The sequence below is a fragment of the Chrysemys picta genome, chromosome 13 (genome assembly GCF_011386835.1).
Source record: "Chrysemys picta bellii isolate R12L10 chromosome 13, ASM1138683v2, whole genome shotgun sequence".
Taxonomy (NCBI): domain Eukaryota; kingdom Metazoa; phylum Chordata; order Testudines; family Emydidae; genus Chrysemys; species Chrysemys picta.
Window position 1 is genome coordinate 38,337,747 of NC_088803.1, and position 140,256 is coordinate 38,478,002.

The 140,256-nt window shown below is 46.6% G+C and overlaps 2 protein-coding genes, 2 long non-coding RNA genes and 3 other non-coding genes across 41 annotated transcripts; 5 read left to right on the plus strand and 2 right to left on the minus strand.

The window, feature by feature from the left end:
* The first annotated feature begins 2,746 nt into the window (after positions 1-2,746).
* On the plus strand, positions 2,747-47,529 carry STAU1 (staufen double-stranded RNA binding protein 1). Of its 35 annotated transcripts, none has more exons than XM_065566686.1 (18): positions 2,874-3,038; positions 6,998-7,131; positions 9,234-9,302; positions 15,280-15,397; positions 17,172-17,448; positions 19,236-19,360; positions 24,206-24,419; positions 31,311-31,449; positions 32,524-32,689; positions 35,629-35,727; positions 37,174-37,404; positions 38,006-38,149; positions 39,108-39,254; positions 40,868-40,940; positions 42,120-42,439; positions 43,200-43,322; positions 44,903-44,988; positions 45,705-47,529. In XM_065566686.1, the coding sequence occupies exons 5-18, from the start codon at positions 17,256-17,258 to the stop codon at positions 45,790-45,792; spliced, it is 2,148 nt and encodes a 715-aa protein (XP_065422758.1). In that variant the 5' UTR covers positions 2,874-3,038; positions 6,998-7,131; positions 9,234-9,302; positions 15,280-15,397; positions 17,172-17,255; the 3' UTR covers positions 45,793-47,529. The 35 variants fall into 35 exon arrangements, with proteins under 35 accessions (XP_042717075.1, XP_065422761.1, XP_065422764.1 ...); XM_065566695.1 differs by having other exon boundaries at positions 24,206-24,362; XM_065566701.1 differs by having other exon boundaries at positions 24,206-24,362; positions 37,192-37,404.
* Positions 47,530-50,613: 3,084 nt separating this feature from the next.
* On the minus strand, positions 50,614-64,275 carry LOC101943136 (retinol dehydrogenase 10-like). The gene is made up of 5 exons (XM_005304672.4): positions 63,680-64,275; positions 57,868-57,966; positions 54,968-55,113; positions 51,487-51,618; positions 50,614-50,832 (listed from the first exon to the last, which is right to left on the minus strand). The coding sequence occupies exons 1-5, from the start codon at positions 64,133-64,135 to the stop codon at positions 50,715-50,717; spliced, it is 951 nt and encodes a 316-aa protein (XP_005304729.3). The 5' UTR covers positions 64,136-64,275; the 3' UTR covers positions 50,614-50,714.
* Positions 64,276-64,988: 713 nt separating this feature from the next.
* Positions 64,989-70,975, plus strand: LOC101950152 (uncharacterized). The gene is made up of 5 exons (XR_256616.5): positions 64,989-65,061; positions 65,613-65,769; positions 66,723-66,869; positions 68,566-68,611; positions 70,531-70,975. It is a non-coding gene; the product is annotated as an uncharacterized LOC101950152 (long non-coding RNA).
* LOC112060128 (small nucleolar SNORD12/SNORD106) lies at positions 65,437-65,528 on the plus strand. Its single transcript, XR_002889423.2, has one exon. It is a non-coding gene; the product is annotated as a small nucleolar SNORD12/SNORD106 (small nucleolar RNA).
* Positions 66,544-66,635, plus strand: LOC112060127 (small nucleolar SNORD12/SNORD106). The gene has a single exon (XR_002889422.2). It is a non-coding gene; the product is annotated as a small nucleolar SNORD12/SNORD106 (small nucleolar RNA).
* LOC112060129 (small nucleolar SNORD12/SNORD106) lies at positions 68,671-68,764 on the plus strand. Its single transcript, XR_002889424.1, has one exon. It is a non-coding gene; the product is annotated as a small nucleolar SNORD12/SNORD106 (small nucleolar RNA).
* A 45,909-nt stretch (positions 70,976-116,884) lies between the features above and the next one.
* LOC135975341 (uncharacterized) lies at positions 116,885-118,325 on the minus strand. Its single transcript, XR_010592272.1, has 3 exons — positions 118,114-118,325; positions 117,189-117,294; positions 116,885-116,980 (listed from the first exon to the last, which is right to left on the minus strand). It is a non-coding gene; the product is annotated as an uncharacterized LOC135975341 (long non-coding RNA).
* Positions 118,326-140,256: the final 21,931 nt, after the last annotated feature.

The window sequence follows — 140,256 nt, forward strand, 5'->3', positions numbered from 1 at the left end:
AGTTAAACTCTATATTTTTCCTTATTGCAGTTTTTCATTCTCTTAGAGTATACAATAACAATTTTCTAACTAGGGACTTTTAAACAAAGTTCCTTACTATTTTATTGGGGGGGGGGGCGCGGAGCAGGTATAAAGTTCAGCAGGACAGGAACATGAACACTTAATGTTGCGTTGTTTGGCCTTACACCTGTGCCCTAACACCCACATAATTACAATGCAATACTTCCTTCCATCTAAGGATTTTAAATGGTTTTAAACTAATTACACCTCTACCCCGATATAATGCTGTCCTTAGGAGCCAAAAAATCTTACCCCGTGATAGGTGAAACCGTATTATATGGAACTTGCTTTGATCCACTGGAGCACGCAGCCCCGCCCCCCGGGAGCGCTGCTTTACTGCATTATATCCGAATTTGTGTTCTATCGGGTCGCGTTATAGCGGGGTAGAGGTGTATTTGTATTACAATGGTATCAAGGGTCGCTACTGGTAGACGAGGATGCTGTTGTGGGCTATGTACAACAACAAAACAAACCCCAAATGCTACTTCTGTCTGTGCAGAGTTTACAGTCTCATCTGCCTGCTCAGGGCCCTTGTTGACGCTAAATGGTACAGTGAGTAATTCAAACTAAACAGCTTATAAACAGCTTAAAAATCACTCTGGAGTATGTGAAACTTGATCTAGAATATAAACTCTCTTCCTAGCTTTGGACTATGGCAGTGGTTCTTAACCAGGGCTACTCATGTCTTCTGGGGGGTACATCAACTCATCTAGTTACTTTCCTAGTTTTACAATAGACTACAGAAAAAGCACTAGCAAAGTCAGTACAAACTAAAATTTCATACAAACAATTACTTGTTTATACTTCTCTGTACACAGAAACATAAGCACAATATTTATATTCCAATTCATTTATTTTATAATTATATGGTAAAAATACAATTTAATTTTTCAGTAATAGTGTACTGTGCCACTTCTGTATTTTTGTCTGATTTTTGTAAGCAAGTAGTTTTAAGTCAGGTGAAATTTGGGGGTACATAAGACAAATCAGACTCCTGAAAGGGGTATAGTAGTCTGGAAAGGTTGAGAGCCACTGGACTACAGCTGTCAGGTATCAGGAGGTAGCCGTGTTAGTCTGTATCCACAAAAACAATGAGGAGGAGTCCGGTGGCACCTTAAAGACTAACAGATTTATTTGGGCATAAGATTTCGTGGGTTAAAAAAAAACACCCACTTCAGATGCATAGAGTGAAAATTACACATACGGATGCTGCATCTGTAATTTTCACTCCATGCATCTAAAGAAGTGTTTGTTTTTTTTAACCCATGAAAGCTTATGTCCAAATGTTAGTCTTGAAGGTGCCCCTGGACTCCATTGTTTTTGTGGACTACAGCTCTAATATAGTGAAAGTGAGCACCTACTGTTTCTGGGAACTGGTAGGGGCCTATAGCTCACTTGGATTAAATAGAGCACCTGTCACCTATGCTGCCTTTATGAGCTAGAGATTAGGGGTGGATCAACTACACCTCCCACTATGCAATGTTCCCTTTAGATCATAGAAAGAGACTACAACTTCCAGTACACTGCCACATTGGAACTACCGCTCCCTTATGCAGTAGTCAATATTAGCTCCACTGCTGTAGTTGATAGGATTCCTATGACTTTGTCTTCACGTTCAATTTAGCTGTACGGGTCCTGGCTCAGGCAGGAATAGGCAGTAGGTTTAAAACAAACCAAAGGAAGTATTTTTTTCCCACAATGCACAGTCAACCTGTGGAACTCCTTCCCCAAGGATGTTGTGAAGGCCAAGACTATAGAGGGTTCAAAAAAGAACTAGATACGTTCATGGAGGATAGGTCCATCAATAGCTGGTAGCTGACAGGTGCAGCGATGGTAGCCCTAGCCTCTGTTTGGCAGAAGCTGGGAATGGGTAAGGGGATGGATTACCCAATGATTACCTGTTCTATTCATTCCCTTTGGGGCACCAGGCATTGGCCACTGGCGGAAGACAGAATATTGGGCTAGATGGACCTTCAGTCTGACTGAGTATGGTTGTTCTTGTGTTCTCAAACAAACAAAATACAGCCCAGGGGCTCTCTCCCATGAGTGGGATGCTTTGCCTCGCCTAGCCAAGAGGGGCTGGCCCTCTGGTGTGCCCACAACTGGACCTCAAGTGGCCCTGCTCTTGCTCCACCCTACACCCAAACCCCATCTGCTTGCCTTCTCACCTAGCGCCAGTGTAGGCGGGGGATTCCCAGCCACCTGAAAGAAGGGCCTAAATGGGGAGGAAGGGCCTGAACGACGGCAAGCGCACCAGAAACACTGCAGCAGCGCCTCTCACTCCCGCGCCTCCCCCATAGGATCCTAGCCCCCGACCCCTGCGCCGGTAGGGTAAACATCCCCCAGCAGCAACCAGGGTCTGAGTCAACCTGGAGCGAGGCTTCAGGCCCTGTATGCTGAATGGTCTCCGGCCTAAGGTCAGCCCGGGGCCCCAGGGACCCCAGCCTGGGGCCCGTCTTGGACTGGTTCCTTGGGCAAGTTTGACCAAGTTCAAGTCCCCCTCAACTCCGAGTGCCCAAGCGAAGCCGAGCATGCCGGGAGCTGTAGTCCCCTTGGCGATCCGGCGGGCTGAGTGAGCGATGCATGCCGGGAGCTGTAGTCCCCTTGGAGACGAGGCGGGCTTAATGAGCGATGCATGCCGGGAGTTGAAGTCCGGGATAAGGGCTGTGCTTCGAGCCGGTCCGCTGGCGGATTGGCTGCGGGTGTTAAGATGGGCGGGTGCTATAAGGTGCGGTGGCCACTCTGATTGGCTATCTCTTTACTCAGGCGCGGTGCCGTCACTTCCTCCCCGGCCGGACCTGCCCCCGGCGTTCATTCTCTTTAGTGTTTGCCCTGTGTCCGCCACCTCCCTCCGCCACTGCGATTCGCCCCCCCTTCCCAGACCCCCTCCCCGCCTCGGGACCCGGCCAATGGACTGAGACGCCCGCCTGCCCGCCCGCAGCACCAGCCGGCCCGGGAGCCGCAGCCCAGGCAGCCAGGTGAGAGGGGGGCGGCTCCGGATTCCCCACGGGGGGGGTCGGCGGCGGCGGCGGGCCTAGTGGGGCAGCGGCGGCTCTGCTGTCTCCATCTGTGGGGTGTGCGAGGCCGGCAGCAGGGCCCCTGATTGGCGGGGATGGGAGTCGGTGCTCGGTAGGTAGTAGCGCCGCCAGCTCGCACAGGGGCAGGGTTCCCCTTCGCCTCCCGCTTCCTGGGGATGAGCCGGAGCCCCGTCCTCACGGGCAGCGGTAGGCGGGCCCTGGGGGGAGTCGGCCTGGTGTAGCGGGGGGGCGGCGGCTCAGGTTACAGAGCGGGCCCTGGCTGAGGCTTCTGAGGGGGAGCAGGCCGCGCTGGGTGGGAATCGCCGCCCTGTCCGCGAGGGAGGCAGTTGAGGGGGAGCATCCCGGGCCCTGCCCCGTCGGAGGCACCGACCCCCAGGTGCCTAGGCAGGTGGTAGCTGAAGCGCCAGGTCCCCTCCTTCCCACTCATCCCCTGCAACACCAGGGCGGGTGACAGCTACAGTATCCTCCACCCCCATTTTCCCGTCATGACATCAATTTTTTGGTAGATGTAACAGCAACAGGTTCCTTTGCAAGCTGTTTGCCCGCTGCCCGTTTTAGAGCCTGTGGGACAGGTGCATTTGTTTAGTTTATACCTGCTGCCCCATTGTGTTAGAGCCCCGATAGGCAATATCTTAACTTGATATACAGATGACAGCCTTCTGTTTGTTTTTGCCTTTTAAAGAGGCAGAAGAACAAGGTGCATGTCAGTGGGTAGGTTAAGATCACAGTGACACAAACAAATAAAAATGCCAGACCAACAATATAATTTTTTATCTGCTGCTTGGGTAGTAAGTTTATAAAATAGATACACAATGGTCTTCTGAGTTTTATTTAAAATTCTTATAATTCTCATTTTAACATGCAGCTACAGTACCTTGTAGCAATGTTCATATGGGGGCGGGGGGGAAGCTGTATTTTAAATGTGTTAATGGTGATGTTAACATCGGAGCATAGATGAGACAAGTTGTAGTTTTAACATGTGGCATCTGTCAAGTCAATCTGTGTAGAAATTAATCCAGCCATAGACTTACCTACATCTGTGTAATTGTGCTGAGGTAACTACAGGATCAGAGGTAAATTGAAAAAATGGGTTGTCTATATTTCTGGCACTGAATAATGTAAATTCTACTCTACAGGTGTCTGGATTTTTAAAGCCCCATCTAATAGTCTTTATTGGTAAATCTAGAAATTGCGAAAGTGGTTTGACTATTTTTACACATTTATCATTCCAAAAAGGGGAGTTCATTTTGCCTGTTGTAACAGTACTCTCAACAGTTGCATTGACAACTTCTCTTAGACATGAAGATGTTGATATTTACACTGCATGTACGTGTCTTGATTATTTTAGTGGACTGGACCAATAGAGAAGACCTGTGTGGTATTTTTTATAACTACAATCATTAGCCTTGAGTGTGTATTTTCAAACCATGTAATGTTATAGAAAAATAAATAAAAAAGTTTCATTTAACATATTTTTATGATAGTGGAAACTGTTAGCATTTAAAGGCTTCCATGTTATCTCAGTTCTTTGCCTTAATGACATCTCTCTCTGCTCTTGGTTTTGTGTCTTTAAATCACGGTGTTGCTCCTGCTTCTCTTCAGATCCCTGTTTAGGCTTTTCATCACCTGCTTCTCTTTTTATCATTAATCCACATCCTCTCTCCTGGGGTGTCTTATCTGTATTTGTGAAGCACCATGTAAATTATCAGCTATGTGAATTATTTTGAGCCTCATCTTATAGTGCCACAAATATTAGCTTTGAGATATTCCTTGGCTAGTCAAGGTCTTGTAAGAGGAACATGTTTGTGGTTTATAGAAAGTTTGTCCAGGAGCACGACCTTGCTCAGCTAGAGTGTTTTTGCATTCTGATCATTCATTTTTTCCTGTAATTGATAGAGTATGAGGGGCTAGTGCCTTTTTTGTGGCAGCTATTTAAACCTTTCAATAACAAATATTTGGCTATCCTATTTTAACACTAATTATAAAAGTTAAATAATCAGCCACATCAGAGCTGCTTCATACTGCAGGTTATCAAGCCATTGTCACTGAGGTTTGGTTTACATCTAAAACTTGGGTCAACCTAGCTACGTTGCACAGGGCTGTGAAATTTTTTTGACCCAGTTAGGTCAATCCCCTCACTGTAGATGCAGCTAGGCCGACAAAAGAATTCTTTCGTCGACCTAGCTACCACTCTACAGTGAGAGAAAAACCCTTTTGTTACTGTAGTAAGTGTCTATGCTACAGCAGCATAGCTGGAGCTGTGCTACTGAAGTGTAGACATACCCTGATATTGGGTTATCATGGTGTATTTTGTAAAATGACCTAACTCTACAAAGCTATTAGTTTGTGGAAATTTGGACTTGAAGTTCCAATAATGATTTGGTGTAGGGGAAGACTGGAAAGGAGCAGAGGCAGCTAAGCCATCAGTTCCTGCAGTATTTAACCTTCCGTGTTTAAAAAAGTGTGTAGCCTTTATAGTAGTAAGGAAAATTCACATTTTGTAGTGTGGTTCTGTCTTCCTGGGTCTGCAGACAGCAGACTTAATCGGTTTCTCTGTTGCCATGGGATTCTAACTAGCATTAGTGAAACTGACTATGTCTTTGTCACTGCTACTTGGAAAAGTTATGAACAGGCAGGATGCTGTAACTATTCACAGAGAAGGAGAAAACAGAAGTGGAAGTTGAGTGAAGGATAGAATGACAGTGCCCCTGGTCACTGCAGTGAGGAGTCTGGAGGAGATGTAAAGTAATGGATCCTTCTGTACACTCGGGGGGCTTGAGATGATGGAGGGGAAGGGGTTTGATATGTATTACCCTTACTAGCCAGAGACTGATATTGGAGACAATAATAGCATCTTTCTTGGTAGCCACCAGCCATCAAGTTAAAAATGGGACGGGGAATTGGGAGGTTGGATAAGCATGGGAGTCCTGGGGGGGTCTGTCAGGGAGCAGGGGTGTAGATAGAGATCAGGAGGTGGGAATGGGGGGGGGTGGTTTGGATAGGCGTGCAGTCCCAGGGGCCTGTCAAGGGACGAGGGTGTGGATAGGGGTAAGGGCAGTCAGGGAGCAGGGGGGGTTGGATGGGTCGGGAATTCTGAGGGGGGCAGTCAGGGAGTGGGAAGTGGGAGAAGTTGGATAGGGGGTGGGGGCTAGGCTGTTTGGGGAGTCACCGCCTTCCTTAGCCGGCCCTCCATACAGTTTTGCAACCCCGACGTGGCCCTCAGGCCAAAAAGTTTGCCCACCCCTGTTCTAGTAGATTTATGTTCTTTATAATTACAAGCTATTTGATTTACAACTATTAGACAAGTATGATAATGGAGAGGATATTATTAAACACAAATCGGAGGACATTTAATAATGTTATCAACATGATGCCATGTTGGTTTTGTGTTAGTCATTTAAAATTAAGAACTAAAAAATAGACAGAAATACATTTCTATAACCTCTTATTTGTTTAAAAATCATTCTGAAAAATATGTATCAATCAATTAGATGTTAAACTTCATAAACCTGCTCTTGTAATTATTCTTCTACCTTGTGATAGTTCACTCTGAAGATTGTCACTGCACAGGTGACAGATGTTCACAATATATTGGCTTTTGTTATATTTATGGTGATTGAAGAATTCCTTTAGTTTTTAAATATCTCTGGGGAATACGACTATAACAACTCAATTTAGTGTGATGGGGTCTGTAAGATATTGTATTATTTATATCTAACATTTTTCTGATTAGTTTTTTTACAAAGTATCCTAAGTCTAGAAAAAAATGGATTTGTTCATCTAAAAAAGATGGCTGGAAATGTTAGTACGTCTTGTACAATTTTCATTTGTGTAGATTGAGCATTCCTTGTCAGCTACTATTTATTGCACAGCCCTTTTCTCATCTTTTCTTTTTTCAGTCATCTGTTGTCTACTGCTTTGTGGTATAAGTACAGAAGAAATTGTTCCTGTCCCACCTTGTTTACCATTAGACACAGTACAATATACTAAAAACTACACATGGTGTGTGGACTGAAGGTCAAACCTTCACGTGGTCAGTTATTTTTTTTACATACAATTTTAAATTTAATACTTGATGCATATCCTTGAACTGCTTCACACAATGTTCTGGGATGGTAACATTTGGATTTTATGAGGAAGGTCACTTATAGAACAGTGAGAAGGGGATTAAAAGGACAACAAGTCCAAGCATTTAAGAAATATCCAGCTATTGAAAATGGTTACGATCATTCTGCAAAGTACATTCTCAGAGGCTGTATTGCTGCAACGGAGGAATACTTTTTTGTACTATCCAGGTGAAAATCCTATGGAGAGAGAGGAACTTAAACCTGTCTTTAAAGTTTTCGCTCTAGTAAGATAGTTATAAGACTTTTATGTTAGGGACTGAAATGCTACTTTGGGATTTATTTTCGGTCTTGGCTTATGTCAAAAAATCATTACAGTGCCAAGAGACCATCCACCTTCTCTGATAAAATAGTAGGAAATAACTGAGTAGGAAACAAATTTTAATTTTCAAGACCCCAGAGGCAAAACTGGGGGCATGCTATGTGTAATGTCTGTCAAAAAAACAAACCATAAATGTATTGAGTGGGATTGGTCTAAAATTGCAAGTGACTGACTTGATCTTAGTACCGAAAGCATTTCTTTCTTTTAAAAAAAAACAAAAAAAACAAACAAAAAAACCTCTGGCATTTAACTACATAATTTTTAGTTATGAGACATGACCAAGTTTGAACATTGAAATTATTGCTTTAATGTTACTTAAGTTTTAAACCTTTAACAAAATATATAAGACATTAACTCTTTAGGGAACTTTTACTAATCAGTATCTCTGCTTTCTCCTTTTCCTACTTATACCGCATAATATCAGTATATAACACAAGAAGTTAATCAGAAATATTAAGGAGTCTGACCTGGGCCCTGATAGTCAATAGTCATATAAAACTCACCTTTAGTAAGTAAGGGCTGCAGCGTTTGATTCATAGTTGTTAAACTTTTTCTATTGAACCAGACTTTATAAAAATTCTGCAACACAGTGCCAGAGCCAGCGCTTTAACTGATACCACTGTGTGCACAGCTGTTACTGTAACTTTTAAAGATGGTTGCAAAAGTCAATTTTTGAATAAGGCTATCAGATATCTGTTTCTCTGTGTAGTGCATTGCAATGCATTGGTTCTGTGGAGGAGGCATAAATTCTGTTCCCTTATCTGATCTTAGTCCTCCAGTGTTAGATCACATGGCAGTAAGATCAGGCCTTGCTGTGGAGGGGGTACATCATATTCTTAAGCAACTCTTATAGCCAGGCGAAGAGCAGGATTGATGGACTCCATGATTCCAGCCATTTCTCCAAATTTAAGGCTTGGTCTACACTTAAAAGTAGTTTGACATAGCTATATCAGTCAGGGATGGGGAGGGAACACACCCCTGACCAACATAGATATTCTGACATAAACCCCAGTTTAGATGCAGATAGGTCGATGAAAGAATGCTTCCATCAGCGTAGCTGCTGTAGCTCATGGATGTGGTGTTCCTCGTATACAGACAGGAAAACCTCTTCCATTAGTGTAGGCTGCATTTACACTATAGGGTTGTGCCAGTATAGCTATGGCAATATAGTCTCCGTACAGTAGGTATCCCTAAGGGGGGAGGTTAGTTGGGATTAGGGAAAGGGAGCAGGAAGGAGGAGGGTTGTCAAATCAAGCTGTAGTTCTGCATTGTTTACAAATGAGCTTCATTTTTTACCATCTGTCAGGGAGAATATAATGTTTATGTAAGTTCTTGTCTAAGGCTGAGATTTTCAATGGTCATGGGGAGTTAGGCATCCAACTCCCTTAGGCCCCTCTGAAATTCACAGCCTAAATACTTACAATGCATATATTGAAGGCATCTTATAAAACAAGCCTCAGAAACTTAAAATATATGTGGAGTTAACATTTTTCTGAAAACAAATTCCAAAATTTTCAAGCAGTCTTCACTCTCAGCTACACTTTGGACAATTTTGCCCTCATATTCAGAAGTTTCTTCATTGCTCCTGATGATAATTTTTAGCAATGATCAGTTAATTATAGAATACCTTAAAATACTTAAGTAGCTTCACATAGCAAATTATTAACACTGCATTTTTTTTCTTCCTAGGCTTTCTCCAACATAAATACCCGCCTTGGAACTAAAACCAAAACTTCACTGTCCCTGGATCACTTAAAGGTACAGGAAACATTAAACCTATGATTCAGTAACTTTTATCACTTATAGTGTCTATCTTTTTTTAACCTAATATTCAAGGAGGTTATTAACTGGCAATATTCTGTTACACGGTGGAAAACAGCTCTTTTTCCCCTTGCATACTTTAACTTATCTGAAACAACTCTAATAATTTTGGCATTAAAGAAATGACCTAAAAAAGAAGTTACCTGAAAAAATTACTTTCTTCATAACTTTTTCTTACAGAAATCTGACAATTTTTGGCTGAGTGAAATGAGGCCGTAAACTCAACTTGATAGTATTTCTCTGGATGTAACATAACTTTATTGTTATATTTATAACATAACTGGATGTAACATAACTACCATTCCCGATACTTCCAAAATTTCAGGGAATATTGTAGGTATCAGTAGACAGAATTCTATTGATTTTGGTAAAAATTGGAAAACCAGGAGGAGGAAAATGTGTGAGTGAGTGGGATACAGTCCCTGGCATCTGGTTAGCACACCCATCAACTTTAATAAGCTCTCTAACTGTTTATAGAACAAAGAACTGGTTAATGGAAACTACCAACACCTTCCAGTATAACAACATTCCCCATCTAAACTCTGCTCATCATTCCAATGGAGTTTAAAATTTTCTTCTTTCTGCCTTATCTCCTAGGCAGAAAGAAGAAAACTAATTTAATAAACTACAAATAGGTAAATAGCTAAGGTGGTACTATGTCCCTGAACTGAAGGGGAGGTGGGGATGTAAGATTGGCAAATTGGAACCGTGGGGTTGGGGGAATGGAGGATACAAGAAGCCCCTGGTGTGTGCAATGAGGTTGGCATATAGAAGCTACAAAGTATGACTCTCTGATCTAAAAGTATCTTAATGAGAAAAGGATTGGGAGCAAAACCACTGTGTTCACTTCTGTACTCTGCCTCTGTTCATTGTGACTTTAGGCTTCAGTTTTGCTACCTGTATCTCACAAGGGTCATCTAAAGTTTGTAAGGTATTTGCCGTCAAACAAAAGGTCCTATAGGAGTTCAAAATGTTTTTTTAATTAATTTTTGAATGCAGCTTGCAAGCAAATTATCTGGTTTTTTTCACCTAATACATGAGTGTTTTCTTAGTTTTCTATTTCAGTTGTAAAATGTCAATATCAACCTAAGTCTCAAGTTTTCTTTTGTAAGTGGCAACCTAAAACAGTCTAAATTTCTGTTACAGGACACATGTCGCCTTAATTTGTAAAGGTTATTGCCTAAATTTTTTTTATTGATGCTAAAACATGGCCTATAATTAAGCTTTTGCTTTGAGTGGAATGTCAGTCGCAATAGCTTAATGAGTAACTTGTACAAATCAGTTACAGTAGTTTGGCTACCTAAGAAGTTTAAATTTCACCAATAAACGGACACCTTGCTTTGTTCACTGTTTGGAGTCCTGTCAAAATATTTCTCAAATTTGGTTTTACAAAGTGTATGTTATATAGAAGTCCTCTCTGGGCCATTCTTATATTTCTTATTGTTTGCAGTACCAGAAATGAAATAAATGGAGACCTCTTAAAAAAAAAAAAAAAAAAAAAAAAAAAAAAACTATAGAATTAGTTAAATATCTGCTTCACAAGAAGAATTAATTCTTGAATACAAGATTCCTAGGCTTTCCCTGCTCTGAGAATAAGTGTTGATGCTGATATATTTCCAGATTGGTAATGTCTGTGCGTTTGGCAAGGTACAATGCAATTGGAGTATAAATATAAATGGGCTTTGCTTGAAGGAGCAAATTAGGTAATGACGATTGCATCAAACAACAAACAAGTTATATCTGTGTACGAACAAGCATTATGTACGTTGATAGTAACACAGATAAAAAGGATAGGTTAATTAGAAAATTTTCACCTGCAACACGATTCAGTTTTATCTTTTTTTTTTAAGTAGCAAATTCATCTTGTGGTATGGAAATAAACTGTGGGTTCATGTATTCAAACGGTTGGCATAGGGTAAATGTTAAGAGATGACTACTGCCACAAGCTAGCAATTATACTTCAAGTGAAGTTTTAGCTCATTGTGGATTCTTTCAAATCTCCAATTTGGGCAGACATTACTGCCACCTAGAAACAGTGATGGGAGAGAGCACTCGTGATTTTGTTTGGTGCATTTTTCTTGCCTGCTAAATTGCCAGCATTGTGTGCTGGGGGTCTCCATAATAACGTTCAGTACCTATATAGCATTTTTTTATCTGTAGATTCAAAGCACTTTACAAAGGAATAGTGAATGGTATTGTCGCCATTTTACAGATATGGAAATTGAGACACAGAAAAATGCTGTGTGGTTCTATTTAATTTAAATGCTGTTACTTGGTTTCTTCTGAGGCTGGAAATCTCATCTCAAATTCCCAGAGGATAAACAAAAGCTGAGCTCTTTCAAGTTATTTATTCGAAAGTTGGGGGAGTGGATGTTGGGGTGCATGGAGGGGAGGTAAACTACATATCATTGTTCCAAGCAAAGAGGTAAACTTTCAGCAGCTGTTTCCTAAACCCTGCCAGGCCTTTGTCTAAAACTTAAGCGGTTGGTTTGTAGGCGGAAAAGAAGCAAGTTATGACCCTATGAACATGTCTACGGCAATTTTGTTGTCTGGTTCTGGAATGTGAACAGCTGAAATTTGTTCACGTTTGGATTAGTTTCTAAAATCTTATTGCTTTAAGTCCTAGGTCATGTGCTGGAGTTTCTATAGAATTTTAGGATAATGGCTGAATTTTCTATCTTAAGCATTGTTCTCTCTAGGGAATTTTTTTCAGGCTTAATATTGTTGTCTGACTCTTGATGGAGACTGATCCATGTAGAACTTAGTTTGAGCTATGATTGTATGTGAAGCTCCATCCCTTTGTCTTCCACAGTAAATATAGAAAGTAACTAGTATTCTACTCCGAGACTTGCTTCCCTGCAAAAAATACTAGAGCAGTTTTGCAAGATCTAGGTAGTAAGCACCTTGTGGATGAAAGGAGCAGAAGAAAACAGGAATAAATGTATGGAGACTTAGAACCATAACATGCTAAACTAAACCACGAAACATGGGGAAAACTCAAACATAAGGCAAATGAAAACTTTGGCTAATCCTGTTAAGTACATACTTACATTTGAGGCAGTGTGGCTGCTAATGGATGTCCCTGACTATCAAAAGTGTATTGATCGGGGAAGTACTGATTCCAGTAGATCATGATGTGCACACAGAATTAAATTAGCATTCTGCTGTGTTTTTATCTTGGTTGCACCCTGATGGATTAGCACTTTTAGCATGGCAGTGATTAACAATATTCTGAACTAAGCAGTATTTAGGAAGTAACAGGCTTGTGTTGCTATTATCCCCAGAGGCGTATACCAAGTAACCTATGAAATTGTTCAAGAATGACCACCTAGAAAAAGAAATCGGGGTGGTGTTGAATGGCTCTGTGAATGCATGGCAGGAAGTTGGTACAAATTTCAGCAGCTTCTGCCTAAATAATATCTCCTATTTCTGCAAAAATTTAACTCTGAGCCATTGGGTTGCTTTGACAGTGTAAGTGTGATCAATGTACGTATTCACATGTGATTTAATTTCATTATTTTTTCTAGTCTTAAGTTTGTATAATTAAAAATAAAGTGTCACCAAATTTTAGATTTGGCATCCACAAACATCTAACAAGCCACATTTGTTACCAGAGAGTAACGTGTTAGTGACCTATATTTTAACATTTGTAAAAAGAAAAGTCAAACTTTCTCTCTTGCTAGAAGGACTGAGAATCTGTCCAGAAAAGTTGCAATCAGTGTTTTTGTGCTGGTATGTATGTTCTTTAGGCTGAAAGATGCTGTCATTTCTGTAAAATATTGTTTCATAATCTGCTTGAAAATAAACTCCATTTTAGTAGCTGCTATAATCTTTGGGGTTCCAGCATGTAGCGCATTCTTGCGGTAGTTAATCGTATGGTGTTTTTAAACCAGCAATTTTGGAGACATACAAAACATCTGAATAGGTTAGTTTTTATACTTGTTTAATTTAGCTAGCCAGTCTCTTTGAAATCTTAAAAATTATGCTCATTGGTAGACCTTAGTGCTGACTTGAAAACCTATGAAATATTTAATGAGCAGCGTGAAACATTAGAAATAGGCTCATAAAATTAAACTCTAGTCATCATCCAGTGAGCAAAATAGACTAAATAGCAAGCAATGAGGGGATTATGGAAGGCAGTATGCCCTTGATAAAAGCATGGAAAGTGCTTTGGTAACTTCCTAATTAAATTAACTATTGTACCTCATTGGTATTTATGTGTTAACAGTATTTGTTACTGTGACAATGCAAGCTGAAAGGTTTTTGGAACATCAGCATTTCAGTTTGCTTTTTTAAGCATCTAGTGTATTTGCAGTACAATAACCAAGCAGAAAAATCATTAAAGAAAAAAAAAATCAGAGCTTAGTTACATTTTAGATAGTGAAGTACCTGCTACAGGACTCTGCTTTACCATTGAAGACCTTTTGGAAACTGCCTCTAGAGATGAATTTGGTGGCTCACTTAGGCGATGTCTACACTAGCACTTTTGTCGGCATAACTTGTCACTCATGGATATGAAAAAATCTCTAGTGTAGACATAGCCTTAGCAGTTTCCCATAAGAATTAATTTTTTTTCTATTTTCTGCACTGCTGCTAGCTTGATTCAAAGTGCAATTTAATGTATGTTTTGCAGCTTAGCTACCTGAGATTCCCTCTTCCTATTTGGTACCACAGTAGTGGAGTTCAACTGAAAAACAGTGCACTGGTTTAAACATATGGGAGCTGTGGGCAGAGTTTTCAGTGAAGGAACTGCACTTTAGAACTTGGTTTCTACTTTAGGCTTTTCAGAAAAGCAGTGTAAATTATGTTGTTTTAAGGGGCATGATATTACTTCAAACTCACCAAAGGAAGAGAAGATTCAATAATTTCTTCTATTTGTAAGATGTTACTCTTTAGTTGTGTTGAGCGTGGTATCTCGTTTCACTTGGCCAATTATTTTTTCATTTAAAGTCAAGACTCTTTCAGTGCTTTCAGACATATACTCTTTGTAATTAGATTTAAGGGCTATAATGTCGTTACTCTGGAGCCACCTTCTAAATTTACTGCATCTTACCTTCTCTCAACCTCCAGGTCCTTCTTTATAAACACTGACAAGTTATTGACTACCGTTATGGTGTACCAAATGTGAAAAGTCTATACGTTTGATAGGCACATACAGCGCTTGCTCTCAGATGTTTAAGACCATTTGCTGCATATGAAAAACTAGTTTGTCTGAACTAATTTTCTCTCTTCTGCGAGCTAAAGCATTTAGTATGAATCACTCATGGCATTTTAGAGTTTATGCTGGCAACTTTTAAAGTGAGATTGAATTAGCAGGAAAATCCTTTTTTAGCCCTCAGAACATAATGAGGGAGAAGTGCACTTCAGAGATTCAGAATTTAAACTGCTTTGAATATTTGTAAAGTGCCATAAGGTCCCTGTTATGCTTCCTAGTATTTTTATTTTTAAAATAATGGAAATGGGAACCTTTTAATCTTTCACTATGTGTATATATCTGCAAATATTTAAAAAATGTAACTGTGTACTACTACAAAACAAGGTGAAAATATGCAAGCAAGTAATTTGCATCAGACACAAGCAATCTTGTACAAAATCCTCAGACACACATGGAGTACATAAATCATAACAGGAAAGGTAACTATTAATCCCAGAAGGAAACTCCACACAAGCTTTTAACTACAGTATGATAGTCTTTGAAGTTCCTTAACAAATATGAAAAATATATTCAGTCATTCAGGTGAGACTGAGTGTTCCCACTTCAGTAGAAAATAAACAAAAATCTTGATGCTCAGATCTGAAAAGAGGAAATTTCCTTCTTGCCAGAGTAACTTTTACTAACATAAGGAAAGATGCATACTTAAGTAAGATGTTACCCCTAGTTGTCTAAACCTAATTCATTCATGATCAATTGTAGATAAAGAAACAATGACTACCTTTGTTGAGGCATGGAATCAGAATCAAGAGTATTTAAAGGGGACTTAATGGAGATGCAACAAAAAAGTTTAGGAATATGAAGAGGAGCATCAAAATCAGTGAGTCTAGTAGACCAAAAACCACCAGTTGAGATCCATTTATCAGAAATGCCACCAAATACAAATATTGAAATATTACATGACTTTCAGTCTACTGGATTGGTAATGGAAGTTTGTTTGCAAAATTATCACTTTGCCTTCTAGAAGTTTTTCCTCAATCCTTTTTAAAACAAACAAACAAAAAAATCAGTGTTTGTATATTCATGAATACAAGTTCTCACTACTGCTCTTTTTAGCCATGTAATGCCTGTCCCACTTCCTCCTCAACGCAGGGAAAGGCTCTGGCAGTTCCCTGCTGCCAAAACCTTTCCCTGCTGCCTCCCCCCACCAGAGTCTTTCACTGACACGTTTAGCTACATGCATGCTGCAGCATGAATGCAGCTTGCTTTTCACTGTGGCATGTAGCTACTCAGTTACTACATGCACCTCTAGTGGGTTGCAGTGTAGACATACCCTTTGAGTCATCCCCCTTTCCTTCCTACATTTGGAAGTCTCTTCACAGGCTCAGAATTTGAAGCCTGCAGAACATGTGGATAGTTGTATTGCTAGTAATAGCACCTGAGTGGATTCTGGATGAGCAATTTCACTTGTATTCTTCATCTTAAAGTCATACAGACATAAACCTTTGCCAGCAAGTTAGGTTTTATAGAAATCTACAGCTGGGAAGTGTGTGTAAAATAAATTAGTAGTAAACTTGGAAGTACAAATTTATTTTGAAACAGTAAATTGCTGGATGGCTGGTAAATGGATATTGGCAGCTGGCTCCGGCAGATGTAATATCTTCAAACTGACAGTTTTAGTGTATATTTAAGCTGAACTGTCTGGGCATGAATGTAATGTTGCACCCATGCAAAGCAGAATGCTCCCACTAACTTGTTAGTGGGGAAAAGTGCTATCATATATAGTACTTCACAATTACTCGTATAAGTTTGTCACTTGGAGGTTACGTCTAATTTAAAATAGACAGTTGCTTAAGAGCACTTCTGACATTTGGCTAGAGGGCCACAAAACTGAACAGTGCAATCGTAATGTATGAACTGTGAATAAGGCACCTTCTAATTCAATTATATATGCATTTGGAATATTCTATATAATGTATGATATGTGTCAAACTCTTGACCCACAGTTTGAAAACCGCTGCTATAGAGTAATGGCATGTTAGCATTGACTGCTGTCACCTACTCAGAAAAGGTGAACAATACAGTGAAAGCCACAGTGTATCTTCCTTCCAAATCAAATATATGGCTGTGTACTTGCTTTGAGCAACTGTTCTTTTTTAAAAGACCACATTATTGCTTATCTTTTTGAGTTATAGACTAATTCCAAATAGCAACAAAGCTGAAATGTAATATAATTTTGAAAGTTGTTCTGTTTTGTATAATAGCAACAACTCATGTAACTGGATTTGCTTTGAAAGCGGATTCAACGATGATGTAGAAAAGAGATGGGCAGTTAAGTAATTTTAAATGAGCAAGAATAAATGCAACTACTGTCCTTTTTCTGTTTTGTAAACTAAACCAATGTGAAGTTTATGCACTTTGAAATATTTTGTTAAAATTGTTGGGATGCAGGCGAGTTTGTGTGTACAAAATGGAAACAGTAGGGTGCTTGAAGAATGTTTGGACTCTTTTTTTAATAATAGAGAAATAAATTTAATAGATATTTTCCAGTTATAAACTTCTTATACATACTGATGTTCCAATCATGTTTGTGAATTATTGGAACTTAAATATTTGGTATAATCTTTTTTTTTTTCTTCCTTACAACCTTTTAGGTAGACCATTAGGCTCCATCACACTGAATTAATCTGCATTCAAAGCTGTCTACCTGCAGTAATTCACTTTGGTTGCAAGTGAACATGTCTCAAGTTCAAATTCAGAATCCATCTGCTGCTCTCTCTGGGAGCCAAATATTGAATAAGAACCAATCTCTTTCGCAGCCTTTGAGTATTCCTTCTACCACTAGTTCTCTGCCCTCTGAAAATGCAGGTAGACCTCTTCAAAACTCTGCTTTACCTTCTGCATCTGTTACATCCACCAGTGCAGCTGCAGGTAAGCATGTTAATGAATGTATTTCTCAGCCTTGTTCTGTGGTCTGATACAGCAGGTTGCAGACATTTAGGAACTGATTTACAAACATTACTCTAAAAACTGTATTTGCCACCTGAGTTGGCTTCCATGTTTTATCATAGTTTTAAGAGAAATTGTTTTAAACAGATCTAAAAATAGCTTTCAAAAGTTTTGAGAGAATGAATTAAAAATATCTATTTAAAATTATAATAGCTAGATGATTTTGTTGAAGGAATTGTCAGCAACATTTTAATCAGTGTTCTTTACAACAGTTTTTTCACTTTATGCACATTTTAAACTGACAGCATGTCTTCAATTCACATATAACAGCAGGAGGATTGGTGTGTGAACAAAGGCCTGACCTTAGACCATCCCTGACAGGTGTTTGTTTACTGGAGGTCTTTAAGAATAGGTTAATGAGAATTCTACACCCCCCCCTTAGAAGACTATTCCAGTATTTAACTATCCTTATATTTAGAAAGGTTTCTCCCCCCAAATATCTAACTTAAATCTCCCTTGCTGCAGATTAAGCCCATTACTTCTTGTCTGCTTTCAGTAGACATGGAAAACTATTGATCACCATCCTCTTTATACATACCCTTAACATGTTTAAAGACTGTTCTCGGGTCCCCACCTTAGTCTTCCTTTCTCAAGATTAAGCATACCCAGTTTTTTAACCTTTCCTCATAGGTTGAGTTTTCGAAACCTTTGTCCACATTCTTCCTAAAATGTGTCACCCAGAATTGGACACAAACTTCTGGCTGAGGCCCCACCAGTGCTGAGTAGGGGGACAATTACTTCCTGTGTCTTACAAACAACACTTCTGTTAATACACCCCAAAATATTAGCCTTTTTTGCAACTGCATTGTACTACAAATCATTTAATTTGTGATCCCCAATAACTCCCTGATCCTTTTCAGCAGTGCTACTCCCTACCCAGTTACTCCCCATTTTGTTATTGTGCATTTGATTCCCCCCCCCCCTTCTTCCTAAATGGAGTACTTTGCACTTGGATAATGAATAGCATAATGATCAGACTTTTTCAAAAAGGGGAGATACTTAACAAGGGTTTTCCTGAGAAAGTGGGAACAGACCTGAAGTGGAAAGGATGATATGGCTAGGAAACTAAATTAAATGCTAGAGAACTTGTCCTGATTTGGTTTAAATGCATAGCATATGTAGGTTAAAATTAATGTAGAGTTTGCGTGGAGGAAAAATGAATGAATACAGACCAGAGTAACATAGGAAAATAGATTCCCAAGGGCAGAAACAGAAAAGCCCATAAATAAGAACTGACCCTTCAAACAAATGAACATGATGATGCACAGTTAGAGAACATCTAATGTATATTGCCTAGGTCAGAGTTGAGGCCTCAGCCTCCTAAACTTTAAACCACATCGACATGTACCTGGGTAGATGTCTGAAAGCAAATTGCCATTTGATCCTTCCTCTTAGTTTCTGTCACAATTATGGCATTTGCCCTTGGATCTTGAATTTAAATGCTTTCCATTCTACACACAATGGTTAGAGATCTCCACATTCACAGATTCACTGGTTTGAGACCTGCTTAGAGCTCTCTATCCCAGCAAATAACTCTGATGGTAAAGTAGCATGTTCCCCCTGAACCAGCATGGATTGCAAGCTGCTATCAGTACTTCCATAAAGATACAGAAAATTAATTGTTGAATCTTTGGTAACTTTTTAAATTCTGGAATATCAGTCATCTTAATTATGATCTAATAATCTGTGATTTTTGCCTTATCATTCAGCTCCTTCTAACATGGCAAACCCCAAAGAGAAAACCCCAATGTGTCTTGTGAATGAGTTAGCCCGTTTCAACAAGATTCAGCCTGAGTATAAGCTTTTGAGCGAGCAAGGTCCAGCTCACTCTAAGGTAAATATTGCTCATATCACGTATGCATTTATATTGACAAGTAACTTTGTGAGTGGAAAGACAAAATGTCTAGCTCTTGTGCAAAATAATCTACAATAGTAGAGTTATGGGTAGTTTAATGGGACACTGAAAACAATTTAAAGCCTTAAGTGATTTCCAATTACAGTCCAGCTTTTTTAGTACATCCCTATTGGGTATGATGAAGCATATTAAGGTTGAGCTGGGGATGTTATCCCAGGGGTTAAAACTTGTCCAATGCTAATTAATTGTTTTTAAAGCTGCTTATTGTAGTTGTTGCAGGAGAGGTTTGAGACTTACCCTTAACTGTACACTACTTACTTTTTTCCATTGTCTGCATTGTGGTCATGGCTTTAACATACAGTGTTTAATGGAGTACGTGTTAGCAATCAGTTTCTATTATAATACCCAACTTTGAATTGTTACAAATATGGTTTTTTTGTGCTGAAATTTCCCATGCTCTCCCTGCTTGACAGTGATTTTATTTTAAAGCTTGAGCTAAATTCCGTTCCCCAAAAAACTATACCTTCAGATGCAGTAAAGATGGCTGAAATGTGTTGTTCTCTTCCCCCCTACCCCCCTTTGGAAAAGTAGTCCTTAATGAGAACTCAAGTACATTTGTTTGGTATGGGAATAGTAAGTTCACAGGAAAATCACTTCTGGGAATACTCAGTTGGCTACTTAAAATTTTAGGAGTAAAAACAGTCCCTTTCCTCTTGTACATAACTGCACATTTTCATTGACCAGATTGTGCTACTCATGCTGGAACAATTTAATCTGGGAATTGTCTGAACTGAATCTTTGCAAAGCTTTCCAGAATATTAGAATTGGAGAGAATCATGGGGAGAGACTCATGGGGTCCCTAGAATTTTTGCTGCATTTTGCAAAGTGTCAATATTCATTTAAGGTAGTGCCTTTCCGATGCTTGCTTTCTACAAAAAGAAGAACAGGAGTACTTGTGGCACCTTAGAGACTAACAAATTTATTAGAGCATAAGCTTTCGTGGACTACAGCCCACTTCTTCGGATGCATCCGAAGAAGTGGGCTGTAGTCCACGAAAGCTTATGCTCTAATAAATTTGTTAGTCTCTAAGGTGCCACAAGTACTCCTGTTCTTCTTTTTGCGGATACAGACTAACACGGCTGTTACTCTGAAACTTGCTTTCTACAGATCACTTCACCTTTATTGCAGGCAATACAGTGCATTAGAAGTGCTGTGACAGCTTTTAATAGTCTATTCTCAAGCATTAAACTGTCTGAAATAATGCCTAAAGGTACTTGATGTTCAGATTTGCGTTTTTGGGTGGCTCTCCCACATTTCATTTATTTGCAGCTACAGTAACTCCTCGCTTAACGTTGTAGTTATGTTCCTGAAAAATGCTACTTTAAGTGAAACAATGTTAAGCGAATCCAATTTCCCCATAAGAATTAATGTAAATGGGGGGTTAGGTTCCAGGGGAATTTTTTTGCCAGACAAGACTATATATTTTTATGTGTGTATATATATATACACATACAGTGTATAAGTTTTAAACAAACAATGTAATACTGTACACAGCAATGATGTGAAGCTTGGTTGAGGTGGTGGAGTCAGAGGGTGGAAGAGAGTGGGATATTTCCCAGGGAATGCCTTACTGCTAAATGATCAACTAGCACTTGGCTGAGCCCTCAAGGGTTAACATGTTCTTAATGTAGCCTCACACTCTACAAGGCAGCACGAACGGAGGGAGGGGAGACAGCATGGCAGAGAGACACACTGTGTGTGTGTGAGAGAGAGACGCGCATTGCCCCTTTTAGTAGGCTGATCCCAGTCTAAGTACACTGCCTTTGTAAGTAGATCAGCAAGTTGAGACAGCAGCTGCTGCCAGCAAGCTCCCTCCATCCTGAGCCCTGTTGTGTCCCACCCCCACCCCCTGCTCTGTGGAGGTGGGGTACAGGAGCAGGAGGAGGGGACACCCTGACATTAGCACCCCTCTTCTTCTCTCCCTCCCCCCCTTTCTGCACAGCAAGCAGGAGACTCCCAGGAGCAGCTCCAAGGTAGAGGGCAGGAGCAGCACACGGCACTGAGGGGAGGGACAGCTGAATTGCCAGGCAATTGATAGCCTGCTGGGCAGCTGCCACACAGGGAACTTAGGGAGTGGGGAACGGAAAGGGGGGCTGCTGGCCCATCCTGGTTCCAAGCCTCCACCAGCTAGCTCCTACGGGCTGCTCTTTCTGCAAGCAGTGGACAAAGCAGGCAACTGACAAACAAAATTATAAGATAGCATTGCTCAACTTTAAACGAGCATGTTCTCTAATTGATCAGCAGCGTTTTTAACCGGGAGGACATTAAGTGAGGAGTTACTGTACCTTGTTGTAACTGACAGTGAAGTGCAATTTACTAGAACCCTGCTTTCTAGATGGTTGAGAGCAAGATTTTAGTAAATTTCACTTAACTGCAAATACACAATATAGTGGAATCTCATAGGGCATTAATCCACTTTGAAATAAATTACTTTAATATTAAAGTCTTTAGTGCCTTATGGAATTAGTGGTGCTCGTGGTTTAAAAATATTACATTGCATGGACCCATTTGTGTACTTTCTGTGCCATACTATTCTAGTGAAATTTTGGCAGGTTGTAGTAAATACTTCGTTTCTTGAGTATGTGCTGTTAGCATTCAAATGCCCACCTTAAAAGGTTGTAGAAAATATACAGGAGGCTTCTGATTTTGCAAAAGGAGTGTACGGAAAGAAGTTAGAAAATTAAACTTTTCCTTAGTAAATCTCTGCATTGCCTGGATCCTGAGGCTAAGACCTACAGGGAAAATCTGGTGGAATGTTTTTATCTGTTTAAGTTGCTTCAGGCAAGAGGCCTATGCTGTAGTAGTGATTATGAATGTCATATGCACACTAGAACAATTGTTTTCAACTTGTGGTCCACGGACCCCCAGGCCGTCTGCAAATCGTGTCTAAGATTTCCAGAGGGGTCTGCATCTCCATTTCGCAAAAGAAAATAGGTTGAAAACCACTGCCCTAGGAGAATATGCTTAGGTGTGATTATTTTTAAAACATATTAAAGTTGATTTTGCTCCAAGATAAAGACAATTCCATTAATTTTTATCTAGTGTCTTAAGCCAAAGATTCCATGTGCAATGCAGGAAAGCGTTACATTTTTTAAAAAATGAGTATTTGGGAAGAATAATCAAGGCATATACTCATTTGCATTGTTATTCTGATCAAAATTAAACTTATTTAACATACTGTGGATTTGATTCACTTGTGAAAATTAGGCTAATAGGTCTGTCCTTACCGCACTTTACTTACGGTGACGTATTACAAAGTTTCTGTAGTCGTTACACTTGTGTAAAATAACTGTTTTATCACCATATGGGTCTGAAAAACTGTGCACCTATGACTGTGATTCCCCAAATCTTTTCTGTTCTCCCCCACCCACCCCCCATTACCCATAATGGAACCTGTCCACCTGGGGCTGCAGCCGGGAGCTGAGCAGGGCTGCCCAGAGGGGCGGGCAAGTGTGGCAATTTGCCCCGGCCCCACGGGGCCCCCACGAGAATATAGTGTTCTATAGTATTGCAACTTTTTTTAGTGGAAGGGGCCCCTGAAATTGCTTTGCCCCAGGCCCCCTGAATCCTCTGGGCGGCCCTGGAGCTGAGGTCGGAGCCGGGACTGGGTGATGCTCCTCCCCCCTCCTCCAATCGGGGGCTGGCCTGGGCCCCACCATGTGATGCCCCCCGAACATTCCTCCATGTTCCCCCTCCGGGGACATGCCCCACACTTTGGGAACCACTGACCTATGACAACATAAAAAGTTATTCCTTAGTGCCTCACATATCTTTGATGTGACCTCTGAAAAATGTAACCCAAATTGAAAGTTTAAAGTAACAAGTGAATGACTTACGCCAGAGGCTCCCAAATTTTTGTTACTGCATATCCCCTTCCAGATCTACCAGCTGCCCGTGTACCCCTACCCGTCTCATCACTGATACTTTGTTCTTCCTAACACTACGTGTCTTTAGCCATCTGTCCATATTTCAGTTACATACAGATACAGTTACTGTGACACACATACAACCGAAAAAAAACCCCAACCCTGACTAAGTTCCGAGCTCAGTTAGACTAGGCAGTTGCTGGGCAACTGAACCCACGCTGTATGGTGATTGGGGGTGAGGGCTCTGTATGTCAGCAACTCTGTTCTTATTGGTACATCTTGAAGTCCATTAACTACTGTATTTTATATAACAAATTCCCACACACAGTTTTAAAGTTTCGTTTGAATGGCCTATTATGAAAATGCAATAAATAAAATCCACCATTACACAATTTTTCCTGCATTCCCCAGAGATGTCTCGTGTATCCCTGGGGGTACATGTACCACACTTCGGGAACCCCTGACTTGTGCAATATAAAAACGTAATTCTACATAAGCAGTCTGCATTTTGAGAAGATTTAGGAGAATCATGTTGGCATTATAAACATTAAAATCACACAATACATTTCTTGCAGTAACAGCCCTCTGTGTAGCCATTACCTATCTACATACTTCTGTGCACATCCTTCAATGCAGACTCCCCAAATGTCTTGCAGTGGGGAGTTGTTTGGTTAGTACTGTTATAACAGTTTTGTTAATCCCTGCATTCAGTAGCCCAGGAAACCAAAAGCATAACTTCAGCTACTGTGTTGACAAGGCTTTATTTAAGTTGTACTTAGTAATAAATAACCTTTCTGATTGTAGCAGAAGGCATATTATAAACACATAAGAGGTCCTAACAAATAATGTGAAATGGTGGTGTTGGCTATAATAAAGAACTTGCACTTCTTGTTTGTAGGTGTTTACAGTGCAGCTGACTCTTGGGGACCAGCACTGGGAAGCTGAAGGAACTAGTATTAAAAAAGCTCAACATGCGGCAGCTGCCAAAGCTTTGGAAGGGACAAAATTTCCTAAACCTACAGCTCGCCCGTCTCGTAGTGAAGGAAAGAATCCAGGTATTTGCCAGGACAGGCTCTTTAAAAATGTGTATAGGATACCCACATCTGAACTTGGTATGTATAAGTTGCTTAAGCTTGTGCTTACTTGGTGATCTTGAAGTGACATTCTGTACAGTCAGTGGCAACTGTCAAAATACGTGAGAGCTTCATCTTAATCTAAAGGTCACCTGTATGCAATGTGGAATTGTTCAAATGCCTCTGACCACCAGAGATTATTTTGAAGTGTAATTTGTTCCCTACATCTAGATGTGCATTGTAGTAAGTTTAAAGAAACATCAGTTTCAATTTTACTGTTTGTATTTTGCCATCTAACACTTCAGTTAGAGTATCCTTGTAAAGATTGACTTGCCCATGGATAGATTATTTTTTTACTGTAATAATTGAATTATGGTGAGGGTAGGTAATAAGACTTTTTGCTTGGGCAGGTAAATATTTGGTAATCCTGAAAGCCTGATTTTTTGTGGCTTCATAAAGTGTTTTTACTTAGTTTTGTTTCTACTGACATTTCTGTCAGGTACATTTTGAAGGATTTTATGAGGACTTCCAAATATAATGAAAATACATGCATAAAATTTGTAGTACTGGATGTAAAATTATTGTAGTTGGCATTTCAGTTAAAAGGTTTCAAATTGCTAAGTCAGCATTTAAGTGGGACCTGTGTGTTGAAAATAAAAATGTTCTGATTTCACTAAGCTTCTGTAGTAAGAACTTTTTGTAATTGGTAAAGTGAAGCTGAATAATCTTATCTTACTTTTACTGCATGCTCTTGACTTAGCTTTATATTCTGTATCCAAGACTTTCCAGTCTGATTAATACATTTGTATAACATCTTGATACTTAACCAACAACATCAACAAAATTAGTAGAGATTTTAAAACCACAATACAAAAGATAAAAAACATTCAACCCTTCTCCTAAATCACACTTTTAAAACACTCTATAAAAAGCCCTGCGCAGATACAAAATTTATATCTGTGGCTATAAAGCGGATATCAGCGGAGCTGCAGTGCTGTATCAGGAACCGCAGCGGCAACAGCAGCATGTCGGACCGTCCCTTGCAGGAGTTGGCACCCAGCCCAGCCTCGGCAGCTCTTCCGGCATGACTCCTCCGCCCCCAGCCCTGCCCGCTGGGGTGCGCACTAGGTTCACCAGCAGTTGTCCCTGGTCAAGCTGGTGTGCACAAGTGCCTTGCATGCTCCCGGACAGGAGACACACACCGCTGCATGGAAGGGACTCCTGCCTGGGAACATGCGAGGCACTTGCACACACCAGCATGACCAAGGACAGCTGCCAATGAGCCTGCTGGCTGCCTCAGTGGGCAGGGCTTGAGATGGTACAGCCACACCGGAGCTGCCTGGGCTGGGCGCTGACTCCTGCAAGCGATGGCCCGACATGCTGCTGCTGTTGCCGCTGTGGTTCCTGGTACAGCACTGCAGCTCCGCAGATATCCGCATCCGTGGATATAAATTTTGTATCTGTGCAGGGCTCTACAAACTATAATGAAATGATAAAACTTATGAATAAGTTGTCATTTAGCCCATAAAGAAGATGAATTTCACACAGCTCTTTCCTTGTATTTGTCACTGCCTAAGCAAATAGGGCAACTGCTCATATAACATGTTATCACTACATAATAAATATTCTTCTTCGAGTGTTTATGTATTTCACTGTGGGTACACTGGAGCCAGAGAATTTTGAAAGCAGTGTCCAGTAATCCGCATATGCTTCCTTGCCCATCCCGTGCCTTTGACTGAAGAGATAAAGGGTGCAGTGGCCTCTGCCTCTACAGTTCCTTCTAACCTCGTACAGTCCAGGTCAGAACCTCCGGTGTCCAAAGCTTTGGTTTATCCTTAATCTGTGAATATGTATCTGTAAATCATTTTAGAAGTTAGAGTTTAAAGTTTTATCTGAGAGTTTTAGCGTTTTATAGTTAGCCTCCCTGACATGGGGAGCCCTCCCAACCCCCATACCCTGTTTTGCTTACTGGACTATGTGCAAGACTCCGGCTTCAAAATTTGTGTTTCCTGACCACGCTCCTCCTTGGTCAGCGATGACCACCAACGCTGCTTGTACTGCCTTGGGGAAACCCTCGTCGCAGCAAGGTGTAGTATCTGCCATTCATTTCCCAGTTGTACCCGGGAAGGCCCTCAATTTTGCCTTAAGAAGCACCTCATGGAGAGGGCACCGAGACAGCAATTGGACCATGCCAGCAAACCCACCAGACATAGTCCCAGTTGAGCAAAGTACGTGCCTCCTGCCACAAGGTCTAGCTCAGGAGCGAGGGAGCCTACCCCTACAGATCCGTCATCAGGGTCTGATCGGGAGAGCAGGGAGCATTCTCATAAGCATGAGACCAAATCCTTCTAAGTGGATTTGGAGGCAAAAAAGGATTCTGCGTAAACCGAGAAAGTATCTAAGATCAGCCCAAGAGAAGTTAGGATGACCTAAGTCTCAGGGGCATGACCAGAAAGCCCACAAGTACAAGGCTCCATTGGCACCAGATTGTCATTTGGCAGCAATGGTGCCTCCAGTATTGCCCAGCACAAACCTGGGGTGTGCTGGCACTGATGAAGAGTGATCGCTGAGACCCTTGAGTAGCCATGGTACCGACTTTGTCTTCCATGGCTGTGGCACAAACTGTCCCTACTGCAGCTCTGTTGGTGCGGGTGGACAGGATACCTCACTCCAGGAAAAGCCAAGTCCTGCGCTCCTCCTGAGGACATGTTTGCTCTCCCAGATCTGATGTCTCCTGTTCCATCAAGTTCCTCTTTCTCAAGAAAAATCCTAATTCCATTCATGAGCCAATTTTTGGGAGGAGTCTGTCTCCCATTCTATGTTTGGGTTATGATTTCCCTCCAGCAGCACCATGGCTACTGCCATTGGATCTGGAATTGGCTTTCTCTTCCTCAGGAGATTCTGAACTGCATGATGAAATGCTATTTCATCCTCCAAGACGTCTTCCCAGACAGGAGGCCTAGACCAGCTTGGGATCAGCCTGCACCTCATGGCCTGCCTTTGAGCCATTGTTACCCTATGCCATGGGGACCTCTGCAACCCTCATTCAATCTATCCTGTTAGCCGTAGTGGCGGCTGCAGAGTTGGTCCGTTCTGCTAAGGAGTCGTCTCATCCCTCCCCTTGGAGAGGGCAACCGGAGTTGCCTCCAGATCCAATTGAAGAGGAGGAGTAGTTACATGCTGATCTAGCAGTTCTGTTGTAATCAATGAGGGTATGAACATTGTCCAATCTGGCTGTATGATAGTTTGTGTCTACCCCGTGCACCCCATTCCTTACCTCTTTTCAGAAGCCTCTATCATGAGAAGATTCTCAAACAAGAAGTAGAATCCATCTTAGAGTGAAGAGTGATAAAGCAGGTTCCTCTTCAGTACCACGTTTTTACTGGACGTACTTCCTAGTACCCAAAAAGAAGAGCGATTGGAGACCCATTCTCAATCTTCGCCATCGCAACAGTTTTATTTGCAGACTCAAGAATTGCATGGTCACGTTGGCATCTATAATCCCATCCCTGGAAAAGAGAATGTGGCTTTCAGCTCTGGATATGAAGGATGCCTGCTTTCACATAGACATCTACCCTGCTCAAACGTTTTCTCAGATTCATGGTGGGCTTCAACCACTTTAATATGAAGTACTCCTTTTTGGCATTGCTTCTGCCCCCAGAGTCTTTATCAAAGTATTCTCTGTAGTGGCAGCCTAATCAGACACAAAGCCTATATGCCTGGAAGCCTGTGCATTGACTTTGGCAATGCTGCAATTCCTCTCCTTATTGGGACTCAGTGTAAACTTTGAAAAGTCCATCACCCCAGTGCAAACTTTAGGCTTTCTCAGTGCATCCTTAAATTCGATCGTGGCAAGGGCTTACCTGCCAATGGACAGGTTTCAGATTACAAATGATCTGAGACCAGCTCATAAGCAACCCTTGAGCACTTGTCAAGATTTCTCATTCCTTGGTCACATGACTTAATGTGCTTAGATCATGCTGTTTGCCACACTCTACCTTGGTTGCCTGCAGGCTTCAAACAGTGTACTCATCAAACCACCAATCTCAGAGCCATAGTGACTGTTCCCACCAAAATATCATCCCTGCTGTGGTGGAAGAATCCCCTTCAGGTATGTGTGGGTATTTCCTTTCTTGCCTCCCAATTAGACAAGGGCGATCCTTACAAATGCCTCCCTGTTAAGGTGAGGAGTTCACATGGACAACCATACAGTACAGAGCACCTGGACATTGCGAGAGTCCAGGATGCACATCAATGTTCTGGAATTGTGAGCAGTTTGAAAGACTTGCGAAGCCTTTCTCCCATTCATTGAAGGTCACCATGCTCTCAGTGTAGGACAACATCATGACTGTCTTGCATCAACAAATGGGAGGAGCAAAATCCTGTCCACCAGCATGTAGAACTGGTTAGTTTGTGGAACTGGTGCATCAGCAGTCAGATCACCCTGTGGGCAGTCTACCCCCTGGGAAATCAGAACATGCTAGAGGAATCTTTCAGCAGACATTTTGCTGTTGGCCACAAATTGGTGCTACACAACAGTGTGGTGAACCATATTTTTGCTCTCTACAGGACCCCCACTAGGGACCTGTCCGCCTACCAAATGAACAGGAAATACGATATATACTGCTCCAGAAGCCTAGGTTGCCACTCACAGGGCGACACTCTGCTTCTTCCAAGGTCAGACCATCTGAACTATGCCTTCCCTCCACTACCACTCCTACCTCTGGTCTTACAGGAGATTTGGTAGGACAGGGCATGAGTCATCCTGGGGGGAGGGGAGGGGAGGAATAGCTCAGTGGTTTGAGCATTGGCCTGCTAAACCCAGGGTTGTGAGCTCAATTCTTGAGGGGGCCATTTAGGGACCAGCAGGGGACAAAAAAACCTGACCGGGATAGTACTTGGCCCTGCTAGTGAAGGCAGGGGACTGGACTCAATGACCTTTCAAGGTCCCTTCCAGTTCTATGAGATAGGCAAATCTCCATATATTATATTATTATTCTCATTGGCCCCAATTGGCCCCAACTGGCCCAGATGGTTTTGGTTTACGAGCCTCCTGTGCATGTCATCTGGTCTATTAGCTCCTTATGGGTCCACTTGGCAGCAGTCAGTGCATACTATCCACCTTCACAGTGTTACTCTATTATCATGCATCCACTGACTAGCAAACTCTGGAAAAGCATAGTTAGAACGTGTGTGTGTGTGTGTGTGTTTAAAAAAAAATAGCCTACTTAATCAGATTTAAAACTTGTTCTTTCGTTACTCAAACCATTAGTTTCTTGTTTCCATGACCTATCCATGAAGGTTGCATTCCTGGTAGCCATCACCTGACCCAAGAGGGTTGGTGAACTTGGAGCACTGATGGTGGAGCTCCTTATGCTATATTCCATAGGGACAAAGTTTCATTACCCTTATGTCCTAAATTAATCCCCAAAGTAGCTTCAGAGTTTCACCTGAACCAGTCAATTCACTTACTTTGTATTCTTTCCAAAACTTCATGCATCCTTAGAAGAAAGGAGTCTCCATTCCCTTTGGATTTGGTGAGCCTTGGCCTGCAAAGGACAAAAACAATCAGTCTCCCAGACTATTTGTCACCATAGTGGAAAGAGTTCAGGGTCAGGCTATAGCCTTTCAAAGAATCTCTCAATGGATCTCAGATTGTATTTTGCTCTGTCAGGTGTCTAATTTCTCTCTCCCTCCCTCCATGGGGTAAGGGTTCATTGCACAAGAATGCAAGTGACATCTGTGGCATCACTTCAGGAAGTGCTTCTACTTGATACCTGTAAAGCAGTTACGTGGAGTTCTAGCCACACATTTGTGAAACGTTGTGCTTTGGTTCAGGACTCCTCTGATGCATCCTTCAAAATAGTGCTCCTTTGTTTGGCTCTGCCATCTGCATCTTTAACCGTCCTCTTGAGTACTGCATGTCAATCGCCCACAGTGGAATACACGTAGGGACCAGCACTCGAAGAGAAATTACCTTGTAGTAATTTGAGGTTCTTTGCTGTGTAGTCCCTGTTTGCATTCTCCTACCTCCTCCCTCCTCTGCTTTGGATCATCTTTTCGTTCGCAATGGAGAATGAACTGGCGAGGAGATAATTGTCTTGACCCTTATCTCCTTGGTTGGAGGCATAAGGTGAACAAGAGCGCATGTGCGGACGAAGGGATGCTGCTTTCAAAATTCTCTGGCTCCAGACACATGGAGTGCATACATTTGCACAGTGGAATAGAAATAGAGACCACACATCTGGAAGAACCTCCTGTTAGTATAAGGTGACTATCTTTGTCTTCTAGTTTTGGCCCAAACGCTTTGTTTCATTGGGTCCAAAATTAGAGAGCCATTTATTTCTTAAATGACAATAAAAGTTGCAAGATAATGTAGCAAATCTTCGACTTGGCCGGACCCATCTGGAGGCAAAGAGTTGTGCCTCTTAATGCAATTATATACGTCCCTTCCAAATAAACCAACTGCATTGTTTGGAAATGGAGAACTGTAAAGGCTCTCCTTAGCTTATTCATAATTTCCAAATATTTCTTTCCAGTCAAATGCCAAAGGTAAAATTATACAGCTGTTTGTTAATATAAAAAGGTACCTCGTGGGAAAGAGACCTGCATTTTTTGAGTGGTTTCCCATACTGTTTGGGAAAATATAAAGGAAATATCCTAACAATTTATCAGAACCTAGAAAGCTCAATTGATTGCAACAAGACTTGCCAGTCCAATAGCGGTACTAGATTGCTCTGGGATCCATTTATGTATGTGGTAAACTTTTTGTACTTGCTTTCACTTATATTCATATTCACAAATTCACTACTGATTATTGTGATGTGTGCACCAAGAATCTAGTCCCAACCTGTCCTGGTTTGAGAGTTTACCTGATTTTACTCTGCCTTGACACTTAGACAGCTATATTCTATATTTCTATTTATCTAGATAGTGTAACCCCCACAGTGGAGCTAAATGCTCTTTGCATGAAGCTGGGAAAGAAACCTATGTACAAACCTATTGACCCTTACACAGGGATGAGATCTACCTACAACTATAACATGAGAGGTGGTGCTTATCCTCCACGGTATGTATTACAGTTTTTCAGTTTTGTAATCAGTCCCATGCTCTTTGAGTTCCTTCCTTTAATGTGCATGTATTGCTGCTGCGACTTTTTAAATAATATCTCTGAAAATAAAACGTGCCTTAAAGGGACACTCAACTTTAGCCAGTATATTATTCAAGAACTCTCCTGCCCCAAGTACCTCTGCAAGTTTGTTTTTTACAATCATGTTTTCTTTAAATTTTTCTCTTTACTGTGTGGAAAAAATCCAGGGTGGGGGGGGGGGAAAGAGCTAAACAGTGAAATTGTGCAGTTGAGAACATATTTATTGTTTCACTAAATAAACTGAAAAAATTTCCTCTAAGGCTAGGTCTATACTACCCGCCTGAATCGGCGGGTAGAAATCGACCTCTTGGGGATCGATTTATCGCGTCCCGACGGGACGCGACAATCGATCCCCGAATCGGCGCTCTTACTCCACCAGCGGAGGTGGTAGTAAGCGCCGCCGACAGAAAGCCGCAGAAGTCGATTTTGCCGCCGTCCTCACAACGGGGTAAGTCGGCTGCGATACGCCGAATTCAGCTACGCTATTCACATAGCTGAATTTGCGTATCTTAAATCGACTCCCCCCTGTAGTGTAGATGTACCCTTAGTTATAATGTTAGATATGAGGAAAAATAGGGAAAACATTTTTAGACATGTTTTATTCTGAAGCTGGCAGTATGTCTTTAAGTATTAACTTTGGTCTAAAATACTTGAGTATAAAAATCCATTGTTCCTTGCTTAGTAATTTGTCAAGTCTATAAAAACTTAATTTACTATGCTATCATTCTGTGCTTCAAAAGTATTAGAAATGTGTTTAACTTTTCCTTGTCTTACAGTGTAGATTTTGTAAGTTTTACAAATGTCATGTAAGTCCTACATTAAAGTTGTTCAGAGTTAACAGTTAATGTATTCCAATTGGCTCTCTACTATAGGAATTTATTGTAGAGCTTCGATTGCTGAGAGACTCATTAATATATAATGTTTAACCCTAAATGTTGACTTTGTAGCTTACCAGCAATTTTTAATCAGGCAAACTTGACTTTCTAATTTTAGGTACTTTTACCCATTTCCTGTTGGACCCTTACTTTATCAAGTTGAGCTCTCTATTGGAGGACAGCAGTTTCATGGGAAAGGAAGAACAAGACAGGCTGCTAAGCATGATGCAGCTGCTAAAGCACTGAAAATTCTGCAAAATGAGCCCCTGCCTGAGAAACCAGAGGTAGGAATTAACCTGAAAATGTCTGAAGTTAATTAAGGTACCTTAAAAGTTGAAATGCAGTTTTAAATATTCTTTGCTAGTTTAAAAAGAAACTGCACTTCTTGGAAGACTTAATTTTAATGGCTTAACACTTGTATCTAATGGAACCACTTTTAGGACAAATAGAACTACATCTACACAATCAGGGTTTCCCTGTATGAGGTCATATTCATTGCTTTGTGCTGTCATAATTCCTGTACCATTGTCACCAGAAGATTGATCTCTGATGGGTGATAGGCAGCAGGAACAGATAAACTGCTAATATTTAACTGACAGTGTGCTTGTTGCTGTACAAACTTATGGAGAGAGCTCTCTCACAAGCAACTTGCCGCTTAGTTCAGACACCTTTAGTACATAGTGTCAGTATGAGTTTGACATGATGTAGGAATTTTGCCAGGAGTGTGGATATACACTGTAGAAGTCTGAAAAGGTTTAGAAGAATGGTAGGCTGTTGGGAGATTAAGGAATTGGATGGAAGATGCATGAAGAGGTGCGGGTGTGTTGCTGGGGGGTGCATTTCTAGGTATGCCTTGGGGAAATTGTGTATCTGTCTTAAATGTTTATGCTTAAACTTATATATAAAGTACCCAGAGCAACAGTGTATGCTTAATATATATTTTAAAAAGAACAGATATGTGCAGGGCTTCAAAGGTGAGGAAGAAATGCTTTCCATCAATTTGGATGATGGAGAATCCAGAATGGTTTGAACTGAGTGACATGACTGGAGATAAGAGCGATTTAAGCTATGTTTTCTGTATGGACTGGAAGCAAGAAGCTAGGGGCCGGAATGAATTAGCTTGCAGTATACAAGGCCACAGATGACAACACATTGGTTTGGTTTTTAGTACTAGACTTAGAGAAGTATCAATTTACCTGCAAATGTCTGCCTTAATAGATAGCAAACACTAAGGCGGAATTGTTTCTGTACGTTTTTCATTAATTTTGTTTTTCACTATACTGTTCATGAAGTGTCAACTGTTCTTTACATTCTTCATATGTATTTAATCATTTGAACACATTTAGACTACAAACCATAACATAGTTACCAATGAAATAAGTTATGGGGTATTTCTTGGCTTCTCCTCCCTTGGCAGTTCAAAATAGGAGAAAAGTTAGTCCAATAAAGAAAAATCTGGTCCTCTTAACAAGGAAAAGTTTGTAAAGTTTCAAAATTATGAGAAAGGAATGCTTCAATGCATCTGAAACTAGAGGTTAAAACTATTCTGCTAATTGATATTTTGAAACTAAAAGGGGAAGTCACTGAAACAGCATCCGTAGAGGTGGCACTGGTGAGCTAATTATTACACTTAAGGGGTTTGAAGTTGACCGCATTGCACTATTGTAGGGTCACGGGTTAAGACCTGAAATGGTCATTCTGTGTCCTTTCCTTTCCGTTCTGTCACACCATGGTAGACTCAAAATGAGTGAATCTGAAATCAGAAAAGTGTTAAAACTTGATGTAAAATCCTTTTGACTACTGCTGTCGATCTGAAATGCCAAATGTCTTGACTACATCTTCTCCTGGGGTGCACTCCAAGAGATGAACCTTCTAGCATTAGTACTGATACTGCCTAAACAGTTGTCAGATGCTATGGCACACAGTACGTTTCTCAATTCTCTACCAGTTATGCCATTGTGTAGACCAGGCTTTGTGAACATAGAGTACATACCCGCATGTCTGTATGTAGTTTGGACTTTGAAGGCTGGAAGCCAGCATGATGTACGTAGTACTGAGAACCAAAAATATTGGATGTTTTATTATGAGAAGCATGTTGAGATTTACACATCCCTCTGGAGTGTTTGTAACTCAAACACTAAGTATTAGTGAATTGAGAGAGAGAAAGTAAAACTGACTGAAAACAAGTGAAAATGGTAAGTATTTTATTGTTTACTCATATTTCGCTTGGGTTGGGAGGTAGGACCATAAATGGTGAGTAGGAAACTAGATTTCTAAATGCTTAATGTCTTAATCTAAGATGGTTGTAACTCAAGTGAGGAAACTTTTTTTTAATTAGAACTATTTTTAACCTGACAAGGCCTCTTCAGAGTATATTTATTTTCCAGTTTTAAAAAACTAACCCATTTTCCATATAGTGTTATGGACGGAAGTGATTTGTAAATTGACACTATTCCTCTCCACCGTGGTCCCTTCCACATCAATGCATGACAGCGCAAGCCCTAGAGTTTTAGTCATTGTTATTCTGCCTGTCAAATTCACCTTTGTACCTTGTGCGGAACATGAGTGCAGTAAGGCCATAACAAACTTTTGAAACAGTAATTTGTGATGTGCTCAAGATAGCATTGCTCTCCTAGTGGAAGGTGCATGATCTTAGACTCAGTCATTTGATTTTTAGGCATTTTGTGAGTGATGCATTGTACTAATTTCTTATGTTTCTCCTGTTAGAAACATCTGGAGAGCAAATGATTAAACAGAAGCACGTGGAGAACATGTTACTACCCCAGAAACTAATTAACAGTCACTCATGAGAGTCCCACACATAATTCAAATTTCTCCTGCCTTTCTCTCATCTGATAGTCTTACAGATGTTAGATCAGTTTATGAGACTACAGTGTTTCACAAGTCTACTTCAATTTGGACGCCAGTTCATTCAACACTTAACACTTCCAAAAATAGTTTTGTCGCTTATTGGCCTTTGTGGTGTATTTTTTTTCCTTCCTACAGTGAGCACTTGTGAATCTTATCAGGCTTTTACATAAAGCATGTTTTTCATTAAACAAGGTTCTTAAGCTAAGTGTTGATACTATGTCTGGTGTATTGTACATTCTCATGAAAAGTGACCGTAAAGGTTAGACAACTTAAAGATTTATGGGTTCAATAAACTGGTTTGCTAACAATTCAATTAGTGGGATCTTTATTTAAATGATTATGCTTCTTTTAGGTTAATGGAAAAGAATCAGATGATGAAAATCTCAATAAATCTGAAATAAGTCAAGTGTTTGAGATTGCACTTAAAAGGAACTTGCCTGTGAATTTTGAGGTATGTTTATTTTACAAGCTCTAGAGTTATTCTTTAGAATATTAGAGTTAGAATATTAATTTAGGATACTAAGCTAAAATTACATAGTGGCTCTGTTTTAGACAAATACAACAGACCTTTAAAGCTTCATGTTAGTTCTGAATATGCTTTTATCTTAATGAGTTTCAAACTGATCATCCCAGATCTATATAATTTAAACAAATTCTGCCACCCCAGAATTGGCACCCTATGCTAATTACATCACATGTGAGCAGTTCTGTTGTGGGAGAGGCCCTATATCATGCTTTTTGAAAATGAATCCTGAAAGGGTCTTGCACTAAACTTTTTTTAAAATCACATCTATAGTTAGAACAATAAAAGCAGAGTTAAGAAGGGAAAGAGTTTAAAGTGTCCCTTTAAAGGCAAGTTACAGAAGCATTTGCTTATTTGTGCACTGATGTGAACGACAAACAAGGTGGGGGTTCCCATTCCATATTACCCTAATCCTCAAGAATCATCATGGGTTTACTGTTACTTAAAATTGCCTTCCTGGCTTCAAGAACTGCAGAATCTTTGGCCTCATATGCATAAACTGTCCTGCCGCTTCTCACTGTCTTGGTTACCTCCTTGTCCATCTCTCTCGCAACTATTTGTTATCTTAAATGAATACCTGCCAGAGGAACATCTTGTTGCACTAAAACTTTAATGTATCATATTGCTGTGATATGCAGAAGACCTAGTGATTCTTCATACAAACACCTGAGTTCTTATGAGATAAAATACAATTGCTTATCACTGAATTGCTTTTAATCTGTTTTGTGAAACACTAGATTAATGACAGATTTGTTAAATTTTCAATCCTCTGCTTGTCACACACTTGAGTTTAAATTTTTATTTATTTTTGAACTCTTTACTGTCAATTAATATATGGGCATTTGGTGTCTTTAAAGCGTCAGTGGAAATAGAGAATGTCTGTTCAAAGACTTAAGTCGTAGGCAACAGTATCTCACATTTCTGCAATATGCTCTGTTTCTTTGAACTAAAATCACAGTAGACTCTAGACCCTCAAGAATTACTTTACTGATCAGATTATTGTAATATGAATCATTTAATGGGGTGATGTTAGTTGGGTGGAAATATACACCAAAAAAAGGAACACCCGTGTTTCCTGTTGAAAGGTAAAAACAGTAAATTAAATATGATGTGAATGATGTCTGCAGCATGTAAAGTCTACTTACAGCTTGCTGTACATACACTTTTTCAGATATAAATATTTTAGCAAATTATGGATGGGTGGGTAATATCCATTATACTTAGTGATAATGCATTTAAACAGCCACTACCTGGATTGTTTCAGGAATGCTATTCCATGTGAGTGTTCTGCATTTGAGAGTTTTTGTGAGTGAAGTTTGCTATAACCAGTGTGCCCTACCATTTTTAATAAGTGTTTATCACGCTTTCACTCAGTTTTTCCCTCTGAAACAGGTGACAAAGGAAAGTGGTCCTCCCCATATGAAGAGCTTTGTAACCAAGGTGTTTGTTGGAGAATTTATGGGTGAAGGTGAAGGAAAGAGCAAGAAGATCTCAAAGAAAAATGCTGCAATAGCGGTCCTAGAGGAACTGAAAAAACTGCCACCCCTTCCTATGGTTGAGAAAATGAAGCCACGAATCAAAAAGAAAACAAAATCAATAGTGAAGGTAAAAAAATACTTTATGGTGGACCCAAATTTAACTATTGTAAAATGTCATAGGGTGAGGGACATTCCCAAGCTGATTATAAATCACCTTTTCAAATGCTGCACCTAAACCAGCAGTCCCAAGCTGCAACTGAAATGTTAGTTAACCTCCATCCACTGTTAATAGAGCTCTGGCCTCAGTGTTGCACTAACGAGGAATTGTTAGATTTGAGAGCAATGAGAAAACACACGGACGAATGTTTACCCTATAAACTACTAGTTTTATCTTACTTTCAAGCTTCTAAGGCCATTGCAGTTTGTCGATTAGTTTTAGTGGTGCCACCTCCCTCAGAGACTGCACTTTCAGCACTAGTTTCCTAACTTTCAAAATAAGCTGAACTTGTGACGCTTTCTGGTGGCAGGTTATCGAAGAACTAAGTTGGCTACTTCCGTTTGGCTATTGGTATTGCTCTTTGTAGTGTTTCATAAAGCAGGTTTTGGTGTTTTTTTAGAGAAGCTGAAGCCTAGAGTTGAATGAATGAATTGGCACACTACATTTGGGATTACTGTACTCAAATATTCACAAGTGTCAGCTTATTTCTTCAACGTTATTTCCACCTTAGCTGCAAACAAGCCCAGAATATGGCCAAGGAATGAATCCCATTAGCAGACTTGCTCAGATACAGCAGGCCAAAAAAGAGAAGGAGCCAGAGTACATGCTCATCACAGAACGTGGTCTTCCAAGGCGCAGGGAGTTTGTTATGCAGGTTTGTATATTGATTTCAGATCTCTGGTTGCCTGGCTTTGATTTTTTTTTTTTTTTTTTAAGCTTAGGGTTACCAGACTTTACAACAATGATATATGTAGTTAGCAGGATTGCACCCTTCATTCCACTGAACTCATTAGGAAATATTTCCTCTGACTCCACTGGAGCAGAATAAGGACTCAAGACAGCAAATCTCTCCTATCTTGAGTTCTGTTAAAAAGCTGGATAGGTTGCTGGAAGACTCTCTCATAACTACATCATGCTCCAGTTTTCTTTTTTAGAAAAAATAAAACTAACATGAATAGCAAAGTGCTGCCGAATATGATGATAGGTGCTTCATACATCCAAAATGTGGGCTTCATACAAATATAGCTCTGAGAATCCCTTGGCTTTTTTCACTAGTTTCCTTCTCCCATTAAAAGTGCTGTGGTCCAAAATCTCACTCTGCATTTCAAATTCCAGTAATTTGGTAGCATTTGTGATAGTAGGTATTCTACTGATTTGTGGTTGATTAACTACCATCCCTTGGTAGTTAAAGTGCTTAAATGCTTTCCAGCCCTCTGTCTTTTATGCTGAGCAAGGCAGAAAACTACAACTGTGTAGAAGGATGTGAATTCTTACTGCACTTGCATTGTGCCAAGAAAGCTGCATAATTCTGAACCAATTACTTTAACTTGGTGACTTGTTGAATATAAATTTCCTGGCTTGACAGAGCATTTAAGCCAGTGCCAAAGTGAGATCATGAAATACAGCTGATTATTCTATTTGTATGCAGCTTTATGCTGTGGGGCTCATGATCAATTATATCAAAAGGCAAACTTGGTTAGGACAATAAATCAATTCAACTGATTCTCTGATCACTCAGACCATATTTGAGACAAATGGGCCAATAATGAGCATACACTGGTTTTACTTTTATAAGGATTTATTTGCTTTTTCTTTGTCCCTGTTTCTTCCAGGTGAAAGTTGGCATGCACACAGCTGAAGGAATGGGTACGAACAAGAAAGTGGCTAAACGCAATGCGGCTGAAAACATGCTGGAGCTTTTAGGTTTCAAAGTCCCCCAACCTCAACCCCCAAAGCCAGCACTAAAGACAGAAGAGAAGGTAACACATTTTTAAATTACTACCACTTGGTATTTCAGCAAATGTTGAGTGAAATGATGACTGGCGGGGGCAAGAGTATATCAAGTTCATACTTCCCACTGCAGCACACTTGACAAGAGGCAGCAATGATCCAGCTACAATGCATTGAGTGAAAGGGAGTGCCAGTTAGTACTGCCTGTTGGTATCAAAGCCCTAGTGAGTTTCTGAACAAGGGTATAATCCATGGCCCTATGCATTAGCCACAGGTGCAGAGTAGTGTTGGGGTACATATAATACAGATCTTCCTGGATCTTGACAGTACTAGATCTGCTCCTGACTTATGCAAGCATAACGTTGGCGGAGGACCGTCTCTTCACAGAATGGGTCAGAACCTGTGATATTTAAAATAATTGGTCTGAGGACCTAGGCTTCAGCAGGCTTATATGAGACCTCATGATAACATTATTTTTATGTAGCTTAATAGTGGATACTGTGGGGTATTTTAAAACAATTGAACGGGTTTTCCCTTGGTTGATACCTTAGCATACTTCACAATGAGGCTTGAAATTAACAAGATATTGTTTTTCTCCCTTTGTACTCCAGTGTCATCTATGTCATCACTGTTCTAGGAACAGTGATAACTAAGGTTAAGATTTTGTCATGGTTATTTTTAGTAAAGTCACGGGCAATAAACAAAAATTCACAGAAGCTGTGACCTGTCTGTGACTTTTGCTGCTGCGACTCTATGGTTTCCCCTGCCTCTGTGGTGGCTGGGAGCTGCATGTTCTCTTTTTTCCCCCCCCCACTCCCCGCAAGGCTGTCCCGGGTCACTGGAACCCCGAGGAGGGCACCCTGAGGAGGCTGTCACTTGTTGCTGGAAACCTGCAGGGGGATCCTGAGGAGGTTGTCGCCTGTTACTGGAACCCTACTGGGGCCCCACTAGCTGCCAGCTCCAGTCCCGCAATGCCAGGGGCTGAAGCAGAAAATGTCACGGAGGCCTCTGGAAGTCACGGATTCCGTGACCTCTGTGACATAAATGTAGCCTTAGTGATAACTAGTATTCATTTAACTGGCTATACTTCAGTAAGCTGTTTGCATGTAGGCCCTACACAAACAATGTTGGCATTTGATTTCTTGGGTGGGAGTGGTGAACTCTTCCAAGGTTTGTAAAATAGACAGGGTCAAAACTTGGCTTAACTTGAAACCATGAATTAATGGATAGATTTTTAACACACCCTTTCAGTTTACAATTGATACGGTACCATAATATTTCCTTTTGAGAAGGCACAGTAATCTCTGGCAACTCCTATGGCTGTGCAGTCAGCTTTAAAGATTCAGACTAAGCTTTATCTTCAGCCTAGGTTCACTTTAGTCCACTCAGTTTAACAGTACCAACCAAGAGTGTCCAGTTCTGAGCTACAATGCTTTTCAGTGGTACTTACTCATAGACTAAATGTAGTCTTGCCTACCTAGTGTGTGTACGATTCACTTAATTTATTTTGTTCTTGCATGGTTATGTAAAGATTAAGTTCTGGTTATACAGCTGGAATCCTTTTCTAAAGTTTTGTGACAACTGAATCACTTCGATCTTGAAATCTTTAAGGAAAAGTTATTGGTGTTTGGGTTTTTTTTAGACGCCAGTAAAGAAACCAGGTGATGGGAGAAAAGTAACCTTCTTTGAACCAGGCACTGAAGAAACTTCAGCTAGTAAGTGAAATTACTGAAATTAATTTGGCCCTTTATTTTATTATGGGTGTATGTTCACAAGACAAGTTAGTTTCTTGATTTGATTGCTGCACTTAGCCTGCTATTTGTATGGAGTACCAGATGAGCTTTCTTTAAGGAGCTGCCTTATTGCAAATGGTTCTGGTTCTGCTAGTGAGGTCTCAGATGAATGAGCATGGATTTGTGTGAATTAGTCCTTAAAGTTTATTAATAGAGGGGGCTTGATTCTGCCCCAAGTTGCACCCATCTTCCAGCTATGAAACCTCATTTGCTTCCAAGATCATTTTCCTGGCTTGTGCTCTGACTTTGTCACCCCTTCCCTCCTCCATTTCTAGTGTTCATCCTGTAGTCCTGCCCTACCTAATTTATCTATTCTACCAGGATGCTGACCCCTGCCTTTAATTTGCCACTGTACCCACCCTTCAAATACACCCCCTCACATTCTTCCATGCACTCTGTATTGGCCTCTGTCAGGGGATAGAGGGACAGAACTCCTGCAAAAAATCACTACCTTATCCTCTTTGAAATCTCTTCTTAAATCTAACTTCTGCCATGGTGCCTACAAATAACTATTGGTTGACAATGGTTAGGCAGGTGGTGAGCTGTGACTTCTGCTTATTGTATGACATGCTTGCTTACAAACCTCATGTTCCTCCTCATGTGTTCTCCTCAACCTGCTGTGTCGTGTCATAACCTAGACTGTAAGCTGTCTTGGTCCAGGATTCTTTTTACTGCCTGTACAGTGCTTAGCACAAAGAAGTCTGGTCATTGTGTGGTTCCCTATGCTGCTACTGTGATTCAAGTAACGTAGTAAAATAAGAGACCCTGATGTCAAAGGCCACCTGGAGTCTAGCTGCAGCAATGCAGGATAGCTCCACTGGAGAGGCTGCGATCAGGGCACTTAGGGATAAAGGGGCACCTTTAGCGGAAACAGCCATTGCATTGAATAACTCATTCAACACAGCATTGCAAATACTACCTGAGGTGCAGTTGCACCCTTCTGAAACAGTGGAGATGAATCAAGCCCAGTAAGTGTGACTACTTTTGGAACACAACAAAAACTTGTAGATGTTTAGAGATTTATAAATTGTTATATGCATGCTGACAAGGCTCCTTTATAAATGGCTAGAATCTATTTAATGTGTACCTCTGTCTCTTCAGGTAATAAAGATGATGAGTTTAGGATGCCTTATCTCAGCCATCAGCAGCTTCCTGCTGGAATTCTTCCCATGGTCCCAGAGGTTGCCCAAGCTGTAGGAGCCAATCAAGGACACCACACCAAAGAGTTCAACAGGGCAGCCCCTAATCCTGCCAAGGCTACAGTAACAGCCATGATTGCTAGAGAGCTGTTATATGGTGGTACATCTCCTACTGCTGAGACCATATTGAAGAATAACAACTCATCAGGCTATGTACCCCACGGACCACTCACTAGGCCCTCTGAACAATTGGACTATCTTTCCAGTGTTCAGGGAATCCAGGTAAATGTTCAATCTGAGGTATATCTGGAAAAATATTATATAGGGTTTACCATACTAGATTAGATCATTATTTAATAAAATTCTGTCTGCCAATTGCTTCTGATTTTAAGAGTACTTAAGTTTCCCTCAGCTTCCTATTAATATTTCTCTTCAGCTGGAAAATCTTTTCAATTTTAGAGTTTTAGTATTTGAAATATGCATTTCTTTTGATGTGTGTTCTACCTTAATTCAGTGCTACTACAAAGTCTATTTTTAAGAAATGGAATTAAGTTCCATTTTGTAAAGTATTTCCTTAATGTGAGAATATACAGCCGACCAATATTGGCTGATCTAAATTTTAAGTTTCTGAAAAAGCCCTGGGTACTTTGACACTTGCTGTAGGCTACAAATTATTCATCTTCCATATTCTCTTTAATCGGAATTTACATTTCAATTACTGCATTGCATTAATACACAAAGAATTTAATGGATAAATTCTATTATGAAGAATTTAAAATGGCAAGTATCGATGGAATAAAGACAGCAACGATAACTTTTATACAGCACCTTTCGTCTAGGAGCTCTTAGATGTGTTCACGAACTATTACAGGTTCAAAGTTAGGTTTCAGAATAAATGGTTTTACTAGATTTTATAAGAATCATTGCTCAATTAGAGTGAACATGGTTTCTTGGTGAGGGCACATACTACATAGTGGCTGGAATACATTTACTCTTTTCACAGTTCATTGAGAATAATTGAAGCATTTTTCTCTTTCCTCAGGTGGAATACAAAGACTTTCCAAAAAATAACAAGAACGAGTTTGTATCTCTTATAAACTGTTCCTCTCAGCCACCACTGATCAGCCATGGAATTGGAAAGGATGTAGAATCTTGCCATGATATGGTATGATGACTATCATTGATATACTATCTTCTTTGGTCTGCATTGAGCAAGGGGTGCAATTGATCGTCATTTCACAGCCAAATATCTATGCTGTGTAATTGTCTGGTTAATTTTTGTCTGACATGTTGCAAGCCTCAGAAGCACTTAAATTGATTTACCCTATAGTGATGATGTACTTAAGATGTAGAATTGACATTTAAAATGCTAAATACACGCTCACCATTTTGGCCTATAAAAATGAACTTGCTTTCTTATCTTGCTGTGATTAGTTAGCTTACATGATCATTTAGTAAAGAAAATGTATAAAATGAACTTTCAGAACATAAATACCTATTGAACAATGGTTCTTTACAAAAGGATGAATCTCCTAGACTGTAAACTTTGAGGGAGGGACCTCGTCTTTGTACCAGTTTGAAAAGTGCTTATATTGTTGGTAACCTGCCTCTAGTCTATTACAACTTGGAAAAAGTTTGTCATTCCTGGGCTGTTCAATGGTGAATTGTGTTCTAACTGACAGCCTCAGACTGTTAGCATGGCAGCTTTTTAACTCATATATATTTTTGTGCGATTTAAATTATATTTTTTATCTTTATACTTGGATTCTTTATAGTGGTTTTATAATTTTTTTAAAAAATTTCTAGAGATTTCTTTTTAACCTGTCTTATGTCTTCACTTTGAAGTATTCATAGATATCTACCCATCTTGTTCAAAGAATGTATAAAGATTAGGCATACAAACAGATGTAACAGGAAAAGCTGTAAATTTGGGGAAGAAACTTTGAGACCAGCCTTACGAAATAATTTTGTCTCTTGCACATGTTCATATAGTTATCTTTAATTGATGCCTATTACATAACTAACCTTTAAGGTTAATATTAAACCAAAAATAATTGTTTAAAAAAAGAGAATAGTCCAAGCCTGATCCTAATCAAATTACTGTAACATCTTTTTCAGTTCAGCCCAGGAGATATGACCTGTTTGTCACATAGTGACAAAATACGCATAGTCTGTTAAATAGTAATCACACCATACCTATATTTGTATCGATATTTTAACCATCTGTGCCTAGTGTCAATATGGTTAGAAATAAAGAATTGGTAATGGCCTCTTTAATGACACGAGTATCAGGCCAGTGGTGGTGGTCATGTTTGGCACTGCTGGATCCATTGTCCCATCCCCTAAGAACAAATGCAGTAGGAAACCCAAAGCCACAGCATCCTGCTACTGTATAGTGCTACAAGATGCTCTTAGAAGTTGAAACCTTCATCCTTCCTCACTACTAACTACACTGGAGGGAAAAAAATTGACTTGGCTTTACTTTGATACCCAGTTTCAGGTTGGCCTTTAGTCCTGTTTTCCCCAAATGAACTAAAAGAAATGACACATTAAAAACCCTAAAAAGAACAGGAGTACTTGTGGCACCTTAGAGACTAACAAATTTATTAGAGCATGAGCTTTCGTGGACTACAGCCCACTTCTTCGGATGCATATAGGGTGGAATAAATATAGAGGAGATATATAGACACGCATACAGAGAGCATGAACATTAAAAACCCTAAATGCTGTCTCTTTTTTCTTTAGGCTGCACTGAACATTTTAAAGTTGCTGTCTGAGTTGGACCAACAAAGTACAGAGATGCCACGACAAGGAAATGGACCAATGTCTGTGTGAGTGAAAGAAATTAATTCTGGCCAATATTTTTCCCTTGCAGTAAAGTAAAAGCAGCTGTGACCTTTTTAGGACAGTCTTACCTCAGGCAAATAAAATGTTGTAAGGCTGGTTGGTTTGTTTGTCTTTGGGTTTTTTGGCCAGGATAGTTAAAATATCAAACTGTATCATCTCGGTAAAGGCGAGAGAGTAAGTTTTATGACTAAGCTTGGACATTTTTATGACAGGCCAAAGAAAAGTTATTGGGCTCAATACAGGGGTAATTGAGTGAAATGTCATGGCTCGTGATATATACAGGTAGTCTAACGAGATCATCTGATTGTCTCTCTTGGTCTTATGCTCCATGAATCTATTACTCTTTCCCACTTGCTTTAACAAATGTTTAGTAGTTCCTTTTTTCAGAAAGTCTTCTAAATATGGAACCATAAACAGAATATCCAGGTTAGGCAGCTTACTGTCATCTGAATTGTCACCCTTCTGGAACTGTAAATGAATTGCCTTTGCTGATCAAAGTAACGTTCTTTTGCAAGAAGTTTGAGCTAATTAAATTGTGGCACTGGCAGCACACTTTCTGTCAATTTAGAAAAAACATTATGGTTCACGTGAATTATTTTTTTCATGTGAATATAAAATCCTCTGTGTCAAGACAGTTAAAGTTAGTGAAAATAGCATTACAGGAGGATCCTCTGAGTAACATGGTGTTTCTCATTTCTAGATGTGTGAAACAAGAAATGGAAAGTGACCCTCTCCTCAAACCGGCTAACTCAAACACTTTGGGACAAACACTGGACAGCACTGCCTGAAAAGGCTTTTGACTGGACCCAAACCTGAAAGCACCAGAGAAAATCAAATGCTTCCTATTAATGTAACCTAACTGTTTTAGAGTGCTACAGTCTTTCCAACCTACTGTAGTATCTAAATCATAACCGTTGCTTTTTCTTCAAAGTGATAAATTTTTAGTTTCATGATACTGTTTTGATTGAAATGACACTATAAATTTTTCATTTAAAAGTTTCTTAATTGTATCTAGAACAATAGCACAGTTTAGAAACTTTGTCTTCTGAGACTGATGTTATCTGTGAACTAACTTGGGAAGATCATATCCATGTATGTGGTTATTTTGTTTTTATTGAAATAGCAAAGTTTCATTGGAAACAAATTGTGTGCCCTCCATTTAATAATAATAAAAAAAAAAAGTCAAGGACTTTGGCAAACTTAACTTAATTCTCAAAACGGTTGTATGAATTAAACATTTTAGGAATTTTAAACTTTGTTTGATTTTTGGTTAATTTCTAGTTTTCTTGAGGGGGATGGCGGACTTGAATGCAACAGGAGTTTAAATAATCTCTGATCTATGTTTTAAAGATTGTGTGTGTGTATATATATACATATATATATAGTGGCACACAACTCACTACATTACAGGATATGATCTCAATGTAGTGCATATAAAACTGCAGATTGATTTTCCTTGAGTGCTTTATACTGTTTAATTACATCTCCATGTAGGGCTGAAAAAAATTACCTATGTTTATATATAAACTGTGTTGCTTTTGATGTTGTGTTATTGCGCACAATTCTGTGTGCAATAAGTTTTTTGCATATGGTCCAGGTAAAGCACGATAGCCTTGCAAGTTAAGTACTGCTTCAGTTCATTGTTTACGCTGGAATTTTTTCTCCCCATGGAATGTAAGTAAAACGTAGTGTTTGTCTCAAATAAATGGTAATACTAAAAAATTTTTGGTTAATTTATTCTTGTATGCCATTACTGGGGCTCCTTTTTGATAGGATTTGTAATGCTTGTGATATAGTACGGGCTGTAATGTAAAACTATGAAGTAACTGTACAATGGTTAATCAATAACCTATAAATAACTACTTTTTAGTAATGTGGAGGTTGTGACAAACTGGCTAGGTCAAGGAAATTCAAAAGTAATATGGGTACACTCTGTCTTTGGTGCCACAATGTCTAGCTTAAAGACATTAATGGGAGTCTTACAAAATTATAACATGATTTTGAAAAGCAACATGGCATAGCAGATTGAAATGATATCAATACTTAGATCTCTACTTTTAAGTTTTCTTGCTTGCTTGTAATTTGTGTCATAATCTTAGCTTTGCACAGAGTAATTTTTTGGGGGTACTACTTAAACACCCAAAACCTTCCCTCTAGCAGCAAGAATTGGCACCATAGACTGACACACAACAGTGTAACATTTGGATGTGAACTACCTTAAATGTATATTTAACTGGTAACCTGTAGCAGCTCTTCCTAAATATCTACATGCAGTATGTGAAGTAAATGTTCTTCTGAAAAGCAGTTACTGCACATGCTGTTTATTCAAAGTTAAATGTCTCGGCCATATTAAACCTTATTTTGTTCACATTATTAAGCAATTGGGCCATACTAACTGCTTACCAAATTTTTATTAAATCAAAGTTGTTTTTGATCATTATAAGTGCAAAAAGCATTGTAAAGTTTTTTTACATTTGTAGAACTAATGCTGTAAATTTAAAAATTAAAAAAAAAAAGACTTGCTAGGCTGAGACTCTGTATTGCAAATTCTTACAACCAACTTAGAAATTCCCTGGAAAATCGTTTATAATGGAAAACCTGAATGATGGTGCAGGTGGTCACCATAAGTCTCTATTCTGCAGTTGGTTAACTCTCTTCTCACTAAGCTGAACCGGACAGCCAACGGTTCTGGCTGTCTTGGCTTGTGTAGCTGTTGAGGTATTACAGTGCTCCACGTGAACTTTTAACAAAACTGCATAAAAATATCAGATGTCTATACTATCAAATACCTAATCCATTCCTAGAGGCACTAGCACCATAGTTGTATGTAGTACATTAGACACAGGATAAGGTCCCTGGCCCAAGTAGCCTGGAGTCAAAGCCAGATAACAGGACATCAAATTATTGGGGAGGTGGGTGGTAGGTGGGGCCAAGAATGTGCAAAAGGAGAGCTGTTGTTTTTTTTTTTTTCCCACCTGGAGCTGTACTCACTTGAGCTGCTTTGTTACGTTATTGCTTGGGTTTTATGTTCTATTTAGTCTACTCTTGATGCAGAGTAGGATAGGACAAGTGTATAATAAATACCCAGCTTTTATATATAGCATTTTCCATTAGTAGATCTCAGTGCTTTACAAAGGAGGCCATATCATTATCCCCATTTTACAGATGGAGAAACTGAGGTGCTTGGCGGTGAAGTGACTTGCCCAACATCACCCAGCAGGCTAGTAGCAGACCTGAAAATAGAACCCAAGTTTTCTGAATCCCTGTTCAGTATCCTCTAGGCAACACTGCCTCTGACTTTTCTCTATGCTAAACTCCTATTGCTTTGATCCTCTTAGATCCCTAAAAACATGTGTGCACATGACTAAAATGTACAGTGTTCACCACTGGCCAAACTCCTCCCATTGAAGTAAAAATCCCATTGCAAGTCTATAATCCTGGTAAGTCTTATTTTTGCTAATGAGCCTCATATAAGCAGACTGCAAGATTTATAGTTCTAAAAACATGCCTTTGCATCAGACTCTTGGCTTAATTGGTTTTAGTAATTTTTTCATGCAATGAGAGATTTTGACACAGTGGAACCAGTCCAGGAGCCTTTTCTGCTCTCATTAATCAAACAGTCTAGCAAATGGATAATCTTCCTGGGTTTATCCTTTTGTCTTAAGTTTAGGGTTACTGATTATAACAATATCAGTGTCCCAGAACCTAACGAGTGTTCAACAAGGGGATAAGCTTTGCAGGCCAAAAAATAATGCAATTTAGTCATACAGTAGAACCTCAGAGTTACAAACATCTCGGGAATGGAGGTTTGTTCATAACTCTGAAATGTTCGTAACTCTGAACAAAACCTTATGATGGTTCTTTCAAAAGTTTACAGCTGAATATTGACTTAATACAGCTTTGAAACTTTACTATGCAGAAGAAAAATGCTGCTCTCTCTTTATTTTTTAGTAGTTTACGTTTAACACAGCACTGTACTGTATTTGCTTTTTTTAGTCTCTGCAGCTGCCTGATTGTGTACTTCAGTTCCAAATGAGGTGTGTGCTGACTGGTCAGATCTTAACGTTGGCGTTCATAACTGAGATTCTATTGTACTGGGTGTGCCTTTCAAATTGTGACGGAGTGTAAGGAAAATCTAACATTTAAAATATCTAGTCCTGTTCTATCCATCAGTCTCGTAACAATTACACTAACAGCAGTTGAGACAGTGATCTTTCTTTTCAGTCTTTGCTTTCTCTCACATAGTAGTAATGGCATTTATATAGCACTTTACATGTTCTTAGCACTGTACAGACACTAATCCTCACAACGTCCCTGTGAGGTAGGTGAGAAAGTTCAATTTACACCAACTTTCAGCATCGAAATCAAAACACACACTTAAGGCAAGCTTCACATTGAGTCTGCTAACATTTGTAAATGGCATCTGTGTTTCATACTCGAATCCACAGCACTGGTTTGCCTCCTGTGCAGTGGAACTGAGATGACCTATCTGCTCAGCTATGTCTCTTCCTCTTGTCACCAAGTGGTCTGCCTTGAGCTGAGGCAAGCACTCCCTCTTCAGCCATTGCCTTTAGGCACAAATCCTACAAACTACTGGGATGGGAGCAGCTTTAGATTAGGGTCCCTTCCTCCAAACATCAGAGCAGACCAGTGATGTCTGGAACCGTCAGCTCTCCCTGCCTCACAGCAGCAGGGTGTGGCGCATATAAACAAATGTTCCACCTGTGAAGTCTGTCCAGGAAGCAACTAAAACAGAATTGTCTAGTCTGTTCCCAGGGAAAGGGACTGTCTCGGAGATGGGAGGATCTTCCCCTGACACAGCATCTATCCACATCACAAAACAAGCATGTGCAAAGCATGTATTTACCAGACACCTAGCTTTAACTAACAAGGACCCTGGGTCCCAATTAGACTAAGATATTCCTATAAAGTCCTAAAATGGGCATTCAAGCAGCCATCCTGTAAGATTATCCTAGCTTTCTAATGGAATATCCGCACAACCAAGGGGATACAGCTGATGAAAAACAAGGTGGGGGGAAATCTTTTTTTTTTACTTTTCCTGTTTCTCATAACTTAAAATTCAAAAAAAGTCATCCAGCTCCACAAGGGGATTCTTTCCCAGGCCCCTTAATCATATTCCCAGCTGAGAACATACAGCATAAAACTTCCCATCCAAAAGGAGCTAAGGGAAGCATGTCTGAAAATACATGACCCCTCCCCCTCTTTATAGTGTGGTGGCCAAGAAGTCTAGAAAACAATTTAAAAAAAAAAAAAATTCCTGGAAAGACTTCTAGTCTCCTTATTTCCTTGCCATCTCCTGGGACTTCGGGACAAAATACTACTCCAGCTTGTGGAGCAAAGTCGAAGACCTGGTCTCTTCCTGCTCTAATGCATAAAGACTAAAGGATGGGATTTTCAGAAGTGCCTATGTGCAGTGAAGGAACCAAGCATCAAGTGCTGATGCATGTATTTATATCCTTCATCTAGCCCTCCCCCTTGTGTGTAGTAGCTATTACATAAATGCTTGGTGTTGTCAGAATTCTCCTGAAAGCCTGTAGACATAGACCAAAAGATAAAGTATGGATCAAAATAAGATGCTACCTTAAGTGTTTCTACATTGAAGTGAGTTTATTTACCAGGTTTTCCCAGATGAGTTTAGATTAAGAAAGTGTTCCAGAAGCTGTTAATAAATCCGTGCAAGTACCAATCTTCATCTTCCTGTTGCTACGAGATGGCGTTTCGCTTCCCTTTGTCTAATGAATGGATGCATGCACTTATCAATACCCAAAAACTTGTGAACAAGAACTTGAACATCCCATGGAAGGAGGCTGGAAATAAAGTTTCAGTAATTAGGAAAAGATGTTAATTTTCTCAGATCATTATTCAATTAATTCTTTTAGGGCCTTGATTCAGTCTGTGGACTAGATCTAAATAATGTATTGAAAAGTGAACAAAACTTACCTCAGAGGATATCTATGCTACCTTCTCCATCCAAAGAAAGAAAAAAATCTTGTATGTTACTAATACTATTCTAAAATTTTATAAGATTATGGTGGAAAAGCTATACCATATTAAACAATCCATCTTCTCCCTGTCAGATCTCAGAACATATTCCCCAAATTGCTAATAGATATGTTGAACATTAAATGTAATGTAGCTGACAATCTGAAGAAGCCTTTGACAGAGTATCTTACCTCCATGGTCTTTGCTATTTCAAACATAAGATGTAGGTGTAGTGTCTTGCATATTTAAAACCAATCTTTTTTTGCAGTGGAAAGAACATGGTTTCCGAAGTAGCAGACCCCGGCCCTATGTAAGGCCAAGAACCTTCTGATACACTTTTCTATTAAATCTGAATGTTCTAGCCATTTTGGGACAGTCCGATAACACTACAGCCAATTATTTCACTTTTAAGTGCATCTTGAAACAGTACCAACAAAATGAATTAACGCAGCTGCAATTCCCTGAGTGGAAATACTTACTGTTTTAAAACTACTGCAAAGTACATTACTCTGGGGATACATATTATGGGCTGATTATTCAGTATTCCTTTCATTGCTATCTTCACACAGTCATCTGGTTTTAATGGAGAGAGAAGAGCAGCCAGCTCTCGCCTAGAAAAACAATTGGTAAATGTTTCATTAAGAGAGAAATCAGTAATTTGGGGAAAATTAGATTCTGTATAACCCTTCTGAAACCCCCACTGCATAAAGGAAAAGTGTCAACCCTTTCCTTTTAAACCATATTAGGTAGAGCCAGGGGAGTTCATAAACCAAGGTGTCTAACCTGTTCTAATTACAGTAAAAGCTGTGTTATCCTGCACTTTATCAACCAGAAAGCTCTTTTAACCGGCATTTCTGATATCTCCCAATACAAATCTTCAGTCTAGTAACCGGGACTAGTATACTGCCCAGGAGGTTATGCAATTGCACATTCTGCACTCTATTTTTATGCAAAAGAGGCAGAAGACTCATAAGCAAGCTGATATCAGGGGTTTATTCAAAAAAGCCACTTTCAGGGTGTATCAGAATCCTTAGATTCAGCCCAATCTCCTACACTGCCTACATCTACAATGATGATTGATGTTGATAATGATGACTGATGCACTGCAAGATCCTGAAGTGCCTTCTGAATCACCAAAGATTAAATTATGTTCAGTAGAGTTTTAGTGTTAAGTGTATTTTTAGTGATCTGGGTGAACGCCATGCACTGCCCATAGTGATATGTAGTGTCCTAAGATAACCTACTGTATAGAAAACTTCACCTGTATACACCTAAGTGCTTCAAGAAACCAACCACTCTGCAGTGCAGTACTACTACTGGATTGGTGAGTACCTGTCTACTATTTTATACTTTATTCATTTGATTGTATTCTAATCCTTTGAAAATTGGTATTCCATGGGTCAGTATAACTCTTAGCTAACTAGAATTTTTGACTAACCGGCACCCCCCACCCATTCCCCCAACATGCCCGATAAAGCTTTGACTGTATTAGCTCAGATATCACCCTTGTTGGTGATGTACAACGTCAAGTGCTCCTGGCTTAAATGAATTTAAACAATTCTGGCTCCTGGTGAGGATTACTAGCAATAATTGCGGAGTTCTTTATATTATGCTAACATCAAAGGTAACTGTCATTTTTAAGGATCAGAGGGGTAGCCATGTTAGTCTGGATCTGTAAAAAGCAACAGAGAGTCCTGTGGCACCTTTAAGACTAACAGAGGTGTTGGAGCATAAGCTTTCGTGGCATTCACCCACAAAAGCTTATGCTCCAATATATCTGTTAGTCTTAAAGGTGCCACAGGACTCTGTCATTTTTAGTGAGCCTTTCAATGTGTGTAGTAATGCTAGTTCCATTCCAAGTGTTGTAGGTGCTGAGACTCAACTAGAACAGTGTCATGTGATCTCTTTTTATAAAGCATTGCTTCTGCCAACCAACTCTGCACTGTTCTGGGAGTCTGGCTTCATTCCGGCAAGAAAGAGAGTTGCCTGATTTACCTAAGGTGATGCACCCTGACAAACTGGGCCAAAGGTAGGAGTTGATTGCAACTCTCTCAATTGCAATGCCATTGATTTTTTTTTTTTAATGGAATTGTGCTGCATGCTGAATCTGGTCCTTTTGTAAGCTGTTTATCCAAAGTCAGTTTAGTTTTAATTTAATGACCAACATTAAGCACAGTGCACATTTGTGAGTAGTGCTCCATAGTCATGACTATAGGTTTACTATCTGAGGTCTGGTCTACACCTGAAACTTAGATTGACCTAGCTATGTCACTCGGGGGGGTGAGAAATTCACCCCCCGAGATAAAGACTATGAATCTAAGGTCAGAAGGGACCATTGTGATCATCTAGTCTGACCTCCTGCACATGGCAGGCCACAGAACCTCACCACTTCTGAAATAGACCCCTAACTTCTGGCTGAGTTACTGAAGTCCTCAAATCATGGTTTAAAGACTTCAAGTTACAGAAAAATCACCATTTACACTACTTTAAACCTGCAAGTGACCCATGATATGTAATTAAGCTGCCCTAAGCCCTGGGATAGACACCACTAGGTTGACAGAAGAATTCTTCCATCACCCTAGCTACTGCTTCTTGAGATAGTGGATACTACAGTGACTGAAATACCCCTTCCATCACGGTAACAAGTGTCTTACACGACAGTGGCTTATCTGCACCTGTACCACTATAGCGCTTGTAGTGCAGACAAGCCATACGTGAGGGTCTCGTACCCGAGCTGTAGTTTTTGTTTTGAACATCTCCACATTAGTTGAGTTCTGGTCTACTGGGAGCTCGTTCTCTTTGGACAGATGAATTGGGAGCTCAGCATTAAAATTCAGTTATACGTGAGTGTGGCTGGAGAGGGGAGGCCTACCTCCAGCCCCAAACCCTGCAAAACACACCTAAAAGGTATGTCACCTTTTGGCTTATGACATTACTTCGGAGGGGAGGGGGAGAAAATACTATATACTCTGTAGTGTTTCATCACCTGGAATTTTTTATTCTCATATCCTGCAATATTCAGGCCCAATCCCCCTGGTCAGAGAATCATGCACTCTTTGCAAATTCTATACAGGCTACTTCATTAATAGAAATCTTTGCACAAAATTAGTACCTGGCACCCAGGGGCCTCCAAGTGCTTTGCAATTAATGCTCCTGTGATTGTGAAAATAGGTAAACTTGAAGCTAAGTGACTTGTCCAAGATCTCAAAGTGGTAGAGTCTGTAATACAAGAAGCGCATCCTGTCTGCTGGTCCTGTGCTATAATGTGGATCTGATCTTATAAATGGAGAAATCTATTTCAGTATAGGGTTCCTCCCTCTCTTACAGGAAGGTACTCTTTATTTTCATGTGAGTGTATCATTATCCAGTAGGTTCACTCTAGTTTGAAGTGTTTTGTTAATGAGGGAACACGTGAGTATTGACAGCTCCTGCAATTTAGAATTGCCAAAGTTTGCTACAATTTTCCCCTGGTTTCTTGGTCATGTCCAATCATTCTAGATGATCCATTTCTAGCCTGATTCTTCTTACATAAGCTCTCATTTGCATCCACCCCTCAGAGAAAGGATGGTTCCTATTTTCATTTTTGTAGGCAAGGATTTTACAAGTTCTCTTTACTTTTATCAAGAGATGCCAGCTTTACCTTCTGATTTTGCTGTCTGCCCTTTCTTAAAAAAATGTCGGTGTTATACACTAGTGATCCAAACTGCTACAATTCAGTAATATTAAGGGACAAGTACGCTAGGCTAATTAAAGGAGAGTTTAATCGCTCCATTATCTGAGCGGCTGAACCAGGGCAGAGTTGCTGCAAGGCTAACCGTTGGGGGTGTCTGCTGATTCTAGTTGTCTATAAAGTCAGCTGGTGGTGTTCTTTCCGGTTCCCTAACAACTGAGGAACTGACCCCAGTTGCAGCTGGACAGGTGTGATATGTCTGCGAATGAGTCGAATGTAAATGGTTTTACCTGATTCTACATCCAGTGAACATGCCTGTGTCGACAAGATAGGGGCACACCAGGGTAGTCTTCACTCCATTGATTCGCTTGGCTTTCAGCTGATGGCTAAGCGCTTCATGGAATCCAACTACTGCAAACTTGCTCGCACAGTAATCCTGCAGACAATGAGAGGCTTTGGCTAGGGGTAGGTGGGGGTAGGCTTGTTCCTCCTGGAAACACTCCCAGGTATTAGATGGCAATTGCTAGCTTAGCTACGGGAGCGCCGGAGGCTGGCTTCTCTGCACAGAGCAGGTTTGCTCATTGAACCAAAGCATTCCAGTGAACCTATGCTGAAAACAGAGACTCTTGTGACCCGCTTAGTTTTCCACATGCCACCTTTCAATATTGTTATGGATTGAATTAAAATCTTATTGAAACTGTGATGGATGTGATGCACCCTTAATATAGCTTTAAGAAACAGCTAAGAGGCCCCACCTAAAACAAGGCATAATGGAGTCTGCCCCAAAACTACCACCATGTGGGAAATTAGTGGGTGCTTAGCACGCACCTGCAGCCGGCTCCCCCACAATTCACCCAGTGACTCCTATCCGCTGGCGGCCCTGCCGATCAACTGCTCCCCCTCCTTCCCTCCCAGCACCTCCCGCCCCACCGCAATCAGCTCTTCTGCGGCATGCAGGAGGTGCTGGGGGGAGGGGGAGGAGTGGGGATATGGCGTGCTCAGGGAGGGGTGGAACTGGGCAGGAAGAGGCAGGGCGGGAGCTTGGAGGAAGAGGTGGAGTGGGGGCGGGGCCTGGGACTGGGCAGGGGTTGAGCACCCCCTGGGAAAGGAGGAAGCCGGCGCCTGTGGGTGGGGGGGTTTGACAGGGTAATGTTTAAACATGGGTGGGTGGGACAAACTGAAGTGCAGACAGAAACTGAGAACACACGGGGAGACCGAAGCACAGAAATTGAAGCAAGATGTACTGGGAGAGAGCGAGAGCCACGACAAGCACGGTGTATGACCCTGGAAGAAACTAGAGAGGGGACTTTTGGGTCTGGTGCTGGATAAAGAAGCTTGAGGCTGTAAACAGAGAAGCTATCCCGTTTTTCGGCTCCTCTTGTGTTAGGAGAAACAGGACTTTATAACTGCTTGATTTTTTTTTTAATTTTTTTTAAAAGCATCAAAGAAAGCACCAGATTCCAGCTGTGAACAGAAATTGATGTTGGAACATCCTCTGGGCCTGAGCTTTGACTAGTTACTCAGGTCAAAAAGAGGCAACAATCTTATGAGCTAAATGATGGTCCCCAGTAAATGGGACACAAGGAGGCTGTCATATGTTTCAGTGAGTTTGGCTGTACTCAAAACATTTTTCCTTTTTACCTCTGATTTAAACTCCTTTCTGATTCACCATATTGTTCTATAATCTCCTCCATCTTTTTGATCCAGGATAATGTCTTTCTTTGCCCCTGGATAAATGCCTTTTACTAGCAATGCCTGCTGATAAACTGCAGGTGCCAATGAGCTAAGGATGTGATCCAAAACCCAAGGGGAGTCTTTCCATTGGCTTGGATCCAACTCAGCCAGGTTTTCATAGCCCTTAGATGTGCAGTTTTGCTTGCAAAAAGTGTGCACAATTGTGAACCTCACTTCCCCGTACAAATCAGGTCAGTGCAGACCTGAGAAGTGAGGTGCATTTACACCATTGTTCTTGCTTTTTAAAATCCAACCTCTGCATTAATACTGCTCCTGTAATACTTTGCAAATGCCTAATAAATATTGTCATTGCACTTTAAACAGATGCATAAAACCCCCATATTTATAATGAAGGAAAATGATCTGTTGGTTATTCTTAATTTCAGGGACCCATTTACCTTGTTTGGGCTGTCAGATTGCTTCTGACGGCCTTTCCATTACCATCTAACATCCTATTTTTATTGTACATTCCAGGTAATTTTCTCTCTCACTTGACTTAACCCCTCCTCACAGCTTGAGAACATGTGTAGAGGTTTTAGCACCAATAAGCTATTGTGATAAGCAGATCTCCCAATAACCCCCCACGTTTTTAATATGGATAATAGACTGAACTCCACAACACACACACATTTGAAACATGCTGGGGAAATAAGCGGGGTGCTTGCCAAAGCTGACAATTGCTGACATTGAATTTTCATATGTATGCCAGCTCTTTAACAAAGGTCATCCCAGTCTCAGGAAAACAAGGCAACAAACTATGGCTGAGGTTTTCAAAGGTTTTCAGATAGAGTGAGGTGTCCAAATGCTACTAAATTTCAATGGGATTTGGGTGCCTTAGGTTATAACATTTGCATTTCATTCTGACTGTTCCAAAGTGCTTTAACAGGTAGATATGCATTGTTATCTCCATCTTAAAGATGGGAAAAACAAGGTGCTGAGATTTGGGAATACAGGACCATGTATCTAGAAATCCACAAGAAACTTCATACTGACATAACACTTTCCACGTGCCTGTGATAGAGGTAATGATTACTCTTTGCCTTTTAGCTAGAAGGAAACTGAGGCTGGAAAGGATTAAGTAGCTTGCCCAAGGCCCCGCAGAATCCGTGTAAGAGGTGGTATTAGAACTCAGGAGTGCTGTGCTTGGGCCACTAACCTACACCCCTCCCTAGTGATGCCTTCTGTTTTATCAACCACATTTTGGGGGGGAGGAACACCCATGAAATTAATTACAACTGAAAAGTAAGGCTACTACGATTTAATCACGGGTATTTTTAGTAAAAGTCATGGACAGGTCATGGGCAAGAAACAAAAAATCACAGTACTTGACCTGTTCATGACTTATACCATAAATACCCCTGATTGAATCGGGGAGAGGGGGGGCCTGCAGCACCAGCTGCTGAGGAGAGGGGGAGTGAAAGGAAAGCACACACTTTGGTGATCCATAGCTACTGACCGCCATACAAGCTGTTGCAAAGAGGCCCAAGGATCCTGCTATCGTCACAATGTGACCATGGTCCATCTCCATCATTCTTGGAAGGAAAGCCTTGACAGTCTGTATGGACAGAAGGAAGAGAGCTTATTCATGTGCACCATTCGCCTATTACACTTGCATATCTAAGAGCGTGGGTACAAAGCTCCAAGGTCTGTTTTGCTGATGCGCTGCTAGGACACACGTTTATTTCTATTCTTAGCTGCAGATTAAAAGACTCATGGCTCAACTATTACTGCAGAGAAGCAGCTTCTTTTACTCATCCTTATTCCATTATGTGGACTAGATGATTTTTAGGCATTTGCAATTTCCTTATTCCGAATGGTCCATGTTTCTGATTTGGCAGCGGCATGGAGATTTTCCCAATGTGCAGTAAAGATGCTGACGGGTGTATTTTTATGAACATTCCACACAGCCCCTTAGCAACATTGCTGATTTCAGATGAGAGATTTTTTCATGGCTTTAAGTCAGCGATGCATGTGATTTAACATGAGGCAGCTAGGGGAGATGGGCTTGAGCTGTAAAATTACAACCTGGATTGGAACTTGACCAATGTTTGGGGGTGTTTGGCCCTGTGGTTTTGGTTTAGCTTCTTGTATTACATAGAGACCAAAGCTGCTGTTTTGATCTCCACTCCATCCAAGTTTGGGATAGTTCAGATCCAGGGTTCTGGTTCAAGCCCGTATCTAGCAGTTGACCATTTACATGCTAAACACTTAAGGATCCTGCAGAAACCAGTGTGGTCAGTTTTGGCAACTCAGACATTTTTCTTGTTTTAACAACTTTTATTTGGGCACTTGAGCAAAAGAATGACAGTCTGCCAGTACAGGGCGTTCACATTTAGAGATTGTTGAAAACACATCCCTTTAATGTTCAGCTGCCAATGAAGATTTCCCAGATTGTAGAGTAGTGGCTCTCAACCTTTCCAGACTACGGTACCCCTTTTAGGAGTCTGATTTGTCTGGTGTACCCCCAAGTTTCACTTCACTTAAAAACTACTTGCTTTACAAAATCAGACATAAAAATACAAAAGTATCACAGCCCACTATTACTGACAAATTGCTGACTTTCTTCTTGTTGCCATATAATTATAAAATAAATCTATTGGAATATAAATATTGTACTTACATGTCAGTGTATAGTATATTAGAGCAGTATAACATCATAGTATGAAATTTTAGTTTGTACAGACTTTGCTAGTGCTTTTTATGGAGCCTGTTGTAAAACAAGGCAAATATCTAGATGAGTTGATGTGCATCCCCTGGAAGACCTCTGCGTTGCAGAACCACTGTTCTAGAGCTCTGAGAGTATTCGCGTACTGTGGACAGCAATGAGAGCATCAGTGTAATTCAGGCCGCCAGCAGCCTTGTAACCATCCCGTTGGCTAGAGCCTCTCTGCGCAGGCTTAGACAATAGCGTGGTTCCAATGCCAGCAGCCACTCCTATCATTGCTCCCACTGGTGGGGAGACACTGGCAAGAGAACAACCACCTCTAATGTAGACAAAGCTAAAATGCTAAATGCAGATGCAGCCCAGAAGCATCTTTACCTTGTAGTGCTGTGCCAAAAGCATCCATGCCAAGAGAGTGAGCACTCTGACAACTCTCCGCTGTCACTTGGGAGACGTGTTCTGTTGGGTAATGCACTGATAAATGACTGGATCCAGCAAAGCTTTCATAAGCTGGCTGGAAGCCAGTGAATCTCTCAGAGAGGAGCTCTGTCTGCATCCACAAGTGAAAAACAATGGGAGCTGAGGTGGCTTCTGACCATTTATTATGCACTTACAAACTTTACTCTGCCTTCATAAGGGCCCTGCTACAATCAACCCAAAGTGAGTTAAGAAACCATATTTAAACACTGCTCCAGCCAAAGAGATTTCTATGAAAATATCTGAATGTTACCCAGGGAGATTAAGTAAATCCAGCCAAAATAGCTGTGTCTCATGTGTTTGATTATCCTAGGCCCTCCCACTTTCCCTATCCTGCCAATTTAGGAAACACTGATGCCCATTTAAAGTTCCTTTTCGGTTGCACATGTGAGATGGTTTTGCTGTGTAACTTGATTAGTTTTCACTGCAATCCTCTTAAAATGTCCTTCCTCTGATTGTCTTTTCATCTTTCAGTGCTGTGAAACCAGGATTAATGGGGATCCAGACCTCATTCCCCAAGTCCTGGCTGATAAGCTACTTTCCAGAATTAGCTGCCTACAAACATAAGTCATACTGAACAATAATTGTTACCAGAATTTAAATAGGCATTTTTATAATATAATGTTTTGCATAACGCCTATATGCACTCAGCACTTTATCTCCATATGATCCCTCTAGATAAGGAGGTGGGTGAAACAGCATAGGTTAGGTTGTCTCTGAGAGAGTGAGCACAGAATACCTCATGTGGGTTTCTCCTCTGGCTAGCTCTCTAGAGACAATTGGTATATTTTCATATCCTAGTTCATACATCTGCAGAATGTCTTCTTGCACTCTTGTCAGATTTTAAATAACATCCTTAAACCATCCACTAGGATTTCAGGACATACTTTTCTTCAGCTTGGTTTTGATGTGGCTGCTGTCACAAGAATCTCAATTATGAAACATAGACTGATTGGTTGGTTGAAAAACCAGTGTGGCAAGTCAAATTGTGCTAAAGCTTCCTGTAACTTGGTAGATCTGAGCAACCAAATGGCTATATTTGGTTACTCAGCAGAACCAATGTTCATTTTACACAGAGAGAAACTGAGGCACGGAGTGGTTACGTAAGTAAGAGCTATAGAGGGAGTCGTCAGCACAATGGGATGTGAAACCCAGGACTGCTCACTTCCTAATCCTTTGTTTGTTCCAGTAGATCACTCTGCTTCTCAAAGCTCATAGATGTGAAGCCAAGACATGAATGGGGAGGGTTCCTCAGCTTTCCCCCTTCCTGTGCTGTGTTGCACTATCCCTTCAACGCCACCTCTTTTGTTGTTGATCTTAGCCTGGCCACCAGAGGAGGTTTCATTCACCAGGGAAATTCTGGGAAGCAGCTCAGCGTTCAACCTTGGAAACCACCCTGTCATGTATATGTTATCACAGGGATGGGATGGGAACACTCTGCTTGGCTGACCTTTCTAAACATGAACAGCTGCGCTTGCACTGCCCAAGCAATGCAGATTGAGAAATACCTTCAGTGTGTTTTCACAGATGCCAGGTGGCCCTCTCTGTCAAAGTACTTCTGCAACAGATGGATGACCATTCAGTTCTCATGACTAAGGTGAATCTATGGATATAAAATCACTGATGCAGGCATGTCTGAGTGTGCCATTTATGAGACAGATTGTTCTCATTCGAGACAGATGCCTTTTTCTTTGGAAGAGTCATTACTTAGTGGAGAAATATTTAAAGGGATCTTATCAAGACTTCAAAGCCTGGGAAATTCAATCTGATTTAATCTTTGGCCATAAATTAACACTTTTATGTTGAGTAAAACTAATTCAAAATTTTGGTTTTATAGATTTGGAAAACTGGATTTTTTTTTATTTGCCTGGACTCTGCTTAGGGTGAGTTTGAGAGTTTGTAATGAATGAATCAGGGACTGTAGTTTTTTATTCTGTTTGTCCAGCAGCTAAGGGGCTCCTGGTCCAAGACTGGACTTCCTACATGTTACTATAATAAAAAAAAAATATGGAGATATACCTATCCCATAGAACTGGAAAGGGACCCTGAAAGGATAGAGTCCAGCCCCCTACCTTCACTAGTAGGACCAAGTATTGATTTTGCCCCAGATGGCCCCCTCAAGGATTGAACTTACAACCCTGGGTTTAGTAGGCTAATGCTCAAACCACTGAGCTATCCCTCCCCAATAATATAATACAGTAATACAAATAATAAATAACAATCCTTGGCGAGAACCCAAAATAGAAAAATCAATCCACTCCTGAACTGTGTCCCATGGGACCCTGAGGTTCTGCATAGTGTAAACTGGAAAATATTTGATCATAAACCATTACGGAGTCTATTCTCGCATGTAGGAAGGGTTGTGATAATTTACTGGGTTTGGATTCAATGCTCTGATTTTCTAATGTTTTGGTTCAGAAAATACGAGCATGAGAAGCTTGCCGCATTGTATCTGATCTGTCTCTCTCTCTCAATAACCAGTGCAGGATGCTTCAGAGGAAGGTATAAACCCACCACAGTGGGTACCAAACTAGTAATACTAATCACTGGGGGTTATCTCTGTTCTCTGTTGGTGACCTTATCAAGCCGTGGAGTACAATGACTGATTGCCATTGCTTTTAATTTTAGCTAGGGAATAGCTGCTCCAAATGTAATTTCATCTTGGACTAATAAAATGACAAAATTTATAACCACCAAGTCTAAAAATGAGAGAATAATATACAGACCTGAAGGAACACAGTTGCTAGTGTGATCTAGACTGGATCGGGTACAAGACTCGAATACCTGGATTCTATTCCCATTTTTTTCATTGCATTTGTATGCCGTTGGACAAGTCACTTAACTTCTCTGAACCTTACATTTTCCCTTCTGAGATAATGATGCTCACCCAACTTTGCAAAGTGCTTTGAAATCTATTGATAACCTTGACTCAAATCTTTGGAATTTCTTGTACTGCAAATATTGAACTCCAGCAGTGAGTAGAGGGGTCTTCCCAATGAAAAGGGAATCTCAACCTGTCTCCAAAAAGGTTAAGAAGGAACTAATATTTCAAATGTTAAACTGGCTGTGTGATGCCAGGACCCATTTAGAAGGCAGAGATTGTGGTAAATATCCCCCTTCTGATGCTTGTCTCAACAGGATGTGTCCACTTCAAGGTCTAACTGGATGCTATGAGTTATAGAACCCTGCAAATCCATGGATATCCATTTTTGCAGAAAGTGGATCGGATGTGGATACAACCGTACAGGGCTCTAATCACCAGCACTGCCTGGCCTGTGGCATCCGGCTTGGGCAGCCTGGGTAGTGCAGCGCGCTCGGGACTGGTGGTCAGTGGCTGGGGGGCACCCACTTGCTGCACCGCTTCCTGTCCAGCAGCTCGGGTCTCTTGGACAGTGACAGCGTCCCCACCGTGGGGATTGGAGTGGGTGGGGCTCCAGTGCCCCACCCCTCCACCCCATTGTGATGCAGTGCCCTCCTGCTGCCATCACTTGCGAGCCCCTAGGAGCAGCACGCGATGCACTGCCCCTTCCCCTCAGCCCACCACTCTGAGCCCCTCCTTCTCCTTGAGACACCCCACTCTCCAAAGTCAGACAGTGAATTAACAGCTCCCAAATACAGGGAACCCACCCTGTCCCAAATCCCTGAACAAATGGATGGGTTCTGCTCTAGCATGTCCTGAAGGGGAAGACTTTTGCCTTCAGGGATAAAGGGGTGGGTGAATTCCCAAGTAGAGGGGCCCTGCTGCATCTCCCTCCGCTCTGGACTCTATAGTTCACTTCTGTCGTTGGTCTAAAATAGGCCATATTGGTTGCCTTCAGGACGTGCTGGAGGGTGAGAAGAGTCAGTCCCAGTCACAAAGAGCAGACCCGAGGAAGAGCTTGTCTCTTTCACTAACAGAAGTTGGTCCAATAAAAAACATCCTCATCCACCTTGTCTCTAATAAAGAGCATAAATAGATAAGTGAAAGAGGCACACTGAGGTAAAGTGACTTCTCTAGGGTTAGACAGCAGGTCAGAGGCAGAGTAAGGAACCGAAACCGGCGCTTGCTTCCAAGCCTGTGCCCGATGTACAAGGGCACCCTGCCTCTCAATCATCTTATACTTGGTTTTCTGCACTAAATGACACTTACCCAGAAATGCGCATGGCAGTTAGTCTTCATGGTCCTTTCCAGAATTTCATCTGAGCACTGCAAGATTGGTTTCCCTGCTACAACCCCAGCATTATTTATCAGGACGGTGACATCTCCCACCTCCCGACGCACTCTCTCTGCAGTGTTATAGACGTCCTCTCGCTGGCTCACGTCACAGGTGTAAGCATAAGCCTTGGCCCCCAGCTCCCTCACCTGTACCACAGTCTTTTCATTACCATCTGTGTCTATATCCCACAGGACAAGCGTCGCACCTCTTTGGGCGAGTTCTAAAGCAAAATGCCGACCCAGTCCTCTTGCACTGGCCGTACCTGTTATTAAACATATTTCATTGGTGACTCTTTTCTCGGTGGGCCTCTTTATCCACCGCATAAGGGACTGGATTATATAGCCCACAACTTTAGCTGCGAGGAGCAGAAAATCTATAAGCACACCCATTGTTTCTTTTCTTTTAAAATAGGAGCAGTCTGTGGAACGCCAATGTAGTGAAGGCCTCAGTCAGCACAGTCCAGAAAGGATATATAGGGAAATGCTGGATTAAGAGATTATACAGGCCTGCCACCGCTACCAATAAGTGAGAGGGATCTGTACTACAATGGAGGCATTAGGAGCCTGATCCTGCAAGGTGCTAACTGCCCTCGATTCTCATTGACTTCACCAGGAATTGAGAGCACTCAGCAGCTTGCAGCAGGATCAGGCCTTAGATTTGCAGCTCAAGGATTTACTGAATGTGTAACAGTTGGGGAGCGTTTCATTTATGAAACGTTGCACAAGCTTGAACTCTTGAGTGCCACAGTTGCTGCCCCGAAACCACGGCACTGATGTGCTAAATGTCAAAGTCCTGCCTGCTTTTGACGCAAAAACTGCCATTAGTGCAAAGCACTGGCCTGGAATGAAACAGGCACGCTGCTTTCCAGGACCTGTTACACTTTCTCTTTGCTGTCTTTGCCCAGACTCCCGCCCGGTGGTCTCAGGCCCACCTGGGCACAGGACCTGCTTGATGGGGCTTTACCAACCCAGACTCATCCTGGTGTGTGGCTGCCTTAGAGAAGGGCCAAACCAGACCCTTTAACTCCAGGCCCATCTCCTCCTCCTACAAACCGTGGGCAGGCGGTCGTGGGTTGCACAACCGCTCAGCCTTTCTGTGTCTGACTGGCCAGCGGGGAGGGAGCCCGATTAGAGAGCGCCCAGAGCGGGGAGCCCTGGCGTGCTGAAACGAGCATGGCCCGACACAGACAGCCCCTCGGGGACTACGTTTCCCAGGTACACGTGCGTGGAGCATGCGCAGTCAGGCACAGTCCGCTATATAAGGGGGTGCTCGCGGATAAGCGCTCTCTTTTTCGTTCCCTTCGCTGAGGGTAGCGGTGAGTGGCTTGTGCGGGGTGGGGGGGCGCGTACAATCCAGTGCCATCCGCGGCCGTCCGCGCTTGTGCCTGTCCCCTGTCCAGCTCCAGCAGTGCCTCGCAGACCCTATTACTGCACTCAGCCTGTATTGAAGGGGTGTCCCCGCTGGAGGGGCCGCGGGGATCCGGCTGCACCTCGGCCGCGCCCAGCTGCCGGGGGAGTCCTTCGCTAGCGGCTGCCTCTGCTGCTCCAGGCTGCTCTCTCGCTGGCCGCCACCCCCCGTTCTCCCGCAGACTGTCGCTCCCCCTGGAAGAGGGCCCGGGGGTGTCTGGCCACAGACCGGGTTGGCCGCTCTCTGCTCCCCAGCCAGGGGTTCGCCCGCAGCCCGGGGTCTCGCTGGTGCACGTGATGACTAAAGCTTTTTTCCCCATCAGAGCGACAGTGTTGATTTCGCTGCTCTAAGCCAGATTGTGTCTGATGCACCAGCCCGGGGAGGCGGCCTTTGCTTTGCTCCCGCCGGATGGTCAGCGAGACTAAATCTCTTTCGCCTCTTCGGTCTTCTGCTTCTCAGGTCCACCAAGCAGGCGCGAGCAACATGTGCTGGAGACCTGGCGTGGTAGAGCAAGGCCAGGCGCGGCCCCAGGATAGAACCATCAGGAAGCGCCGGTGCTCTGGTTATGAACCCACTGTGTCCATTGCCCCCTGTGACCCTCATGGAGGAGGCAGCGGTAAGTCCGTCTATGAATAAATACCCGTCACTACTGTTTTACAAGTTTTTGTTTCTTGGTGCCTGCATGTAACTACTGTGTGAAGCTTTGCTTAGGGCAGCCCAGGTGGGGGTGGTTGTAGCTTTCACTCCAAGTTTGCTAGTTAGGTGGATTAAGCAGTCATTGTACAGACAGAACAAAAATGGGCTTGCCCCAAAGAGTTTACAGTCTAAGTAGCTTAATACTTTGTATGGCCCTCTCCATGGTAAATTGTCACACCCCAAACCACCATTGCCCCAGCCAACAGATGTAAGCCACTCTTATTTTGCATCCTTTTTGCCACTTTCTCTGCCCAATATCCTAGTCTCTCTTTGCTATCTTAGGCTCCCATTTTTAAAGTGCTGCTCATTTGCCAACTCTTGTCTCTATCTGCTCCTGTAACGCTGCTGTTTCATTTTTCCCCCTTGTTTCTCAGTATGTTTTTTCCCTTCCCCACATGTGACCAAACAACCGGCTTCTGCTTAGCACCTACCACTGTAACATCTAAGGTGCTGCAGTCTCTAATTTAGATGGGTGCTAGATGCTCACAGTTTTCTGGCTGAAACATGTAACTGGTATTCTTATGGCTGACTTATTTAAAAAGTGAAGTGCAGTTGCATGCCAACCTAATGTGCGGATAACCAGTTAGCTACATAGGTCACATGTGTCTGTCTTGCTGAAACTGCATGCAAACTAGGGTGTCCTTTGTATGCTGCCCTGGCACTTCCCTCCAGCTCACTCTGGAGCCGAGATCTCGCTGGTGTACGTGATGACTAAACTTTTTTCCCCATCAGAGCGACAGTGCTGATTTTTCATTGCTTTAGCCAGATTCAGTCTGATACACCATCAGGGAATGGCCCCTTCTTCTCCTCTTTCTCCCCTCCCCCAACACACACTCTGTAGTTAATCCCATCCCGTGCCTTTGTACATTTTAGGTCCATGGCAGCAAGGTGGGAGCAACGTGAGCCTGGGATACCTGGCTCACTGAGAGAAAGGTGCCATGGTGACCTGAAGCAGACTTGGAAAAAGTGGTCACTGTCCTGGTTAACAAGCCATTTGTGAGCCATTAATAGGGGAGAGTGGTAAGTTTCTGAATAAATATCTTTCAGTATCTGACAGCAATCTCAAATAATTTCTCCCTACAAGGGAGAGACTGGCTTTAAACACAGTCCATGTATCCCACTTACTTCTTATTATGGTAGTCATAAGGGCCAATTGAGAATGGGGCCCCATTATGCTAGTCACTGTACAAATAATAGTAGACAGATGCTGCCCTGAAGAGTTTACGCTCTAATAGACAAGACAGACATTTATTTAATCCTTCACCTCTCAGGCTAGAAGTTTGTGCATAGTGTCTCCCAAGTAGGAGTGACTGCAGCCTTTGCTTTTAAACATTCTGTTTGGGTATCATTTAAAAAAAAACCCTTTCACTTTGGATGCATCCTTTCTGCAGAAATATCTTGTCCCTCCATTGCCCCCACATGTCTGTTGCTGACCAAGTCTGCCAGCCTTAGACATAGGTGGCAAATACTGCATGTAAACAGCAGTGCATGTCCAGTGGTGAGGAACATGAAAAGCCAGGGCCCAGCCAATCCACCATTGCTCAGGTTGCTGGATGGCAATGGGCACATAATTGATTCGGGGTCATTAAGCTTTGCAAATGGTCTGTGAATGGGAACCTTTGTGGAAGTCTGGGAGCATTGAGAAATGTCTGTAAATGCATGACCCATGAAATGCAGGCCAGTCAAGGGTGGAAGGAAAGGGTTTGCTGCTGACATGTGTTGTGTTCTGTGGACACCTGAAGAGCTCTGTGAATCTCGAAAGCTTGTCTGTCTCACCAACAGAAATTGGTTCAATAAGAGATTACCTTGCCCACCTTGTCTCTCTTGCATCCTGTTAAACAATCACAATGGGATCTGCCTAATAGTTTGTCATGGAATGGGTAAATGCTAGAATGAGCAGGGGACCAGAAGTATATTGTAGGAACAGCTCCATAATATCAGAGAGGTAGCCCTGTTAATCTGCATCCACAAAAACGAGGAGTCCGGTGGCATCTTAGAGACATACTTATTTGGGCATAAGCTCTTGTGGGTAAAAAAAACCCACTTCAGATCCATGCATCTGAAGAAGTGGGGTTTTTACCCATGAAAGCTTATGCCCAAATAGCTCCATAGTGGCTCTGTCCAAGTCTGTAAATAAAAGTGAACAGCAAAGCCAATGTGAGTTCCCAGGTTTAGATAGAGTAACCCATGTGGCCTAATTACCAGCATTGCATAACGGTTTATGGAACCAAACTTATGATGATGGTGGTGCCAGGTACAGAATTTTCAGGGCCATTGTGGCTGTGCAGACAGCCAGGGCATGTGATAGCTAGTGCATCTGTATATAGCGTGAAGGCAAAATTTGCAGCACCTGAGGTGTGCTGTGTGCATAAAGAGATCACATGTGAACACTACAGAGTACATCAAGCCTTAATAGAAAGGTTTTGTTCAAATAATGACTTGATAATTCATTGAGTGGATTTATTGATGGCATAAAGTAGTAAGTCTTCTCTCCTGTATTGCTGTTAAAATTGTTTCATAATTTGATACTTGTTCTTAGCAATTCAGTTAGATTACTAGTGGCACTCAATGTGGAGTATAAAATAAACCTTTGTCATTCAAATGCCCCCACTTACTGCTCTGTAGCTCATAGACTTTCCAAGATGCAGATTGAATATTTTAAATGCCAGCAGCCCTTGAAAGTCATTAATTCTCCTGTACAATATCTCTCTTGCAGGGACTATTATGTTGTCCATAGACATAGACTTGAGGATCTTCTAAAGGTAAACTGGGGTTTTAATTTTTTGCAAAAAAGTGTTTGACAACCTGAAAGGCGTGTCATTCTGTGGAATGTGATGACTTCAAACTTTTTTCCCCATCAGATCGGCAATGCTGACCAAAACTTGCATTTTAGCCAGGCTGTCTGATTCCACAGATGCAGAGATGCTTTCCCTGTTCATGTTGCTGTGTAAACACCAATTACATATAGCGCTCCATGCCCAAGGCCTGTATGGTCAAAATGATCCTACATAAATGTAGACTGCTTTGAAGGCAGGCAGTAATTGAGGGTGCTCTTTGCACACATCTCATTAACACTTGAAGATAGTTTATATATAGTCACCAACATGTGTAACACACTAACTTGGGTCGGCAACCTTTCAGAAGTAGTGTGCCGAATCTTCATTTAATCTAATTTAAGGTTTTGCGTGCCAATAATACATTTTAACGTTTTTAGAAGGTCTTTCTATAAATCTATCATATATAACTAAACTATTGTTGTATGTAAAATAAATAAGGTTTTTAAAATGTTTAAGAAGCTTGATTTAAAATTTAATTAAAATGCAGAGCCCCCCCGGAGCCGGTAGCCAGGACCCGGGCAGTGTGAGTGCCACTGAAAATCAGCTTGCGTGCCGCCTTCGGCACACGTGCCATAGGTTGCCTACCCCTGCATTAACTGATCCATGTTTTTATGGGCCCTGCAGAGACTGCTGTACCAGTCTAAAACAAAATGTAGGTCATTGGCATAGCTGACTGTAAAAATAGCTTGTGTGCTCTTACTGCTGTGTTAAAAGTGACTGAATTTCTTTTTTGGGGAGAGGGGTATGGCTGGGGTTTCCGCTCTTTTCACTTGTTTATGATGTGTTTGTGGGTGGGTCATCAGCAGAATTTTGTTAGTACTTCAGGTCCCATCCAGCCTGAAAGACTGAAGGTGGGTCAGGTTTTAAAAAGGTATTAGATGCCTAAAGATGCAGACAGGCTCCTAGTGGAGTTTTCCAAAGCACCTACCATTTAATTCCCATTTGAAATCAATGGGCATTAGGCATCTTGGTGCTCTTGAAAATTATAAATTCTGCTTAGGCACTTAAATCCCCTTTAGTGATTAGTGCTCATGTCACAGGACTTGTGGGGTGGAAAGCTCAATTAAGAGGGGAAAAGGATGGTATTTATTCAAAATTACTTTGAAACTGGTCTTAACAGCAAATTTAACTTTAGTCAGTAAAAAGAGTTTTTGTTTAAGATTATTATTGTGCGCCTCAACTCTTCATTCAAGGTGTTTGCCTCCTTTATACACTTCCCTTCATCGAGCCCAGGAAATGGCCCTGGTTTTCTTGCTTGCTGTTTTTTTTTTTTTTTTTTTTTTTTTTTTTTTAAACCTTGGAAACAATATCTTAAAACAGAGGGGACTGAAAAGTTCAATCTGTTGTGAAGAAGCAAATAATTCTTCTCCACTTGCGAAGTAACTCCCTGCTCTCCATGTGTCAGTATGTCTGCATCTGTAACTTTCACTCTATGCATCCGAAGAAGTGAGGTTTTTACCCACGAAAGCTTATGCCCAAATAAATCTGTTAGTCATTAAGGTGCCACCAGACTCCTTGTTGTTTTTGAAGCAAACAGTTGTGTGTCTTAATTTTTCCAAAATCTTTAAACATAATGAACTGAATAAGCAGATTTATGTGGGTGTCTTGCTGTACTAAGTTTGCATTTACTGCTGTAGCTGCATTGGGTCTTAAGATGCTCTAAGTGATATGGAGGGAGAAGTAGCTGTTCCTTATTTTAGCTTGTGGAGAACACAAACACACAAGGTTGAATCCTGGCTCAAACTCCCAAGTGTCACTCTAGAAGTGCAAAGTGAAAGAACTGCTTTAACTGTCTGTAAAATAGGCAGAGTTCATATGACTAAATCTTGACTTTCCCTTGACAGGTGAAGGAGTTGTCAATGTCAGCACGAAGCAGAAGTTGCCCTGTGAAGTAGCAGAAAGCTCTCCTGTTAATATTGAGAACATTTGCTAAAGTGACCGCAAAATATCCCGAGTCTAGGCTGTTGTATCCACATTGCTCTGCAATGACTTCATGGTCAAGCTTCCCTCTTTCTGTGTGGAGTAAGAAATACTGCATGTCCTGCCTCCTTAAGAGATGCCTAGGGGCTTTAGTAATTTATTGTCTCAAAGCTCACGAGCCATTTCATTGGAAGGGATTGACCATCTATGGATCTTGACGTCTTTTTATGCAGTAACATACTATGTCAAGTGTTCTTGTGTCCATAATGGCTGTATTCACCCCCTGCAAGCTGGGTTCAACCCACTGCTGTAATATGGAAGATTATGATGTACTAAAAATCATTAAAAGTACTGAGGTAACTTCTTAAATGGATTGAAGTGTGTGCTTCTGTATATGAATGGGAAGGTTGTGTGGTTAAGCAGAGCCTGGGTCTCTAGACATCAAGATTCAAATCTGAGCTGTGCTAAGCAGATTTCCTGTTGGATCTTAGCCAAGTCATTTGATCTCCCGGCCTCAGCACCCCATGTGTAAAATGGGATTATGTTTCCCTATGTTGTGAAGAAAAATCCACTTGTGTTTGAGATGCTCAAATGCCACAGTCGTGGAGATGACCAAATACCTCGATAGCCTGTTCTAGACATGGGTGAATGCAGACCCCAGGCATAAGGTGATGCCAGTATCTTGAGAAGCTTTTAAATGGTTAAATTGGGGGAAATACCCAACTGTCAGCTTGTTTTCAGACAAATAAAACTACCCCTCAGTCATCCTCCTTTGAGACACCTTTCTTAAAACCTACTTTGCATGAGATTCTGACACAGCTGGGTGCTCTAAAAGCTGTTTAGGTTTTGTTGGGCTATTTACTTTACAGATCTGGATGGTCATCAAGTACATGCACCTGGGAAGGTAGGTGTTGCTTACTGACAACTTAGGAGAGCCAGAGCCTCAGTTGGAGTAAGAAACTAAAGGGAACAAGGTTCTGGGGCCTAGTCAGTACGTACTGCCTTAGAGCTGGTAATTCATCCTGCACCGGTATCAGGGACCGGTGTAGCAGTGTTAGTCTGTATCCACAAAAACAACAAGGAGTCCAAGGGCACCTTAAACGGCTGGTCTACACTGGGTGGGATCGATCTAAGATATGCAACTTCAGCTACGTGAATAGCGTAGCTGAAGTTGATGTATCTTAGATCGACTTACCTCACGGCGCGGGATCGATGGCTGCGGCTCCCCCGTTGACTCCGCTTCTGCCTCTTGCTCTGGTGGAGTTCCAGAGTCGACGGGGAGCATGTTCGGGGATCGATTGCTACCCGCTGATCGGGCGGGTAGTGAAGACATACCCAAAGATTAACAGACGCCTCTGGAGAAGTGAGGTTTTTTACCCACGAAAGCTTATGCCCAAATAAATCTTAGTCTTTAAGGTGCCACTGGACTCCTTGTTTTTATCCTGCACCAGGTGGTTTGCATGCTTTGGGGCTGCTGTGGTAGCCAGAATTGCAGTGAAGCCTTGTTCTTAGTGTCTTGGCTCCCTCATCTCCCTGCTTCTGACACATGGTATTGGTTAAGGGTATGGCTTGGTCTACACTACCCCCCCTAATTCGAACTAAGGTACGCAACTTCAGCTACGTGAATAACGTAGCTGAAGTTCGAAGTACCTTATTTCGAATTAGTTGAAACTTACCTTGGTCCACACTCGGCAGGCAGGCTCCCCCGTCGACTCCGCGGTACTCCTCTCGGCGAGCTGGAGTACCGCAGTCGACGGCGAGCACTTCCGGGTTCGACTTATCGCGTCCAGACTAGACGCGATAAGTCGAACCCAGAAGTTCGATTTCCAGCCGTCGAACTTGCCGGTAAGTGTAGCCAAGGCCTATGTCTACGCTATGGCAACAATGTTGGCATAATTATGCTGGCAAAGGGTTTTTCTGTTGCTGTAGCAACACCTCTCTGAATGTGGGTAGCTATGTTGACAGCACTCTTGCATAGCTATAACCTCTCTGATGTAGTTTTTTTTCACTCTCCTGACCAATGCAGCTATGCGGATAGAACTTCCATGTGTAGACTCTGCCTCAGAGCAGATAGGGCTTAGTAAGGATGGGCATACTGCAGAGCACCTGTTGCCAGCTTTTCCTCTCCACACTTGTCTGTCTCCCCATTCAACTCCTGGAGTGTCTCAGAAGAGAACAGTGCCCTTGGGGTGGCAGTCTACCTTTTCTAGCTGGATCTGTTTGTATCTCTACCCCTTGAGTTGGAGTGGAGAAGCTAGCCTGAAGGCATTCTAAGCAGTTGCTGCACTCTTCCTCGTTTCTTTTGACTTGCACAGAAATAAAACCTAGGCCCCTTCAAGGCGAATAGCTGCTGCTATAAATTACAAAACACAATAAGCCTACAGAACTCTGCCTAAATCTCATTTCCCCTTAAGTTCTGTTCTGTAGATGCAGCCAGGTGACTTCAGAACTGAGAAAATCCAAGGCCCTTCAGAGAAAGGTCTAGGGTCAGCCCCCCTCATAAATCCAGGGGAATCTAGCTCTGTTGCCTCTGCTGATCCTAACTGTCAGTCTGACAGGAGGAAGATGACCTATTTAGTGATTGCATTTGCTAGTTCTGGCCTGTGGAACCATTTCTTTAGTGAAATGGAGGCACTTAAATACTGCAGCTTTCTAACCCCATCTTGCTGACACTTGTCTCAGACCTCCCAGGCTACCTTTAATGCAGATGCTTATAGTGCATACTAACAGGAAATCACTAAAGCAGGAAAAAGCCAGTCAGGGTGGCAGTTAGAGCCATGGGATAGCTGGCAGCTCTCCTGTACATCTAATTTACATATTCTGATTCCATTGATTATATTAAGCAGTAGTAAAAATCTGTTTCCCCTCAACTGCTGTCAGTCTGTGCTAGTGTGCAGTGAATTTACCACAAGATACAAAAATCCTAACTACTTTGCCCTGTGTAATGAAGCTGAGTCTCAGGTGAGGCTACTGTGTTGTTGGTTTAGGAAGGTGACAGCCATTCTCCATCTGGCATGATTGCTATGTGGCACACAATATTCCTGGCTGAGTGATGTTTCGCTGCAAGCCGGAAGCAGCAGGGTCAGAGTAGCTGGGGTCAGCCCTGGCAGATGTTTGGCATTGGTTGAACTGATGACTCCACCAGGGTCTGGCTACGTGTGGATAAATAAGCTGGTAGCACTTCTGCATTCCTGCTGCAATGCACATGCACGCTTCAGAGAGGATACTAAGAGCTGGAATATGTTCGTTAACGAGCAGCATCTAGAGTGTTCGGACTCCATTCAAACTGCAGGCTTGATGAAAATAGCTGCTACTAATGTGCTCATGTAGGGGAGTAATGCAGCAGGTGTGTACATTAGAGGTGGGTGTTTCTAAAAACAATTCTTATGCCACATTCATTAGAACTCAAGGAACAGGCTGAGTTTTCCACAGCTGTAAGATAACATGTCTGCAATGTCCTGGTCAGTGCAAACCTGTAACTAGTTAATAGTTCATACATGCTTAATACAATGAAGTGAGCTGCATTTGCCTGGGGGCAAATAGTACTTCTGGGGGAATTCTGTGCTAAAAAAAAATAAAAATTCTGCTCATTGTATGTCAAAATAACACTAAATAATCACATCAGTGTGAATTATTTTGGTAATTTATTTCAAAATACCTGTCAGCAAGTATGTAGGTAACAATACAGATCCACAAAAAATCCCCCCTGGAGTAGAGAGTTAAAGAAACCCCCTCAGCAGCCCAGTTCCTGTTTCTCTACACCAGGCCTGCACAACTCGTAAAGCGGCGAGGGCCATATTACTCCAAAGAAAACAGCTGAGGGCCGTAACCACCTGCGCGCTGCCAACCCCCCCCCCCCCCAGTACCGTCCACCCCACGGAAACAAACCCTCCTTCCCCAGCGCCGCCCCACCGAAACAGCAGTATTGAACCTCGGTAATATGTTATAGCGGGCCCCTAAGGTAGTATAATTAAGGTAAAAGAAAAATGTCTTTTTGCTAGAAGTAGAATAAGATCTTCCCCCCACTTTGTAATTAATTGCCCTGTTGAATGAATGAGGTGTGAATGAGGAAGATGTGGAAGGCAGGCACCTCCAGACAGCTGCAACCCTTGGAGAGGGCAGGGCCAGCTCTAGGATTTTTGCCGCCCCAAGCAAAAAAATTTTTGGCCGCCTCCCCTTTCTTTTTCGTGCCCCTCTGCCCCCGCCCTCACCCCAACTCCACACCTTCCGAACCCCTTCCCCAAATCCCCAGCACCACCTCCTCCCCCGGCGTGCCGCATTTCTCCCCCCCCCCCATTGCTTCCGGCGGGCCCCACGCGACCTCCCGCCCTAGCTCATCTCCGCTCCGTCTGCTCCCCCAGGCACGCCACCGCTCCGCTTCTCCCCCCCTCCCTCTCAGGCGAGGGAGGGTGGAGAAGTGGAGCAGCAGCATGTTCAGGGCAGCAGATGGAGCAGAGGTGAGCTAGGGTGAGGGGTAGCAGGAAGTAACGGGGGGGGGGGGGGTAGAGGAACCACTCCCCAGTCCAGCTCACCTCCGCTCCACCACCTCCGCCTCCCCCGAGCGCCCACCGCTCGGCTTCTCCTCCCTCCCACCCTTGCTGTGCGAAATAGCGGTTTCGCACGTGGCAAGCCTGGGACGGAGGGGGGACAAGTGGAGCAGCGGCGCGTTCAGGGGAGCAGGCAGAGCGGAGGTGAGCTAGGGTGGGGGGGTGCAGGAAGTAACGGGGGGGTAGAGGAACCGCTCCCCACTCCAGCTCACCTCCGCCACCTCCCCCGAGCGCCCGGCCGGTTGGCTTCTCCTCCCTCCCAGCCTTGCTGCGCGAAACAGCTGTTTTGCGCGCGGCAAGCCTGGGAGGGAGGGGGGAGAAGCAGAGCGGTGGTGGCGCGCTCAGGGGAGCAGGCGGAGGTGGAGCAGAGGGGAGCTGGGGCAGCGAGGGCACTTTTTCACCATGCCCCGGAGTCGGCACCTATGATGGCTGGCGCCAGCATGCCGCACCTAGAAATGTGCCGCCCCAAGCACCTGCTTGTTTTGCTGGTGCCTGGAGCCGGCCCTGGGAGAGGGGATGGGAGCCAGACCAGATCAGTAGAACAGGTCAGCCACCGACTCACCACTGGCCTCCTCAGCCAGACAGCCACCATCCCCCGGCTCGCTTATTCACCCTCCGCTACTGCCTGCTCGCTCGCCTCCTCAGCCCCCCCACCTCTCCAGCTCGCCGGCTCACCTGCCCCCCCCCACTGCCTGCCCGCTCGCCTACTCAGCCCCCCTTCCCCCGCCACCGGCTCTCCTGCCCCCCCTGCCACTGCCCGCCCACTCGCCTCCTCAGTCCTCCACCCGCCCGGCTCGCCTACTTATTCCCCGCCACTGCCCGCCCGCTCGCCTACTCAGCCCCCCCCTCCCTCACCCACCGCTTGCCTACTCCCCCCCTCCCCCCGCACGGGCTGCACAGTGAGCCCATCTACTCAACCCCCGCGGGCCACACAGTGAGCCCACGTGGGCCGCATGTTGTGCAGGCCTGCTCTACACCCCCAGTCCAGCCAGGTGCTCAGACACTTTTCCCACCCCAGAGTTCAGCCATGGGGCCCTCCCCGGCCCACACACTCTCACTCCCTACTAGAGGTGAAAGTAAGCTGGTCTGGTATAGCGTACTGCTAAGAATGTGGCTGCTAGTACACAGCCGACCATACGAACAGGGCTGCTGATGGGGTGGGGGGGGGGAAGGGCCAGCTGCCCTGGGCCCTTTAAATTGCCAATGGATCCCTGGGCGGTATAGGCCAGGCAGCGCTGAAGGAATGGCTAGGGGAGTCTGGCCCTAGCCCTGCCCCTTCCAGGGCCCAGTGCTGCCCCCCACACTTTGCCAGGACCCCGGCTGCCCTGCATACTGGTAAGTCCTTTAAATTACTTTCACCCCTACCCACCTAGAGCCCAGGGATCCAGGGGGAGAAACAGCCTGATGCTGGGTTCCGGGCTTGTATGGATTTTCCTGTATGCCATCACCTTCTTCCTTCAGGGTGTGCTGGGAACAGCAGCTGCTGGGATCCCTCCAGTTCCTCCCCCCTGGCCTTGTTTTCTATTTGCGAGCTGGGTCCAGCGGCCCCTAGTGGCAGCCAACATCTCTGCAGCCTATTTCTGTGGGGATGAAAGGAAATTCTGTACACACTAATTAATGCAAAATCCTGCATTGCGCAGTATTCCCCCAGGAGTAAAATAGTTGCAACTCTTAATCACTGCTTCAAACTAGCAGCGGCGGCTCCAGGCACCAGCGCTCCAAGCGTGTGCCTGGGGCAGCAAGCCGTGGGGGGCGCCCTGCCAGTCCCTGCGAGGGCGGCAGTCAGGTAGCCTTTGGCGGCATGCCTGCGGGAGGTCCGCAGGTCCACGGATTTGGCGGTGGGTACGCCAAAGCCCGCGGGACTGGTGGACCTCCTGCAGGCATGCCGCTGAATCCGCGGGACCAGGGACTTCCCGCAGGCATGCCGCCGAAGGCAGCCTGCCTGCCGTGCTTGGGGCGGCAAAAAAGCTAGAGCCGCCCCTGCAAGCTAGTTAGTGGCAACAGCAGCAATTCCTCATGCTTCTTCAGCAAATAGCAGTCAACTAGGCAGAGGAAATATTTAATCAATAATTTCCTGCAGCATTTAAAGTACGGCTTTGTTAGTTCAATGCCCAATAGCAAGAGCCTAATTAATACTCTAACATTACCAGGTGGGGAGGGTATTGCATATTTGTAGGGCATTACTGCTACTTAGACCCATAAATGACAGTTCTGTGGTGAAGGGAGGAGAAAGGGTGGCTGAGCTAACAGCTGCCTTTTGCATGTGTAGCCACAAGACAGTGAGGATGGAAAATTGACTCATAATTTAAAGCAGTTTTCCATTAATCTGGGTGGCGATTTTGCTCATTTAGCTACTCCAATCAGAATAATCTCTTGAATTTACTAGACTAGAGCATATTGATGCGGGAGCTAAAATACTTCTAGTGTAGACAATGTTAATAATTTGTCTGTTTAGCAGACACATCCTTTATAATAGGGATTGAAGGCAGCTGAACCCTGCTGGTTCCAAGGGAGTCCAATAGGAAACTGGTTAGCCAGTCTAAGAGGGACCAGCTGGGATGGAATTTTCTTTTTGCCTTTTTTTCTCAGTTTCTTCTCTCCAAGAATAATGGGTCAGGATTTCTGCTCTGTCTCACGGGGTTGCTCTGCATGTGTATGGGAATACAGCTTAAAACCTACCTCTGACTACTGCTGATTTGCTCACAATGGATTGGACGTCCCTGTGAATGCCAACAATTCTGGATGTGAGTGTCTGGTGCAGGGATAGAATAGATGTGGGTGGGGAAATCACATACGGATTGTTGAGAACTAAATCCAGAGATTTGCAGGTAATTATGGATCTGCAGGGGGTGCTGTGTGCATACATTTGCCAAGGTTTTGTATGGGTCAGATGGAATTCTCTGTCTCATACTCCCATCTGTTTGAGTTACAGAGGGTAGTTTTATCTGCCAAGTCATCACTTCTTTGTGTTCCTGTATTTTGGTGCTTTCTCCTTGTCACTAGATTAGTGTTGTAATAAATAAATTGGGAGCTTCTAGCTCAAAGAAGTCCTTGACTTTTTTTTTTTCTGCAACAGAGATGTGAAACAGATTTGACACACAGCCCTCTCAGAAACAGCTCCTAAGAAAATCTGAACTTGTCAGGACCTCATGCTGGGAGAGATGGTTAGATGAGTTTTTTTGCACTGTTGCTGAGAGGCACAAAGCCCAGACAGAATGCAATTTTCCTATGCTGTAGCAAAAGCCTGGGTTAGTAAGTGTATCTTACAAAGTTTTGTGTTAGCCAATTTTGGTCAGTTTCCCGAGACTTGCTTCTGTTTGAGTTCCTGGCACTTATTCAAATACACAGAAGTGTAAGGACAAGATTTTCAAAAAGAGGTGTTCAAAAACAGGGCTTCTAAGTAAATGGGAGCTGCTGAATTCTCAGCACTGGAAAAATCTGTCTATGAAAGCCCTGATAGCTAAAAGTATTTAGGTGTTGCTGTGTTCCAGCAATGTCAATGGGATTTAGACTCCCAAGCACCCAGATCCCTTTAAAAATTAAGTAGAGGCTTCTAAATCAGTTAGGCATTGTGATGCTGAGCACAGCAATGCCTAAATACTTCTAAAAATCTGGGCCTAAATAACTATCTAAGGTAAGATGCCCCCCAGCAGAGTTGTATCTAAATACTTCACAATCCTTTAATGTATTTAGTCTTACAACACCCCTGTGAGGAGGGGAATTACGCTCATCCCTGTTTTACAGGTGGGGAACAGAGGCATAGACAGTTTATGGCCCATATCCTCAAAAGGATTGAGGCCCCCAACTCCCACTGTGATCTCAATGAGAGTTAGGCACCAAGATACCTTTTAGGACCTGGACCAAAGTGACCTGCCTGAGGTCACACAGGGAATCTGGCAGAACCGGGAGTTGAACCCACGCCCCAGGCTAGTGATTGAAACATTGGACCAGTTTTCCTCTCCAGGATAGGGAAGGATGATGGAGCACCCGTTTTTGAAAATCTTGGCCTTACCCTATTCCAGGCCTGCACAGCATGCAGTGGGTTAGCGCTGCATCCAGCCCTGTGGCCATGTGAAGTAGCAGGAGAAGAGAATGAATGCTGAGAACTGAGTGGATTTTCTCTCTGCTTTGCCTTATCAGTTACTGCAGGAACAGACAATTCCATATATATTTACATAACTTTAAAAAAAAATCTGGAGTCTCTCACTTGGTTCCTATTTTTAAACAAATGTTTACTTTTCTCAAACAGATCTGTTTCTTGGTGCCGTTAGGGGTAGGGTCGGGGGGGGGGGGGGCAGAAATAAGCACAGATTATTTCTCTGTCTGATGTTGCTTTTAATAGATTTACTTTTTTTCCCCATACATCATGAGTGGTTTAACATTTATTTTCCCAAGACCCTATAATCTTTCTGGCCATATGCTGATTATAATATTATTTTTAGAGCTCTACTGAGCAGCAGCATTAGCTGATGCATTAGCACGAACTATTTACTCATTGCTGTTTCTCTCCCCCGCCCCCCAGCTCCCTCTCTCATCTGAGAGTGATAAATTGAGTTAGCAGCTTCTGATACATCAGTTGTGTTGACAGGCCAGACTGCATTCGAGGCAATAATAGTTTGTGATTGCTCTAGGAGAGATCTAGGTCTTCTGACTGTAGAGCACAGTGCAATCAACAAATGGTTTTGACTGTCATAACATCTTGTTGGTTTTCGGCTGATCAACTGATTAATTACCTGATGATGATGACTTGCTTCTTCCTTTCCTTGCTGCTCAGTTGATTCTTTTAAACTGAAAAATGGTTCGATCACTGCTCTGGAGGCTGTGCATGGTAAGTTTAATTTTCCCTTTGCCATGGTAAATGTGTTCTAATGTTGGTTTTGTGTCAAACATTTAGCCATGCAATGAAGAACTGTAAATGCTTTCTTGTGGGCTACAGGAGTCAGGATCCTTTTGAAACACATCTTTGGGGCTGAATTTTCTGATGTCTTTGCTTTTAAACACAGCTTTGGGCCTATGTTTTTATTACGAGTTTGAGTAGCACTTAAGGGTTCCCAAATAGGGACTGAGGTTCCATCGTGCGAGGCACTGTGCAAACATTTGTGCCCCACGTCCACTTTCCATTTCCCCCCTCCTTCACACCAGCTGCCACCTGCATGCATGCGATTTTACACCTGCAAACACTTCTATGCACAACACCTGTATGTGCGCCCATGGCAGATTCAAACAGTGGCAAATACATGTGGTAGTGTTTCCCGTGCATCATCCCCTCATTGGGACAAATGGGCCTTGCATGTGAAATCATCTGTGCGTGCAGGTATGGAGGGAGCAAAGTTGAGGGACCATTGTAAACTGGGGCCTTTGTCAGGTGTTTATTTTAAAATAATAAGGCAGGGCCTGACAATGATGCCATTGTGCATATATGGATAAGTGTGTTCTAAAAAGCATGCACTGTCTTTTGTCACGGCTTGCCATGGGAAAAATCATGACAGCTTCCCCTGCTATTTGCTGTGAATTCTCTTGCTAGCACTTGAGGGCTGCTGCCCAGGTTTGCTGTATGCAGTGGAGTGGTTCCTGCTGACACCATTGCGGATGGGTGGGTGGGTGGGCTGGAGGGAAGGCAGAGGTGCCCAAAGTATTTTGTAGCTTTCTGCTGGTGTTTACAACCCAGCCTGTACCACTGTGAGAAGACTCTCCCTTTTAGCACAGGATGCACATCAAGGGCCAGTGCCAGTGTCTTTTAAAATGCTTCATAGGGAATGAAACACTGGTGAGAAGTGTCAGCTAGATGGTCAGGAGACTGTTACGCTCACTTTAGTCACAGAGCACAGGCAACAAAAATTAAAGCTTCTCTGCCTCCGCCTCTTTGCTGAAGTGACCAACAAGGGGCCAGTTAGGGCCTGATCCAACTCCCATTAGTCTTTCCATTGATTGGAGCGGGCCCTAATTGCATATTGTGATGTGGAGCCTGGGAACAGGGCTGAGTCACTACCCTAATGTCACATGCCATAGAGCAGTGGCTCTAAACCTTTCCAGACTACTGTACCCCTTTCAGGAGTCGGATTTGTCTTGCATACCCCAAGATTCACCTCTCTTAAAAACTACTTGCTTACAAATATCGGACATAAAAATACAAAAGTGTCACAGATTACTGAAAAATTGCTGACTTTCTCATTTTTACCATATAAATCAATTGGAATATAAATATTGTGTTTACATTTCAGTATATTGTATATACAGCAGTATAAACAAGTCATTGTATGAAATTTTAGTTTGTACTGACTTTGCTAGTACTTTTTATGTAGCCTGTTGTAAAACTAAGTAAATATCTGGATGAGTTGATGTACCAACCCCCTGAAAGACCTCTGCGTACCCCCAGGAGTAAGCATACCCCTGGAATGCCATAGACCGCCCAGCAGCTATCAGATTGTAGCAGTTGCTGATCACTTCTGAACTGGGCTGGATTTGCTCCAGTGACACAAGTGAAAGGATCCACAGACCATTACCATCCTTCTTATACAAAGACTTAATTCTCTTCATTTTGAACAGTGATAAGCTTGGTTTCAAAAGGAAAATGTAAAGGGATTCTCACCAATAGGCCCTAGATCAGTGGTTCTCAAACTGTGGGTTGGGACCCCAAAGTGGGTCATGACCCCATTTTAATGGGGTCACCAAGGCTGGCTTAGACTTGCTGAAGCCCGAGCCCTACCGCCTGGGGCCGAAGCTGAAGCCCAAGGGGCAGCAAGGCTCAGGCTACAGGCCTCCTGCCGGGGGCTGAAGTTCTTGGGCTTTGGCTTTGGGCCCCCTGTCTGGGACACAGGGGCTTGGGAGGGCTCAGGCTTCAGTCCTCCCTCCCTGGGGTCATGTAATAATTTTTGTTGTCAGAAGGGGATCGCGATGCAATGAAGTTTGAGACCCCCTGCCCTAGATCTACCAGCAAGAAACAATACATCCTTATCTCCAATTATCCATCAGGGGAAAAGATTCTCAGTTCCTGAAAAGAGGGTTGCAAGGGCCTTGACTTTTAGTATCTCTCTGTACATAATGCACAGATCCTAAGCTATAGGGACCACACCCACCTCTCCCTCCAGCCCAGGTAACCGGTGATAGAGATAGGTTTCAGAGTAGCAGCCGTGTTAGTCTGTGTCCGCAAAAAGAACAGGAGTACTTGTGGCACCTTAGAGACTAACAAATTTATTAGAGCATAAGCTTTCGTGGACTACAGCCCACTTCTTCGGATGCATACCGAAGAAGTGGGCTGTAGTCCACGAAAGCTTATGCTCTAATAAATTTGTTAGTCTCTAAGGTGCCACAAGTACTCCTGTTCTTTTTTCGGTGATAGAGAGATGCTAAGGGAGGGGAAGATAGGAGGGGAGTCATTCCTCAGGGACATAGGGCCACCTACTGACCGGAGAGCTGCTGCAAAGGGCTGATCATCTGGCCCCCACAGAACTGATTTTTCATAAACTGATTCATAGGCTGTCTCTGTTTCATTGGAATTTTGCTTCAATAGCGGTAGTTAAAAAAACCACCTTATGAGCCAGACTCTGATCTTGGTGTAAATCTGGAGTAACTCCATTAGCTTCATTGAGGTCACTTTGGAGTAACCAAGATCAGGCTCTGGCCCTGAGTGTTCTCCTCCTGCCTGAATCATTTGCTTTTTCTTTCCTGTTCTATTTCAGTGTCCCCTGGGGGCATCTGGACTTTTCACTGTGCTTGTCATTCAATCTTGTTCTGCATAATTCCAAACACTTCTATTGGGTCACCTTGAAGTCTTCCCTGAACTGCTGAGAATAAGCTCAATGTCTTGAGCCTTTTCTCCAAACACATATTATTAAAGCCGGGAGTTGTCCTCATTTCCTTACTTTGCACCTGCTTTCCCAGGGGTGACTGTAACCTTCCTGTGCAAAGGTGACCAGAGCTGAAGAGTTTTCTAGACCAGGGGTTCTCAACCTTCTTCTTTCTGAGGCCCACCCCTCACCAACATGCTATAAACACTGCGTGGCCCACCTGTGTCACAACTGCTTTTCTGCATATAAAAGCCAGTGCCAGCATTAGTGGGTAGCAAGCAGAGCAATTGCCCAAGGCCCCACGCCACATGGGCCCCCATGAAGCTGCATTTCTTAGACTTCAGCCCCAAGTGGTGGGGCTCAGAGCCCCGGCTTCAGCCCCACACAGTGGGGCTTTGGCTTTCTGCCCTAAGCCCCAGTGAGTCTAATGCTGTCCCTGCTTGGCGGACGCCCTGCAACCTGCTTGCAGCCCCCCGGGGGTCCCAGAACTCGGATTGAGAACCACTGTTCTAGACTGTCTCAGTGCTGCTGCTGCATTCGGCAGGAGGGTCACTTTTTTTATTGTGTAAGTAGGCACAATAATACTTAGCTGTAGTATGGGGTAGAGGGCTTAATGAGTGTGAGGGATGGACTTTGAGATCCATGGATGAAGGGCAAGAGCTATTCTCATTCCATCCAGCCAGGGTGGTGATGATGTTGTACAATGTGTGAGTTTTGCCTGGTGGTCCTGATTGACTGAATGGAGTTTTTTTGCAACTCATTTCCTGGTAGCTATTCTACAGAATAGATGCTGCACATTGGTACCCACTAGGTAGCCTACAGCAGGTACATTATATACATTTGTCTTAGCGTACATGATCATATTTCCCTGGTGTGGCTGGCCCCAACAATGTTAACAGCCTGCTAGATACATACTTTCAAAATTACTCCTTTAGCTCAAAGGTGGTGGAAGCTTGTGATTTTGGTCCTGGGCTCTCCCAGTGATAATGGGAGGCTTGCGCTTAAAGAGGAGAGAGCATGACCCTTAGATATAAGGAAACTTTGTTAGAATCACTCAGTGAGAAAAACAGTCCCAGGCATTTTCAGGGTCACCACTGTCTCTGCCCTTTGTTTATTCGGCCGTGAGCACATGCGGTTGCCTGATTTGTTCACACAATGGCGACAAATGCATAAACAGCTGCACATCTAAATGATAGGAAAACTTGGCTTTTGTGATAGACTTAAGAGTCATCCCCCTGTTGATGTAAAAAGGCATAGCTGACATCTCTGTTACAGATGTTATTTCAGGCCATCTGTAGATGCAAGAACCACTGCACTGGTTACACTTGATTTGCACACAGTTCACATTTCAAAGGTTTTCTGTTCACCCAGAAGAGCTAGAAACCTACTACTACTATTTTATTTTATTTTGTACAGGAAAGTTTGCTCTCTGTGAAATCTGCCTTTGGGCTGAGTAAATGCCTCAAGCAGGTGTGGTTCGGGCCTCTGGGGCTGGGTACCTGACGCTAGTGTTTGAAAGCAAACAGTTTCTGAGCATTGGTTGTGGTGACAGTTGCTTTTTACAGTGATTTATTTATAGCTCTGATTTTCCTGGAGATCTAGAGAGGAATCCATTTGAGCAGTTTTGTTAGTCAGCAGTTTATGTTGCCATGGCAACGTTTTATGTTGCTGTAAGGACTGAGAGAAAGTGCATAGAGACAAAAGCTGTCAAGCAGGCCAGGAGCAATTATTGCCTCTCATTGGTTTCTAACTCACTTGTTACACCATAAAAAGAGGCCTGTGGTACCCAAGGGCTGCCATTAGCTTATTTAGTGGCAATGATTTGAGACACGTCTCTTCCTGCTGCTGACTTTGGCCTGGCTGGGCCCCTTTCTCTCTTCTCAGATCTGTGAAGCAGATTCCCTGCCAGCCTTTCCACTGATCCATTTACTCCGCTTGGGGCCAGAGTAGTTTTCATGCATAACATGCAGTGCCCACATGTGAGGTTACTGGCTTTAAGTCAAATACATGTAGATGTTGGCATGGGGGGTAGTTAGTGCTCGCTAATCAGAATGCAAAGTTATGTGCAGTCCGGGCTACAGCCCAAGCAGCTAATGAATGTGTTTGCACTCAAACAGACCTGGGTTTTTGTCCAGCACATCACACTATGCATGCTCTGTTCTGTTTTGCGCTCTCTGTATAAGCTGGATGCCCACTGAGATAAGGGCAGTGCTGAGATCAGCCTGCATGTTTATGCAGCAAACACAAATAAATCCCCTTTCTGCTCTTTACCCTAAAAGGACATTGTGTGCTGACTTTCACTGGAGCTATCCCATGTCTCCTAATCCTGCCCAAAGTATGCAGAGTAACATGGCGGTGAGGAGACAGCTGGCAAGTACCCAGATTGTCATGGAGCAGACAGAGCCAGGATATCAATTATTTAACATTTATGCTTCAAATTGGACAGCTTCTGAATGCTTCACAAATAGGATGTGCCAGGCACAAAGGATGGAGGGGCTGTTCCCTGTGAGGTGCGATGCAGCCTCTTCTCCGCAAGCGGGTGTCTCTCTCTCTCCATGCATTGTGTGCAGGTGTCTGAAGTTACCAGTGTCTTTTTGAGATGCACTGTAGCCCTCTCTGCAATAGGAGGAAGGTGGGGAGCATCCAGGGAGCTGCATCCTGCTCTTCCACGTGGCTCATCCTTACAGCAAAGCTGAAAACACAGGTCCCCTCCAGGAAGAGGTTGGGCTCTTGAAGTGTCCCTTTCTAAGAAAGGTGTAATTGCGAGATGTGAGGGAAAGCTTGTTCTTTGCTGTAATAAAACCTGTACTTGGTTCTGATTCAAGCCAAACTCCTATTGGAGTCCTGGGGAGTTTGCTGGACTGAAGAAGAACTGAGTGTTTAAATTTCATTCCCACCCCCAATATCCCTATACTGAGGGGATCTCCCTCATTCCCTTCAGAATGGGGCTCGGCTGACTTCATCGCAATATTCCCCTCCCTCTTCTTCAAACCTTGCTCAGTGGCTCCTGGGATCCGTGTGGAGGGCCAGGGTACTCTGGAAGAGGAGGGGGCAGGTTGATAGAGGACAGATACAGATCATCTCCTCACCAGCCCTTTGGAACTTGCAGCAGGAATCTGCCTTTTGGGGGTGTCCCTCAGGGAAGTGTCAGAGACAAGAGCCCTGTTAGCACTATTCCATTGGAGCTATGCTACAGAGTTGGACCTCCAGAGACCCAGCACCAGGGTGGAGGCTTGAGGCCTCCTCACAGAGAGTCATGGCCTCCTGCAGGTCCCCCTCTCCCTGGGATCGGTGTGGATCTGGAGGGATTGTGGGGGCTGGCCTGTGGAGAGAACCCTCTGGCAGAAGGATTGATGAGCAGCTTCCATGAGGAGCAACTTGTGGTGGTTTCTTTGTGTTTAGCCCTCTCCCACCAGCTGTTTGGACCTCAGGAGTTGGAGCAATGTGAATAATCGTGAGGTTGTGTCAGATGTGTTAATGCCTGCCGTGCCTCAGTTCTCAGCCATGCTGATAGAGTTGTGACTTGGTTCAGGGCAGCCTTAGAGATGTGGTGTTACGTGACGCCCTCTGTCCATGAGACCTAAAGTAGGTAGAGGATAGTAAAGTGCCGTTTGCAGTCTAGCCTTTTCTAACGTTAGTACCTGCTGTAGAAATGGAGTGGCTCAGAAGTCTTATGGACCAAAAGTTATTCAGAAAAAGAATGTGCATAATAGTGCAGTGAGGGAAATAAATGTAATTGGCCCAGAGCTTTTGTATACCAGTTCATGCTGCTGTTATGGAGAGCAGAACCTGACAGGAAAATGTGCAAGCTGGATTTATAAAGAGCTCACTAGCTATGTAGAGAAAGTTCCAAATCAGAGGAGGAACTGAATAAAATGTTCCTTGGTGTAATAGCGGATCTGGCCTCTTAGCAACAGTCTTGTAATCGTCATGTCATCTTGCTCAGAGCACTATTATTAACAGAGCACTGAGCATGAGAAGGAGGAAAAACCCTAGGGGGCAAACTTCCTTGTTTTGTTTTTGTCTTGTTTCGTTAAAAAGAATAACAACCACCAACTCTGTGATTTCCCAGCATATGAACTTTCACAGGGAATTCGGTTAAAATGGGTAAGTTGAGCTGGGGGTGGATGGTTACAAGGCTGTGACTGAGTGCATAGTGCTGTGCAAAAAATGTAACCAGCTGATCAGTGTCAGGTATTTGTCTGTCTCCCAAACCACAGATGATGTGAATCTGTTACAGCTCCCACCTACAGTGCCCGGTGCTTTAGCTTCAGCTCGAGAGATCTCTAGTTCATTTCCTGGTGTCAGTCAAGATAGTGGCCATTTCACAAATATAACTAGAGGATGTCGTCCCTGCTCCAAGGAACTTACAATTGAAATTGGATACAAACCATATCATTCAGATGCACAAGACAAGCTGAAACACTAAACTAAGCCAGGCGGGTGTTTCTTTATTTTATAAATTGACCAGAATATTCAAAATTTTCCCCATGCAAAGATGTCTACCCAGTTCTGCACCTAATTTGCTTTGGCACTCATTTCCCTCATTGCACAGAAGACTGTTCAATTGAACATGCAAGTGGGCAGTTATGGTAATTTACATGTACAATTGTCTGATTTGCATGCAGATTAGGTGTGTGAGTGTGCATGCATTTTTGCATGGGCAATATTGATGCTATGGGTTGTGTTCTGTACTTGGCAGGTAAAAATGAGAGAGCTGGCAGGAGACATGCATTTAAGGAGCGCTTTGGAGGTGGAGAGGGAGTTGATTAGCTGCACAGGCAGCAGAAATCATTGTTCAGTTGATCAAGCCTAGCTGAGTGACTTGCCCACTAAAGCCGTTCCCTTTCCACATCAGCGGAAAGCAGAGGCCCAAATAGAGGAGATGACCTGCAGTCTCTGTATCCAGTAATCTCCAAAGATGTGATCCAAATGAATTGTGTGCACGTGTGTGTGTGTGTGTGTGGGGGGCGGATGTTAGTGAATCTTAGTGCTTGTGAAAGGTGCTGAGCTGATAGCTCTGGAGACTGAAGTTCTCCATTTGTCCAGTACAAGCAGTGGCAGAGCTAGCCGTGCCTTCACACTGGCCCTCCAGTGTGCCTCCGCCTATCCTAGAGCGATCACTAGAGTCCTGGTTTCCAGGTCTAGGCTGCTCACAACAAGGGGGAGAGGTAAGCCCAGATCCTCAACAGTATTTAGGGGCCTAACTCCCCTTAATATCAATTTCAAGGGGAGTTAGGCCCCTAAATGCCACTGATTTGGGCCTCAGTGCCTATTGTGATGGTGATTCTTGTGATATGGACACACATCTGATATGAACTGGGCTGAAATCACCAATTCATTTCTGGCGAACAGCTGTCAGATTTTCAGTCATTATGTGAATCCAAATTCTTGAGGAGGTCTTGGCTACTCAGCCATTGAAATCTGTGCAGTGAGTCTTAGCATTTCATCCTCCAGGCCCTCAGTCATAGGAAGTGATGGCTGAATGGGTTCAAATGGCTGCAAACATCATAGTCTTTGTCTCATGGAAACAAGAGTTGGAAAAGTCTTAAGTCACATCTCCTTCATCTAACTTCCAGCGAAGGTTTGTTCCTTACCCTGTATTCTGCGGGGCTTGTACTATAGCATTTAAAGCAAAATTACAAATACCATTTTTAAAACTCTGCTTGGATTTCACACATAGATTTCTCTTGTTTCTGCCACATGGTGCTAGTGAATTCCTCCTCTGGCTTTTTCCGCCCCCTTTTCCCATTGACAATATGAGATGCTATTCAGCCGTATTTCCATTATCTGAAGAGATTAGAAGGGAGAGTTACAGCCAGCCAGTGATACTGTTAATGTGATTTTTGGGTTATAAGGCCAATTTCTTGGGCTCATTTAGTATGTTATTAAAAGTTCTTAGTTCTTTTAAAATATAATTATTTAAAGTCTAGTGACCCCTTTTGTTATTCAAATCTGTCCTCTGACTGTTTTCTTTAAGGCTCTCCGCTCCAGACAGTGTTAGGCTCATATTGTGCTGAAGTTAGCAATAGAAATTTACAGTATGTTTGCATTTAGAAAAGGATGAGGGAGGGTTTGGGGAGGTTGCCTAGAAATCTAACTCTATGGAAAAAGAGAGACAATAAAAATGTATGTGAATTTTCTTTGACACGATGCTCTGGGATATAAAGCTACATCAATCCACTGAGCAATTACTCGAAACTTAGTGCAGGGCATTTAAAACTGGATTCTTCCCTGGCAGGACTCCAGCTGATGAGCAACTCGTGGTAAATACAATTATTTATATGTACTGCAGTAGTGCCTGGGAGCCATGGACCAGGGCCCCATTGTGGTAGGTGCTTTACCAACACAGCACAAACAGATGGTCCCTGCCCATCAGCTATAGGACTGGAGACAACAGATGGATACAGACAGAGCATCATCCGTGAGTTCATTGCTGTAGAAAACACATAGGAAACTCGTGGTCCTGGTCCCAAGGATATTAAACTCTAAGGGAAGGATCCTGCAACTGGCTTTGTGTGGGTGGGCCTCTGCACCCCCACACGTTGACTTCCTGGGGCTCGGTACTCTGTCTACGCAGAGCTAGTTACAAGATCAAGGGCCTAAAATGGCTGCCAAAAGCTGTTCAGCAGTATTGCTCTGGCTGATCAGCAAGAGAGATTGGCTTAGGTCATAGCATTCTGCCCCCTCACCCAAATCCTAGTATCTTCTGCTTGTGAACTTGGAATCTCCACAGCAACTAAGTGTCACCAGCAGAATGCTGCACCTTCAGTTATCCTTAATAATCACAACTAAAGGACACCCCATGCCCTCACCCTACCCCTACGAATGCAAACCCCAGACAATATCCATCTGCAGAATTGTTTGTAGAGGTACAGTTTTCTCTTGTTACACTTTCCAGGAAGCACTAGGAGGTCTTTCATATGCTGCCTGCTATGATAACTGTAAGAAATAATAAAAACCAATTATGTTTGTTTGAATAAAACACACAGCTATAGTGGGGGGGGGGGGGGAGGGAGCTATTTTCCATCCACTTAATTTTCTATCTCGTTCTTTTTATTTACAAGATTTTTTCCTTCCTACTATAATTTTACTGTCGTTTTTCATGAGTCCAAGAAGGAGCCCAGGCTGTGAAATTAGTATTGTTCTGTGGTGAAGGAGGTTAAATAGATAAATAAAGCTTTGATTTGGAGCCCCATAAGTTAAACCTGGAACCAGCTGAACAGCGTTGAAATGATAAAAGTTTAATACACCCCTACCTCGATATAACGAGACCCGATATAACATGAATTCGGATATAACGCGGTAAAGCAGTGCTCCGGGGGTGGGGCTGCGCACTCCGGTGGATCAAAGCAAGTTCAATATAACGCGGTTTCACCTATAACGCGGTAAGATTTTTTGGCTCCCGAGGACAGCATTATATTGAGGTAGAGGTGTATAATTTTGGAGGAGAGAGAAAAATTCAGGTTTTCCCCCCAGCATGAAAAACCACAACTAAAATAATTAAGCTATTTCTTTTGCCTAAACTGCAAAGTATAGAAAATCGCATATACTGATGGCTTACATGGCAACTTTGCTTATTCTAAGAAAATGCAAAATCTAACCAAACACCCGACCGAATAACAAACTCTTGATTCCATAGTTGCTTCTGCTTTCATTTTAGAAAATAAGCATGGCTATTTCTGCCAATGTAGTAAGTTGTATCAGCTGAGAAAAATATTATATAGTAGACTGGTTTGTACAGGTGGTTATTCATTGCTCCCATCTGCATTATTATTATATATTATTTGTATTGCAATAGCAGCTGAAGGCCCCGGTCGAGATGAGGGCCTCATAAGGCAGAAAGATACCATCTCTTATTTCATTACAGTTCCTTAATGCAGTAATGGTTAGAGAATACAGGGCCCTTTGCTGGCATATTCCGTAGATGAGCTCCTGTGAGTTCTTTCCCACCCTCCCCTCTTCCCACCACCACCATATGGGCCTGCTCCAAAGCCCCATGGAGTCAATGAGAGTCTTTCTGTTGACTTCAGTGGGGTTTGGAGCAGGGCCTTTTTTTTTTTTTTTTTTTAATTCCACAATCTGGTGTAATTTTATGCTGCAACTCAAGGTTCTGCAGATTGCATAGACGGCATCTGTGGATACTGAATGTACCATGAGGAGCTGCACTTGAACTTCTCCCAGCTACTAGGATTTGAAGACTGGGTGTTCTGTACGTAAGTGGAAAGGTAAATTTCACCTAGATGAGCTCACAGGTTTAATCAACTCAGCGTCCCAACCATCGCTGATCTTCATGCAGACAGTGTCCTGGCTGACAAATAAGCATCCAGCTCTTGTGTAGCTCTGCTACACTTTTATTGATTTACAAGGGTCTGTTGCAGTTCAGGGAAATTGCCTCTGCATACCCTCTCTGTGGTCCACCCCAGGGCACCCACGTTAGGTTCCCAGCCTTCACCTCTCCTGGGTGAAGTCCTGTGTCTCACTCCCTCCTGACTGTGGGTTCTTGAAGGCCGCACAATCCCTGCCTACACTGTGATTTCCCCGGTAACCCAGACTGCCTAAAAGGTCAATGTTTGCACTTTGCTTTCTCTCCAGAGACTATTTCCAGGGTATGACCTGCAGTTATATGTTACCACACAGCTTTTTCTAAGCAAGCACATTTATTCTTAAGGTGACTGTATTACAGAGAAAACTCATAAAACCCCATCAAAGTTCTTATATGCATGCTAATAAGCTTACCAGAGTCATCCGAAAGTCTTCTCCAGCCCTGGTAGGTCAAGTCCTTCTAACTCTTCTGCAAGGATTGGGGACCTCCGTCTGGACAGAAAGGTCCTGTGGATTTACTGGATCAGAAAGCAGCCCCTGAGTTAGTTTAACCTCAGGCCATTTATCCAAAAGTTCTTATTTTGTCGGTTGGTGTCTGGAGAATCCAGTTGGAACTAGTCTATGCAAGCCGCACCAGGACATGGTGCCTCTCTGGAGGGGCTGCTGCATCCTGGCTGATTTGCCGTCACCACTACCCCTACTGTTTTTAGTTCCTGGAGTGGCTGTGGTAGCCCTTTCCCATGGAGTAGAACACAGTTCTACAGCAACTGTTCATTTAAAACAATGGATCCCAAAGATATTGTCACAGGATCAGGTCCACTAACCAAATGGCCAAAAGAGCCCATTTATAGAATCCAAAGGCTAAAACAAGGGAAGGGAAATGAGCTAGATATTCACCGTGAATGTTGAGAGTCTGTAACCAGCGTCTAGATATTGTAGTGCTGGTTGCATTACAAATGCATAGAGAGATTACATCAGGGCAGCAGCTGAGAAGTGCTGTCACATGATGAGGGTGAGTCTACAGTCATTCTGGTAGGTAAACAAACACAGGCAGAGCAAGCTCCTCCCCCTTTGTGGGCTCCACAGGAACCAGGTGCTCTCCTCTGACCTCCTTATTTTATCAATGAGTTGCACTCTCAAAAGACCAAAGTAACTATGACTATACAACAATGATTAGGCACCGCCTGTGCAGCAGGGCCCCAAACAGCATCTAACTGGGCCTGGCCAGGAGAATCAAATCTTTTTGCTACCTAAGTTTTAACTAAAACCATTGTCAGTTTTTTGGGAGTTCCAGATTTCTCATTAGGTATCTGCATATGAGCCGTTTCCTGGGGCCTTATCATTGCTACACTGGTTCTTGCTAAGATTCTGGTACACTTCATTTTGCCATCTGACCTGCTTATGTCCTCTACAATGACTATATTCTTGCTACCCTAGCAAAACTCTTCAGTGAGCACGCAATCACCCAACACCATTGTGTGGGGCCAGGGCTATGCAAACCACTCTCAAAGGAAATGGAAACCCTTGACATTGGAGGGTTTTGCTTTTCATTTTGAATTGTCAAAAACTGCGAGAGTTCACTGAAAATCTGAGTTCAGCCAGAGTTCTGCATGAATGGCCACTGAGGCCTGACTTAGGACTTAGCCCAGTAAGTGTTCCACAAAAGGCCGCGAATCTTCTATTCAGGCCTTGTATTAGAAAGGAGAAAGTTGGCAAACCCAGAGGAGAATGAGTCTGTGAAAATCAGGGCTTCCTGGAATTTATTGCTGAAAATTACTTATGGGGGTGAAGAGGAATTAACATTAATTATAATAATAGATCTAATGTTAATACAGATCCAACTCCCATTGAAGCCCATGTGAGACATCTCATGATGCTAAAAGACCCTAATTTTGCTATTTTATAAAGGGAAGCTTTTAGGTTCCTCAGACTCTAAAAGAAACTGACGTTATTCATTCTGTTTTAAAGTGCCTATTCTACAGTTCTTTGTAATCTACATACATTTGACCAAGTATTTTCAAAACCTTGCCTGGATCAATCAGATATTAATGGCTTGTATCTTTAGTTACTGGATAGCTTTGTTTAAAACCAAGGTTTCTTCCTGGATGTAATTATTTCCCCTGGCAACTTAAAATCAAGGTCATTTTATTTTAAATGTAATTGCTTTCCTCGGCAACTTGAATGGCGACCTAATGAGGTTATGCATGATGGCCCTGATGTATCAAAGCATTTAAGCATGTGCTTAAAGTTAAATATACTTGATAATCTGGGGTGAATATTTGATAAGTTGTATAATTGGGTGAACATAAGGGTTTGAATATATAATGATGCCCTCAAATAGTTGTTTCCTGTACTCAGAAACTGGATAAGAAGCTTGGAAGTCTAGAGATCAGTCTAAGCCTGAAGTTGGCAGCTAGAATTTATGTAGGACAGGTCCTCTGCACTTGCTACCTTCAGATAAGCCAATTCAGCTGGCCCTGAAAAATCAGTAAATAAACAAATAACTTGAATGGCTTCATTAGCTTTGTCTGGACTAATTTATCCTGAAACACACACACAGGTACAGCTATAAATCCCAAACAAAGCCCATGCTTCATTCAAGAATCATTTTTCATTGTCTTTTCAGGATAATTCATTGTAAGAAAACCTTGAAGTTTTGCTTAGATTCATGAGTCGTCCTAAAGGAGGAGGGAGATGTTGGCTTTTGCATTTTAACCTTATGAATTGTCATATGTCAAAAACATAAAAGGGGCTTGGACTTGAGCCAGTGCCAACTTGCAGATATTTCCTTAAAGAGGCCTAGGGTGGCAGATTTGGCTCATGCTGCCCTAGGTAATTGCCTAGTTTGCCTAGAGCAAGGGGGGCCAACCTATGGCTCCGGAGCCACATGCGGCTCTTCAGAAGTTAATATGCAGCTCCTTGTATAGGCATCAACTCTGGGGCTGGAGCTACAGGTGCCAACTTTCCAATGTGTTGGGAGGTGCTCACTGCTCAACCCCTGGCTCTGCCACAGGCTCTGCCCCCACTCCACCCCTTCCTGCCCCTTTCTGAGGCTGCCGTGCCCTCGCTCCTCCCCCTTTCGCCCCAGAGCCTCCTGCACGCCATGAAACAGCTGATTGGGAGGTGCTGATCGGCGGAGCTGCCAGTGGGTGGGAGGCCCTGAGAGCCGGGGGAACTGATGAGGGGGCTGCTGATGTATTACTGTGGCTCTTTGGCAATGTACATTGGTAAATTCTGGCTCCTTCTCAGGCTCAGGTTGGCCACCCCTGGCCTAGAGCTAGAGCGGCCCTTGGCTGTAAATGCACCATAAAAACTGGAACGAGATGGTGAGGATTATGTGGATGTTAGAGAGGCAAAGTAGAGCAAGTCCATGGAGAGATCTGAAAACCAGCAGGGTGTTTTTGAATTAGTCTGGAAGATGAATAGGGAGCCTGTGACAATGACCCAGGGGATACTGAGTGATCTATTCCCTCTTTCCAAGGAGAGAGTGTGACCTGTCCTACTTGAACTGTGTTCTAGAGTTATTCTGGGCTCGGAAAAATTCCCTGCTAGCACCTCACAACGTTGGGTATGACCCAGGAACAGTGGTCCAGTGCTATCCCAGTGTGTGTGTGCAGAAACTCCAGCTTTCACGGGAAAGTGGCTCTGCCCTTGGCTTTCCCTCCAGTTAGGAGAAAGTAGTCTCGGACCTGGAATGCTCATGGGGGCATTTTTTAAAGGGCAATTTCTCAGAGACTTGTTAATATACAGTAGAACCTCAGAGTTATGAACTGACCAGTCAACCACCCACCTCATTTGGAACTGGAAGTACACAATCAGGCAACACAGGTGGGGGAAAAAAAGCAAATATAGTACAGTATTGTTTTAAATGTAAACTACTAAAAAAAAATAAAGGGAAAGTAGTTTTTTCTTCAGCATAGTACAGTTTCAAAGCTGTAGGAAGTCAATGTTCAGTTGTAAACTTTTGAAAGAACAACCATAAGGTTTTGTTTAGAGTTACGAACGTTTCAGAGTTATGAACAACCTCTATTCCCGAGGTTCTCCTGTATTCTTTAGGAAGCACAAAGCAGAAAGCCAAAGCTTTAGTCTGGGTGTGAAATGTGCCAGTTCCAAATAAGCAGGTTGCTTCTGGTCTTGCTCTGGTGGGGAGCAAAAGGGCATCAGAGAAACCACTAAAAGCTTTATAAGTGTATTTTATTTACTTAAAAATAAATGGTCTGACCACTTTGGACCTGCTCCTGGTCTCATTATAGAGTCAGACAATGGGAGTTTGGCCACTGATTCCGATGACAGCAGGTTTGACTCCTTTATGTCCAGTGTGTCACCGATGAATCCCCTCTTCTCTTCCAATTCATGAACAGAAGACAGAGCAAACTGAACTGAATCTGTTATTTGCTATACAGAGTCCTGCTTCACCCAGCTCTAGCCCTCACCTGTCACTAGCGCAGTGTTGTAATTGAGAGAAGAAGAGGCAGAGTGAGTGGATAACACTTGATATGCTATGGATGTTCAAGTCTTCATTGCTGGAGTCCAGGGAGAGAGAGCCGCTCTGGATTAATGAGCTGGCCATGTGCTTCTCTGGCCAATGTAAATGTTCTCATAGCTGAGGGCAGAGCTGAAATCAGTGAGGGCTGTTTGCTTTCCCTATAAAGTTACACAAGTAACTTGCCTCCACCCACATGAAGATTCTCTTTGCAGCACCTTGCAACTCTGAATCCTGCAAATAAAACTGTTGACATGTATCCAACTGAACAAACGCACAGACCTAGCTGATCTTAAAATAGGGCTGCAGAGGTGGCAGCAGGAGTCAGCTGCCCTCTTCTCATGACTTCCCCATACCCAGCTGTCTTGCAAGCTGATGTGATCTCCTCTCCCCGTTTGCAGTAAGGCAGGGGCCACATTCTACAGACGTGGTAACAACACTGGTTCTTTCTCCTCGAGACACAGCAGGGCCTGGAGTTCTGAACTGGCACAGGATGCAGAAGGGCCAACAAAGAGTTGTTTGTTTCTGGGTGAGAGGCTCTTAAGTCTATGGGGCAATACCCTGCTTACATATGCTAGCCAGATTCCCCTTTAGTGTGAAAGGAGCCATGTTTATTTTTTGTTAATTTATACAATTATTTATGAAGGGTGTTTGTTGCTGATGGCGTTTAGGATTAGATTGTTCAATGGTTTTATCCGGTATAGCAGGAGACAGAGTACCAGAGCTTATGAAACAATAATAAATATGGCAAATCTTATGTGAAACGTCTCTGACTTTTGCTCAGTATCAAACCTGACCTGCTTGGTGAAAGCTTTTGCTCCATCTCTTCTCAGAATAAAGGCTCACAGGCAGGTACAAAAAAGTAAATATAATAATTCCATCCAAAGATCCCTTCCATTCCTAGATCTCAACAGTACTTAGCAAGGAGTAATGAATGAATCAAGGTTCAGAGTTAGACTGCCCTTTAAGTCAGGCAGAGTTAAACACCCTTACAGCTTAGAATCCTCTCACATACATTCTGGGTGAACCAGATTGGATAAAATAAGAACTCTCTTGAACCTTGCCCAAATCACAAGCCTTTTCTGAGATTCAAAAATGTTTTGTCCTCCCTCTCCCACCCCTCCCGTCATCACTTTTTTTAATTACGACTTTCCACGCAGGGTGCCTGGGCTAAGAAGGTAGATGGGGATTTTGAGAAAGCAGGAGCAGGTGTGAAAGTAAATTGGCCAAACTCCACTAGTTTTAGGAGAATTATTTTCAGTTTGTCAAAAGAAAAAATAATCTCTTAATTCCTGCTCTTGGGTATTTTCTCACACTACATCCTTTCTCTTCTTGGCGCTAAGACCTTGTTATCGGCTTGTTCTGAATTTGTTTTCGGCTTGGCCTTGAGTGCATGCATTCATATTGCGAGTGGGTTGCATGGGAAAGCAAGCCCATCTATTTCTATTGCAGTCAAGGCCAGCAGCCAATCTATGGAATGGCTTGAGAGAGACAGGACATGGGGAGTTTTAACATGAATATGGTAATTCTATAAAGCTCTTAATAACAGGTCTCTTTGGAAGAAAACCTAGGAGCCTTGACGCTTAGCCTCGGCTCATACCACAGGACCAAACTGCGTCCTCTAGCTCAGGATTAATAAACAGCTCACTTTGGTCAAACCAGTTTTGTAACAGCAGCGCAACATGCAGCGTGCTCTGTCCTTTGCTCTGGGAATGTTAGAGCAGCCCCTGGAAAGGAGTGTATCTGGCTCATGTAAGGAATGGCCTTGCGCACAGCTCCTTCCAGCAGCTGCCAGAGGGAGGGTTATCACAATGCTGGGGGGCGGAGGGACTGTAAGGCGAATAGGATGCTGAGGGGGTGGAGTGTGGGCTGGGATTGGGACCCTTCAAAGATCCCCGGCCACTGACTAAAAAGTCCTCATCTGTCTTACTCTTTAAACCCGCAATAGTTGAGCAGAGTAAGTTAGTAACCCTTCTGAAAACTATCAAAGGCTCTTGGACTCACGGCTCTAAAGGAGCCCCAGCCATGACATATGGAGTAGGGCTGACAGAGCGTGATCACAGTGCTTGCTCTCTCCTCTCCCCTGAGCTGGATGTTTTTCCCCATCTGATTGGCAGAGGAAAGGAGCTGTGAGGAAAAACCATTCAGTAAATTACAGAGACAGATGAGTGCCACATACACAAAGACCCAGCGATCCCTTTGGCCTTGGCAAGGAGCCAACTCTTCCCTATTCTGCCAGGCCAGTGAAGCACACGCAGAATTGACTGTGTGAAAGGGAATGTTAGCAAAGTACCGTGTGGAGCTGTTTAGTCTCCCTTTTGATTCCTGTTAACCTCCCACCCCCTGCTGCACTTTCCCTTTGGCTAGGGCAGATGGGGAGCAGGAGCAAACATCATTACATAGCCACAGTCTTGAATTGGTGCCCATGAGCTAAGCAGCATCACAATCCAAGCCTTGCATCTGAAAAATGAATCAAACATTATTTCCAGCATCACAGGAGGCCATTGGAGCCTCACTTAATGCCAGGGGACATCAGCACATATGGCATCAGCAGAAACAGAGGAATGTGTCTCCAGGGCCAATGAGATGAAAAGGAAAGAGTTAAAAGATCTTTACTAAACTCAAACTCAGGAACCAAACTTTGGGGGGTTCAGAATCTATGACAGAATGTTGCAAAGCTCCCCGTGTTTATAACAGGCAGAACCAAAGCCCCAAACTCCTCCTCCTTCACCTCTCCTGCCCCAAGAGTCTTCAAAATCCTCACCTGGATCCAAATGGGGCTTGAGGTTTACTGCTCTTGTTTGCATTTTCCGATCGATATTTTTAAAGGCACACTGTGAACTTGAATATTTCTAGCGTAGTGCCCTTTAAATAGCATCCCCCCCCTCTCCCCCCACAGTGTTTGCTCTCCTAGGCCCCTGGTTACCAATGAAACCAGAAATGGTGAAATATTACTGGACCTCTTTGGCATCATGATTATTATTATTATTTGTAGGGTGGTAGTTCCTACAAGCTCCAGTCATGGCTCAGGACTCCACTGTGCTAGGTGCTGTACAAACATAGAACAAAAAGATGATCTTTGCCCTAAAGATCTCATGCTCTAAATATAGGACAGAAGAAAGAGATGGGTACAGACAGAACAGACTGGGGGAACCAAGGAAACAATATTGACCAGCATCATGGGCAGCACTCTGCACACCAGTTGCCTAACCATTGTCAAGTTTTTTTGTAGGCATCATGGCAAAGTAGGGTGACCAGATGTCCCGATTTTATAGGGACAGTCCCAATTTTGGGGGCTTTTTCTTATATAGGCTCCTATTACCCCCCCACCCCCGTCCCAATTTTTCACACTTGCTATCTGGTCACCCTATGGCAAAGGAGAGTTTTACGAAGGGATTTGATGACCCTCCTGGCTTGTAGCACAGTGGCTCCAGTTCCACAAGCGGATGCGTTCACCTGTAATGCAGACATCACTGATGCTGGGCCAGGGAGAGCAATTGACAGTCCCAAGCACTATCCAGAAGTAAAAGTGAGAAGAAGGATTCCTTTGTGTCTACCACTTCTAAGGAATGTTTCATCTGCCAGCATCCTTCTGCCCACGAGTTTAACAAAGGGGGACTGAGAGTGAAAGCCTCTGGGAACTGGGTCACTGGCAGCTCTGCTGCAGTGCAACTTGCTTAATTAAGGCAGAAAAAATGAACCAGAAGGGAGGGAAATCCCAAGAGGCTGGCGGGAAAGGCAGCTGTGTGCTGAAGGAGCAGATAAAGCTGTTTGTCTGCTTGGTCCCAGCAAACAGCCCCTTGGTGTTCCCCTTAGCTTGGCAAGCACAGCAGCCAGTGCCAAGAACACCCTTGTGGACTCTTCTTGCCTCGGAACTGCTTCCACTTGGCAAAGCGAGCTAGTCATGCTGCCTTGTGATAAAGTGGAAAGGGCAGAGAGCTTGCGTGTTCTTGGAAGGGGCCTACTAGGCTTTGCCATGAAATAAAGTGAAGCATTAGGCACAGGAACAGCTGACTCCAAATAGTGGAATTGTTTCTTTTAGGGAGGGAGAATGGATCACATCAACTTCCACATGCCCCTCCCTCTGATCCCCTTCTGTCTCTCACACACCCTCATTCCCCTCCTCCCCCAACCCTCACACACACGCTCTCTCTCATTTTCTGTTCTCTGCTGTTGTTCATTGGCTCCAGCCCTTTCAGAGCGCAATCAACACTAAAACCAATTGGACTCTCTCCATGGAGCTAAATGGGAGTTGGATCAGGGCTGCTATTCCATTTTCCTGCAGAAAAACATCTGTAACTTTATCTTGTCAGCATCAGAGGAGAAGACAAGCAAAAGGGAGAAGCCAAGCTGTGGGTCAGGTTTTCAGCGTCACAGGTGGTAGGAGCTAGCACTAGAGCTCACATTGTTTGACTTGACCCTCAGCCACACTCAAGATCAGCTTTGGGTCCCATCTCACTGTCATGCATGGCCCTGCAGTGAGCGGTGTACATTTTATCAAAGTTGGACAAGGAGCTTTTCCGCTCCGGAGACCCAGGCACGCTGAGCTGCTGCACACCTATTGTTGTACAATAAGTTTGCCGGGGCCAAGTCACATGGTGTTCTCAAATATGGCCAGTAGGCCCACTTCTAGCGCCTGCAAATTAGGGAGCCTGTTGCCTTGCTGATGGGGTCTCAGCAAGGTTTAGCCAGGGGAAAATAGGGCCTGTCTCAATGTGGCCCTTTTCCAACTTCAGAGCCTGTCGACTAGGGTTACCATTCGTCCGGATTTACCCGGACATGTCCTCCTTTTCGTGCTAAAAATAGCGTCCGGGGGGAATTTGTAAATAACTCACAATGTCCGGGATTTCCCCCCTCCCCCCCCCCCCCTGGCAGAGCAGAGCGAGCGGCTGGGAGGGCTGCAGAAAAGTCCCGGGCTGGATTCCGGAGCAGCTTCCTCCTCCCTGCATTCTGAGCCGGCAGCTCCTCCTCCTGCAGCCCAGTCCGGCAGCACTGTGCAGGGCCAGGGACCGGGTTTTGTTGTGCTGGGGAGCTCAGCCATGTGTCCGGCTGGCACAGAGCCCAACACCCTGTTCTGAGCAGCAGGGTAAGGGTGCCAGGGAGGTTCTGGAGGGGGCAGTCAAGAAACGGGGGGGGGGCTTTTTGGGGGGAGTGGAGAAAGTTTTGGGCAGTCAGGGTACAGGTAGGGGGTAGGGTCCTGGGGGGCAGTTGGGGGGGGTCTTAGGAGGGGGCAGTTAGGGGACAAGGAACAGGGAGTCTTAGGTAGGGGGTGGGGTTCTGGAGGGCAGTTAGGAGCAGGGGTCCCAGGAGGGGGCAGTCAGGGGACAAGGAGCCGGGGGGGGGGGTAGGGGGCTGGGAGTTCTGGGGGGGGAGCTGTCAGGGGGCAGGAGTGGGGAGAGGGATCGGAGCAGTCAGGGGACAGGGAGCAGAGGGGTTTAGATGGGTTGGGAGTTCTGGGGGGAGCTGTCAGGGGGCAGGAGTGGGGAGAGGGATCGGAGCAGTCAGGGGACAGGGAGCAGAGGGGTTTAGATGGGTTGGGAGTTCTGTGGGGGGGCTGTCAGGGGATGGGGAGTGGTTGGATGGGGCGTGGGAGTCCCAGGGGTCTGTCTGGGGGTGGGGGTGTGGGTAAGGGTTGGGGCAGTCAGGGGACAAGAGGCAAGGAGGCTTAGATAGGGAGTGGAGTCCTGGGGGGCAGTTAGGGGCAGGGGTCCCAGGAGGGGGCAGTCACGGGACAAGGAACGGGGGGAGGGTTGGGGGTTCTGGGGGGGCGGGAAGTGGGAGGGGCAGGGGCGGGGCTAGGGCGGGGCTCCTCCCGTCCTCTTTTTTGCTTGTTGAAATATGGTAACCCTACTGTCGACATTGAAGTGGCAAAACCATTTCAAATGAGGGGTTCACACAAGGCTAGTCTCCAACTAGTTCAGAATAAGGGAAAGTTAACTCTTACCCTTTAAAAGCTAGCGCTGGAGTCAGCCAGCAAAGTTCCGATTGGGAGCTGGAGGTTAACTATCCCAAAGTTTAGGGCGAGGCTGTATTGGGCGAGAAGTCTACCACAAAGTCTGGATCCTGATCTGAATTTCCTCAGAGGTTGAGGTTTTGGTTTGGGCCCCATATCTGTATAAAACTAAATGTTTGCTCTGTTGTCTGTGGAACAAGCTTCTGCTAATCCAGCGGGCTGAGCTTTGCTTTTGCTGCTGCTTGTTGAAACAGTCAGTGGAGCCTGTCTTACTTATGGCTTTTGTTGGCTGAACAACTACAATGCCGGACAGAGTGTTCTTGAGACCGATGGTGGAACAGGAGGAGAGCTTTAGTAGCCATGCAATGTGAATGTGTCCCCTGTGCCCCAGTGTGATGGGGACTAGGAGCACGGAAGAGATAGCAGCATTAGTGCCTGAGACAGAGGAAATCCCTTAGAATTATTCTCCATTGATGCCACTCTGCATAATATGCACAAGGCCACTGAGGACCTCTGGCTTTATGTTGATTGATTAGTTAAGCCTGATAGATGAATAAATAGAGGTATGGAGTGATTAAATGACTTACCCATGGTCACATAGGGAGTCGGTGACAAAGGGAGGAATTAGAATCCTAGAGTCCTAAATTCCTGGTCTCTTTCTGTGAGCATTAGACCACGCTGCCTCTTATTTTCCCAACTCCTTGGCTTCCCCAAATTCCTTTGTCACAGCCACACATGGCCATACATGGAAGATAACGTGTCTTTTATTTTTTATTCTTTTGGAAGGCCTGCTCCTGGGAGGGTCTAGGTCCCCTGAACTGCCAAGTGCTCAGAACCTCACAGTCTGCTCTGTAATAATATTTTCCACATCTAGAAATGTCTTCAGTACAGCCTCTCTTAAGTGGCAACTTTATTCCTCTGCCCACCATTAGAACTCTAGTATAATCCCTTGTAACAAGTCAGTGGGTGGGTTTTGCAAACCCCTATTCAGCACACTGCAAGTAATAACATCGGTCGTGATCAATATTTAAAGCCAGTTCCTTTGCTAAAAAGCTACAGTAAAACCATCAGATCCCCAATGAGTAGCTAAATCATTCACAGGGGTTGCTCTAATGTCGTTAAGCCTCCAGCACTTGAAAGCTAGCAAAAAATTCTTAGTAAAGTTGTTGCAGCAAGGCAGGGTAGACAGCTGGATCACGTTTATGACAAGCTGCTTTAGTGAGAATGGTGCAGCCTCAGGTTATAGTGGCGTCCTGGATTTGCTGGAGTTATATCTGAAAAAAAATAGTGTCTTTTAAATGTGTGGGGTTTTTTTGGTAGTATTCTCTGTGTCCCTTTTCTGGGGGCTTGAGCTGGCGAACAGCTGGCAGCTAATGCGTACGTCATACCCTTTATGTTTCAAAAGTTGCAGAAGCTGAGCCATACATCATGTTCATCTCAAAGCCACTGCAAGGTTAAAGTCAAGAAACAAAGTGTATTAACATCAAGGGCAGATATAAGTATGTTATAGCAAAGAATTAGCCTAATAAAAATACTGTTGTGGTCTATAGCAATGGAAACTGAAAACCTAAGACTGGGGCAGGGACTGCTGTTTGGTTCTGTGTTTGGCCAGCTCCTAGCACAGTGGGGTCCCTGATCTATAACTAGGGCTCCTAGGTGCAATGCCATACAGATAAATAATAATATGATGTAACATCACCATTGCTAGCCGAAGATCGCTGGAGTGGGGCAGGGAGCTGGGACACTGCGCGGTGGGTCATTGTCTGGCCCAGGCCCTTCCTAGCAGGAGGCCGAGGCCGAGGCATTTCCTTCAGGTCACCTTCTGCTGCAGCTTGGCCACGGGCCCCCATAGCCACTAGCCCAGCTAGGGATCCCAAGTGGGGATTGTCACGGCTGGCTCCTCCCTGCCGCCAGCAGCTCTTCACTGCCAGGAAATTCATGAAATCCTGTGTGCCCCTCCCCCACCCACCTCCTGGGGCTGTGAGTGCCCCCCCCGGACAGCCCCTCCCCCGAGCTCTGAGTGCCCTCAGCCAGTCCCCCTCCCCTCAGCCCCCCCCCAACTTCCTGGGGCTCTGAGTGCCCTCAGCCAGTCCCCCTCCCACACCCCGGGGCTGAGTGACCTTGGCCAACCCCCGTCCCTTCAGGAGGAACTCCCAGTACCCACCCAGCCCCCACACCTCAGGGTTCCCCTCCCTGCGGCTCTGTGGCCATACCCCCACCAGGGCCGGCTTTAGGCCAATTCAACCAATTCCCCTGAATCGGGCCCTGGGCCCAAGCCCCGGTACGGTGTACTGGCAAGAGCCGGTGTGCTGTACCAGGGTGGCCCAGCTTCCCCAGGGGGCAATTTAAAGGACCTAGGGCTCCCAGCAGGGGCCGGAGCCCCAGGCCCTTTAAACTGCTACCAGACCCCCACTGCTGGAGCCCTGGGGTAGGGCTGCAGGGCTCTGGGGGCTATTTAAAAACTTCGGGACTCCCGCTGCCTCTACCGCCCCGGCCCTTTAAATAGCCGCTGGAGCCCCGCTGCTTCCCCAGGGCTCCCGTGGCTATTTAAAGGGCCGGGGCGGTAGAAGCAGGGGAGCCCTGGGCCCTTTAAATAGCCCCCAGAGCCCTGGAATAGCGGGGGACTCGGGGGCTATTTAAAGGGCCGGGGCTCCAGCTGCCTCTGCTGCACCCCGTCCCCGCACCAGCCTCGCACCCCCTGCCCGCAGCCAGCCCCGTCTCCAGCCAGCCCTGCACCCCCTGTCCGCAGCCAGCCCCTGCTGCACCCCTGCCCTACCTCCAGCCCTGCCCCCCCTGTTCTGCCCGCACCAGCTCCGCCCCCTGCCCTGCCTGCAGCCAGCCCTGCACCCCCTGCCCACAGCCAGCCTCTGCCGCACCCCCTGCCCTGTCTCCAGGCAACCCCTCCCTGATGCACCCCCCTGCGGCCCTGCCCAAAGCCAGCCAGCCCCACACACCCCTGTCTCCAGCCAGCCCCGCACCCCTTGCCCTGCCTGCAGCCAGACCCTGCCTCCAGTGAGCCCCTGCCCTGCCTCCAGCCAGCCCCATGTCCACTGGTGCCCTGCAGTTCCCAGGGCAGTAACCCTGCACACCTGCTTCAATGAGGGGGGCAGGGAGCAGCTGGGACCCACACATGTGCACACCACTAGGGTGACCAGACAGCAAGTGTGAAAAATCGGGACAGGGGGTGGGGGATAAATAGGATCCTATAAGAAAAAGACCCAAAAATCGGGACTGTCCCTATAAAATCAGGACATCTGGTCACCCTAGCACACCCTCAGGGAGTGGCGGGGACCCACACACGTGAAACGGAGCTCATTAATAACCGACCAACAGCATATATGATGCAATGTACATAATATATAATTTTATTATTTATATAGTTATGGAAAGTAAATAATACATGGAAGAAATGAGAGGCTTTTTTTTCCATTATTTTTTTTGTTAGTCATCCCTGCCGGGGCCCCGCCAAAAATGTTCGAATTGGGCCCCGCCCTTCCTAAAGCCGACCCTGCTGGAGAGAACAGGAGGATTCAGTCAGCAGGGGCTGCCGATCCGTCCCATTCCCCAGGGCTGCCATCCTGCGGCTTCAGCATTAGTAGCTGGGGTGACTTGGGGAAAAGTCTCAACCTCCCCACATCCCACTTCACTGCTGCCAGAATCCCTCCTGCCCCCCCCGGCTACAGTCCCCTCCCTACCCAACCTGGGTGGGGCTGGAGGAGAGGGGTCTGAGAACTTGAGCTGTGGATTGGAGGTGGAACAGCTGTCAGGGGCACTGAGGGGGAGGTGGCAGGAGCTCCCCGTACAAGGAGGGGGTTGCCACTGGAGGTCACTAGGAAGGACAACAAGACTCCATCCTGGGGGTCAGGAGGGGGAATCCATCCCTCAGAGGTGGGCAGGGGCTGGGTGGAAATGCTGCTGGTTCCAGGGGCCGTTAATCCCCCCTGATTCCTCGGAGGCGTCTGAGTCTCAGACAGGTTCTCGTTCCCTTGCAGCAGGAGGACGTCACGGCCAATGTGATGCGCCAGCTCCGTATCACGCGGCACTTGCGCCAGGTGCCCGAGGCGCTGCAGGGCCTGTCCCTCTGAGGCCACCAGCAACTCCTGCTCCCTGCTGCAGGTACTGCTCTGGCTCTCTGTAAATGGGGAGCTAGTGGAAGGAGAAATGGAGCCCCCTGGCACTCACAGAAAGCTGATTACAGAATGAGCCCGAACTGAGAGGCACCATATCCGCCCCCCTAAAGAGCCAGACTTCAGTGGTGATACAGCCCAGCTGGGGTAGCAACAGGATTGAGAACGAGGTAGGAAGTTCAGAGCAGCAAGGAAAGCCTGGAGGGGAACTTGAGAAGAGAGGTTGGAAAAGTGCAGCAAAGAGAAAGGTGCAGACCTAGCTGTTGGGTCCAGGGCCCTGAGCTGCTATCAATGTCAGGGTGGGACTGGGTTCCCCTACCGGCCCCAGAGGAGGCAGCGTACACACACCTGGAGAGGGTTCCCAAGCCCAGCAAGGGGGCTACAGGCTGAGCAAGTGCCCCAGCGATGGCAGAAGGACTTCTGTCTGTGGAAAGACCTCTTTGGACTTTTAGTGTGAGGCAAGCTGGGCCCCAGAAGGGTGGACTAAAGGTGGTGACCTGGCCGGAGTTACCAGGCAGAGAAACTGCCGTGGTGCTGGAGCGACCATGGATGGGGGACGCTAGCCCAGCGAGAGGGCTGTGATGCCATGCCTGGCCGCCGGAGGGCACCTAACGATGAGTAGATTCATTTATGATTGGCATATTTGGCAGGATTGAGTTCCCCCTGTGATCCGTGAGGGAAGTCTTGGTTGCTGAAGGAATCATAGAATATCAGGGTTGGAAGGGACCTCCGGAGGTCATCTAGTCCAACCCCCTGCTGAAAGCAGGACCAGTCCCCAGACAGTTTTTTGCCCTGATCCCTAAATGGCCCCCCTCAAGGATTGAGCTTACAACCCCAGGTTTAGCAGGCCAATGCTCAAACCACTGAGCTATCCCTCCCCCAAGCAGGTGTATCAAGGGACCAAGCTGGTCGCTGGATTTCCCACTTCAGTTCCAGGGACTGGCTAAGCAGCCAAAGCAGATCTAGGGGTTTCTCCAGCAGCTCCTAGAAGACCAACAGACGCAGAAGGAAGTGCAGGTGGAGCTACAGACGCAGCAGCAGCAATACCTGTGAGAGATCCTGCAAAGGGAAATCAACCCAGGGTCTGCTATGCCCATGGACAAAAAGCAGAGAAGGAGAGCATGCCTGGGCTGTGCTGAGAAGGTTAGCCCAGGGAGAAGGGCATGAGAAAGTGTACAAGCGTGGCCTAATGCCAAGATGGGAGCAAGACTTCTTTGTTTTGGGGGCAGAGAAGCAGGCCATATCAAAAGACACGGCCTGCTTAGGAAATTGCTGAGTGGCTGAACGAGGGGCCAGGGCCCTAACAAGTTAGAAAGAAAGGAGAAGGTGTCCTCTGACACAAACCCCCATGAGGCAGGCAAGGTGGAGGTGGCTGGGGTGGCCATGGACCTTGCAGACCCTCCACCAACACACCCTGTCGGGTGCTGCAGGGAGATGAAGGACGAAATGATTAGCCCAGAGATGAAGCAGACTGGAGGAGGGACAAACACAAGGGTAGAGCAATCCATGGTGGGTTCTCAGACCCTGACCGAAAAGGTTTTGGCATATGCAGCGGCAGTAGCAAAAAGGCAACAGAAGACGCTAAAGGCTTCAGAACAGGCTCTGCAAGCAGCTGTTCATGAGACTGAGTGGCTGCAGGAAGAGCGTCGGGATACTGCAGAAGAGAAGGTTTGCCCCGAGCGAGCTGGCAGTGGAGCTGCAGACATTGCGCACAGGCTGTACAAGCGCGCAGCCGGTGACAGCGATGAGATGACGAGGGATGAAGCTTGGAGAAGAATAGAACTTGCCCCCGCGTGGGCCAGGTTCTAAGGAGGAGGGTATATAACGGGGGGCTTGGCCTGTGGGCTATGAAGCCTGGAGCTAGGCCAAATGGATTACAGAGTGAGCTCCAGCTGAGGGGAAACCAGGGGAAACCGCAACAAAGGTACAGGAGCAGGCCTAGCTGTTCGGTACAGGGCCTTGGGGCAGAATCTAGAATCCAGGGAAGGACTGGTTCTCCCACGGTCTCTAAGGAAGGGGATGTACACAGGGCCATAGAAAGGGCTACCAAGGCCAGCAAAGGCAGGCCGAGCCAAAGTCAGGCTGAGGAAAAGCCCCCAAGGGACAGAGGATCTTGTTTCAGTTAAAGACATTTTTTGACTTTTCGTTTGGGATTAGCGCGACCCAGGAAGGAGTGGACTAAAAGATGGTCGCTTGGCCGAAGGGCTGAGTTCCCAGCCAAAAACCTGCTGGCGGGCGTGCTAGCCCAAGAAATCTGTGACCCCAGGCCTTGAAGGAAGGGGCACCTATCGGTGTGTGAACTCTGTTACAAGCCTGCTTCCATTGTGGAAACAGCCTGGTATTGGAGAGTGGTGGGGATGGCCTGTGGGCGAGGATGGCTGGAGGGGTCATACAGGAGGGGCAGCAGCGTCCAGTGAGGAGATCGGGGAACGGGTTGTTTGCAGTCCTGCCACTGAGCGGTAACGTGATCCTGGCCAGGTCACTCTCCCACCTGGTGCCTCACTTTCTCTATCTTAGAAATGGGGATCATCCCGACCCACATTAAGAAAGGGTTTGATCCTCTGCTCTTGCTTCCCAAATCCCTGCCCTCCTTGCCCCACACAGGCCTCTGCCCTGTTGCTCAAACTCCCATGCACATGTTAGTGCCTGTGTCACCCCCGCAACTGCAAGGTCTCATGAACAGTCTCCTGCCAGCAAACTGAAGCTGCCACTAGATCCAGAATAGGAATCGCAGTTCCTGTGCGCTGCCCTGAATGGAGTCTAAACCCTGGGCATGGGGAAGGCCACCGCTCACATCCAGGTAGATCATCAACCTACTCCTCTGTCCCAGGAGCAGGAAGGCCTCTGGTTCGTGCTCCCTTCGGGAGCTGGAGCTGCTGAGTTGGGAGTGTGGTGGGCAGAGATGGGAACAGGCCATAGGATGAATCAAGTGTCAGGGGAGACTCCCTGTGTGTGGGAGATGATGTTGCCCCTCTGTAGGGAATCCCTTCCTTGCAGATGCTGGGCTTTGGGTGCTGGACTCTGCCAGGAAGCCCAGCTCCCATCCCTAGCAGCTTGGCTGTTCCCTACACTGCTGTGCACCAGGTCCTCTGCAGAGAGCTGCTTTGGGCAAAGACTACAGGGCCTGCTGTCATCCTGGCAGGTGTCACAACAGGTTCCATAATCCTCACCCCTGGTCTCCCTCCGCTGGCAGGCTCTGAGCAAGGCCTGCCCAGAGAACATGGATGACGAGCTCTCGATCCTGCTGACAGCACCCCCCAGCACAGACGAACTCCAGCACATCTTGGAGGTGAGCAGAATGGGGAGGGGCAGCAGGGGTTTTTCCTTAGCCCTGGGGACTCCTAGAAAGAAGAGACTGGAAAATCCATGTTTCTATTGGATCCTTCCGAGTATGCATTCGTGATATAAACTCACTGGGTGACCTTGGGGTAACTCACTTCCCCCTTACGGCATCAGTCTTCTCCACTATCAAATCTACACTGGGGAAGAAGGACAGAAGCCCCGACAATCACCTTCACCTCTGGGTGTCTGGTCCTGGGAGCCGAAACCAACTGGACTATCTGCCCCATCTCCTAAACTGCCCTGTCTTTCCCTCCTAGGGCCTTGTCCTTAGTGCTCAGCCTGGCCCCTTCCCAGCTTGTCCCTGACCTTTAAAGGACTCTCCAAGCCCCTCCCATGCCTGCTTCCCTTGGGGTCTCTCTCCTGGCTGAGCACAGGCTGCCCTTCTATCTCTCAGCAGGCCTGGGTCCTAGTCACAGGCTGCGTCTTGTCACGTGACCCCCACACTTATTCCCATCCCCCTAGGGAGCTGCATCACCTGGGCCAGGTGCAGTTGAGCTCCAACCCCTTTCCTGGCCATCTCACCCTGGGACAGGTTGAAACTGGAAACCTGTGGGTAACAGTAACTGGTTGCTCGCAAAGGTGCTGAAGACACAATGGAAGAGGAAATCCTTTGGCCTGGATTGAAATTATTCCGACTGAAAGTGAATGAGAGAAAATAGGTTCAGAGTTCTCTTCCTAGCAGCAGAAAATGTAGCGATTGATAGAGGTTCAGGTCAGAAAGGACCATTATGTGCATCTAGTCGCCCCTCCTGTATAACTCAGGGCCTAGAATGTGACCAAGTGGTTCCTTCAGCCAACCATAGCATGGGACTGAGCCAGAACACGTCTTTTGGAATGACATCCACATGCAGGAGACCCAGCTGGCTACCAGAAAATCTCTCTTCTGCAGTGACGTGGGGTTAAGGGACATGGCGGAAAAGACATGGCGGCTGTGACTAAACTTAGAGCAGGGTGGGAAACCGAGACACAGTTGGGACCTGTCTACACTACAGGTCTGTCGTGCATTTGTAAGCTGCTGACCCCCACATGTTGTTCAGAGCCTATGGACAACACAGCTCCTAAAGTGTGTTTGTTCTGTGCTTATCCGGTATGTACCAGCAGGGCTGGACAGCCTTTCTCACTGTACTGTGGGGAGCAGGTCCTGGGTACTAAGGGTCTGAAGAAGCTCTCAAGGACTAATTTTTAAAAATAATTGTTATCAATGAATTGGGAGAAAACATACAATCACTGTGGATAAGATTGGGGGGTGACAAAATACAGGCAGAGTGGTAATTCCTGATGGCGAGAGGGCAGTGATATACAGCGATCTGGCTCATTCGGCCAGCTGGACCCATTCAAAGAAAACAAGTTTGAGCAGAGCCCAATGCAAGGTCCTATACGTAGCCACAAGGCACGCCGGCCACACCTCCAGAATGGGGATGTGTATCCAGGAAAGCAGTGACTCTGAAAAGGATTTAGGGGCCATAGTGGAGAAGCCACTCAACATGAGCTCCCAGTGTGATGCTGTGGTGAACAGGGCTAAAGCCATCATTAGACGAAGGAGCAGAGCCGTGAGTAGGATAGGGAGGTGACACAGCAGCAGTGAGACTGCTGTTGGAATACTGCCTCCAGTGTTGGTGTCCTCCTTTGAAAAAGATGGTCCTGCCTGGAGCTGGGGCAGCAAAGAGCCACCAAATGTTCTGAGGGCTGGAGAAAAATGCCTTCTAGTGAGCTATTGAAAGAGCTCAACCTGTTTAGCTTATCAAAAGAAGATTGAAAGGTGACTTCACTGAAGTGTTGAAATGCCTTAATGGAGAGAAAATATTGGGTATTAAAGGGCTCTTTAATCGAGCAGAGAAAGGCAGAACAAGACCCAATGGCTGGAAGGTGAAAAGAGACAAATTCCTATGACAAATAAGGCACAAATAATCAACAGCGAGGATGATTGACCACAGGAAGAAGCTACCATGGAAAGTGGTGGATTCTCCATCTCTTGATGTCATTTAATAAAGACTAGATGCCTTTCCGGAATGTGTTTGCCCCAAAAGTAGCTATTGTGGTAGACAGGAGGCCTGTGATATGCAGGGGGTCAGATTAGATGCTCTAATGGTCTCTGCTGCCCATAAAGTCTACTCATTTCTGAGAAACCGAGTGTAGCATTGGGAGCAGCCTCTGCTTATTAAACAATCGGTTTGTCAGCACCTGCAGGACAATTTGGTTCTTAGGACTAGTGAGCATGGACTTGTCAAGAACAAATCATTCCAGACCAATCCTAGCTCCTTCTTTGGCAGGGTTAGGGGCCTAGTGGAGGTGGGTAAACAGTAGATGTGATCTATCTTGGTGTTAATAAGGCTTTTGACACAGTCCCATAGGACATTCTCACAAGCAAACAGATGCTGCTTAGCACTGTCAGAGCAGCTTTTGCTGGGGAATTCTCCCAGCACTTTCCAATAGTGGGAAAGTATGAAATCCCCATTTGACTGCTGGGGACAGAGCCTAGAGGGGGCAGCAACTTAGCCCAAGTCCCACAGGTCAATAGGAAACCAGCAATGGAACCCAGGAGTCCTGACTCCCAGTTCCCTGCTCCAATCACTCCAGTGGAGTACACTCCCTCTCAAAGCAGGGGGACCGGACATGAGGGCCTGGTTGTAATTGCCAGCTGTGGGAGGGTGTGCAGCAGTGGTTAGTGAGGGGGCCTGGAAATAAGGACTGCTGGGTCTATTGGAGAGTGTCACTAGGAGCAGTGCATAAGATGAGGTGTCCTATCATGTTTACTCAGATCAGATTAGGACATAATAGAATGGCTGAAATAGTTTATTTTATTTGTATTGTATTATTTTGCAATTGTTAAGAGCAGCAACTACTTAGCTCAGACTGAAGCATCTTATCTAATTTTTGAGATCTAAGTATCTCCTCTTTGAGTGCGACGAGACAATTTAACACATTGTGACAAAGAATTTTCATTGCCACTTGTTATGATTTCAAGAAACAAACTGGTTTAGTTTGAATAGGATTTTTGGTCAGAAACGGTTTCAATGAAATTTCCCCACCATCTCGATTCCTGGGCTCTATCTCTGCCTTTCGGGGGGGTGGGCGGGTGGGTTGCTGTCTGTTAGAACAGGAGTCTGATTTGGATAGGAATAGAGACCTCTTCAATGTTTTTAATGAAGTAAATACTAATGGGAATTGTGTGATCATGGGAGACTTTAACAGATATAGACTGGAGGACAAGTGCTAGTAATATAATAGGGCTCAGATTTTCCTAGATGTGATAGCTGATGGATTCCTTCACCAAGTAGTTGCTGAACCAACAAGAGGGAATGCCATTTTAGATTTGGTTTTGGTGAGGAGTGAGGATCTCTTAGAAGAAATGGTTGTAGGGGACAGCCTTGGTTTGAGCGATCATGAGCTAATTCAGTTTAAACTAAATGGAAGGGTAAACAAAAATAGATCTGTGACTAGGGTTTTTTTTTTCAAAAGGGCTAACTTAAAAAAATTAAGGAAATTAGATAGGGAAGTGGATTGGACTGAAGGACTTGTGGAAAAGATGGATCAGACTGAACAGGTTCTAAACCTCTCGGAGGCTCTTACCTTCTAAACAGGGACGTCTGTTTTCTAGTAAAATCAGGAAAAAGAAAGGAGAAAACTCAAAAGAGGTTCCTCCTGGCGCTCACGTACGTGACCCCAATACTCTCTCAGTCCTCAAAGAGAGACCTCGAGAAGGAGACTTGCTGAAGCAAAGCTACAGGGGACTCAGAGGTTTCCCTGGCCCTGAGCCCCTGTCCTGCCTGGCTGATGTCAGCATCTCTCTGTGAGGTCACCACCTCCCCAGCACCTTTGACCAATAGGCTGAGGTCCTGCAAAAGGCCTTTGTGATGTCACTGTCACACCCACCCCTCCCCTGCAGTGCTAATGTCCTGCCACAGGGCAGACACTTTGGAGGTTTGAGCTACTCTCTGTGGATCACCCCGCTCAATGAGTGTTCATTCTAGGAAGCAAGCCGGCTAGACAGTAAAACAGCAGAGGCTGCTCCCAATGCTACAGTCGGTTTCTCAGAAATGAGTAGACTTTATGGGCAGAAGAGACAGTTAGAGCATTTAATCTGACCCCCTGCATATCACAGGCCTTTCTGCACCATATGGGGTAGGCGGAGCTCTGCCTGGGCGCAGGGGGAATGGGATGGGGGTAGATCAAGGAAAGGGGGGAGGGGAATGGGTGTGAGGGAAAGAGCTCCTGTCCCAGATGAAGGAATTTGGGGGCAGAGGAAAGGACCCTGCTCCACAGAGAGGGGAGAGGGTTTCTGTGAGTGCCAGGGGGCTCCATTTCCCCTTCCACTAGCTCCCCATTTACAGAGAGCCAGAGCAGTACCTGCAGCAGAGAGCGGGAGTTGCTGGTGGCCTCAGAGGGACAGGCCCTGCAGTGCCTCGGGCACCTGGCGCAAGTGCCGCATGACACGGAGCTGGCGCATCACATTGGCCGTGACGTCCTCCTGCTGCAAGGGAACGAGAACCTGTCTGAGACTCAGATGCCTCCGAGGAATCAGGGGGGATTAACGGCCCCTAGAACCAGCAGCATTTCCACCCAGCCCCTGCCCACCTCTGAGGGATGGATTTCCGCTCCTGACCCCCAGGATGGAATCTTGTTGTCCTTCCTAGTGACCTCCAGTGGCAACCCCCCTCCTTGTACGGGGAGCTCCTGCCACCTCCCCCTCAGTGCCCCTGACAGCTGTTCCACCTCCAATCCACAGCTCAAGTTCTCAGACCCCTCTCCTCCACCCCCACCCAGGTTGGGTAGGGAGGGGACTGTAGCGGGGAGGGGGCAGGAGGGATTCTGGCAGCAGTGAAGTGGGATGTGGGGAGGTTGAGACCTTTCCCCAAGTCACCCCAGCCACTAATGCTGAAGCCGCAGGATGGCAGCCCTGGTGAATGGGACGGATCAGCAGCCCCTGCTGACTAGGGTTACCATACGTCCGGTTTTTCCCGTACATGTCCTGCTTTTCGGCAATCAAACCCCCGTCCGGGTGGAATTGCCGAAAAGCCAAACATGTCCGGGAAAATGCCGGCCGGGCACTTCCCCTCCCGCGGCTGCTCTGCTCCGCTCCTCCCCTCTCAGACTTTAAGAGCCGAGCTGCCCGAGCCAGCGCTACTGGCTTCGGGCAGCCCCCCCCTGCCTCCGGACCCCGAGCCGCCGGCCAGGCACTTCCCTTCCCGGGCTCCAGCTGAGCTGCTCCGCTCCTCCCCTCTCAGACTTTAAGAGCCGAGCTGCCCGAACCAGTGCTACCGGCTTCGGGCAGCCCCCGCTGCCTCCGGACCCCGAGCCACGGGCCAGGCACTTCCCTTCCCGGTTCCAGCTGCTCTGCTCCGGCGGCTCGGGGGAAGCGCCGGCCGGGGGCGCAGGGTCTGGGGGCTGCCCGGCAAACCGTGAAGCCGGTAGCGCTGGGGCAGCCCTTTCCCCATGACTGGGAGTGGGAGGGAGGAGGGGGCGGAGTTAGGGCGGGGAAGGGGTGGAGTTGGGGCGGGGCTAGGGGAGGGGAAATGGGCGGAGCCAGGGCCCGTGGAGGGTCCTCTTTTTTTATTTATTAGACATGGTAACCCTACTGCTGACTGAATCCTCCTGTTCTCTCCAGAACGGGTCCAGCCTTGCCAGCAGCAGGACAAGCGTCCCCTTCCCATGTGCCTCAGCCCTGCCTGGTCAGACACCATCACCCGTCAGTCCTTGGCCTCCCAGGCTGCCAGTGATGGGAGCAACTCTGGGTGGTGGCTCGGGTGACACAGACACCAGACCACTAGGAATTGGGTGCGGCCCTGTGGGACAGGAGAGTCTCGCAGAGGGCACTTGCGGGACTCTCCTGCCCTTCCCAAGAGCAATAGCACCCTGTCCTAAGAACATAAGTCTGGGATGAGGCAAAGCTTGTCATTAATTAGCCTGGCTAAAGAGCTGGGTGGAGCTGCTCCGGGGACAAGCTGGCTCGCTCCTGTTCATGGAGGTGAATTCATCTCCCTCCCCAGGAGCACCTGCTCTCCCTTTCATTCCCCACCAGGCAACTTGTGCCATGCCAGCGAATGGCCACAGGATGGGAATGAGGCCTGGGCCCCGCCCCAATCTCCTGAGTCTAATGCAGCTGCTCACCTTGTCCCCCATCAGCTGCTGGGTTTCCCCCAGGAGGGAGTAGGTGACAGGGAGAGAGACACACACACATTTGTCCTTCTGGTTGCAGGGCTTGTGTCCTTCCAATCCTATTGGTGGCTGCACAGTGGACAGAGTCCTCGCTGCGTGCCCGGCCCAACAGAATTGCAGGGCGTGGTGTGGAACACAGAAAGAGATAGAGAGACTCATCCTCCAGCCGGGGTCAGTCTGAGAGAAATTGGCTGGGGTCCCAGTCTCACTCTTCTAGCGGGTGCTATTTCCCAGCTGGGTTCCTTACCCCTCTGGTGCAGCAGCAGCTGGTAGAGCCGGTAAACCCCCTCCCTGGCCTGCCGGCTGATGTCCTTGGCTGGGTCACTGACGGACAGAGCTAGCTGTGCCATGTGGTGACCCATCCTGGGGAATTCCGCTGAGTTCTAATGGACAGGAGAGGGAGAGGGGACTCCATCAGCATTTTCCTGTCAGCTCCCAGTCCCCCCCGGGCCAGGACTCTCCTTCCCCTCAGCCCCTCTGCAGGAGATGCTACAGCCAGACCCTTAATTTCCTCTGCCCCCAAGGAAGCCTGGAGCACAGGGCTGTGGGCAGGGCCCTCCATGAGGACTTGCTTCCCCAGCCGCTCCAGGATGACAGGGAGGCATGAACCTGGAGCACAGTCCCCTTAAAAGCCCAGAGTCACCACTTAACTAGGACAAGAAGAACTTGACTCAAGCCAGGCTCACTCTCTGCTCTGACTCTGCCTCCCCAAGAGGAACACTCCTAACCCACAGCCCCTGCAGCAGCATATCCTACAGCCCGTGGGAGCCAGATCACCTACGCCTGGAGTCAGGAAGCTGGGGTCAGAGGTCACTTATGTCAAACTCAGGGAGGGTGATGGTGAATCTGAGCAGGGCCGTGCTGCTCTTAACGGCCCTGGCTCTCTCTCGCGGCACCCTGGACACGATCCAGTAGTTAATGTGCTGTGGGGAAAGGAGGCAGATCAGGATCAATGGGCAGGTGCACGTATTGTGGAAATGAGACACAGACACACACCCATCCCCAGGGGGCTGAGACATTGTGCGCAGGGTGGAATATCTGATTCATTGATTGCAGAGCTTTGGAAGGGGATTGTTGCCCGCAGGACGATTCTTGAATCCTGCAGGTCACAACTTGTCATTGTCTCTCTAGACTGGAACAATGTTCAGTGTCGGGGCTGGTCCCATCCTCCCTGCACTCCTGATTCCTGAACAATCCCCTCAGAAATCTCAGGGCCCGTCGGAGAGACGGGCTGATTCTCTGGGGCCCTCCTGTTTCTCTAGGAAGGAGCCTGTGACTCTTCTCTGAGGACCCTCTTCTGGATCTCCCAGGAGGGGTTCAGACTCTCACTCCCCAAGCCAGCCAGGGGCCCTGTGGTTAGTGCTCAACACAACCAGGCAGAGCTCTGGCTTGAAGTCCCAGCTCCTTCCTCTGTCCTTTAAGGAGGAAGGGCCTGACACTGCATTGCACTGACTGCCCTGACCAAGGATGCCCACTGGGGGCTCAGCTAGGAGGACAGACTGGAAAATGGATCTAAGAGTGAAGGTAAAATTGCCCCCACCCCTCTCATTGGGCTCACCTCCAAGATGTACTGGAGCCTGTCGGTGTCTGGGGACTCTGCCAGCAGGTTCCCCAGCATGGCGTCCAGGTGGTCTGGCAAGACCCTAGGCAGATCCTGAAAGCAAGGGAGAGCCGTGGGTCAGAGTTAGGGAAACTGGGGCTACACCTGCCACAGGATGGGAAGTGGGGTCTCTGGGAAGCACTGGTGAGACCCCCAAACACATATCCTGGCCTCTCTCATTCACATCCCACTGCAGGCAATTAGCAAGGATTCATGGCAGGATGACAGCTGGCTCTTCAATCCATGACTTTAGCTGATCTACCTGCACTTGGGTGGTGTCCTTCTCCATGCCCAGGGTGAAGACGGCGTGCAGGGCAGCTCGGAGGAGGTGGGTCTCCAGCTCTGGCTCCAGGGCAGGTGTCATGGTGCTGGCAAGAGAGAGGAGCCGGCATTAGACTGTGCAGTGCGGGGATGGGACTGGCACCAACATGCAGGTGAAACTGCAGGGAAATAGGCACAGGCTGGCGAGAATGGAAACTGAGGCACCGAGCCAGGGAATGACAAGGCCAAGGTTTCTCAGACAGACAGTGGCAGGGCAGGAATAGCACCTGTTCCCTGGACCCTGCTGCCCCTCCTGTATCTGATCCTGGGTGTGAGCCTCTCCCCAAAGCCGTTGCAATGTTACTAGAGTGAAAAGAACAGCCCAGCCAGGAGAGAGTGAACCTTCCCCACACCTCTGCCAGAGGAGCCACCCTTGGGCGGTGACCTGGGAGTGGGAGGGGCAGTGACTCCCAACCCTGGGCCTGAGCAGCACTGGGGTTAGGGGAACCGGGCCGGAGGGTCTCGGTACCTGAGGTTGCCCACAGCAATCAGGGAGTTAGCGAGGACGGCGCTGGGTGGAGAGTTATCAGGCAGCTTCTTAATGAGCTCCTGTGAGACCCAACGGAGACAAAGGAGCGTGTGAGATTCGGGCCACACTGACACTTCTCAGTGAGGAGATTACACAGCCAGGGCCCCACACAGCCAGCAGGATCCCCCCACCTGCCCCCCGCTCCTCCGATTCCTGCCCAATAGTGACCACTCTCCGAGTTTCTCCCGTCTCTTCTCCCCAGTCTTCAGCCCCAGCAATCCCTGCCCTCTGCTGCCCCTCCAGCACCAACAATCCCCCATCCATTGGCCTGGGGAGACCCCTGCCCCTCCCATGTCTCTGTCTTTCCTCCAGCTACTGGGCACCGTGTCTCGCTCACCACAATCCTCTCCGCCACAGCCGCCTTGCAGCAGTGCGGCTCCACTGTGTCCTGCCCTCTCTGCTGTGCAGCGAGACGCGGGGTGGATGGCGTGCAGGAACACGAGCTGCTGGGCCTCCTCCTGCACCCACCAGGAGTGGGGTTAGGGGAGAGAGAGCCAGTTAGCCAGGGACCTCCCTGCCCCCACACAGCAGCTGCAGGACTCAGGCCTGAATGGGGGATAGTGGGGACCCGCCCATTGTCCAAATCACCCACCACTCCACCACAAGCAGGGTCAGGAACTGGGACAGTGCCTGTGGGGGGAGGAGACCCGGCTGGTGTGTGACAGACACCCCCACCTCTGGGGTCCCAGATCATGGAAGAGAAAGGTCCCCATTAGGGCTGGTGGATCATCAGGGACAAGACCCTCTGCAGGGGGTCAGGTGCTGGGAAGGGGCAGGACAGTCTCGGTTCCAGCACAGCTGGGGTACGTTTGTACCTTTTCTCCGCCTTGGAGCTGCTCTCGGCTGTTATTGAGAGCAGCCTCCTCTGTGGCCACATCCACCCATTCCTCCTCCTCGTCCCCTGAGTCCCTGGCGGTCCCTGCACCAGGGAGAGAAGGGGACAGGGTGACGCCTGCTGCCACTTGGGGGAAGGACAGGGGCACGATGGGGCAATGTGTCCTCTTCCCACCTCCGGGACCCAGGGCAGATCGGGCCCCACACTCCCCCCTCTCAGTGATGCCTTCAGCCCCCAACTCCTTCAGGAGCCCATAGCAAAGAGACCCCCCCACGCTGTCCTGGACTCCCTGGGAGGTGCCTCCCCCCAACTGGAGCACCAAGGACCAAAGTGGCAGCATCTAGTGTTAGTGGGGTTCATGTGGCTCAAGCCAGACCCCTGGGCTGGGGACCCGCCCCCATAGCACTGATTGAGGGCCTGGGCCCAGGGTGTTCACAGCCCCGCCCTCACCCCTCTCTGAGCCCAGCCTGACTCCTCACCTAGAACAAAGCAGAGGCGCCCATCGGCCTCGCTGCTGCCCGAGTCCCAGGCACTGCTGCTGTCCCATGGGGAGCGGGCCGAGCTGCTGGTGGTGGGACAGGGATCCTCCACCTCCTGCCCTGGGGAGGCTGGAAGGTCCTCAGTGACCGGGCAGGGCGATGCCTCCTGCTGGGAATCAGGGCTGAGCTCCTGGGGCCGCTGCTGCCCACACAACATGCCCCAGAGTCACCCTGCCCGGCTCCCCTCCTGCGCTGGGTCCTGCCTTTCCAGCCGCAGCCCGGCCCAGCTCCATTTCGACCTGGCCTCTCCCACCTCGGCGCCTGCGCTGGGAGCGGGTTTTCTCCGCCAGAAGGCTGGGCACTCCCACCTCCTGGCCTGGCCGGGAGCTCCTTCCCCGCCAGTGGGGACGGAGGAGCCGCTGTGCTCCTGGGGAAGATGGCAGCTGCTTCCCTCAGGCTCTGGGGCCACCTGCAGAGCCTTCTTCCTGAACATCCTCAGGAGCCTGGCCATCCTGGAACCGAGCGGGGAGCGGGCGTGAGTCTGGGGTCAAGGCAGCCTCTGACTAACCAGCCTGTTTGGTCCCTCCCCATCCCTGCCCCAGCCAGAGCAGCTCCTCCTCCCACCATAGGGGTGCATGTAATGCAATCTACACGCACTGGCAGGAGTTCATTGCATGATCTGCTTCCTGCTGTTTGGTTCTGGGCTGTTGGAGTACGGGCTTGCAAGCATCTGTGATTCTAAGGGACAAAATCCCAGGTGGGGAATAAAATTCGACCACCTTAAGCTAGTGTTTTCCATGCCTAGAATTCAGCTGGCGCCAGATGCATAAGACTGAACAGGTTCCAAACCTCTCGGAGGCTCTTACCTTCTAAACAGGGATGTCTGTTTTCTAGTAAAATCAGGAAAAACAAAAGAGAAAACTCAAAAGAGGTTCCTCCTGGCGCTCATATACGTGAACCTAAATACTCTCTCAGTCCTCAAAGAGAGAGACCTCGAGAAGGAGACTTGCTGAAGCAAAGCTACAGGGGACTCTGAGGTTTCCCTGGCCCTGCGCCCCTGTCCTGCCTGGCTGATGTCAGCATCTCTCTGTGAGGTCACCACCTCCCCAGCACCTTTGACCAATAGGCTGAGGTCCTGCAAAAGGCCTTTGTGATGTCACTGCCACACCCACCCCTCCCCTGCAGTGCTAATGTTCTGCCACAGGCCAGACACTTTGGAGGTTTGAGCTACTCCCTGTGGATCACCCCGCTCAATGAGTGTTCATTCTAGGAAGCAAGCCGGCTAGACAGTAAAACATCACAAGCTGCTCCCAATACTACACTCGGTTTCTCAGAAATGAGTAGACTTTATGGGCAGAAGAGACAGTTAGAGCATCTAATCTGACCCCCTGCATATCACAGGCCTCCTGTCTACCACAATAGCTACTGTTGGGGTAAACACATTCCAGAAAGGCATCTAGTCTTTATTAAAGGACATCAAGAGATGGAGAATCCACCACTTTCCTTGGTAGCTTCTTCCTGTGGTCAATCATCCTCGCTGTTGAATATTTGTGCCTTATTTGTCATAGGAATTTGTCTCTTTTCACCTTCCAGCCATTCCCAAACCTCAGCCAGTATTTGTAGGTGACAAATCTCATGAATTGTCACAGATTGCGGTGTTACTAGAGGAGGTTTTGGAATTAACTGATAAGTCACTGGGACCAGATGGCATTCACCCAAGAGTTCTGAAAGAACTCAGATGTGAAATTGCGGAACTACTAATTATGGTTTGTAACTTGTCCTTTAAATCAGCTTCTGTATCCATGACTGGAAGATAGCTAATGTAACGCCAATATTTAAAAAGGGCACTATTGGTGATCCCGGCAATTACGGACCAGTAAGTCTAATGTCAGTACCGGGCAAATTAGTTGAAACAATTGTAAAGAATAAAATTGTCAGACACATAGAAGAACATAAATTGTTGGGCAAAAGTCAACATAGTTTAGGTAAAGGGAAATCGTGGCTTACTAATCTATTAGAGTTCTTTGAAGGGGTCAACAAACATGTGGACAAGGGGGATCCAGTGGATATAGTGTACTTAGATTTCCAGAAAGCATTTGACAAGGTCCCTCACCAAAGGGTCTTATGTAAATTAAGTTGTCATGGGATAAGAGGGAAGATCCTTTCATGAATTGAGAACTGGTTAAAAGAAAGGGAACAAAGGGAAGGAATAAATGGTAAATTTTCAGAATGGAGAGGGGTAACTAGTGGTGTTCCCCAAGGGTCAGTCCTAGGACCAATGCTATTCAACTTATTCATAAATGATCTGGAGAAAGGGGTAAAAAGTGAGGTGGCAAAGTTTGCAGATGATACTAAAGTGCTCAAGATAGTTAAGACCAAAGCAGACTGTGAAGAACTTCAAAAAGCTCTCACAAAACTAAGTGATTGGGCAACAAAATGGCAAATGAAATTTAATGTGGACAACGTAAAGTAATGCACATTGGGAAAAATAACCCCAACTATACATACAATATGATGGGGGCTAATTTAGCTACAACGAATCAGGAAAAAGATCTTGGAGTCATCGTGGATAGTTCTCTGAAGACTTCCACGCAGTGTGCAGCGGCAGTCAAAAAAGCAAACAGGATGTTAGGAATCATTAAAAAGGGGATAGAGAATGAGACGGAGAATATCTTATTGCCCTTATATAAATCCATGGTACACCCACATCTTGAATACTGTGTACAGATGTGGTCTCCTCATCTCAAAAAAGATATACTGGCATTAGAAAAGGTTCAGAGAAGGGCAATTAAAATGATTAGAGGTTTGGAAGGGGTCCCATATGAGGAGAGATTAAAGAGGCTAGGACTTTTCAGCTTGGAAAAGAGGAGACTATGGGGGGATATGATAGAGATATATGAAATCATGAGTGATGTGGAGAAAGTGAATAAGGAAAAGTTATTTACTTGTTCCCATAATATAAGAACTCCACTAGTAACCTCCCTCCAGCCTGACAGTTCACCTTTCAGTACGACCCGTTGTAGTCTCCCCTTTAACCAGTTCCTTATCCACCTTTCAATTTTCATATTGATCCTCATCTTTTCCAATTTAGCTAATAATTCCCCATGTGGAACCATATCAAATGCCTTACTGAAATCGAGGTAAATTAGATCCACTGCGTTTCCTTTGTCTAAAAAATCTGTTACCTTCTCAAAGAAGGAGATCAGGTTGGTTTGGCACGATCTACCTTTTGTAAAGCCATGTTGTATTTTGTCCCAATTACCATTGACCTCAATGTCCTTAACTACTTTCTCCTTCAAAACATTTTCTGAGACCTTGCATACTACAGATGTCAAACTAACAGGCCTGTAGTTACCCGGATCACGTTTTTTCCCTTTCTTAAAGCTAGGAACTATGTTAGCAATTCTCCAGTCATACGGTACAACCCCTGAGTTTACAGATTCATTAAAAAGTCTTGCTAATGGGTTTGCAATTTCATGTGCCGGTTCTTTTAATATTCTTGGATGAAGATTATCTGGGCCCCCCGATTTAGTCCCATTAAGCTGTTCGAGTTTGACTTCTAACTCAGATGTGGTAATATCTACCTCCATATCCTCATTCCCATTTGTCATCCTACCATTATCCCTAAGCTCCTCATTAGCCTCTGAAAGACTGAGGCAAAGTATTTGTTTAGACATTGGGCCATGTCTAGATTATCCTTAACCTCCACTCCATCCTCAGTGTTTAGTGGTCCCACTTCTTCTTTCTTTATTTTCTTCTGATTGATATGGCTATAAAACCTTTTACTATTGGTTTGAATTCCCTTTGCAAGGTCCAACTCTACATGGCTTTCGGCCTTTCTCACTTTATCCCTACATGTTCTGACCTCAGTAAGGTAGCTTTCCTTGCTGATCACTCCCATCTTCCACTCCTTGTAGGCTTTCTGCTTTTTCTTAATCATCTCTCTGAAATGCTTGCTCATCCAACTTGGTCTACAACTCCTGCCTATGAATTTCCCCCCCTTTCTTGGGATGCAGGCTTCTGATAGTTTCTGCAACTTTGACTTGAAGTAATTCCAGGCCTTCTCCGCCTTTAGATCCACAAGTCCTTCAGTCCAATCCACTTCCCTATCTAATTTCCTTAATTTTTTAAAGTTAGCCCTTTTGAAATCAAAAACCCTAGTCACAGATCTATTTTTGTTTACCCTTCCATTTAGTTTAAACTGAATTAGCTCATGATCGCTCAAACCAAGGCTGTCCCCTACAACCATTTCTTCTAAGAGATCCTCACTACCCACACCAAATCTAAAATGGCATCCCCTCTTGTTGGTTCTTCAACTACTTGGTGAAGGAATCCATCAGCTATCACATCTAGGAAAATCTGAGCCCTATTATATTACTAGCACTTGTCCTCCAGTCTATATCTGGGAAGTTAAAGTCTCCCATGATCACACAATTCCCCATTAGTATTTACTTCATTAAAAACATTAAAGAGGTCTCTATCCCTATCCAAATCAGACTCCTGTTCTAACAGACAGCAAACCCCCCAAAGACAGGGATAGAGCCCAGGAATCGAGATGGTGGGGAAATATCAGTGAAACCGTTTCTGTCCGAAAATCCCATTCAAACTAAACCAGTTTCTTTCTTGAAATCATATCAAGTGGCATGAAAATTCTTTGCAAAAATATTTTGTTGCAAAACAAAAGCATCTTCTGTGTCACAAAAAGAACAGGAGTACGTGTTTGTCTCGTCGCACACAAAGAGGAGACACTTAGATCTCAAAAATTAGATAAGATGTTTCAGTCTGAGCTAAGTAGTTGCTGCTCTTAACAATTGCAACATAATAAAATACAAATAAAATAGACTATTTCAGCCATTCTATTATGTCATAATCTGATCTGAGTAAACATGATAGGACACCTCATCTTATGCACTGCTCCTAGTGACGCTCTCCAATAGATCCCCATCCTCCACCTGTCGGGAGGTAGGTAGGAGCGGATTGTTATCCCTACTTGAAAGAGGGAGAAGCTAAGGCTGAGAAAGGAGAATTGACTTGTCTTAGGTCACACAGCCAGTCCGTGGCAGAGTTGGGAATAGGACCCAAGAGCCCTGATTTTCAAACTAACCATCGGATCTTGAATTTCAGACATTGAATGACCTGAATAAAGTGCTCTCAAGTGAGTTCCAGACCAGCAAGGGTTCATAGTAATTATTCAGCAAGTATTTTAGGAGAACTGGAATGGTAGAGAAAATAATGAACTGCAGAGAAGCAGCAAAATTTGTCGAACATATGACTGGTTATGACTATTTACTTGGTCTTAAAAGAAAACAACAGGGACCTGAGTCTCCTCCCTGTCAATAACGCCCTGCTCAGCCAATCAGGGTAGAGACCGAGGGGCGGGAGGATGAGGGTTCTCACAAGAGAGCCCAAAGGATGGCCCAGGTCACAGCTGGGGATCACTGTCTGAGCACTATTTCAGCCCCACATTTTTCGGTGGACCTCCCACAATGGGAGTTGTAGAGCAACCCCCACGACACACACACACCCCTCCTGGTGGTGGGAGGGGAACAGGGGAACAGACAAAAGAAGTAAGAGATGAAGAGAAAGGAGGGAGGGATGGAGGAAAAGGTAAAAGAAAAAGGACAAACCTTAATGTCCCCAGAGATTCTAAGGGACAAAATCCCAGGTGGGGAATAAAATTTGGCCACCTTAAGCTAGTGTTTTCCATGCCTAAAATTCAGATGGCGCCAGATGCATCAGACTGAACAGGTTCCAAACCTCTCAGAGGCTCTTACCTTCTAAACAGGGACGTCAATTTTCTAGTGAAATCAGGAAAAAGAAAGGAGAAAACTCAAAAGAGGTTCCTCCTGGTGCTCACGTACGTGACCCCTAATACTCTCTCAGACCTCAAAGAGAGATCTCGAGAAGGAGACTTGCTGAAGCAAAGCCACAGGGGTCTCTGAGGTTTCCCTGGCCCTGCGCCCCTGTCCTGCCTGGCTGATGTCAGCATCCCTCTGTGAGGTCACCACTTCCCCTACACCTTTGGCCAATAGACTGATGAGTAGACTTTATGGGCAGAAGAGATAGTTAGAGCATCAAACCTGCATATCACAGGCCTCCTGTCTACCACAATAGCTACTTTTGGGGCAAACACATTCCGGAAAGGCATCTAGTCTTTATTAATGACATCAAGAGATGGAGAATCCACCACTTTCCATGCTAGCTTCTTCCTGTGTTCAATCATCCTCGCTGTTGAATATTTGTGCCTTATTTGTCATAGGAATTTGTCTCTTTTCACCTTCCAGCCATTGGGTCTTGTTCTGCCTTTCTCTGCTCGATTAAAGAGCCCTTTAATACCCAATATTTTCTCTCCATTAAGGCACTTCAACACTTCAGTGAAGTCACCTTTCAATCTTCTTTTGATAAGCTAAACAGGTTGAGCTCTTTCAATAGCTCACTAGAAGGCATTTTTCTCCAGCCCTCAGAACATTTGGTGGCTCTTTGCTGCCCAGCTCCAATTTCTAGGACCATCTTTTTCAAAGGAGGACACCAACACTGGAGGCAGTATTCCAATAGCAGTCTCACTGCTGCTGTGTCACCTCCCTATCCTACTCACGGCTCTGCTCCTACGTCTAATGATGGCTTTAGCCCTGTTCACCACAGCATCACACTGGGAGCTCATGTTGAGTGGCTTTTCCACTCTGGCCCCTAAATCCATTTCAGAGTCACTGCTTTCCTGGATACACGTCCCCATTCTGGAGGTGTGGCCGGCGTGCCTTGTTGCCACGCATAGGACCTTGCATTGGGCTCTGCTCAAACTTGTTTTCTTTGAATGGGTCCAGCTGGCTGAATGAGCCAGATCGCTCTGTATCACTGCTCTTTCCCCATCAGTAATTACCACTCTGCCTGTATTTTGTCACCCCCCAATCTTATCCGCAGTGATTGTATGTTTTCTCCCAATTCATTGATAACAATTATTTTTAAAAATTAGTCCTTGAGAGCTTCTTCAGACCCTTAGTACCCAGGACCTGCTCCCCACAGCACAGTGAGAAATGCTGTCCAGCCCCGCTGGTACATAGGGGAAAAGCACAGAACAAACGTACCTTTAGGAGCTGTGTTGTCCATAGGCTCTGAACAACATGTGGGGGTCAGCAGATTACAAACGCACGACAGACCTGTAGTGTAGACAGGTCCCAACTGTGTCTCGGTTTCCCACCCTGCTCTAAGTTTAGTCACAGCCGCCATGTCTTTTCCGCCATGTCCCTTAACCCCACGTCACTGCAGAAGAGAGATTTTCTGGTAGCCAGCTGGCTCTCCTGCATGTGGATGTCGTTCCAAAAGACGTGTTCTGGCTCAGTCCCATGCTATGGTTGGCTGAAGGAACCACTTGGTCACATTCTAGGCCCTGAGTTATACAGGAGGGGCAACTAGATGCACATAATGGTCCTTTCTGACCTGAACCTCTATCAATCGCTACATTTTCTGCTGCTAGGAAGAGAACTCTGAACCTATTTTCTCTCATTCACTTTCAGTCGGAATAATTTCAATCCAGGCCAAAGGATTTCCTCTTCCATTGTGTCTTCAGCACCTTTGCGAGCAACCAGTTACTGTTACCCACAGGTTTCCAGTTTCAACCTGTCCCAGGGTGAGATGGCCAGGAAAGGGGTTGGAGCTCAACTGCACCTGGCCCAGGTGATGCAGCTCCCTAGGGGGATGGGAATAAGTGTGGGGGTCACGTGACAAGACGCAGCCTGTGACTAGGACCCAGGCCTGCTGAGAGATAGAAGGGCAGCCTGTGCTCAGCCAGGAGAGAGACCCCAAGGGAAGCAGGCATGGGAGGGGCTTGGAGAGTCCTTTAAAGGTCAGGGACAAGCTGGGAAGGGGCCAGGCTGAGCACTAAGGACAAGGCCCTAGGAGGGAAAGACAGGGCAGTTTAGGAGATGGGGCAGATAGTCCAGTTGGTTTCGGCTCCCAGGACCAGACACCCAGAGGTGAAGGTGATTGTCGGGGCTTCTGTCCTTCTTCCCCAGTGTAGATTTGATAGTGGAGAAGACTGATGCCGTAAGGGGGAAGTGAGTTACCCCAAGGTCACCCAGTGAGTTTATATCACGAATGCATACTCGGAAGGATCCAATAGAAACATGGATTTTCCAGTCTCTTCTTTCTAGGAGTCCCCACGGCTAAGGAAAAACCCCTGCTGCCCCTCCCCATTCTGCTCACCTCCAAGATGTGCTGGAGTTTGTCTGTGCTGGGGGGTGCTGTCAGCAGGATCGAGAGCTCGTCATCCATGTTCTCTGGGCAGGCCTTGCTCAGAGCCTGCCAGCGGAGGGAGACCAGGAGTCAGGATTATGGAACCTGTTGTGACACCTGCCAGGATGACAGCAGGCCCTGTAGTCCTTGCCCAAAGCAGCTCTCTGCAGAGGGCCTGGTGCACAGCAGTGTAGGGAACAGCCAAGCTATTAGGGATGGGAGCTGGGCTTCCTGGCAGAGTCCAGCACCCAAAGCCCAGCATCTGCAAGGAAGGGATTCCCTACAGAGGGGCAACATCATCTCCCACACACAGGGAGTCTCCCCCTGACACTTGATTCATCCTATGGCCTGTTCCCATCTCTGCCCACCACACTCCCAACTCAGCAGCTCCAGCTACCGAAGGGAGCACGAACCAGAGGCCTTCCTGCTTCTGGGACAGAGGAGTAGGTTGATGATCTACCGAGGATGTGAGCGTTGGCCTTCCCCATGCCCAGGGTTTAGACTCCATTCAGGGCAGCGCACAGGAACTGCGATTCCTATTCTGGATCTAGTGGCAGCTTCAGTTTGCTGGCAGGAGACTGTACATGAGACCTTGCAGTTGCGGGGGTGACACAGGCACTAACATGTGCATGGGAGTTTGAGCAACAGGGCAGAGGCCTGTGTGGGGCAAGGAGGGCAGGGATTTGGGAAACAAGAGCAGAGGATCAAACCCTTTCTTAATGTGGGTCGGGATAATCCCCATTTCTAAGATAGAGAAAGTGAGGCACCAGGTGGGAGAGTGACCTGGCCAGGATCACGTTACCGCTCAGTGGCAGGACTGCAAACAACCCGTTCCCCGATCTCCTCACTGGACGCTGCTGCCCCTCCTGTATGACCCCTCCAGCCATCCTCGCCCACAGGCCATCCCCACCACTCTCCAATACCAGGCTGTTTCCACAATGGAAGCAGGCTTGTAACAGAGTTCACACACCGATAGGTGCCCCTTCCTTCAAGGCCTGGGGTCACAGATTTCTTGGGCTAGCACGCCCACCAGCAGGTTTTTGGCTGGGAACTCAGCCCTTCGGCCAGGCGACCATCTTTTAGTCCACTCCTTCCTGGGTCGCGCTCATCCCAAACGAAAAGTCAAAAAATGTCTTTAACTGAAACAAGATCCTCTGTCCCTTGGGGGCTTTTCCTCAGCCTGACTTTGGCTCGGCCTGCCCTTGCTGGCCTTGGTAGCCCTTTCTATGGCCCTGTACATAGGGTTACCATTCGTCCGGATTTACCCGGACATGTCCTCCTTTTTGTGCTAAAAATAGCGTCCGGGGGGAATTTGTAAATCACTCAAAATGTCCGGGATTTCCCCCCTCCCCCGGCAGAGCAGAGCGAGCAGCTGGGAGGGCTGCAGGAAAGTCCCGGGCTGGACTCTGGAGCAGCTGTAGAGGAGCCGGATCCGCCCTGCATTCTGAGCCAGGGGCAGCTCTCCCCTGCAGCCCGGTCCGGCAGCACTGTGCAGGGCCAGGGACCGGGTTTTGTTGTGCTGGGGAGCGCAGCCACGTGTCCGGCTCGGCTCGCACAGAGCCCAACACCCTGTTCTGAGCAGCAGGGTAAGGGGACCAGGGGGCAGGAGAAGGGGCAGGGAGGTTCTGGAGGGGGCAGTCAAGAAACGGGGGGGGGGGCTTTTTGGGGGGAGTGGAGAAAGTTTTGGGCAGTCAGGGTACAGGTAGGGGGTAGGGTCCTGAGGGGCAGTTGGGGGGGGTCTTAGGAGGGGGCAGTTAGAGGACAAGGAACAGGGAGTCTTAGGTAGGGGGTGGGGTTCTGGAGGGCAGTTAGGAGCAGGGGTCCCAGGAGGGGGCAGTCAGGGGACAAGGAGCGGGGGGGGTTGGGGGCTGGGAGTTCTAGGGGGGAGCTGTCAGGGGGCAGGAGTGGGGAGAGGGATCGGAGCAGTCAGGAGACAGGGAGCAGAGGGGTTTAGATGGGTTGGGAGTTCTGGTGGGGGCTGTCAGGGGGCAGGAGTGCGGAGAGGGATCGGAGCAGTCAGGGGACAGGGAGCAGAGGGGTTTAGATGGGTTGGGAGTTCTGGGGGGGGGGGCTGTCAGGGGGTGGGGAGTGGTTGGATGGGGCGTGGGAGTCCCAGGGGTCTGTCTGGGGGTGGGGGTGTGGATAAGGGTTGGGGCAGTCAGGGGACAAGAGGCAGGGAGGCTTAGATAGGGAGTGGAGTCCTGGGGGGCAGTTAGGGGCAGGGGTCCCAGGAGGGGGCAGTCAGGGGACAAGGAACGGGGGGAGGGTTGGGGGTTCTGGGGGGGCGGGAAGTGGGAGGGGCAGGGGCGGGGCTAGGGCGGGGCTCCTCCCGTCCTCTTTTTTGCTTGCTGAAATATGGTAACCCTACTGTACATCCCCTTCCTTAGAGACCGTGGGAGAACCAGTCCTACCCTGGATTCTAGGTTCTGCCCCAAGGCCCTGTACCGAACAGCTAGGCCTGCTCCTGTACCTTTGTTGCGGTTTCCCCTGGTTTCCCCTCAGCTGGAGCTCACTCTGTAATCCATTTGGCCTAGCTCCAGGCTTTATAGCCCACAGGCCAAGCCCCCCGTTATATACCCTCCTCCTTAGAACCTGGCCCATGCGGGGGCAAGTTCTATTCTTCTCCAAGCTTCATCCCTCGTCATCTCATCGCTGTCACTGGCTGCGCGCTTGTACAGCCTGTGCGCAGTGTCTGCAGCTCCACTGCATTAGGCCACGCTTGTACACTTTCTCATGCCCTTCTCCCTGGGCTAACCTTCTCAGCACAGCCCAGGCATGCTCTCCTTCTCTGCTCTTTTTGTCCATGGGCATAGCAGACCCTGGGTTGATTTCCCTTTGCAGGATCTCTCACAGGTATTGCTGCTGCTGCGTCTGTAGCTCCACCTGCACTTCCTTCTGCGTCTGTTGGTCTTCTAGGAGCTGCTGGAGAAACCCCTAGATCTGCTTTGGCTGCTTAGCCAGTCCCTGGAACTGAAGTGGGAAATCCAGCGACCAGCTTGGTCCCTTGATACACCTGCTTGGGGGAGGGATAGCTCAGTGGTTTGAGCATTGGCCAGCTAAACCCGGGGTTGTAAGCTCAATCCTTGAGGGGGCCATTTAGGGATCAGGGCAAAAAACTGTCTGGGGATTGGTCCTGCTTTCAGCAGGGGGTTGGACTAGATGACCTCCGGAGGTCCCTTCCAACCCTGATATTCTATGATTCCTTCAGCAACCAAGACTTCCCTCACGGATCACAGGGGGAACTCAATCCTGCCAACTATGCCAATCATAAATGAATCTACTCATCGTTAGGTGCCCCCCGGCGGCCAGGCATGGCATCACAGCCCTCTCGCTGGGCTAGCATCCCCCATCCATGGTCGCTCCAGCACCACGGCAGTTTCTCTGCCTGGTAACTCCGGCCAGGTCACCACCTTTAGTCCACCCTTCTGGGGCCCAGCTTGCCTCACACTAAAAGTCCAAAGAGGTCTTTCCACAGACAGAAGTCCTTCTGTCATCGCTGGGGCACTTGCTCAGCCTGTAACCCCCTTGCTGGGCTTGGGAACCCTCTCCAGGTGCGTGTACGCCACCTCCTCTGGGGCCGGTAGGGGAACCCAGTCCCACCCTGACATTGATAGCAGCTCAGGGCCCTGGACCCAACAGCTAGGTCTGCACCTTTCTCTTTGCTGCACTTTTCCAACCTCTCTTCTCAAGTTCCCCTCCAGGCTTTCCTTGCTGCTCTGAACTTCCTACCTCGTTCTCAATCCTGTTGCTACCCCAGCTGGGCTGTATCACCACTGAAGTCTGGCTCTTTAGGGGGGCGGATATGGTGCCTCTCAGTTCGGGCTCATTCTGTAATCAGCTTTCTGTGAGTGCCAGGGGGCTCCATTTCTCCTTCCACTAGCTCCCCATTTACAGAGAGCCAGAGCAGTACCTGCAGCAGGGAGCAGGAGTTGCTGGTGGCCTCAGAGGCACAGGCCCTGCAGCGCCTCGGGCACCTGGCGCAAGTGCCGCATGATACGGAGCTGGCGCATCACATTGGCCGTGACGTCCTCCTGCTGCAAGGGAACGAGAACCTGTCTGAGACTCAGACGCCTCTGAGGAATCAGGGGGGATTAACGGCCCCTGGAACCAGCAGCATTTCCACCCAGCCCCTGCCCACCTCTGAGGGATGGATTCCCCCTCCTGACCCCCAGGATGGAGTCTTGTTGTCCTTCCTAGTGACCTCCAGTGGCAACCCCCCTCCTTGTACGGGGAGCTCCTGCCACCTCCCCCTCAGTGCCCCTGACAGCTGTTCCACCTCCAATCCACAGCTCAAGTTCTCAGACCCCTCTCCTCCAGCCCCACCCAGGTTGGGTAGGGAGGGGACTGTAGCGGGGGGGGGGGCAGGAGGGATTCTGGCAGCAGTGAAGTGGGATGTGGGGAGGTTGGGACTTTTCCCCAAGTCACCCCAGCCACTAATGCTGAAGCCGCAGGATGGCAGCCCTGGTGAATGGGACGGATCGGCAGCCCCTGCTGACTGAATCCTCCTGTTCTCTCCAGCAGGGCCGGCTTTAGGAAGGGCGGGGCCCAATTCGAACATTTTTGGCGGGGCCCCGGCAGGGATGACTAACAAAAAAAATAATGGAAAAAAAAGCCTTTCATTTCTTCCATGTATTATTTACTTTCCATAACTATATAAATAATAAAATTATATATTATGTACATTGCATCATATATGCTGTTGGTCGGTTATTAATGAGCTCCGTTTCACGAGTGTGGGTCCCCGCCACTCCCTGAGGGTGTGCTAGGGTGACCAGATGTCCTGATTTTATAGGGACAGTCCCGATTTTTGGGTCTTTTTCTTATAGGATCCTATTTATCCCCCACCCCCTGTCCCGATTTTTCACACTTGCTGTCTGGTCACCCTAGTGGTGTGCACATGTGTGGGTCCCAGCTGCTCCCTGCCCCCCTCATTGAAGCAGGTGTGCAGGGTTACTGCCCTGGGAACTGCAGGGCACCAGTGGACATGGGGCTGGCTGGAGGCAGGGCAGGGGCTCACTGGAGGTAGGGTCTGGCTGCAGGCAGGGCAAGGGGTGCGGGGCTAGCTGGAGACAGGGGTGTGTGGGGCTGGCTGGCTTTGGGCAGGGCCGCAGGGGGGTGCAGCAGGGAGGGGTTGCCTGGAGACAGGGCAGGGGGTGCGGCAGAGGCTGACTGTGGGCAGGGGGTGCAGGGCTGGCTGCAGGCAGGGCAGGGGGGCGGGGCTGGTGTGGGCAGAACAGGGGGGGCGGGGCTGGAGGTAGGGCGGGGTGCAGCAGGGGCTGGCTGCGGACAGGGGGTGCAGGGCTGGCTGGAGACGGGGCTGGCTGCGGGCAGGGCGTGCGGGGCTGGTGCGGGGACGGGGTGCAGCAGAGGCAGCTGGAGCCCCGGCCCTTTAAATAACCCCCGAGTCCCCCGCTATCCCAGGGCTCTGGGGGCTATTTAAAGGGCCCAGGGCTCCCCTGCTTCTGTAAATAGCCACGGGAGCCCTGGGGAAGCAGCGGGGCTCCAGCGGCTATTTAAAGGGCCGGGGCGGTAGAGGCAGCGGGAGTCCCGGACTTTTTAAATAGCCCCCAGAGCCCCGCAGCCCTACCCCCTGGGGAAGCCGGGCCACCCTGGTACAGCGCACCGGCTCTTGCCAGTACACCGTACTGGAGCTTGGGCCCGGGGCCCGATTCAGGGGAATTGGTTGAATTGGCCTAAAGCCGGCGCTGGTGGGGGTATGGCCACAGAGTCGCAGGGAGGGGAACCCTGAGGTGTGGGGGCTGGGTGGGTACTGGGAGTTCCTCCTGAAGGGACGGGGGTTGGCCAAGGTCACTTAGCCCCGGGGTGTGGGAGGGGGACTGGCTGAGGGCACTCAGAGCCCCAGGAAGTTGGGGGGGGGGCTGAGGGGAGGGACTGGCCAGGGGCACTCAGAGCTAGGGGGAGGGGCTGTCCGGGCGGGGGCACTCACAGCCCCAGGAGGTGGGTGGGGGAGGGGCACACAGGATTTCAGGAATTTCCTGGCAGTGAAGAGCTGCTGGCGGCAGGGAGGAGCCAGCCGTGACAATCCCCACTTGGGATCCCTGGCTGGGCTAGTGGCTATGGGGGCCCGTGGCCAAGCTGCAGCAGAAGGTGACCTGAAGGAAATGCCTCGGCCTCGGCCTCCTGCTAGGAAGGGCCTGGGCCAGACAATGACCCACCGCGCAGTGTCCCAGCTCCCTGCCCCACACCCAGGGCCGGCTTTAGGAAGTGTGGGGCCCGATTCGAACAGTTTTGACAGGGCCCCCACAGGGATGACTAAAAAAAAAAACCCGTAAAAAAAAACCCACGTGGGGCTTGTACTCACCAGGCGGTGCTCCTAGACTTTGGTGGCGGTTCCTTCACTCGCTCCAGGTCTTTGGCGGCACTGAAGGACCAGCCACCAAAGTGCCGCCAAAGTCCTGGAGCACCGCTGGGTGAGTAAAAATTAAAAAGGCGCCTCTAGCCAGGGAAGGGATTCTCTGCCACTTGCCCCCCACTCTGGGCGGCACTGCCACTGGGTGCGGGGCCCTCTTAGGCGCAGGGCCCGATTCGGGGGAATTGGTGGAATTGGCCTAAAGCCGGCCCTGCCTGTGTCAAGTCCATTCGGATTCCACGCCCCCCTGCCCTGCCTGCAGCCAGCCCTGGTTAACCCTTTCCCAGAGGAATCCAGAAGCCACTGATTGCAGGCTACATGGTGACCTCTCTCTCAGGTCACTCCCCCATCCTGGAATAGGGGTCGGTGAGTCCTGGACGAACGCCGTTCAGCTGGGAACATGCTCCCCCTTCTCGTGCCGAGGACTACATGAGATGGGTGTAGTGGGCACTCCCGATAAAGGGGACAGTGTGACAGCTGCCTTTCAAATAGGCCCCAGGCATGGGGGGGCCACAGCACCCAATTCCTCAGCCCCCCCAACTTTCTTCGCTGCTTTAACGTACAATCACAACCTGCTCCGCGGACACCTCTGAATCCTGAAAGCCCTAACGCTCCAGGGGAGCAGGCCATGCCCTGCCCTGCCCTGGCTGCCCCGGGTGTTACCTCGGAGGGAATCGTTCCAGATTCCAATGGGTGGCAGGTCCAGGGAAGAGCCTTATCTGGGGGGAGGTTGTACCAGACCCGCCCGACCCAGGCAGGTGTTGTGAGAGGCTACCGGTGTGGTGCTTCTGCTTTCTCCTGTTGATATCACTCGGCTGCGTGCTTGTGTTCCCTCTGTGTGCTGCCCCAGCTATGCGCAGATAGCTGACACAGCAGACCCGACGAGAATCCCCAATAACCACAGAGTCTACTAAGATACAAAGGCACCTCGGCCAGGTTTATTGCGATCTCGGACACAATTGCAGTTCCCTGTAGGTTTCTGAGGCCTGGTCTACACTACGGGTTTAGGTCGACTTTAGCGGCGTTAAACCGAATTAAGCCTGGACACGTCCACACAACGAAGCCCTTTCTTTCGACTTAAAGGGTCCATTCAGGGCATACTACGAGAAAAGTGCCTCTTGGCAAGGACCCGGCTCAGTGGCGGGACTTTCCACTGCCCCCGTGGCCGGACAAAGACACCACCCCAGGGACACATTCTTATACACAGGTACAAACAAGTTACACATCACTCCTGACGTATTGAGGTGCAACCCCTCTACGTAGCAAGGTACAACCCCTCTATGCAGTAAGGGGCCGCCTCGCACCTTGTACCTGTTGGTTCGATCAAAACATCTCTATCCATCATTTTACCCTTTTGCCCCTGTCATTGGGATGGGTCGGTCTGTTCCATGTTATCTGTGGAATGTTCCCGTATGGTATGTCTTGGTACCATGTTTATACTATAACTATGCTAAATGAATATGTATTTCTGCAACATCAGCCCTTTCCTTGCCAACTTCTGTGAGCAGGGCCTGCCTCTTGCTCACAGCTTAACTTTGCTTTTTATGCTAGCAAAGTCTTGACCATTACTTTAGTTAGGGTTACCATATTTTGTGCCTCCAAATGGAGGACACTCCCCGGGGCCCTGGCCCCGCCCCCAGCCCCGCCCATGCCCCAACTCCGCCCCCTCCCAAAGTCTCCGCCCCCTCCCCTGCTTCCCGCGAACATTTAATTCGCCGGAAGCCTGAAGCAGGTAAGGGGGGGGGGGGGAGGAGGCGCGGCCCAGGCTGGCCCCCCGGCGGCTCCAGCCTGGGTTGGCTCGGGCCCTGGGGTGCCGGCCCCGACCGACCACCCCCCGGGGGCCCGGCGCACCCCCCGGCTCCCCGCCCTGCGGGCCCGGCGCACCGACCCTGGCCCGGCTCCCGGCCCCGCGGGCCCGGCGGACCCCCCGGCTCCCAGCCCCGGCCCCGCGGGCCCGGCGCACCGACCCCGACCCCCGGCCCCGCTGGCCCGGCGCACCGACCCCGACCCCGGCTCCCGGCCCCGCTGGCCCGGCGCACCGACCCCGACCCCGGCTCCCGGCCCCGCGGGCCCGGCGCACTGGCCCCGGCTGCCGGCCCCGCGGGCACGGCGCACCGACCCCCGGCCCCGCGGGCCCGGCCCCCCGACCCCGCGGGCCCCGCCCCCCGATCCCGGCTCCTGGCCCCCCGACCCCGGCCCCGGCTGCCGGCCCCGCGGGCCCGGCGCACCGACCCCGGCCCCGCGGGCCCGGCGCACCGACCCCGGCCCCGGCTGCCGGCCCCGCGGGCCCGGCGCACCAGCCCCGCGGCCCCGGCTGCCGGCCCCCGCGGGCCCGGCGCACCAGCCCCGGCCCCGGCTGCCGGCCCCGCGGGCCCGGCGCACCAGCCCCGGCCCCGGCGCACCGGCCCCGGCTGCCGACCCCGCGGGCCCGGCGCACCGGCCTCGGCCCCGGCTGCCGGCCCCAGGGGCCCGGCGCACCGGCCCCGGCCCCGGCTGCCGGCCCCGCGGGCCCGGACCGGCACCGCGCTCCCGGCCCGGCACCATGCCCCCGACCCCGGACAAAGAGGCCCCGGCCGAGCCTCCCGATTTTCCCGGACATGCCCGGCTTTGGGGGATTTCCCCCCGGACGGGGATTTGAGCCCCCAAAAGCCGGACATGTCCGGGAAAATCCGGACGTATGGTAACCCTACTTTAGTTTGGTTCAGGCCTCATACTGGGCCTTCATTAGGCCTTTACCATGTTGCCTTCACTTACTACAGCAGGCTCCCAGGTACTCTCTGCTCGGGGCTGATAAGGCTCCTTAGCAGTTTCTCTCCAAACAAATTCCAGTTCAAGACACCTGAGAGCTCCACAGCAGGGCAGCATCCCCAGAGCGCAGCAGGGCGGGGGTTAGGGGGAGCAGTCGGTAGCAGCACCTGCCCCTCGTACGGCAGGAGCGAGAAGTGCCAACCTCTCTGCACAGAGGAGCAGCGTTCAGCCTGAGCCAGACGTGCTGCGGTGATGGGTAAGAGCGGGCTCGGAGAGCCAGAGGGTCTGTGGGGCAGCGCTGGGCCCTTCTGCTCCGCACTAGGGCCGGGTGGGCGTGTTCAGCTGGGATTGGAACTCACCAGCACTTGTGGGTGTGAATGTGGGGCTGGAACGCAACGTGGGGCGCTCCCACCTTGCCCGGGGGCGACTTGGGGGAAGGGCAGAGAGACACCTGGGCTGAGACCCCAGCTCCAGGGAGACAGTCACCCCGCCCCAGCCGGCTTAAATTGCCCAGCTGTGTGACAGCCCCCCCATCCCCGAGGGGTCCCCCCCCCGGTATGTCACAGCAGGGTAATGTGCGTATTGAACGGCAGGGGTTGCCAGAGACTGGCTGGGAGAGGCCTTTGGGGATGGAGGAAGCAGCACTAAGGTACATGCCAACCTCCCTACAGAGGAGGGGCCGTGCCCCGCAGGTGTAGGGCAGGGAGCTGGGACACTGCGCGGTGGGTCATTGTCTGGCCCAGGCCCTTCCTAGCTGGAGGCCGAGGCCGAGGCATTTCCTTCAGGTCACCTTCTGCTGCAGCTTGGCCACGGGCCCCCATAGCCACTAGCCCAGCCAGGGATCCCAAGTGGGGATTGTCACGGCTGGCTCCTCCCTGCCGCCAGCAGCTCTTCACTGCCAGGAAATTCCTGAAATCCTGTGTGCCCCTCCCCCACCCATCTCCTGGGGCTGTGAGTGCCCCCCCGGACAGCCCCTCCCCCGAGCTCTGAGTGCCCCTGGCCAGTCCCTCCCCTCAGCCCCCCCCCGCCACTTCCTGGGGCTCTGAGTGCCCTCAGCCAGTCCCCCTCCCACACCCCGGGGCTAAGTGACCTTGGCCAACCCCCGTCCCTTCAGGAGGAACTCCCAGTACCCACCCAGCCCCCACACCTCAGGGTTCCCCTCCCTGCGGCTCTGTGGCCATACCCCCACCCAGGGCCGGCTTTAGGACAATTCAACCAATTCCCCTGAATCGGGCCCCACCCCTAAGAGGGCCCCGCGCCCAAGCCCTGGTACAGCATACTGGCAAGAGCTGGTGAGCTGTACCAGGGTTGCCCAGCGGGCAATTTAAAGGGCCTGGGGCTCCCAGCAGGGGCTGGAGCCCCAGACCCTTTAAATTGCCACCAGAGCCCCACTGCTGGAGCCCTGGGGTAGGGCTGCGCGGCTCTGGGGGCTATTTAAAAAGACCGGGGCTCCCGTTGCTTCTACCGCCCTGGCCCTTTAAATAGCCGCGGAAGCCCCACCGCTTCTCCAGGGCTCCCGCAGCTATGTAAAGGGCTCGGGCGGTAGAAGCAGGGGAGCCCCGGGCCGTTTAAATAGCCCCCAGAGCCCTGGGATAGTGGGGGGCTCTGGGGGCTATTTAAAGGGCTGGGGCTCCAGCTGCCTCTGCTGCCCCCATCCTTTAAATAGCCGCCGGAGCCCCGCCGCTTCCCCAAGGCTCCCTCCGCTATTTAAAGGGCCGGGGTGGTGGAAGCTGGGGAGCCCCAGGCCCTTTAAATAGCCCCCGAGCCCCGGGCTGCTGCTGTTACCCCGGTGAGGGAGGGAGGAGGAGGAGGAGAAGGGGGCACTTACTGTACAGGGTGGGCTGTACCCCCTGTACCCGCACCCCCTGCTCGCAGCCAGCTCCTGCTGCATCCCCCACCCGCAGCCAGCCCTGTTGCACCCCTGCCCTGCTCGCAGCCAGCCCCTGCTGCACCCCTGCCCTGCTCGCAGCCAGCCCCGCACTCCCTGCCTGCAGCCAGCCCGTCTCCTGCCAGCCCCGCACCCCCCGCCCGCAGCCAGCCCCTGCCACACCCCCTGCCCTGCCCGCACCAGCCCTGCCCCCCCTGCCCTGCCGCTGCCTGCAGCCAGCCCTGCACCCCCTCCCACAGCTAGCCCCTACCGCACCCCCTACCCTGCCCGCAGCCAGCCCCTGCCACACCCCCTGCCCTGCCCGCACCAGCCCTGCCCCCCCTGCCCTGCCGCTGCCTGCAGCCAGCCCTGCACCCCCTCCCACCGCCAACCCCTGCCGCACCCCCCTACGGCCCTGCCCGAAGCCAGCCAGCCCCACACACACCCCTGCCCGCACCAGCTCTGCACCCCCTGCCCTATCTCCAGCCAACCCCTGCCGCACCACCCTGCCTGAAGCCAGCCAGTCCCACACTCCTCTGTCTCCAGCCCTGCCAACCCATGCCGCACCCCCCTGTGGCCCTGCCTGAAGCCAGCCAGCCCACCCCACACACCCCTGTCTCCAGCCAGCCCCTGCCCTGCCTCCAGCCAGCCCCATGTCCACTGGTGCCCTGCAGTTCCCCAGTTCCCAGGGCAGTAACCCTGCACACCTGCTTCAATGAGGGGGCAGGGAGCAGCTGGGACCCACACATGTGCACACCCTAGGGTGACCAGACAGCAAGTGTGAAAAATCGGGACGGGGGTGGGGGGTAATAGGATCTTATATAAGAAAAAGTCCCCAAAATCGGCACTGTCCCTATAAAATCAGGACATCTGATCACCCTAGCACACCCCCAGGGAGGGGCGGGGACCCACACATGTGAAACAGAGCTCATTTCTAGTTCAGGCCCATCTTCTTTTTTAAAAAGAACTTTAGGTAGGGTTAACATACATCCGTATTTGCCCGGACATGTCAGGCTTTTTGGTTCTTAAATCACTGTCCAGGAGGAATTTTTAAAAATTCCGGGAAAATACAGACGTATGGTAACCCTATTGGTACCAAAAATACATACTGTGGCACATCCCTTAAATCAGAACTTTTTATAGGGAACCAGTTGCTAAGAAATGAAAGGCTTTTTTTTAAACACGTTTTTTTATTTTTTAGTCATCGCTGCCGGGGCCGCGCCAAAAATGTTTGAATTGGGCCCTGCACTTCCTAAAGCCGGCCCTGGGTGCAAACGGATGAACACCAGTTGCTGGCTGAAGGCACAACCTTAATTCCTGCATCTCCTGTTTGTCAGCTATCGTTCGCTTGGCAGCTTGAACTCCGATTTCTAACACAGCATTTTGCTCTGGCCTATTGTGGTTCTCATGTCCGGGGGCGCCTTGGCCCCTGGTATCAGGAGCGGTGCTAAGGAGGCTGCTTTTCAAAGGTCCTTAAGTAGGGTTGTCAACTTTCTACTTGCACAAAACCAAACGCCCTTGACCCAACCCCTTTCATGCCCTTCCCCAAGGCCCCACCCCCACTCACTCCAGCCCAGCCCAGCTCCCTCAGTCGCTCGCTCTCACACCCTCACTCACTTTCACTGGGCTGGGGCTGGGGGTTGGAGTGCAGGGAGGGGTGAGGGCTCCAGTGGGGATGTGGGCTCTGGGATTGGGCTGGAGATTAGGGGTTTGGGGTGCCAGAGGGGGATCCGGGCTGGGGCAGAGGGTTGGGGTGCGGACTCTAGGAGGGAGTTTGGGTGCGGGAGGGGGCTCAGGGCTGGGGTAGGGGATTGGGGTGCGGGTGGGGGTGTGGGGTCTGGGGGGGATTAGGGTACAGGAGGGGGTTCCGACCTGGAGCAGGGGGTTGGGGTGCCAGGTGTGAGGTCTGGGAGAGAATTTGGGTGTGGGAGGGGGTTCCGACCTGGGGCAGG

Coding starts and splice junctions, on each gene's coding strand:
- STAU1 (XM_042861141.2), top strand. CDS start 17,256: ATGTCTCAAGTTCAAATTCAGAATCCATCTGCTGCTCTCTCTGGGAGC. Junction 39,255..40,867: donor CACTAAAGACAGAAGAGAAG/GTAACACATTTT, acceptor GGTTTTTTTTAG/ACGCCAGTAAAGAAACCAGG. Junction 43,323..44,902: donor TAGAATCTTGCCATGATATG/GTATGATGACTA, acceptor TTTTTTCTTTAG/GCTGCACTGAACATTTTAAA.
- LOC101943136 (XM_005304672.4), bottom strand. CDS start 64,135: ATGGGTGTGCTTATAGATTTTCTGCTCCTCGCAGCTAAAGTTGTGGGC. Junction 51,619..54,967: donor TTCACTGGATGTAGAATCAG/GTAAAACCATTT, acceptor TTGTTTTTCTAG/GCGAGAGCTGGCTGCTCTTC. Junction 50,833..51,486: donor TTTGCAGTAGTTTTAAAACA/GTAAGTATTTCC, acceptor CTTTATTTCCAG/CCTCCTTCCATGGGATGTTC.